Source organism: Pteropus medius, unplaced genomic scaffold (assembly GCF_902729225.1).
Source record: "Pteropus medius unplaced genomic scaffold, Ma_sr-lr_union100, whole genome shotgun sequence".
Taxonomy (NCBI): domain Eukaryota; kingdom Metazoa; phylum Chordata; class Mammalia; order Chiroptera; family Pteropodidae; genus Pteropus; species Pteropus medius.
This window is the reverse complement of record NW_024342467.1, coordinates 8961441-9105619: the sequence shown is the minus strand read 5'-3', so window position 1 is coordinate 9105619 and position 144179 is coordinate 8961441. Positions and strand designations below refer to the sequence as shown.

Here is a 144179-nt window from a genome sequence, read left to right as displayed (position 1 = left end):
GGTTCCAGGCACACTGAGTCCATGAATGCCTTTCTGTTCGATATTCTCATCCTTCCATGGAAACAGCCATGACTGAGGGAGAAGAGCATAAACGGTGTGATATGTGGGTAAGCAGTTGTGTACCCTGTTGGGTGTATCTTCTGTGTCTCCCCATTCTGCATTTTACATAAAACGTCAAGATGTTTAAGTAGAAGTTCACAATGACAACTCATTCCAGTTGAAATAAATAAGTGAATCAAAGCAAAGAGAGATGTATCTAAATACACATACACACATACGAACTTGTGGTTTTATTTTAATCCAAAATAAACCTGAAAGAAATTTTATGAATTTCCATTTTTGGATTCCTTTATTCAATAAATATTAGATAAGTTATTTCCCACATATTCTTTCATTTATGCAACTGTCCACAGAAATATTTTATACTTATTTTGAAGCCTGTTAATTTAGGTGCTTTTTATTAATTATCTATGACTGTAAAATTAATTATCCCCAAATATAGTAACTTAAAATGATAAACATTTATTTTCCTTTTTGAGGGTCAAGGATCTGGGTGCACTCAGTTGGGCATCTCTGGTTTAGCCTCTCACAAGGCTGCAACCAAATGTCCTCGGGGCTGCAGTCATCTCAAGGTTCTCTTGGTGTAAGATTGGCAGCTCGCCACATGGGCCTCTCTATAAGGCAGCTCACAACATAGCAGGTGACTTCCCTCAAAGAGAGCAAGGAACAGAGCAAGATATGGAAAGGAAGACAGAAGTCAGAGTCTTTCTGAATCTTGTTCTTAGAAACAACACCCTGTCACTTTGACCAAATTCTGCTTATAAGAAGCAAGTCACTAGGTCCAGCCCAGGCTCAAGGGGAGAGAATTATACAAGGGAATGAACAGCAGGAGGTGGGGATCACTGGGAACCACCACAGCGTTCTGAGGTTATGCGATACGGTTCTTTGATTTTGAGGTGTTTGCCACATGCATCTGTAGAAAGCATGCATATTTACCAAAGAGTAACTTACAAGGCAGTGCATGAATCATACACTCAGTGAATAGCAGAAAAGTTCACAAGAGGAAGAAGTCTGGGTCGAGGCAGTCAGGGAAGTTGTGGAGTAGTGTGCTTAAATATTTCAGCCTGGATGTATGGACTTTGGACACGTCCACAGAAAGAAAGAGGAGATTCAAGATTTGAGAATAAGCAGTTGTAAATGTGGAAGAATCTTTAGGAACTTAAAGGGAGTTAAAATGGCTAGCAGTGATATATAATCAATAACTGTATTCTCTTCAGGATACAGTTCAAACTCCTTACCACGTTGCATCTATATCTATATCTGTTAAATCTATTCCTATCTCCATGCTTCTTCTGCTGCTTCCCCTGTGTATGCACTCTAAGATTCATTGAAACAATATTCCAAATGAGCCCTGCTTTCCTCACCCAAGTGCCCTGGTAGATATCATCCCCTTCAGGCTCTCTTATTCTCCACAATTTGCTTTGCTAATGTCTGTTTATCATACCTATCAGCAACCACTGTTTTCTAGAATGTTACTACTGAAAAAGCAAGAGGAAAGCGTGTCCCACCTCCTGCCACGAGATTTCTTGGTCCTCCCTGTGGTGGGTGTTCCCCCTGGGCTTGTCATGTCAGCCTGTATTGTTCTGTACTTGCCCACTGCCCCTTTTAGTAGGTAGAGAGCTCCTCCAGGATGAGAACTATGCTTTAATTTCTGTTTCCCTGTGACCGATGCAGTACCTAGTATTTAATAGGTGCTCTTTTTATTTGTTAAAGGAAGATCATAATCCAATTAATGACGGCGGGGCGGGTGGGGGGGGACGGGGGGGCGCGGAGCGCAGTGAGATAGATCAGACCAACTGGAGCAGAGGGACTGGCCTGGCCTGGGGAGAAATGATATAATTGAAAATAACCATTGATCATTTCTGTCAAAGTCAACTAAGAGACCATATCTATCTATCTAATAATCTATCTCTCTCCCTCCCGGTCCCTCCCTCCCTCCCTTCCTCACCTTCTCTTTCTCTCTCTTCTTGGTGATAACTTCGATGTGCTCTTGTCTGAGACGAGTGGTTTTGGGTCTTACACTACAAGATAAAACAGAGATGGTATGGTTTAATGGAGCATTTCCCCAAATGTGTTTTATTAATATAAACAAATACTTAATAGACAAAAAGCACTATAGGAAATGATGCTGAGTTAGATAAGTGTAGGACCTCACAGAACCTTTAAAGTGTGTGCTGTTAATCTCTGGAGGCACGTTTAATATGGGAGATTACTCAGATACATTTAACTAAAAAATTGTGTTTATAAAACTATCTCTTGTAACTAATGGATAATTCTTTGAAAAATGCTGGTTTAGTGTATTTTACCCTGGACAAAGATCTAAGCCATATATTTCTGTATTTTCTACTTGCTTCTGATATGACATTCAATACCTAACTGAGCTTTACTCTACCTCCAGCCAGTAAATGAAAATAAGAAAACCTGACCTTCACCAACCTCTGATGAGATCCAATAAAATAAACACAGCAAAATATAAACAGCTGATATTATCCTTACGCCCTGTTGGATATTCAATAGTAACATGCCGCAAAGAAACATTTCCTAGTGCTACCTTTTTAATTGCTTACAAAGATAAAAACCAAAGAGTCTAAAAGCTACGACAGTGTATTTAAAATGAATTTTAGGTAAGTAGGAGACAGAGATATACAATTGCCTATAACCCTGAGAGGGAAGGACCACAAGGAGAGAAGACCACCGCTGAGTCTCACTGTTTTTGCCAGTTCTTTCTGCTTCTCTGTCTGCTTTCAACTTTAGTTTTTTTCAAAGACTGCCTGAGGACTGAGAAGCGGGGTCACCTTGAGTAACTTTATTCTACTGAAAGAGGAATGCTCCTCCCCAGTGCCCATTCAAATCCTGCTGAGGCAGTTTCTTTAAAGAGACTGCTTTTTTATTATAAGCCTGTCTATTCACTAATGAACTGACTGAAGTATCAGTTGACTTGAATAGGAGTCAGCCAATACTAAATCTCAAGTAGCAAGGACTGAAAGCTGAATTTAAAGAATAAGTTTAGAGGTGAAACTATAATTGGTATTGGCACTGTATTTAGAGGGGGTGGAAGGCATTCTAATTCCTCACCCCGCACAGGAAGATTTTGGAGCAGTTCCATGAACTTGCTTCAATCCCATTTGAAGGCTTTGTCCTCTCAGAAATGTGTCATGTTGTAGCTCTACTGGTGATTGGGGCCTTTATCTCTTCATCTTTGAAAAGGAAGTTTTGCTTACTTTGCGGGATTATTATGAGAACTAAATGAGATAAAGGTAGATTCAACCAAGGGAACTTTGTAGGCATTCAATAAATGGTAGCCGTGGGTTTTCCTTTAGACTCACCGGGTTTATCAGATAAAACACTTCAGGCCTAACCCTCAGGGCCTCTGAAATCTAATTGCTCTTGGACAATAGAAAAGTGGAACTCTGTTCTTTGCAAAGTTTGCATGGTAATTTATGTAGTTATTATTTCTTGATTAGTGCATTTTTCTTTTTCTACAAAGAGTTAAGATTATAATTTTATATCATTTTGAGTCAAGTATGGGTTTTATTTTTATTTTAGTCTACTATGGGTAACAGAATAATCCTCTGTATGAATGTATTATATGTTAATTATTTATTGTGGTGATTGCCCAATTAAAGTATTAGTAAACTGCACTCTTGTAATAGACAAGGTCACGTACTGTAGGTGAGATGGAGGCTCTAGTCTGCGCCTCCATAACTCCGCCAATCTTTTACTGAGAGAGAGAAAGGGGCTGAGGAGGCTGGAGTTTGAGTCTTTGTCTTTGCCCAAGGGCCAAATGTGTCCAGGGATTGTACTTTGTGGTAGGAAATATATGCTATAGAGAGATAAATGGGAAGATGGGAAGAATTACAGAGATAGTTATTTTCAGACATCAAATAAATGTGTTTTAGCTGCCAGCCACCCCAATTCCTAGGTGTCTGGCTGTTCGAACCACTGAATCAATAGCATGTATTGGTTAATGAAGAATGCATAGCCCTGTTACAGACAGGGATGCATCAGCTTTTAATTTAAAAATAGAATTTTTTTATAGTCTGTAAACAAGCACTTTTGATTACTGAAAATGCCTGACTTGTTTGAAAAGAGGATGATTTTTCTCAGAACTCCCAAAGCAGACATTCGACTTGAAGAAGATCTGGCAATCTTTATGATGAAACTATCAAACAGGAGTGAAAGGATGCAGTGCAAGGAAATTTCTCGGCATATAGGAAGAGGAAAGCTCTTCTTGTCGTTGAGAGATAGAGCCTGGGAGAGAGGCAAAAGGAAGAACCAAAGATCAGGCCCTAGTGCTGTGATTTTCCCCTTAAGGGGGAATCCCAAAGAAGGAATAAGCAACATCAGTAAGTGTGGTGATTCCAAAGACCACTGGGGCTGAAGCCCTGCTTTCCTGGGCATAGCCCGGAGAATGCAGTTTACAAAGTTCCATGCATCTGAAATGCCAGAAGCATTTATATAGCAATAAGTAGAAGGAGATATCAAAGAAGAGAAGCCTAAGTGTCAGTTTGGTGTGGTGTGGAGAGAGCAAATAAAATATCTTAGGCCTCCATGGCCCTAAGTGCTGTAAGCCCCAGTGATCAGCAGGAGGGCTACTGCGGCCATATGGGCTGTAGACTATGGGCTCTTTGTGACCGGAAACTAGGGCAAAGTCCATGGACATCACCAAGCAGTACAACCTCAATTCAGAAGGACACTCAGTGGCCACAAGGTTACACTCCTGAAGAAGCAGCCAACTCAGAGGCCAAGCTGCATATGATGTTTCACCAGAGACTTGGATGCCCCAGCCCCATGAGCGAGGACCTGCCGTCTTCATTCCGCACCCGGGTACTTTATTTGGAAGGAGAATGGAAAGAATTTAAACCATGAGAAAAATGTATATTCTGGCTTTTGTGTAAGGGGGTACCTAATGTATTTTTGAAATCTGAATGTATACTTGTTAAGTTCACATCTGTCTTATAGGCAAGAGAGCTATGAGGTTGGGTCAGCCCTTTCAGGATAGAATTCATTTGTCTTAGAATAAGAAATATGGAAAATTAACCAAAAGCTATTAGTATATTCTATAACTAATTTCTTTTGTTTTCTCCTTGGAATTTAAGAATTACCCTTTGTGCTCCAGGGTAGCTGAGGCCTGAGTTTTTAAAATTAATTAATTTATTTTCATTAGTTTCAAGTACACAGTACATCGGTTAGACATTTATATAGTTTATAAAACAATCTCCCTAATTGCTCCTTCTTTCCTCAGGTTTTCCACTTAGCCAATATATTAATGCTAACTGCATTCCCTATGCTGTGTTCCCCATCCCCGTGACCATCTATCAACTACTAATTTGTACTTCTTTAACCCTTCACCCCATTCTCCCAGCCCCTCAACCCGCCCTCCCCTCTGTCTGTCACCAAATTGTCCACTATATTTGTGAGTCTATTTTTGATTAGTTTGTTCTTTAGATTCCACATGTAAGTGAAATCACATGGTATTTATTTTTCTCTGTCTGACTCATTTCACTCAACGTAATCTCTCTAGGTCCATCTATGTCATTGCAAATGGTAGGATTTTTTTTTTTTTTAATGGCTGAGTAATATTTCATTGTATATATGATCCATAACTTCTTTATCCATTTGTCTGTTGATGGGCATTTAGGTTGCTTCCATATCCTGGCTATTGAAAATTGTGTTGCCATGACTACTGGGGTACATAGATATTTACGATATTACTGTTTCGGTTTTCTTTGGATAAATATTCAGAAATGCAATTCCTGGGTCAAAAGGTATATCCATTTTTAATTTTTTGAGAAACCTCCATACTGTTTTCCATAGCAGCTGTACCAATTTGCAATCCCACCAACAATGTATGAGGGATCCCTTTTCTCTGCATCCTCGCCAACACTTGTTTTTTGATTTATTGATGATAGCCATTCTGACAGGTGTGAGATGATATCTCATTGTGGTTTTAATTTGCATTTCTCTGATGATTTGTGACCTTGGGCATCTTTTCATATGTCTATTGAGGCCTGAGTTTTAAAAGAGACATTAGCATCTTCTTACAGGCTGCATTTGAGCTTGTGGGAATCACAATGAGAAAATGCAGATGCCAGCATTGTAGTCTGTGGAAGCACCTTAGGAACTTCTCCACTGTGGAATCTCCTAGAGCTCATAGCTGCTCAATCTTGAAAGGATTTGCATGTTGCTTATTTATGGAGGCCATTCCTTAATAATCCTCATGACAATGGTATCCTCTTCTCTAGCCATCCCTCTATAGTCTCCTGAGTGGCTGGAGAGAAGCCAGGAGTGATTGTAAATGTACTATGTGAATGGTCATGAGACTGGATTGAGCCAAGAGGAGATAGGAATTAAGGTCTAGTTAGGTATAAAGGGTATGGAATATAACAGGCCTTAGGCAGACAAGGAGACAAACAGCCTAAGACAAGGAGAAGTAGCCTAGTATAAGGGAAGTTGAGGCCTCAGTAGATCCAACTCTAGGTGAGAGGTTTGGATGGTGAGCATTAGCTTAAATTTAATATCAAGCAAAAGGTTGAGGGAGGCAGTGAACTCCAATTTGCTTCTTGTTCAGTTATAGAGATGGATTGAGTATGGATGGGCCTGAGGAAAAAAATACCAGAAATGAGGCATAAAAAGTAGAGAAACCTATAAACATGGTGAATGGTTTCCCCTTGTTGTATATTCATGGCGCATGTCTACAGGCATGAATTCATTTGCCTCCTCCTTGAAGACAGACCTCCTTCCCAATCTTCAGGACCTATGTCATTCGCTGACCAGATAAACAACTTGTGCACTTAACATACTCTGGTCTTTGACCATTCTTGCCCTGTGTCCATTCCCACTGTCTCAATGCCGAATACTGGATTTCTGCCCTTTTGCTATGCCTGAAGGCCCACTCCACTTGTCTTCTAGTGCCAGGGTTCTATTCTGTTCTTACCATAATTCTCCCCGGTACCTTCAGCCCAGCCTTCAAAGCTGTTTGTTCTTGATATTGATAGTGTAGTGGTGGCATGTATGTTACATAATGCTTTCAAACTCACAGTGCTTATGACACCGAAATGAGATTTTTACATGAGAAGACTGGAAAACAAAATTACCATATAAATTTCTTAATTACTGTGTGATATTAACAGAAAAAAATAATGTATTTTCTTAAAATTCTGTAACAGTAAGCTCATAAAAAAAACTGAGATTTCAAGTGGTAAACATATTAAGGTTACCAACTAAGTCAATGACTGAATAGCGATTAATTCAAACTCTTAACTTTCAGTTTTAAGGCATTTCTTTGTTTTTCTCAGGAGGACACTTTTCTTGAAAGAGATATGTCTTTTGGATGCTTCTAACTCTCCTAATTGTGAAAGAAAACCAAACATAAGTCACAGAACTCACCGCCTCTTTGCCAACTCTCTCAGACCACACAGAAGCAAAAGCTGGATGATTTGGCAGAGCCGTCAGACCTGAGCAGAGATTCAGCAGTGGGACAAGCAGAAGGGAAACTAACTGTGGTGTCACTAGGCCAGGACAGAGGAGTGGTTTCCAGGCAGTGCTGGTGAAACGACTACTCCCTGGGTGGGAACATCTGGGGGGAGAATTTGACCCTGTGAGGAGAGAGAGAACATGTTGGTGCCAGGATAAAATGGAAGTTGGAATTTTAGGGAGTTATCAATACTACGCAGATTGCTTGTAGATGGAGAAGGGGTGGTGCAAGTAGGATGCTTATGATCTATTGTAGGTTGCTGTAAATGCTTGATGCTGCTGCTTTCTAAGATTAAGGCCATATGAATACCTTGTTGGGATCAAGTCCCAACTTAAAAGCAAAGCAAGACTTAAAAAAAATAAAGACTTGATACAATGATACCTTCCAGAGTAATACGTTTTTATACCATGGTTAACTTTGAAGGTTTTAGATTTATCTATTTTTTAAAAATTACTTTAAAGCATTTTCATATGTTAGGTAAGATAAATCCTATAAAGGCATGGCATTATTGTTATGGTCATTAGAAGTAAACTTAATGTAAGTTGTAAAAATTTATAACCCTATACATTCGTGAAATAGGAGTAGTAATATTAGTTAAATTTTGTTGAAAATTACTATGATCTGGGTGGTATGTTTAGTGTTTTAAATTTATTTTCTCTTCAAAATTAAAACAAAATCTCAGAAAGGTACTATTTTTATTTTGACTTAACAGAGGAGAAAACAAGCATAGAGAAGCTTGTTTATAGTCCCACATACAGTAGGTAACAGATCTGGGATTCAGATCCATGTGTGATTCTATAGTCAATCTTTTTAACTAAAATTCTCTGTTGTTAATCTAGTTCTCTTCAGAAATAAACTGTTTCCCAAATGCAAATTAGAACTACAATGATAAACCAACTACAAACACACTGGCATGACTCAAATTTTGTTAGACTGACAATACCAAATGTGACTAGGATACGATGCTACTGCAGCTCTCATACACGGCTAGAGTAGTATGAATGAGTGCAACCCTGTTTGGAGATCAATTTGACAGTTCCATGTACAATTAGCATACACTCATGCCACTCTGCAATTCCATTCTTGGTATTTACCAAGAGAAAAGAAAATGTAGCTGTACACAGATGTTCAGATCTCAACCTTATTTATAACATTTGAAAACTGGAAACAGTTCAAATGGCCATCAGCTGATGAATGGATAACCCATTCGTGGTAGATATATACATTGGAATATTACTCAGCAATAAAAAAAGATACAACAACATGGATAAGTCTCAAAAGTACTATGGTGAGCAAAAGAAGACAGATAAAAGAGTTCAGATATTGTATGATTTCATTTACGTGAACTTCTAGAATAGGCAAAACTAATCTATAGTGATATAAACTAGATTGGTGGTTGATTAACTTTATAGGGACACAAGTGTTCTGTATTTTTATTGTGGTGGTGTATACACAGATTTATATATTGTCAAAACTCAGTGAAGTGTATACACTTAAAATGGAGGCATTATGTTACATGTAAATTATCCGTAAATAAGATTGATTTAAAAATATGTTGTTTCTTATAGTTAAGTCTCTACTGCCTAGAGATTCCCAGCCTTTCTTTTCTTTTTTTTTTAACTTCCTGCCTGTTCCATTAAATATATGTATATATGTATGTTTGGCAATATGTATTAACTTTTTATGAGATTGCTTATAGACTACATCACTTTACAAAATTGAACTATATGTATTTTTCTATTCAATCTTGTTCGTCTGTTTCGTCTTCTTTTGCTGACTAAATTACAGTTATAACACTTTATTAATCTGATTATGGGAAAAACTATGCATCCTACCCGAGTTTTTAAAATACAGTTCATAATGCCAAATATTCAGATAAAAGTAAAATAAAAACTTGAATCAACAATTCATATTTATTGACTATTAACAACAACAACAAAAAACATAAAATACCAAAAAAAAACCCAAAAAACAAATAACTCTCTTAAACCAACACTTCACATATGTGAAGCAATGGAAAAGAAGTCCCTAATGGTGACCTTAAAGTGTTAACTCCTGAGTTATCTTTTAATGATCTATATAGGTTGAATTATAGTTTTGCAAGTTTCATTTACAACTGGAAGTCAGTGTGCTATCATAGGAAGAATTTAAATGTTGAAGTCAGGTGGCTTGGCTTGAATCGGAATTTCGATTTCACCACTTACCTGCTAGGTGACTATGGGCAACTGCCTAAATTTTTGATAGTCAATTTACTTATCTGAAAAATAAAGATAATTTCATTGGATTGTGACAAATAAGAAAAGTGCATGGCATACAATGGATGCTAATATCTAATGTCCATGATTGTTGTTATTTATTGATTTAAATGTAGTATATGGTAAGAAGAATGCTAGTTTTAAAGTTAATCCTAGGTTTAAGTCCACATTCATTGCTCACCAGGTTGATGCCTGGGGCAAGGTCCCAAACCTCTTTGATTTTTTTTTATCATACATTTTGTAAAATAAGGTTATAGTAATAACACTGGTTTATTCTGAGGTTTAAATGACACTTTAAATTGAAGTATATAGATTACCTGTTACAGAGTAGGACCCCATAATGTTAGTTGACTTACATCCAACATTTATTGAAACTCATGTAAAATTTGTAACTCTAAATAAAATAATAATAGTATACCATTCACTAATTATGCCCAAAGATAGATAAGTATTTGCATAAACTTAAGGAAAAAGAAACACTGAGATCATAGGCTGAACTTCTCATTTTATCCAAATCTTCGACATTTAAAAAATACAGCAAAATAATTGGCCACATAATGCGGAAGGCATTTCATAATCCTGTACTCCAAATGCTTGTTTATGTTTTTTGTTAGTTAGATTTCTATGAAAGTCTAGAAGGTGGGAAACAGAAGGCCATGCAACTAAGAATAGTTCAGCACTGATCATTTCTTTTGGCAGCACACCTGTTTCATCATAACTTGGTTATTAAGCAGATGAAGTAAGCAGATGTCATAATAGACTTGAAGTTCCAGGGACTCCAGCTCTATAAAATTATTCAAAATACAAATTAAAATGACATTTTGCTTGATGGGAGTAATGTTATGAATTATTCCCCTGCTGAGAATGCTTTTTTCCAGTTGGATATTTATTATCACAGATAATAAATAAAAAGATATAATGAATAACAGGTAAAATAAGTGAACATATGTAATAAATAAACATAATAAATCTTGTTTGAAAATAAGAAAGTAAATGCTAATAAGATATAGCATAATAATAAAGTTGTATGTTCTAAAAAATGTGAACGTAGAAATCTTAACTTATGATCCTTTAAAAGTGTTTGTAGCAGCACATCTTTCAAACCTTTGAAGGAAAAAATAATATATTTGGCTTATTTATTTGTACCTGACAGGTCACGGCACAAGGCCAAGCAGACTCAACAAAAGATCTATAATTCTGCGTAATACTCTACCTGCTTCTCTGCAGGTACAATTATTCTGATTGGGAATCAGTATATGGTTGGATGTCAAGGTGTGTTGGCACCGTCATGATATTTAGTTAAATATGTATGTGCATATGAGACCTTTTAATATCCAGGAACTTATTTTTGTATTTAAACATTAAGGAAATATCTTGTATTTGTTTTAGTCTAGTTTGGAAAATTCAGTTTATTTCCTATACAATGATAGAAGTATAACCATTAGTATTTAAAATCATATAGGTAGATTCAATCAAATGTAGTTTAAATAGTTAGTTAAACCTCACATATAGTTATTTTCTAAATAAGTTAACAAAGTAACAGCTTCCATCATCATTCATATTATTGCCATCTCTCATTCTCTCTGAGAATGGTTAAAACGATAAAATCACAACTAAATATATTAGACAATATAGGGCATTCTAGTTTGGTCATGGACAGGTTACACAATAGGTTAGCCATAAAGAGTTAATAAGTTGTAAAGAGAAATAAATTCATCAGAACAAAATAACTGAATAATAACAAAAGAACAATACTAGTTAGATAAGAATTTCCATGTAAGGAGCAGAATTATAACTATATTACATGGAGAAAAATCTTTGTTTCATAAATCTATGTTGTGTCTCATAAATTTTATAACTACTTTCCAGATGATCCTTTTGACTATTGTGCAACTTTTGAGAATATTTACTTGCCCAAGATTGTACAACTATAATATGGTGAAGTTTTTATTAAAACCAAAATATTCTGACTTTTTGTTTACTCCTCTTTTTGCTATTTTGGATAAAGTCAAAATCATGCAGAACCGGGATTGCTTATTTAACTAGTAGATTATTCATCTTTTTTAAAAATAGAAAGTTTATGTTCAAGTAATTTTGGGGGAATTCATATTTACTATCTAGATAAAAGTAGTTTATTGCTTATGCTCATGAACATTTATACACAGCAAATTTACCTTTTCCTATATTTGTGTCTTACATGAGAATGTCTGATGTTTGAGTCACTGTTAATATTTGAATAATGGAGCTGCATCAGTTAATTAAGTTACCACAAAGACATGAAAGGCTTAACTTTCTCAGTTTGCTTTAATGGTACATTAAAAATCACCCAACTATTTTTTAGGTCAAAAAAGATTTTTTAAATTTTTATTTTTCAATTAGAATTGACATTCAATATTATTTTATATTAGTTTCAGGTGTACAGCTTAGTGGTTAGACATTTATATAATTTACAAGTGATTTCCCTACATATGTCTAGTACCCACCTGGCACCATACATAGTTATTATTATAATATTATTGACTATATTCCTTACACTGTACTTTACATCTCCATGACTATTTTGTAACCACCAATTTGTACTTCCTAATCCATTCACTTTTTCACCCAGTCTCCAATCCCCTCCCGTCTGGCAACCATCAGTTTGTTCTCTGTATCTATGAGTCTGTTTCTGTTTTGTTTGTTCATTTATTTTGTTCTTTAGATTCCACGTTTAAAAGACTTTTAATAGTATTTAAAACAAAAACTTAATTGCCTATCCAAATAGACAATCCAAATAGAATTCAATAACTCTGACTTCTGACTAATTCGAAAAGAACTTAGAATATGGGCGTAGCAGACAGCCATTGCATTTTTGCCTATTCAGCATCCATTTCCCTTTCTTCTGGCATAACAACACCTTGAGTTTCCTTCGGAGGGCCTCCTCTCCCTACTTTTAGTCCAAGCTCTAGAGTGGGCACTCCAGGCCTGGTCAATCAAAATTCTGTAGATGCCGTTTGGAAAGAAGAGCTCTTTTTCATACTGGCCTTGCTAAGATGGAAGAAGCTAAGCCTGAAGCTACTGGGGCCATCTTGCTAGCAGATGGAGAAAGCTTGGTAATGAATGATGTCAACAGAGAGAAAAAGAAAGCTAAGAAATGGAGAGATATAGATTCCTAATAGTATTTCTTCACACTAATGGTAGCCAGCTTTACTTTTGGACTTTAGCGAAATGAGACATTAATTAATTGCAGAAGCCTGTCTGATTTGAGTTTCTGCTACTGTAACTGAAAACATACCAGTTAATACAATGTGTGAGTAGATGATCATAATTTTAGTGCTTCAACATGCCTGAGTTCATAGTTTAACAATACTGAAAATTTCATAAAGGTATGTTGCACCTTAAGCAAACATCAGGACTCTAAACATGCTGCTGTGCAATAACAGTGACTCCATCATTCAGCTATAGCTTCTGGTACCAGCTACTTGAAAACCTATGGTAGTATGCCAGTTTAATGTCATACAAAGAAAAATGGGAAGATTTCCTTTGAGAATAGCAGGTGAAGTAGAGAATGTTCAAACTATATGAATTAAGGATTAATCAAGACTAATGAATGTTATCTACGTTTAAAATTATATGACATTTTCTCTAAAAGTAGGTCCAGGACTACTCTTTGTATTAAATAGTACAAAATCAATACATTTTCCTAAAGAGGCCAAAACTTTTTTTTTAGAATATTTAATTTCTTCTTTAAGACAGCTACAGAGATTTGCTCCTTTAAAAATGGCAGTCTTTACATTTGATTTCTAAGTCTTTCCTCCTTTCCTTTCCATTCTTCCTTCGTAAATATTTATAGTAGTCCAGTATGGCCAGATACTGTGCTAAGTGCAAGGGATGCAGGACTGACCAATTGAATATGGATTCCCTTCTTATAGATATTTCTAAGTTTTGTCATAAAATTATTACAGAAAAGATAGAAAAGTATTTTACGTTCAAAATTATGGATGCTTTCGTTCTCTAGGCAAGACCGTATTGTAGTTATTTTATTCTAGAAACTGCGTAACATCATTTGAATCCTTAGGAAGCCTCTTTTTAAAAAATAAAATGGGAATTTTACTTTTGTTTATCTCTCTCAGATTTAGTAACAAGTAACACCTTTATCACTGGCACTGCTCCTGTCCTTTGCCTAAGAACTCCTTTTTCAAATATCAGAAAGGTCCTCGATGCTGAGAAGTGGTGTGGCTCACTTGGCCATGGGGATTGATGACAAAGTGTTGCCACGGTGAGCTGTAAGTACAAACAGGCAAGTTTACCAAGAAAGGAGAGACATTCCGACTTCTATTACTCTTCTCAGGAAAGATATTTTGGTCCTGGTGACAAAAAAAGTCACAATCTACTATTAATGAATTTCAAATACTGATAAACAAGTTACTCTCTATTTTGCTGTGTTCTTTCTCGTGGGATATGTAGGCTGTTTCTAGGAAGGATCATAGTTCTTGACATACATTGTTTAAGAATAAGATATAACAGTCACGGTGGTCAATCTCATTAATTTCCTTTGATAGAAAAGGTATCTTTGTATGATGTTGTAAGAGGGTTAGATCCTTTATAAGGAGTAAGCTCAAGGTCTCTTTTGAAAATGACAACTTTATGAGCACTGAGCTCATGCCCATTGAATGGTGACTCTATGCTAATTAACATTCACCTAATCCCGGGCTAAAGTGTGTTTGTTGATTGCTCTGTTTACTTTGGGACTTCTTGGGATGTTAAATATGCTAATATAAATAATCAGTGTTCAGTAGGGATAGTATGTAGCATTTCCCTGAATTATTTGATCAGTGACTGTTTTTTTCTTATCATGGTACTTCCTAATACTAGTGCTCTGCATAGCAATTATCATGAAGTTAGTTGCTGATCTAGAAATTAGCATTTTCTTTGCTAAAATCAGTCAACTTTTTCCATTTCAAATAGTGTCAGAGGTATTGCCATATTTAATGTGGAAATTAATAGACTGTATGAAAGCAATGACTATAGTTTATTTCTTTTTTTTCTCCAGCTTTATTAAGATATAGCTGTAAGTTTAAGGTATATGATGTGATAATTTGATACATGTATATATTACAAAATGATCAACACAATAAGGTTATTTAACACCTCATATAGTTACCTTTTTTTTCTTGGTGGTGAGAACATTTAAGGTGTACACTCTATGCAACTTTCAAGTATATAATACAGTGTCGTTAATTTTAATCACCATGCTGTAGATCAGATCCCCAGAATTTACTCATAACTGGAAGTTTTTAATGCACTTTGACCAACATATCTCCATTTTCCCCCAACCCGCAGCCCCCAGCAACCACCATACTATTCTCTATTTCTATGAGTTTGACTTTTTTAGACTCCACATATGAGTGAGGTCTTTCAGTGTTTGTCTTTCTCTGACTCGTTTCACTTAGCATTATTTCCTCAAGGATATCCATGTTGTCCAAAAAGGCAGAACTTCCTTTTTTTTTTTTTAAGATCAAATAATATTCTTTTGCATATATCTATCTACTTTTCTATCACATTTTCTTTATCAATTCATCTGTACATGAGCACAGGTTATTTTCATGTCTTGGCTTTCGTGAATACTGTTACAATGAACATGCAAATATCTTTTTAGGAAAATGATTTTATTTCTTTTTTGCTATTGAGTTGTATGCATTTGTCATCTATTTTGGATATTAACCCCTTATCAGATATATGATATCCAAATATTTTCCTCCATTTTGTAGATTGCCTTTTCATTTCATTGTTTTGTTTGCTGTGTAGAAGCATTTTAATTTGATGTGGTCTTATTTATTTTTGCTTTTGCTGCTTGTGCTTTTGATGTCATATCCAAAAAAATCATTGTCAAAATCAACGTCAAGGAGATTTTTTCCTGTTTTCCTTTAGGAGTTTTACATTTAAGTCCTTAATCCATTTCAAGTCAATTTTTTTGAGTGGTGTAAGATAGAGGTACAGTTCCATCTTTTGAAGTTTTCCCATCACCATTTATTAAAGAGACTATATTTTCCCTATTAAGCAAAAAGTGCTGACATCACTTTTCATTCATGAGCCTCCTGAAATATTAGTTGACCATATATGCATAGGTTTATTTCTGAGTTCTCGGTTCTGTTTCATTGGTCTATGAGTCTATTTTTATGCTATTATTATAATGTTTTTATTACTATAGCTTTATAATATAATTCGAAATCAATAAGTGTGACATCTTCAGCTTTGTTGTTTTTTCCTCAAGATTGCTTTGGCTCTTTGTGGTTTTTAATGGTTCCATATAAATTTTAGGATTGTTTTTTCTATATTTGTAAAAAATACCATTGGAACTTTTATAGGAATCACATCAAATCAATTAATGGCTTTGGGCATTACAGGTATTTTAACAATATTAATTCTTCTAATCCATGAACATGGGATATTTTTCTATATATTTGTGTCTTCCCTTTATTTTATTAATGTGTTATAGTTTTCAGTGTGCAGATATTTCACCTCTTTGGTTAATTTTATTTCTATTGTTTTTGATGCTATTGTAAATGGAATTGTTTTCTTCATTTCTTTTTCGAATAGTTCATTGTTAGTGCATAGAAATGCAACTTAATTTTTGCACGTAGGTTTTGTATCCTGTAACTTTAGTAAATTCATTTAAGAATTCTAATAGTTGGGAATTTTTGCATTTGTATTCATCGGGTATATAATGGCCTGTGCCTTTTTTCTCTTGTAGTGTCTTTATCAGGCTTTGGTATCAGAGTAATGCTGGCCTCATAAAATGAGATTAAAACTGTTTCCTCCTCTTCAGTATTTTGGAAGAGTTTGAGTAGGGTTGGCATTAATTATTCTTTAAGTATTTGGTAGAATTCTTAGGAGATACCATCTGTTTCTATTAATGGTACCCTGTAATTCACTCCCTTTTTATTCTTTTTTTTCCCTTCTCTGACTAGATGATTTCAAATGACTTATCTTATAGTTCACTAATTCATTCTTCTGCTTGGCTGAGTCTGTTGTTGATGCTCCCTATTGACTTCTTCAGTGCAGTCAATGTATTCTTCAACTCTAGTATTTCTGCTTCTTTTTTTAATGGTTTCTAGTTCTTCATTAAACTTTAATTTTGTTCTTCCATTTTTTTTTCTAATTTCATGTAGTCGTCTGTGTTTTCTTATACTTCCTTGAAATTCTTTGAGGATTATTCTGAATTCCTTGTCAGATAGTTTGTAAATCTTCATTAATTTACAGTCAATCACTGGAGCTTTATTTATTTCCTTTCTTGGTGTAATGTTTCCTTAGTTAATCATAATCCTTGTAGTCTTGTATTGGTATCTGGACATTTGAAGAAATAGACATTTCTTTCAGTTTTTACAGACAGGGAAAATTCCTTTATGAGTCACAGATTCCATCCAGAGATTCTGGGTGGGATGTCTGGTGCCTTCTCTGGGCAGACTTGCTGCTGGATTCTTTGGGCAGGCCGTTCGGAACCTGGGTCATCAGGTGAGCAGGCCTGGTGATTGGGTCCATGAGGCCTGGTCTAGATCCCGGGTCCACAGAGGCATGCCTAGGGCCTTGTTTCACTGAGTCTGTGTCGATGGGCCTGGGACCTGGGGCCACATATGCGGGCCTGGATCCTGGGTCCTCAAGAGTCAACTAGGTGCAGGGGCTAGGTGTCTTGTGACTGCAGGGAGAGCCCCAGTGCTAGGGCAAGTCTGTAGCCTGAGGCCTCAGGGACCAGCCTGGAGGATTGAGCTATGGGAGCCAGTCTAGCACTTGGGTGGGCCAGGATTATGGACCTAGAGAAGTTGGTCTGGCACTAAGGTCATCAAGGAGCCTGAGTCTGCAGGAGCCTGCCTGGGGCCACAGGAGTCAATCTGGCACTGGTGTAGGTGGGTGCTGTTGTTCATAGTTAAGTCAGGTGCTCATTTCATTCTCCTTGCCCACAGGGAGGGTGTCTCTCTTTGTACTGGGCTGCCTGAGCTTGGGAGAGGATGACAGAGGTAATATAAGCTGTCTTTTCTATTCTCTTCAGTGTATCTTATATCTGTGCTCTCTCTAGGTGTTTTGATGTTTTGGGGAGAAGATGAACACTGAAAGTTCCTATATTGCCATCCTGCTGATATCACTTTTCATTCATGAGCCTCCTGAAATATTCCATCCTAAGATGGATTCCAGCCTAGAGCAATAGGACCTCTGAGGAAAGAGTTTAGAAGTATATTATCAAAATCAGGAGTTGGTGAGAGAGAGACTGTATTCTTTAATGGCCATCTAGAGGAAACATTAACTTTGTTAAGGAACCCCTTTCCTCGGCCTGTTTCTAAATATCAAATCCAATTTCAAATGATAAAAATTTGACTTCTACTTCTGGCCAAGATAAAATAATATGGACTAGATTATCTTCTCACTTGCTTTGAGCTTGTTCCTTCAGGTACTATCACATCTGTACTTTCCTTCCACCTTTTCTGTTCTAGGATGGTCTCCTTTTCCACATTTAAAGACAACCTTTTCTTGAAACATAAGAAGACCAGTCTTAAAAACCTAGAAGCATTTCACATACTAGGTCATTCCCGTTCTGCCTGACTACCTCACTGGAATGGAGTTAGGTAAGAAGTCAAAGCTGAGGCAACCTACATTTTCTTAAACATAGTAGATTGAAATAACCACTTGTTAGGAGGAGGAATAAATGAATGCAGAGTAATAAGGTCGTATTTTTGGCTCTTCCTTCAAACATTTTGGTGGTGGTGTTACAATTTTGACTCTTCCTTCAAACTCTTTTTTGGCTGTGATAAACATCAAGGATTTCCAGCTAATATTCCGCTGTGTGCACTTGGGTTGCCAAACAAACCATGAGCAGGTCCTCAGAAGTACTAGTTTCTCTTTCAATTTCTATCCTTTGCATATGTTATTTTTTCCTTATAAAATACTCTTTGCCTCACTTTTTACTTACCTATCTCCTATCCTTCCATCAGGTATCAGCACAGATATCACTTTTTCCAGAAAACCTTACAGCTTAAGGTTGGGATACACGTTACTTCTATATACTCCCAAAATACTTTCTGCTACGTTTACTGTAGCCTTATGATTCTGTGTTGAAAATGCCTATTATTTTCTAATTTTCCTATTAAATTTCAGCTCCTTTGGTTAAGGATATCTTGTTCACTCTTGTATACCCAGTGCTTAGCATAGTGATTAGCACATGTAAGCTGCTCAATAAAGTTCTGGCAATTAGTCCAAGGTTACATAGTTAACAAGTAGCAGATCTGGAATTAAAATCCAGCTTTATCTGCCTATGGAGCATTTGCTTTGTGCTGTGCATGAGAAACACCTCCTTTCCCTGCCACACGCACTCACCTAAACATATTGCTATTAAAATGTAGTCTTGAAAGTATTGCATGGTACAGACTGATAACCATTGTTAGGGAAATATCCACAGCTACAGTAAATTATTCTAAATCCCTTCACTGAAGTGTGACAAAAGTTGGCACCACATGTGGTATTTCTACTGCTGGGTGCTTTGGTGAGGAATAGGCTCTGATTTGTTTCTCATGTGATGGAACAATAATAATACCTACGATCCAGCCATGTGGAATGAATATGTCACAAGTGAATAGTACAAATATGTCCTTCCCCAATCGAATGATGTTATGCCATAAAATCTATCTAAAACATAGTGACATGCTCATTTATGTTAGCAAGAATGAACTGTGTTGTGGATGTTTCTAATAATGAAAGGAATTACAATTAAATCTTTTCGCTTAAGTGTATTTTAACTGAATTTTCATTATGTGTTGTAGTTTATAATATATTTGTGCTACAAGACAATGTGTCTTTCAGTCTCAGCTGCAACATGAATTATGCAAGAGTTTCTAAGTGTTTTTCCTTCTTAATCATTTTGATATTCAACTTTCAGATTGTGGTAGCATTACAGACTATTGCAGCTGGAAGGAGAAAAGAGAATTTGACAATAATTACTACAGCTTACTATTTTATACCCTCGTTAGTGGGAAAGTTTACTTGTATTTCTGATGGCACAAGCTGACCACATAATTTGTTCATTGTGATTGTTCATCCCTTTTAATGCGTTTGATGTCTGAAGACCTTAATTGGCAAATATCTACCTAGAACGGAGGTAGTCAACCGCATGGTGTTTGGAAAAGCAATTGAGATAACAATTTTAAATTAGGAGATTTAGCTTCAAAATAAATATTTCTGAGATTTCCTGAAAAATTAGGTGACCTGGGACCAGACACTCATGCAGTGTAATATCCTGGTAGAGCATCTGCCTGGCCCCTTTCAGGTTCTAAGTAGCTCTAGTTTCTTACGCCCACACATTTCCTCCTTTTATGTTATTCCTTTGGCCCTCTTGGCATTGATTTCTTGATATCTGGACTAAAGTATTCCAGTCTGTATAAACAATAGCTTTTTCAACCAAATGGGTCTAAACAAAATCTATTTTCAAGGTTAATAGCTATTGAGTTCTTTAAGTGCTGGGGAGTATTTTTCTAAAAAATAGGATGACATCACAATGGGAATAAGTGAACTTTTGGCCAATATTATTTTGTATACGACTTAATTTAGTTTAGTAAGATCTTATTGAACATCTATGAAACCCTGGGAATACAGCCATTTCTTTCAAGTAACTTACAAACACTCTCTGCCTGTACCAGTCCATTGTCAACAAATCAGTAATAGACTGTGGATTTGGGGTAGGGTAGACTGCAACCTATTAACTAAAACAGAGTTGTAAGAATTCAACTTTTTTAAAGCTATCTGTTTAGAAGTGCGTTAGCTCATAAATAAATATCATAGTTATCAAAAGTGAAGCAAACATAAATCCTTAAATTATATTCTTTATTTTTGAAAAAAAACTGTTTTATGAATAAACATCTTTCTTGGAATAAAAAAGAGCCCTTGAGAAGTAAGGTTCACTTGTTCACTAATTGAGCATAGTTATAGGAAGTAGGTCATTGCTTTCCTCACCAAGTTAATTAAATATGTTAGCCTTTGAACTTAAAAAAAAATCACATTGTTAATGCTGGAATGGCCATGGTGTTCTTCATCTGTTCCCTAGTTGAGAAGGAGCTGTTTACATGTTCTTTGTCCTGGTTTATTGCCTTCAAATGCTTCAGTGTTTCTTCTACTTTCAAGACAGAAGAACACAGAGATTTGCTGAATCCTGGCACCAGCTCTCCTGGCTATGGCCATTGTGTGGTATTTTGACTTTGGAATTCCTCGTTAGTTTGATCTAATTTTCTACAATCATGGCAACATAATGAAATGAATCCAGAATGAATAGACAAAGTTATAAAACAGTTATCAAAATCAATGTCTATCAATTTACCTTTTTATTCCAAAACTGCTTCTTAACTTCCTTTAGAATCCCTGTGATCCTTAAAACCAATGTCTTTTCCCTATAAAATGGTACTGGTCTCATAGGTAAGTAGAAATTTTATACTACTGGTATCTTCCTACAGCCATATGAGCTTTCTTGAAGCCTCTAACAAACTCAAACACATAACTCAGTATTTTTGTTCCTGAAGTTTCCTCTGAATGGATCCCCAGTACCTTCTGTAATTCAGTGAATTTCGAACTTTCTTACCAGTTCTACTTTCACCATTCCACCAGTGGATCTGCTTTAGCTAAGGTCTCTAAGGAGATACACATTGTCAAATTCAATACATCCTTCTCAGTCGTGCTCTTACTTGATCTTTCGGCAGTGTTTGACCATCTCCTTGAAACATCTGTTACCTCGTGTGAAACTACAGTATACTGGTTTCCCTTTCCATTCTTAGTTTCACAGATTTCTCTTCCTCAGCCCATCCCTTAAATAAAGTAAAACACTTTATTTTTGAATTACTCATATACTCACTTCTTCCCTGATTGATCTACCACCTTCTTATAGCTAAAGACACACTCCTATGCCACTAACTTCAAAGATGCATCTTCAGTCTAGATCTTTCTTTCTTGCCCCACGTTTTGATGCCTAACCCTTGAATACACATATTCATTTACATGGACTACAGTACTTCAGATTCAACCCATAGTTTTACACCCAAGCCTGATTTTTCTCTTGTTCCATATCATGGTGAAAAGTATCCTTATATATCCAAAAGCCCAAGCTAAAGCATGGGACTAACCCTAATCGGCTTCATCTTAATACTGTGTCTAGTCACTTACTACAGGGAGGTGGAGAAGCATCATGGAGTGCTGACTCTGTTTCAGTGACTTGCTTTCCCTCTCAACTGCTGCCTTTGAATAGGCTCCCTAGATCTTTCACCTTGGCGATCTAATTATTCTCAGGATATGACCTCGAGCGTCTTTCCCCTCCACTGAAGATCCAGTCAATGACTTTTTAAAATGTAACTCTGTTCTCATTACTCTCAAAAAATAAATGAATAAAATAAAAACATTTCACAGGCTTATTACCTATAACAGAGGTTTTGAAACATTTTTTCATAAAGGAAATCTTAAGTGGACACCTAAATAGATAAAAGCTAAGATTTATTCTCCAGCAGGCACTGAGGGGATTCGACTGTATAATTTGAAAACATCTGTCCTGCAATATAAACTACAGATTCTTCCGTGTGGCAGACAAGGTCTTCCTAACCTAAGCTTACCTTCCCGACTCTCACATCAACTTTCTACTTGTTCTACACACATCCATCTCTTCGCCTTTCTCTAAACTGGCCGCTTTTGTTCGGGACTCTGTCCTATTTCACATCCTCTACTGGCTGCCTGATGTTCTTCCCATCTTTTATGACTAATAACGTCTGGTTCATCTTTGAGACATGATTGAACTGTCCCCTTGGAGGCATGACCCAGTGCTTTCCCTTCCTGCTCACACCCTGTCTCTCTAGCATTATTGACTATTCCTACTTCTGTGCTCCATAGTATTTTCATATGCATTTATTTATACATGCATATATTTGTATTTTATATACACATCTGTTTTATATTTACAATTATTTTGGGTTGTTTATGGGTTCATTTCTCCTATCATACTGTGAACTCCTTGAAAGCAAGTACTATATTCATCTTTGTATTCCCAGCCTCCAGCAGAATGCTCAAATCAAATTTAACATCTGGTGCCTTCACAATGACTTTAGGTAATTTTCCTTTTTCTGGATATATTACTTACAACATCTGATCCTTTTTCTCCAAAGCACAAATCTACTTACCCGCTTTTGTATAGTTCTGCAGTGTCTTACTATGGTTCTTTTAATTATGCTATCAATAAGTATCAACCAAGTGATTCCCCTCTATAGATTTTTATTTAAATTTTTGGAAGTTTTTTAGATTCCCCATTCATTTGTTAATTAATATATGCTCAAAAACAAGCATTTATTGAGAACCTGGCCTGTATAGTAGGCACAGAAAAGTGGAAAGAAATAGGGAGAGAGAGAGAGAGAAGCTAAGATATCCATTTTTTTATGTTAAGTCTTGCCATCCATGATGACCGCTTTCACTTTAATACATTATGGAGCTTTTGAAGATAAACTAAATTTGGCTTTTAATACAGTAATTCTTAGAATGGATGGTGAAACTAAAGAAAGGAAAATTAAAGCCTTCACAGTTCTGCTTTTATTTTTACATGTACATATCATATTGAAATCAGTATTTCAGAGTAGTGTACTCACATGATGCAAAACTAAGCCAGAATTCATTTTCTGTCTAAAAACTTTATTATGCCTTCCTTATAGTAAGGTCCTGTGAGGGTTCCTTTGGATTTTAGCATTTCATGTATGTTAGATTTATGAACAAAATGACATTTATCCATTTTGTGGGGTGTGATGTATGTGGCTGTAGGTGATTAAACTGGGAATTAAAAAATTATTATTATTATTTACTTTAAAAAGTCCTGAGTTGATTAAAAAAAAGTCCTCTCTGATTAAAGATTTATCATGGCTGCCAAACTCAAACTACTTTTTTGCTTTAAATGTTCAAATTTTTATGCAATAAGCATGGAAAACACTTAACTTTCCTTGGACTGCTTTATATTTTTAGAAAAATAAAAAGAGATACTACTATTTATTAAATGCCAGTTATGTCCTAGGATGATGCCAGATGCTTTTTCTTTAATCTTCCCAACAAGCCTTGCAGCAAAAGATATCACCTTCATTTTTTCCAATGCAGAAAATGGATCTCAAGGGAAGTGAAGAGGTTTTTCCCAGATTCCTCAGTAGAAATTGGCATAGTCTGATTTAGACCTCAGCACTCTAATGTCCAACCATACTCTTTCTCTGTGCAACGTGGCCGCAGACACAAACATTCAAGGCAAACGAATAATATTACCCAAGAAAATGGACTAAAATATGCCATTTAAAAAATGATAATGCTTCAGGCCCAACCATCTCGTTGCTATTTGTCTCAGTGGCACATTTGTAACTATTTGTTACAAATATTTGTAACTACGATTCCCTTTTCACTATCTATAGTTCATTTCTAGTTCTTTCCAAAGACTTATTAGAGTTGTTTTCATGAAGTACTGTATAGGACCTAAAGGTCTACTAACTAGAAATCACAATTTAAAAAAAAATTATATTGGCCATCAATATAACAAACATGTATTTTTCTTCTTGTATAACAGGAAATATATTGTGTGAATGATCTCTTTTCTGCCTTATTTGACCATGATTCACAATTATCCTTTGAATTTTCTGTTCTTTTTAATTATTATGTGTTTTGTGGTTACTAAGGCTTTCAGAAATGTCACATTATTTTGTGCTGATGTAGCATAATGTGGTCTGGTTTTTGTATATCCTGGAAAGATAATTGCTATCCAAATATGAGATTACTATAAGGGAAGTTAGTTCTAGAGCACAATATATTCAGGCCTGGAATCACTGAGAAATTTGATACTTTTTTTATGGAATTGGGCTTATTATGTTGAAATTTTATTTCAAGAGATTAAAATGCATTGAAGTTGGCATTTCAACAGCAGAATACTGTGTAAAAATTATGAAAGATGCATTTGTTACCGTGATTTTCATGAATTCTCTCCAGATCTTATTAAATAATGTTGGATTTCCAAATAATCGAATGACTGAATATAGTTCACTACCACTTGTTCACGAACTTTCTATAATTCCACTCATCTATCATGGGAGTACAATAGAAGGTGGCTACAAACTTTTAGGCAAGCAAAAATAAGAAAATTACAGTTTGTTCTTTTCATTGAGATTTGGAGTGATGGAAACCTGTTACCAAAACAAATTGCAGTCTGAACCAATGGAATAATGAATGGGATAAACTGGGTCTATATTTTTATATGCTTACTTTTGTTTTCAAAAGCTTTATTTTAAAAGCCTAAATTAGCAGTATGTCAGATTATAAATTAATAACTGAATATTTGGAATACTCGTACTATAAACAATTTATTATTTTTTACAATTTCAATTAGATTTTTCTTTGAATACTTACCAGTTTTATTTTGCAAAATATAGAATCAAAAGAGGAAATTCATTTTTTGTAGGTAGTAATGGAATAACAAAATTTGCTCAACGCTTAGCCTATCCTTCTTTCTGCTAGTCATCAATAACTTCCTGGCTGTGTAGATTTGGTTAACGGCACCGACTCTCCACATGCTACCCATCTGCTTTCCACCTTCCCTCATAACCCTAGCCCCCCAAACAAACAATCTGAGTCTGTTAATAAGTAGTTAAAAAGGTATAACTTTTAGTGAACTGAAGCAAACACAGCAGAGAAAATGCTCCCCTTATCATCTGTGTCACTTGACATATGTGAAAGCCATACCTGTTTGGCCTAAATTCTCACATTTGGTGGCAGAACCAAATCTGGAATCTAGATCTCCAGGCTACTATTTCTGCCACATTGTACTGTTACTCATACTGAGTTCAACCTGTGATTTGACTAGAGTCTGTGCTCTGTGTATAAACATAGTGCCTCAGTATTTCACAGAGTTTAAGGGATATTCATTCCAAAAATATTTATGAGTACCTACTATGTGCTAGAGATATAGCTATGAGCAAGGTGGACAAATTCCTTGCCTTGACAGGGCTTAAATTCTAATAAGATAGACAATAAATAAACTGACAAATCTATTATATAATAATAGATATTTAAAGCAGGATAAGGAGGTGGATTATTTTGGATAGTAAATTTGTGAAAGAATTATTTGGCTGTGTGTTTTTTTGTTTTATTTTTTCAAGTGAAGATGGACTTGAGACATTTTGGGGGAGATATTAACAGAAAGTATGCTTTTATACATCTTGGCCTTTGGACTTAATTCAATATATTCACACACTCGTGAACACACACACAAAAACAGCGTGTTAGTGAGATTGGCATGACAATGGCTTCTCTGAGGAATAGTTAAAATGCTGTTTTAAATACAGACTTATCTATTCACTATGAATGTTGCCATTCTCTCTTACTCCAATTTATTTCAATGACATTGTTATCTAACAGTGTTGACATATCTAACTGTTGATGCAAATTTTGAAAGGCTAAAGAGATATAAAAAAAAGTAAAACAGAATGACTTTGCAAAGAGAAAACATACAGGGTTTTCAGTACAACTGTGAAGAAGCTTTTCCTGTTCCTGGGGAATTTCAGTGTGTTGTGGAGAAGAACATTGCCTCTTATGCTCCCTCTCATGCTCCCTCTCATCCTGTTTTATCAGGAAAGAGTAATGATGGTGTTCAGAGCTCCTAAAGGGCTGTGAGGCAAGTGGCAAATGTTTCTTTTTTTCCCTCTACTTTTTTCAAATACCTGGGAGTCTCCATCTACAATTGAAAAACAAATATCAAATTGTTAATGATAATAACTAGTGTCAAACCCTTACTCTGTTCCAGGCACTAGAAAGTATAATCACTAATAACTTTCTGGTACAGTACATATACAGAGTACTTTACATGACTTATTTCATTTAATGAAAACAAAAACCCCATGAGTTAAACATCATTATGTTCATGTTGTACATAGGAGTCCTACAGAGGTTACACGTCTTGCTCAAGGTCACACGTAATCAGAGGACCCTAGCAAACGGACTTAGGGCCTCAACTTTTAAATGCAGCCATCTGTGTGAGTCTTTTATTCCAGAAAATGAACTTGTGGATTAGATTCTAAGTAAAGAGTGAAAAAAAAAAAAAAAACCAACAAATGGACTGCATGGCAGGAAGAAGCACAAAATGTCCGGGGGTGGTCATTGATCACCATCAGTAGGAAAGCCGTCTAGTGTGGTGACAGACCACGCTTTTTCTAAGGATCTACTACCTGTCCTAAGGGTGATCCCCATGAGCACAACCGAGAAGTTGTAGAACATAATAGTACAAGTTGATGCAAACAGAAACCTTGGAGAAAATTAGATAATTTTTTCATTGCAGGAGTTTTTTAGACAAGTACTCCAGTAAAGCATTTGTAGGTTACGTTTGGAAAGACCAGGGAAAAGCCTTACAAATATCAACCAAAATCAAAAGGGTACTTGTGGTTGGTGGATACATGGGCTTTGTAACATGACTTTCTGGTTCCTGCTTCTTTCTTCTGTGGCTGCTGAGTGAAATTATTCACTTTTGCAGACATATCTCCGATTACACATTCATGCACTCAACCAATATTTGTTGAACACCTCCTCTATATCAGGCATGGAGCTACAAGGTTGAAATATGTGAAAATTAAAGGGCAAATTCCTGATTTAAAAGAACTTATGGAATGTTCCTTCTCTCCTTCCTGTAATCATTTAACACATATTATGAGAGAAAATTGTATGCGATAGATACACTGCTTGCTTCAGGCTAACTACAACCATGAACAAGAGAATAACCACCTGAGCTTATGCACTAGGCATTCAAAAGAGAAGAGAAAGTAATCAAGTAAACAAAAACAGACAAATTATGAGTATTGCTACGACAAGATTAAATAGAGTGATGTAAGAGAGAATAATAAAATGTCTCACTTTATGGAGAGGAGATTAAGAAAAACTCTCTGAAGAGGTGACATACAAGCTGAGAAAGATAGGGTGGAGATAGTCATTGAAAAAGTGAGTCAGAAAGAAGTCCAGACAAAGGAAATGAAAAACTTAACATGGGAAGTAGGAGGAAAAGGAGGAGGGGGTTTAGTGACTTAAAAAAGATTTTTTGAAAAGTTATTTGCAAGGCAAGAAACAGGTTTTCAGAGACTTAGTCCTATGATTTCTGTTATACTTTCCTGTTTCCAAGACAATGAAATGAGCATTAAATGGACTAAAGAGCTATGAGGAGTTAAAAGGAAAAAAATTCTACTCAAATTTTACCAAGATACTAAGGAACAAACTATATTTCTGGAAAATTAATAACACACCATAGAATAATTTCTCAAGGTAAAATCTTAGGATACAGATTCTTAACTTGGAAGAATATATTATTTTCCAACAATAAATTGAGACACTGGGTGTGGCAGATTTGTTATAAAAAAGCATTTTGAAATATCAATTTAAAGGCTTTATTGAAAATGTTTGTCAGAACAATACCCTACTTAATATTTCGGAGAAGTCATTGCTGAGCTCAATATCTGTGGAAAAAAATGACATAATTTTTGTTTCAGTTCAAAAATTGCATAAATTTTTACTAATGATTACTTCCTTATTTAACGAGGTACTTTTTAGTATTGTCCCCCTAAGTTACTGACACCTCGTTACTTGGCAAATTTATATGGTTCAGATCTCTGAGTTGTAGAAAGAAGACATTGTGAAGCCCAAATTCACTCAGTTTCATTATTTATACAACTGATTAAAAATTAAGTCACGAGGGAACCACTACCAATGTGATTGAAACTCTGTGGTCAGCTTCTAGGATGTCAAAATAATCCAATGTATACATACACATGTGCATGCACACATGCCCACAAACACGCACATGCACATGCATGGACACACACGTGTTCATTGAGGGTATGCATAGGGAGGGCAAGAGGGCAACAGGCTCGGCATTTCTGCTTCATGCTCATACTAGGAGAGACTAGTCAGAATGTCCTTCTAGTATTCTTCAAAGAACATTGGAATGTCCCCAAATTACACCACAATACTGCCTTGTGCCTCTCTGCTGGGGAAGCAGCTCGTTTTAGGGGGCCGAAGAGGAACACTGTCTGGGAATTTCTGGTTTTCATCTCTGGGAATCTCTCCTTTCTTGGACACGTCTTCAATCTCTTTCTTTCTCTGATACCTAATTCTCTATATCCTTGCTCTTCAAGGTGAGGTGCAAGAACCAGCAGTATCACCTGGGACCTTGTGTGAAATGCAGAATTTCAAGCTCCACCCCAGACCTGCTGAATCAGAATTTTCATTTTAACTACAGGTATTAGTTTGAAGCTGTTCTCTATATCCAAACATGCATGGGTTTCTCTGCTTTTTAAAACTTCATCAGATCTTATCCCTGTTTTTTTTTTTTTGCTATATAATTAAGTTTTTCCTTTCTTTTTCTGCCAGACTTCTATGCTGCCTCATGCATTCCAATTCCATTTTGTTCTTTGCTCCATAACATCCTGGAATCCAGTTTCATGTCCATCCATAGTGCACCGGTAAAGAGCATTGCCCCTCAGCATCTTTTCACCTTATCTTACCTAGCAGGCACCACTCCTCCCTTGTCAGACCATGGGTTCCACAGCCCTTCCCCAGGCTACAGCATACCTTAGTTAGGTCAAATAGTTGATTATATTCCTCCTGGCCAAGGTGATTGGTGCCTACAGTAGGATGAGCTTGTGACCACATAGATTGAATGAGGAGCAAGCAGACTTGATCAAGATTTCTGGGAAGGGAGACTTTTTACTTTTATTTCTGTAGGATTTCAAGATGACAAGATGTAAGTTTTGGAGTTTCTCCTGTAATCCATCCTGCCTTTAGACCCAGGTAGAAGGGGCCTCTGCCCTGGGCTCCATGCTTTGGACCTTTCTCCAGCTGTGTTTCTTCCCATTGGTCAAGGAATATCCAAAGCCATGGGGATGAGCCCATGACACCTCCTTATCCAAGAATCCAGAACTCTGGAATTCTCTGTCTGATTGATCCCACGCCTTTTTCTAAGGCTTGTGAACTTCTTGGGCTGTCTTCTGAACCACTTCTTGCTGCTGCTGGTGCGCGTACTTCTCTGCCTGAGGAGTGACCATGGGGAGCTTTCTGTGAGGGGTGTGGACACAGCTTGCTCCTGTGAGCTGTGAGTTCACACTTGCCAATGCAAATCCCCTCATGGCTGGGTGAGCTGGAGGTGAAAAGAGAAGCAGCCTCCAAAAGCCATCACCATTCATTCATTCCGATAGCACATGAGAACTATCCCCCCATCTCTGCTCTGAATGTCATCAGTGACTTCTAAATTGCCACAACTTGCCCTCCATTTTCTTTGGGCTTTCCTTCATTTGGAACTATTGACTTCCTTAAAACTTAGAAAACTTTGTATTGTTAAATACTTGTATTGTGTACATGTCCTAAACCCGAGAGTCAACCTAGACTCCTCCCTCACCCTCTGGTCTCCTCCTTACCCTTATGTCCTTCCAATTAAAACTTGCTTTTAATCAGTAACATCTTTGCCTTCTTTGCTGTAGATGTCAAACTAGTTCATTCCTGTGAAATGCATCCTCTGATTAATCATGAGTGACCTTCTAACAGGAAATCTATTATATATTTTTCTACTTATTAACCATCAGTGCTTTCTTTCCACCTGTTGAAAACATGCAATCTTTATGACGGCTTACAGATCCCTTCATGCTCTGTCCCTTGCTTACATGTCCAACCTACTTCATTAATTAACCAAATATTTATTGTCTACTTTGTAGTAGGCAGTAGGGAACCTGTAGTGAACAACAAATGGGGGCCTGCTTTCAAGGAACTACTGGGGACAAATAGATAATAAACAAATAAACAGATAAGCCAATAAGAGAAATTTAAAAAATATTTTAAAAGTCTGTTCACAGAATGAAAATAGGATTATTTACTAGAGAGTGACAGTGTGGCTAAATTAAATTGTATGGTCAGAAAAACTTTTCTAGAGATGTGACATTTAAGCTGAGACTTGAATGACTAGAATGCATACCAGAAGTACAGCCGAGTGAAGCTTCTGAGCATGCCAAGGCCCTAAAAAAAAGAACTACTGCCCACTTCTTTGATTCACATTGTGTGCTTCAGGCCAACCTCAAACTTGCAATACCCCAAGCACCCTAGGCTATTACAAGCCTCTGTAGCTTTGTGCACACGGGTCTGTCTGCTTGAGATGCCTTGTCCTTCATTCTGCCCAGCTGCTTACTATTTATCTTTCTAATTCAATCCACCTGTTACTTCCTTTGTTAAGGCTGCTTCTTCAGCCATCCCCTTACCAAGCAGAGGTGCTCCCTCGTCTGTGTTCCCTTTTTCTTGCATGACTTTCTCCTATAATAACCCTGTTATGGTATTGAAATTCTCTTGAAGGCAGAGAATATTTTTATCACTTTGTTTTTCTAGAGTCTTGCATACCTTACACACTCAATGAATATTCATTTAAATGAATGAAGAAAACGTTCTTTTGAAAATCTCTCATCTATTCAAATCCCCATGCCATTCTGTTGTAATTCTTTTCAAAAACCCTCCAACTTATTATTCCTTCTTAGTGGGCTCTTCTTTCTCTTTCCACTCCCCTCCCCCACCATCTATCTTTAGGATTCTCTAGGCCTGAAGACTACAGCTTTCTAGTTCAGAGATCCCTTGAATTTTAAGAACTTCAACAACAATTTCCATATCGATTTAAAATGTTTATTTTCAAGATGCTAGTGTTTAATATTTTTTTACTCATATTAATTCAGTTTACTTTCAGTTCTTTGTTTCATTCCTTGTCCTTAAGATCTTAATCATTATTGAGAGAGAGTAGGCAAAATATATATATGTATATGTATATATGTATATATATATATATATATATAAAATAAAAAAATAAAAAAGTCTGTGCCTCCTCAATTTATCATTCTATAGCTATCTTTTAAGTAAAGCTAGGAATGCAATAGGTCTGAAATTCCTGCAAACATCTAGTCATTGAGATTTGTATCCAACCTTTTACTATCTTGTTTTATCTCTTAAACAAGCAACTATATATAAAAAAATTCTTTCCAGATCTGGCCACAACACTTTAGTGTTTCTTGCACACATTTTACTATTGGAGAGGGCAAGAATAAGACTCAGTGGCTTAGTAAAATTTTGCTGTATAATTTAGGGGGTGGAAATTTGGAATTCACTGAGACTGCTAAGAGAGGTACATTTTGTAAATCAAACGATGCTATAATAAGGCTTCAGGTACACTACATAGCTTCTTTCAGAGAAAGTTTTTGAGACTAAATAAGCTTCCCCTAGAGACCTGTATTAAAATGTGACAGCAATCAGATTCCTTGGCTGATGAAATACTTAGTGAGCATTGAAGTCAACTTCACATTTTCCTCCCCTGCAGTCAGGACAGATGCTTTTGTCTTAACGGCAGCTGTCCTGTGAGGAGAGACAGGCAATGCCTGATCACTATAGTTATTCAATTACACAGGAGAAACTCACCCACAAACACAGTGCTTTCGACCACCCTTCTCAGGAAGAGGTTAAACAGCCAGTTGTGACTTTCACAGCAAGGCAATCCACAGACACTCCAAAACTTTGATTGCTGAAGAAATAACTTGGTTCAATAGTTTGTTCTATTTAAGTTGGGGAATTAAATACTGTTGACTCTGTAGTGATGAATTCTTGTGACCGTAAATGTCAGGGCATGTTTGCACTATAACGATTTGAGGGTGGTTTTGGAGTTCTGTATTGTTACAGGCTTTGTAGAGGAGGTTGCCAAAATAATTGTCTTTTTGAAGTAAAGAATGATGCAAGCTACGCTCATCTCCATCTTTAATTATGACTTTTTCTTCAGAATAGAGTTGCATGTGGATATTAGGGAATATTTTGGGAAGCTGGACAGCACATTTGGGAAAGCTGAGACTGGGGAATTAGGCTAGTTGTGATAGAATCTTGACTCTATGACTTATTAGCCATGTGGCCTTGGGTGAGAAGTTCATTACCTCAATATCATCACCTATAAAATGAAGATGTCAGAATATTTGTCTTACAGGATATTGGGAGGATCAGAATAGAGTCATATGAAGAAGGTGAAGGAATTCATATGGTGTTTGGCACATAGTGATATCCCGTACACGTTACTTCTCTACAATCGTACTCCAAAATAAAATGTAAGTAAGCTGGCTTCGCCTCAGGTCACATTCGCTAGTGATGAAGAAGATTACCATGCTATTCTCCACGCAAGAAACACTTATTACACATTAATCAGGTGATGCACTGAGGCACAAAGAGAAGTATGCTGGACCCAACTGATGGGTTTGTTTGGCAGCATCTGTCTTCTTATGCCTTATATCTTTCCTATAGTCATCAAAGCCATCGCAATCATCACCTCATTTCTGAGCAACGCCAGTTGTCTCTCCCTCTCCTAAAATGAAATAAGGCCTGGACTGATGGGAACCATCATAGCTCATCTCCAGCACCTGGGTCCAATCTGACTGCACCCATGGAGGCTCAGAGTTGTTCAGTGGCTGCCCACAGGGGATGGGCAACACACTTTGGAAGTATGAAAGTTTTGTGGGGTGACTCTTGACTAATGAAAGAGAGAAGAGTAAATTGCTCATATTTCTTTTCTAGGTGTCTTGGTCTGAGATACAGTGGTTCCACATGGTCAGTTCAGTAACAAATCACCTGATATTTGCTTCCCTCTTTTCCTGAATTACTTACTTTCTCCTTTACTCTTGCTTGCTTGGGATTATACTCCCCAGTAAAATGTTAGTAGGCTAGCTTTGCCTTAGGTACTGTTCTCTGGGATCTAGGGACCAGAGATAAGAAACACCATTTTTCCATAATAAGCTGATAATATAGCTTAATAAACATAAACGCTTTAAAAACAATTTTAAAACAGTGTGGTAATGGCTCTTCTCTTACTATGGCAACACAGAAAATGTATTCCTCAAAAGGAAGGAAAGAAATGTCAAGCGGGCTTCTCTGAGATAGTTCAAAACCATCTGAGATGGCTATTTTTTGAAGGATGAATAGAGTTTTTGAAACATGAATAAAGATGGGCAAGAAAGAAAGAACAAATTGAGTGAGGGCAAAGATGTACGAACAAATGCAAACTTGCATGCAAAGAATGAGGAGTCCCATATGACTAGAGTGGAGGGCGTGTGGAGGGTATGGTTTATATGAGCTGGAAGTGTGTGCTGATTCAGGTGGCAAAGGGCCCTGGATGCCATGCTAAGGAGGAACATTGGCATCATACTCTAGGTAGAAGGGAGTTTTCAAAGGTTTTGTGTAGGGAAGTGATATGATCAGAATGCAAGATATTGGAGTCAAGTAGCCTTCTTAGGTGGCTACTTACTACAGCCTACATGTAGCCATAAGAACCTAATCTAAGAAAGAGGAGGGAATAGAAACTGAAGGATGAACACCAGAGATGTTTTGGCGACAGAATCAAGAAGACTTGGGAAACGTTGCATGAGGAGTAAGAGAGAGGAGTCTATGATGCTCAGATGGAAGCTGCACAGCAGAGTGAATGCTGCTGTCATTACCGAGACGGGGGCCGGAGGGAAGGCACAGTGTAGGGAAGAAGCTAATTTTATAATAACATAATTAAGTTTCCAATGAACGTCTAGGTAAAAATTCCTTGAAATAGTTGGAAATACAAATCTAGACCTAAAGAATGCTTTTAATCCACAGATAAAAGTGACTGCTAACATTCACTGGTAATAGATTCCAAGTCTCTTTAGAATAATCAAATTTGTAAATATCATTTTAGCATCTAATCCAAGCCTCCATCACCCTCAACCCCTCAGCAAATGCATTAAGCTCTAATAAGTTTGAAAAAGAATTATGTGATTGAGATGTAAATTCTCTAGGTTCACTCTCACCCCTGGGTCCTTTATAGAACTCGGGGAACCAGATACAGGCCTCAGAAAAACAAATCATTATGTCTTTGAGACCTTTAGGGTCCTTCATGAATATTCAAAATTGGGATGATTAAGAGTTATTTATAAATATAAAAGACATTTATACTCAGGTGATGAATGAAGGCAAAATAGACCAGAAAGTGTTTGCAGAATGAACATATTTATTAGGGAGGGAAGAAAACCTCATGTATATTTATATTTCAGTAATGTGTGTCAATTCATAAATAGCAACTAATATATATATATAATAACATTAATTTATAAATAACAACTCACATTTATTAAGATATCTTCATAACATGCCAGATACTGTTGTAGGAACTTTACATGTATTAACTCTCTTAACCTTTGCAAAGTCCTAATGATATAGCTATTAGTGCCATTACTTTTGAGATGAGGGCTCGGGAGCGTCATAGATCATCACGTGGATGGTGAGCCAGGTTTTGAACCAGGCAGTGCTGTGCCGTCGCTTTGCCTTGGATCATTACACCACTTCACCTCCCTAGCTCTCTAAGAACAGCAGCAATATTATTTACATTTGCCTAGCAATTTGTACTTCTTGACGCATCATTTCATATTGACAGAAAACAGATCTATAACTTAGAAAATACAAGTATTATTGAGGAAACTGAGGCTAAGAAGGTTGTATTGTGTAAAGTGACACAGCTCTTCTATGACATGAGGGCAGGTATTCTCAAGGCTAGAGAGCGCTTACTTCTGAGTAGAGAAAAGGAAAAATCCAAAGGTGAGTGAACTCACAGAATGGTGAAGCCAGAATACAATCTAAGAAGTATGATTTATGATTCTCGGATTTCACATTAACTCCAGCAGCTTCTTTGGGTTCTGTTCCTCGGGAGAGAGGGCCCAAGTGCCAGACTTCTCCATTGAACACAGCTTCCCCCAGCAGCTTACCAGAGGTACAGATGTGTTCTGTGGGATGAACCGGAGGAAGAAATGCTGCAAATCCTTTTACCCAAAGCCCACTAAGATTTAGTGGTCGACTGCTTTGCCACTCACTGTTCTGTGTAATCTGGCCTCAGGCATGCTCAGAAAATGGGCCCATTTTCCCTTTATTGCTCCAAAGAGGTTTTCTTGGTCACTTTATATGAACACAAAAGGAAATGACCATCTAGAGTGCTGACTATGTGCCATAGGGACTGGGAATAAAATCATAGTCCAGGTAGACAAAACCCCTGACTTCATATGGCCTGTATTAGTCATTTCAGTCAGGAGGACAGATAGCAAACAAGCATCAGGTTCAGTATACGTTACGATTTCAAGTTGTGATCTAAATTGTATAATGACAGTACATATTCACATGTTTAATAATACAATACTTTATATTAGATAACACTGCAGTTTTCACGTACCTTCCGAATCTCTTATGATCATTGCTATTATTCATTGGCCCAGAACTTATGAGGCACATATTAATTTGAATCCTCCCCCCAAATCCTGAAAGATAAGGAACTGAGATGCAGAGAAATTCTCTAACGTGGTAAATGGTGAAGGTAAAATCCAAACTTATATTTGTCTCACTTTCAAGTTAATGTCCTATAACTGCACTGTGCTGCCTCTCAACCCTGGGATATGATGGGATGGAAATTATACTCATTTGCAGTTAAGAAAATGTCTTGGATCAAGGTCACTAGCTTCGTAAGTGGAAGAACTGGGACGTGAATCCAGATTTTTGGATGTCTCTGTCAGTATTGTATCTACTACAGCAAAATTCTGAAACTCCACAAGCCTTTGAAGAATGGTTAAAAATGTCAGCTAGTCCCTCAAACGACTCTCATACTTGTTATTGTTCACATCAGCCCCAGGCTTAAACCATCTATACTTTTAAAATTTTTTATAAACTGCATGTCAATTTTTTGGAATGGGAATGCAGCTTCTCAAAGAAATAATGTTTGAAATAGTGGTTAGGTTTTAGACCAGCCCACAAAGGTCTCCTTTGCATTTAGGGGCATGGAAATACAATGTTAATAGAAGCCACTTGATACTAATGATTTGTTAATTACTCTGGATTTGCATGAGAGTTTGCTTTCTAGGACAATTGGAAAGCCCTGGGATCTGTGCTCAGATGGAGAACAGGACTCTGTTTATTCAGAGTGATCTGTCCATTCCCCAGTGCCAACTCCACCACCTCCCAAAAGACATTATGTGTGGAAAGAATCTTTGAAAAGCACTTTAAAATCTAGTATTTCTCTGATATCACTACATTCTCAATGATGTTGGAAAAGTTGGCCAGGAGAGAGACCAATAGGTAAATCAATAGCAGCAGCATGAATATAAAAGGAAATTGTGTGGTGACACCACAAACTATCCTCCTATGGCCATTAATTTGGCCAGAAACATTCTTTTCTATTAACGTGGTTTACCTTTTGAAAATATAGGCAAATGTATCCGAATGAGTCTCACAGTTCTTTCATACTTCAGACCTTTTACTTTCATCTACCCACCAGTGAATATGAAGTGGCCTTTTCTCTGCTTAATTTCTTCTTTGGAATCCTAAAGCATTCTTTTAAAGTGTTTTTTGATCCTCAAATACTTTTCTAAAAATTATTTTTTCTCTTTTACTAAATAGTTCCTTTTAACCACATTTACAAAACATTTATTTAGAAATAAGCAGAATTGTGGTTTCCAGAGTGTTGGATCATTGATGATTCCAGAAAGATTATATTAAATGTCAGCATGGGAAAGTAAAAAAAACAAAACTAAAAACAAAAAACACTGAAATAAGAGCCCAGAGACCCAAGGTCCAGCCTGGTTCGGCTACTGAGAATATTCACTTAAATCCTTTGAGTCTCGGTTTGTTGCAGTGCCTGATACATTGTTGTTGTGTTACATGAATGAATAATGTATTAATTTGCAAAATAAAGGTAGTCTTAAACCTGAGAAAATCTAAGTAATATCGATGATAAGAATTTCTTTTTTAGACTCTAGTGCCTTTCTAATAACTTACTTGATACCTATGAGTGACTTGGGCATCATTAGAATCTGTTCATTAGGGCCTTTCCTAGATAATGAGTAAACTATTATTCTTCTGCAAAGATGAATGAAATAGAAGCAAATCTATTTTATAAATTTTGATATCTATTTTATAGGTATAAATAATAGAAGCAAATAATGTTCTTATACCAGTACCAAAATTCACTATAGGTATCTCCAAGAAGTTAATACTTTTAAAGTGTTAAGGAAAGTTCAGAATAATTTAATTACACTGAGTAATTAAGGTGAATAATATCCTTCTGATTTTAGTCTCAAACTTATTTGATATTTTGTCTTTATTGGATACATTGAAATTCTTTTAGTCATGTTCATTTTAAAATGCTTTATTGATCACTATGGACCTTAAACATAAATTTAAATCTTTAAAATGTAAAATTTCTGGTGCCTTGTCCATGATTGAGAAATCAGTTACTCAATTTCATATGCAAATTATGCCCTTTAATATTGAAGAAACATATTTGTTGAGCAGCATTTAAAATTCCATCAGTGAAACCTTAGTAATTTAAAAGAGTTAATACGTCTAAATAAAGATAAATTATTTCCTTCTTACTGGCAGCTTCAGTTCTTAGGATGACTCTCAAATTATCAGCTTGGAATTTAGAGTGACACATTGCTTTAATCACTTGTGCATGGAGTTACTTAATTTTCTTTCCCAGAAATTTCACGATAGGCTCAGGCTTCTATTTATGAAATATGGCATCCATGACTTTAAACTCTTATATTGGAAAGTGATAAATTTTTTCTGAAATAAAATGGGGGAATCACTCTAGCAGTGTTCCAGTTAATTTTTTTTTGAAATGGCCATCTGGATATGTGTCTACTCTCTATGCTAAGTCTCATGTTAGGATACTTTTATATTATAAGATATAATTGGGAAAAGATGAGCAACTGTGCATCTGTATCAGTGAGGTTATCACTAATAATCTCATAAACAAGTATATTTTAGCAAAAATCTCACCTAGTCCTAAAATTATTTTTTTAAGAAATTTTTCTAGTGACAAAGACCTCACTTCCTCTCTCTCTCCCTTTTTTGGGACAGCTTTAAACAAAGATATAAATATTGTTTTCCATAAAATCTAGTATACAAAAGAAACATAAAATTTGCCATTCAGTCATGCATTTAAGCTCTGTTTAACACACACCGCAGTATCTCAGACACCATGATAGCAGCCGGGAAAATAATGATGATGAAACACAAACATAGGCTCTGGCCTCATGGAGCTTACCTGAACGACAAACATGAATTATTTACAAAAATTATCATGGAATTAAAAACTTTATGTAGGTGGTTGTAGGAAAGCTTTCCTGTGGGTGGGAAAGATCTAAAGGGAAAGAAAGAAGAGATTATTCCAGTTAGAAGGAATGTGCAAAGATTATTTGGTGGAAGAAAACTTGGAAAATTTCAGGAACTATAAGAAGTCTCCTCTGGAGCAGAGCAAATCACTGAGAAAGTTACATTATGAGAGTGGATGGATAGGAAGGAGCCAAGAGACCATGGAAGACCTTACTGGACAGACAGGGATTTTAGCTTCACCCTGAGAGCAAGGGAAAGCTATTTAAAAATTTTAAAGTGGAGGTGCTGAATTTACATTTTAGAAAAAACATTCCATTGTCTATGTAAAGAATGGATTGAAGAACATCAAAAATAGATAAGGAGAGGCCAGTTAGGCTATTCTTTAATTCCAGGCAAGGGATATAGGTAGTTTTGGAGTAGGGTAGTAACAGTCAAGTTGGAGAAAGGAACATGGAGTGAGTTATATTTAGGAGTTAAACCCAACAGGAGCTGGTGATGGAATTGATATGGACAGTGCAAGAAGGAGAGGATCTTTTCTAGGATTTTGACTTTTAAAATTGAATGGCTCATGGTGCCATGCCATAAGGTAGGAAACATGGGCAAAGAAACCATTTGGGGGCAAATTTATGAGTCTAGCTTTAGATTGAGATGAAGAAGAGTGGAGAGCTGGATATCTGAGTTTAGGGCTCAGTGGAGGGCTCTGATATAAATTTAAAACTATTAGTGTACATAAGATAATAGAAATAGTGGCAAGGATGAGATGAGATGAGGTGTGAAACAAGGTGGGTAGGGAAGAATGAGCCTGCAAAGACAAAAAAGAGCAGCCAGAGAAAAAGGAGAAGAATAAAAAGTGTTTGCTTCTCAAATGACAAGCGAGAGTGAGTTCGATGGAGGGATCAGTGAACCTCACTGTAGGAATTGCATCCAGCTCATCAGTTTTCCAGCTCTCTGTCTACAGGCACATGGTAACAACTACCTCCTGGCTGTTTGTAGGTGAGTGTGGCCATGTGTTCAGTTTTGGCTGAACAAGCAAAAACAGAAGTTTTTATAAGCAAAAACAGAAGTATGTTGATTCTAAGCACAGTGTATAATTGCCTGTGTGACATTTACCAATAGGCAATGTCCAGAATAGGGCTTCTCTGAAGATCTAAGTGATCTTGAGTGATTAAGATGAGTAAAGCCATCCTGCTAATTCTTAGTGGACAGGGAGAGTGAGCAAGAAAGAAGCCTTTGTTAGTATGAGCCTGAAGTTCTGAATTTTTTTTCTGCAAACATACTCTGGACCATTCTGACTAATGTAAGTGTTAACATCTGCTGAGAGATCAAGAAAGATGAAGATTGAAAAAAATCCATTGGATTTAGAAAAATGGCCATAAGGAGAGCTTGATGAAAGTGGAAGTCAGATTAGAAAGGGTTGAGGACTGAGAAAAAGAAGCAAACTGACAGCAAGTACAGAGAGAGTTTCTGTTGAAAGCTTATCAATGATGGGGAGCAACGATTATCATGATTGCTGGAGGATGCTATAAAAGTTTGTTGTTTTTATAAAATGGAGGAGAACTGAGAGATGTGTGAGTAAGGAAGGATTTCAAAGAGAGAAAAGGGTAGAATATAAAAGAAAATGCAAAAGAAGGTAAGAGCTGATTGATGTTGAGTGTTTCTTGAAGAGATAAGAGGGATGTGCCTTGAGAACTACTAACAGAATTAGCTTAGGCAAATTTCGATCAACAAGTAATTCTTGGTTGCTTAAAAAAAGTATCATCTATCAGAGCAAAAATAAAGTAATTAAAAAATAACAAATACTCTGTAAACGAGTAAACCCAAAACAATGATGAAAACTTTACTGTATTTAATTTACTTAATTCTTCTTTTTTGGTCTCAATGTCATCTGCACGAGGAGACAAGTTCTTACTTCAACCTTCAAAATGAGAGTTCCGTACATTTAGAACTAGTCCTTGGCAAAACTTTAAGTACTCAACTTTTAATTTGGGCCACATTAATTAGGCTTTTTTGTGTGTGTTGCAAGAAATCTAATGACGAGGGTGTTAAAAAGATAGAGAACAAAGTAAGAGAGCACAGGAAGTCACTGTGACATTTGTATAATCAGAAAGAACCCAAACAGTTTAGGGCATAACTCTTAGTACACAATCCGCTAGAATGTAGACTCCAGGAAGGCATGGATTCAAGCCATTTCTCTTCACTGCAATATCCCCAGATCTTAGAACATTTTCTAGCACATAGTAAAGTATTTGTTGAATGTGAGAATGACCAACAGTTCACCTTACCTTGCCCTTATAAATGGGTGTCTAAAACTTCTGAACCCTGTGATTCTGCTATTCCTGTGACTAGCCTTTCTCTTACTCTGCTTCTTTCTATTTCTGCTGTCACCATGAATCACCAACCCTCCACCCTGCTGCTCTCTCCTCCCACAGTCTCTGCATATTACTCAAATTTTTGACTAGTTTGTGGTTTCTATTTTCCATCCTGTCAAGGTGTTTATCTTGGTTTTGCAGCACTCTCAAGCCTGTAACTCTATTTGAAATTTTTCATTTGCATGTCATAAGAGAGGTGATTTGATTGGTTAGTTCATTAGATACTATTCAATATATTATATATTTTTAAAAAACTCTGATAGGAAATAGCTCTCATGCCAGAATACCTCATAAGACCCCTATTTAGCTCTGTAGCTTTCAGATTTGCCCACAGAAAAGAAAACTTTTGTATTTGACTCAATACTCAAACATACACACAGACGCATTCACGTATACACATTCGCATACACGCTGAAATGAACACTTCATGAAACAACACTGACCTTTTTAACTAAATGCACTCAGGTCTATTCTATTCTAATGTGTTTTACTCTCTTTATTCCATTTTGTCCATTCTGTCCTGTTCTATTTCCATACATTCGATTTCACTTAGAAATGTTGATGAATTGATTCATGACTCACAAATGGGTCTAACATACAATTTGAAAAACCCTAGTCTAGTTTGCATTTGGCCAACTTTGGTCTGTACATTAATTTTCATTCCAGTCATTCACGGTTAATCATCTGTGGTCAGTAAGGGCAGTGGAGTCGTGTTACAAGGCACGCAGGTTGTATCTGTTGCTAGATTCTTTCATGAGATAGGAGAGGCGCTCCTTTTTCACGTGGATGTGAGAGGCACTTTGTATAATCTCTCTGAAACCGGCAAAGTCGACTTCTCAACTGAGTGCTGCCTGTATCCTTCCCCGCTCTGCCCATTTCACAAACTAACCCCTACTGAAATGTTGGTTAATGAATCTTTGTAACAGTTGTGTTTCTGTTTTAATATGGTCTTACTTAATTAATTTAATTGCTCTTGAGAGCACTCCCTTTTAGAACTGAATCATGGGTCTCTCGTAATGAAATAATGGGTGACAGTGCAGAGGCAGGTGTTTAGAGGACCCAGGGCCTTTCTTTATGCCTCTTCAATTATATATATTCTCCTAACACTGGTTCTGTGTACAAATAAAAATATTTTCTTTCAATTCCAGTGGGAAATTTATACAGAACCTAACTCTACCCCTAGAATACTATAGAGAATTTCCTGAGGTGGAAGCTCAGTGTGGTAGCCAGAATAATGATCCCTCAAATATGTCCACACCCTAATCCCAAGAACCTGGGAGTATGTTACCTGGCATGGCGTAAAGGACTTTGCAGATATGATTAAAAGTCTTTACTTTAAAATGGAGAGAAGGGTAGTATCCTGGGTTACCAGAAGGTCCCAATGTAATCAGTGAGTCCTTTGTAGAGGAGCTCTCCCAGCTGTTGTCAGGGAAGAAGAGAGGGAGGGGAGAAAAGAAAGGAGAGAACAGAGAAGAAAAGGAAAAGAAGAGAAAAGAGAGAGAGAGAGAGAGAGAGAGGGGGGGGGGGGGGGGGGGGGGGGGAGGCTTTGGACAATAGGATCATAAAGATGCAACTGAGAGGACTCAACCTGCTATTGATGGAGGAAGGGGATCTAAGCTAAGGAATGCAGACAACTGCTAGAAGTTGAAAAAGGCAAGGAAATAGATTCTCTCCCAGAGTCTGGAAAGGAATGTAGTCATACTGATACCTTGGTTTTAGCCCAGTGAGACCCCTGTTAGCCTCCCGACTTCCAGAACTGGAAGATAATAAATTTGCATGGTTTAAGTCACTAACTTTGTGGTAATTTGTTTTGGCAGCAATTGAAAACAGATACACTCAGAATGAACTTGTTAGCCCCAGAAGAATGTGTGGAAAGCAGCCAACCTTTTACATCCCAGAATCCTCACAGGGTAGTGGATGGGTGCTTAAGGCACTCATCTTCTATTCTAGAGAACACCAGATTTTTGTGTCTTGTAGGTAAGCCTATTTGTGTCTCTATAGAGTTAAATCTCTTAACCTCAAGGTAGAGAATATAAATCACACTGTGGTTTAATACTTATTAGGAAGATACAAAATAAGTGGCAGTACTCCCAGCTTATGAATGAAATATACTACTTTCTTACAGAGTTTCCATTTGACAGAAAAATTAAAGGACTTCTGAAATATTTCAATGATGGTGTCCACAGCACATAGCAATATGTGAATGGATATAAAAATTAAAAAATGTTTTGTGTCTTCATGTGCCAAATTCAAAAATGTTCAAGAAACATATAGTGAAACATATTATCTAAACTATATTTGCAGGTGAATTAGGAATGCCTATCATCCCCTTGTCTTGGCTTCTAGACTGTGAGGTTTATAGAATACAATCAAAAGCTGATATTCTAGTCTCAAATAACTTACAATCTGGTATATCAGGTACTCAGAGTAAACTCTTTTATTCCCCCCAAAATGGGTATTGTAATTTGTATGCCTGTGTGTGTGTGCATGTGCATGCGTGCACGCACACATACATACACACACACACAGACATCTGTTAATAGAATGCACAAAATCACTATTTTAATCAAGAGACACAAAATTTTACACATTCCTAGACTTAGAGATAAATATATACTTGGGAATTTCCTGGAAGATCATGTGCACTCCAGGGAAGTTGATGTACAGGTAGCTGAAGATTTTTCCAAAGAGTGATTGGGGCATGAAAGTGGCAGTTATACCAATAAGAATACAGAGGAGTGAACAAATGAACAACTCGTTAGGTTATAAGGCAAGGAATCCACAGATGTTCCAGTGAAAACTACACAGAGAGTTCTCTATTGTTGATTAGTAGCAAAAGGGCAATGTGGAAACATCTTATGATCATGTGAAGAGCTGGCACATATTTCCTTGTGTTAATCTGAAAACAAGAAATGAAAGAAAACAGCTTTGAACTTCTAAACTACAGCTCGGTGGGGTCAATTTATGGATGACTCATCTTATGGTTGAATAAGGAGCCAGAAAGATGTAATGGAGGATAATAAGAAATTGTAAAAACAACTTGGCTCACTTTCTTAATCTTGGGAAATAAGATCAATCTGACCTAAATTAACTTTGGCCCTAACATTTTCCTATGATTTGAACTATTCACTGAAATTAACTGGTAAATGGCATAGTTATTAACTATTTTTGGAAAGTTGCAGTGTGACCATGACTAAGAGACAAAGTGAACCAGAAAACGGATGTCACAGGCAACCCAAGGGTCTGAGAGTCAATACATCATACTGAAACAGGACAGAGAAAAACTCCACGGGGAACTTTCTTATAAGCTTACCAATGTGGCCTTTCTCTTTCCAAGATAGCCTCATACTGGGAAAAATCTAAGCATGTGGGGAATATGGCTGTTTCCTATTACTCTTTCTGGTGTATTTGTTCTGCAGGGACCAAACATGAGTGACATTTAACATAGGTCATGGAAGGATACCAGGAAAATCCCCTTTTGATTATTAAGTAACACCCTGGGCATATTTAAACCAGTTTTTGTGTGTTTGATTTTCCCCCTGGGTGCAAGAATTCACTTGTTCTGTTCCCTGCTAGATACAGAGAGGAGGTAACATCTAAATTCTAAATCAGCTGCAGCATTAAGAGAGAAAAAAAAATTACCTCTGCATTAATAAATAACTGACAGCTTCCATGTGGTAAGAGAATTTTTGAGTTACAAGGAACTTTAAGCAAGCCTTCCTCATTTTACCAGGCAGTTCAATTTAGTTTAATACTTATGTTATGTACCATAGCCAGGCACTGTGGAGCTTTTGGATATTTACAGATTAAATAAGATCCAGTCCTTGGTCTGATGGAGTCTTAATATAGGCAGAAGTGATCATTGTTACAGTGAGGTAGGGGCTGCATTAGATGTATCAGTCAGAGTTTTTAGCTCCAAGCGATAGCAAATGACTTTGGCTGATATAAATTGAAGAGCAACCAGTCCCACAATTTCTGGGAAGGATGGAGAATCAGGCAAAAGGCTTGTAAAGCCAGAGCAGCAGCCCAAATACAGTAATGCTCACTGGATAAATTAGTTGTTTCTGCTAAGCCCAGGAACTCACAGTTTGTATGACCGTCACTGAGAGTTCTGGGCTGCACTTTCTGTGGCTGCGACAGCCACATCTAGAGGAGGACATTGTTCTCACAGCTGCCTCCGTTCAACATGATAGTGGATTGTCTTCTGTTTCTGCTTCTCTGTGTCGCCAGTTCCTAATTCCAGGTCCCAGATAACTGCGTCGATTAGCTATCTTAAGTGCAGTGCTCCTCCCTTATCTCCCAGGCTCGTCTGACAGTGAGTCCCTGACAATTCAGCTTCCATGTTGGTTGTCACCATTAGAATGTGGATGGAGTAAAGCAGATTTTAAACTCACAATTTGCTACATCCCAGTCTCTTTTACCTTAAACAGCCTTTTGGCTGATTTCTTTATTATTTTCAGTCTTTCAGTTTTTCCTCCTCCTGCTCCAGCTCCAAGATGGTACCTAAGTGTATTGTAGGACAGACATTACTTTATGGTGGGGAAAGAAGGGGGTCTGAAGCCCACGTGATGCCGACTGGGTCCTGGCTGGTCACTTGCTGTGGAGGAGTCTTGTGATTCTGGTGCTTGACCAACAGGCCTTTTTAGAACATTGTATGAGCATGCCACCCATTGATGGATGATTCTTACCATTTTTCTGGAGTTACAAAGACATAGTGCGGCCTCTTTATACTAACCACTGGCATTTGCAGGTCCACTGGACCTCTTGGTACCTTCTCATTACCACACTGAAAAATGTAAAAATAGTCCGTGATCAGCTGTCCCAACTGGACAAAGAATATAATGGTGTAGGCTGTGTGGCTGAACACGGAGGCCCTGTCCCTGCCTCTCCAGAGCCTCCAGTAAGCTTCTACTGAAGCCTCGTTAGAGTTCCACTCAACCCCTGACTTTCTTTTTTCCTGTACTGGGGTAAAAGGGGCTGGCTTTCCATATCCTTGTTCTATCTGTCAGGAAATAACAGATGTCCATATATTCTAGTTATTATTTAGGTTTAACAAATCTCATGGCTTAAAATAATCATGATCTCAGGGGAGAAATGAAAACATCTTGGCTTAGCATTAGCAACGTATCAGACCAGTCAGACATTCGTATAAATCAGTACAAGAAACATGTAAGGGACAAGGAAGGGGTAAAGGGTCAAAGAAGACTTTCTTAAGGAAGCCACCTTGGGCCATGTGCTGAGGATGAACCCCGTGCCTAATTTTAGATAGATTCGCACAGCCAGGCTAAGGGGCTGGCAGTAGTTATTATACAATAGAGAAGAGTTGGGAAGACTTTCCAGGCAAAAATTGCTCATACCAGCCTGCCTTTGTGTCTAATGGTCCACAGAAACCTCAGTGTGTGTCAGCAGTATCTAGAGGGTCCACTTCTCCCCCAGTGGCTGACAACTAAGAGACAGCCAAGTGTGTGAGGACCTGGAGAATCCCATAGAAGCAGAGGTGTGAGGAACTAACAACTGCTGAGAGAATCCCCTTTCCTGGGTGGGAGAAATCAGTGATTAAGAACTATGTAAAGGAGTCGTAAGGGCAGAGTTTCTACTTCAGAGCCAAGAGAGTAGGTTATAGGGGAAGGAAACAAGAAATGCTGGAGCCAATGATCAAAAATCATAGATGGAAGTAGGGCCAGCTCTCCAAGATGCAGTCGTGGGACTGAGGGCCTGTCATTTGGGAAGCTGTTAGAAAGCCAAGTACACAGCATGGGGCAGAGCTGGTGAAACAAATTTTGCTGATCCGTGAGAGCCTTCATTTCAGGTACTGTCAGGGGTTAAATGGATAGATTTAATACCTTACCTTTCTGCAAATAAAGGTTATGGAGGCCACACCAGACTGGTCCATAGGGAGAAGCTGATAACAGTATTCAGAGAGAGTTTTTAAAGTGAAAATGTTTTCTGGGAGAGAGAAAGATGGTGTTAGGTCTTAACATCCAGCTTAGAGTTAATATCTCAGTTATTTCTTTCATTGTTTATCAGAAACATCTGCATGTAAAAAGTCTTGCCTTCAAATAGGAAGGCAACATTGCCTGTGTGTACACACACACATACCATGTGTACACAACAATGAAACGAAGTACACAGTCTAGTATGAGAGGACTAGATAAAATATAATGGCATTTATTAGGACAGAATAATTCATTAGGGCAGACTGGGGAGGGCTTCTCGGAAAAGTGTTTTTCCATTAAGCTTTGAAAGAAAGAAAAAATTTAAACATTAAAGGCGTGCAAAGAACAATTCAGGGAGAAGAAATAGCATGGAGAACAAAATCTGCAGGGCTTGTGCAAATAAGAATATTAGTGATTAGAGGAATGTCAGGTTCTAGGCAGGAGATTGAGAGATCTGTGACAAAGAACAATAGAATGGTTCCGTTTGGGTTGTGGGATGACCCGACGGGAAACAGAACTCTGGGTTGATCAAGTAGATTGGGCAGTAGGAAGCCCCAGTGTTCCTTAGGGAGGTGAAATCTAAAGGGGAGGGAGAGAAAGCGTACAGAAAAGGGAAAGGAAATTTCTCCTTTGTCACTATTCTGGTATCTGCTTACTTCAGCTGAATCTTCTCACTACGTTTTTGGGCCTAGCCCAAGCCAGTGCTTGTCTATACCCATTTTCTGAGCTGTATCTAACAGGAAATAAAAGGCTAATGACGGATGATGCTATATGAACAAATTGAGGAAACACATTTCTTAGTTTTCATTTGTTTTTAATACTCTGTGTTCCAGATGTTGCAAAGAAGTGAATTAATTATTGCGCCTTTCATTTTACCTAAGTTTTAACATTTATTTTTCCCCTTTTCTCATTCAATTTTCTTGTTCTTGAACTTTGAGCAATCAGAAATAATGCTGGAATATGCAAAAGGAAAACTTAAAATGATGAAATGGAAAGACAAATGGAAGGAAATATCAACAAGGGTTCTACCTTGCTCACATTTTAAGAAGCACGTTTTAAAGCATATTTTAAAAAAATCCAGGCCATTTTGGAGGATGAAGGGTAAATGGTCTCCATTATATTTGTAGCACCTGAGTGTCAGTCACGGTGCTGATGTATGAAGAATTAGAAAAGCTTTTAGTCTTTACCTGGCGAGTCCTCATTCACCTGCTCCAATAGGCAGTGAGGCATCCTCAGCTCTGAATCACTGAAAGAGAATCTGGCGGGGCCGGTTCCACAGCAGCATGAGGGTTTGTTTGCATGAAGAGTTTTTAGTTCTTGCCAACACTGAGGGTGCCGTCTTATTCCTTGGCGAACATCAAAAAACACTTTTGTTTTCTTTTATAGAAATAGGTTTGTGTTTACAAGTCGTTCTTAGGTATGCGCACCTGATTTTTTTTTTTTTTTACGTACTGCTTTGCTTTTCCAGCTACTTACTTTCTTCCTAAGGTGAAACTGTTGCCATCCACCCTCTTCTGGTTTCAGGTGAGGAGTATGAATTGTGGGTGTTGTAGTTCTTTGGCCTTTTAGACTTTCTGGTTGGGCAGCCTGGAGCTACATTGGGAGGACTTCCAGTCCCAGGTGGCTTGGTAAGCAGCAATTTAGGTGCTGCATGCAGAGCAGGACACGTTTGAAAAGAGCCCTTGGTTTTTGTGGAATGACTTCCATTCACTGACATAATGTTCCTGAACTGAAGAGGCTTGGGTTCATTTCTACAACTGTAAGTGGTGTTTTTAAAAATTAATATTCTTTTCACTATTGACATATGGTGCACATAGGAAATTGTGTCATTTTTACTGCAATTGAACAACCTAAATGCTTCTTCCTTTCCCAGCCCTGCTTGGAAAGAAAAAAGAGAATGTAATTGATATTCTGTGAATTTGTGGGACATGGTTTAAAATAAGCTTTGACACGTAGACTAGAATAACACCTTGAGACGGGGTTTAGAATAAAATCATTTATAAAAAGAGAAGGAAGACATGAAACATTTAAAATCAAATGTAAAAAAAAAAAGCACTCTGATTTACTTCAAATATGTAGAAGGCTGAACTCCTCTGAAAATTTTAAATACTTCAAAAGATAGCCAAGTGTGTTAAAAAGACTGTGGGCACTGAAGTCAGGTGGAGCTGGGTTTAGTGGCCCCACTGCTTCAGATATGTGACCTTTGAGAAAATGCCTCACCTTGTCGAGCTTCATTCAGTTTCTTCATTGGTAAAGCCCATGTAAAACCTACTTCATTGGAGTAATAAAGTGAAACTGACATAGTGCATTATGCTAAATATGTGGTTAGACAATAATTGATGAAGGATAAACTTGGCTTTTTTCCTAATTAAGTTTCAATTAAACTTAAAAAACAGATTAAGGAGATAAAAATATTGTAGGATTCCATTTATGTGAAGTATTGAGAGCAGTCAAACTCAAACAAACACAAAGTAGAATGCTGGTTGCCAGTGGGTGGAGGGAGAGGGAAATAGGAAATATTTAATAGGTACAGAGTTTCAGTTTTGCAATTCGAAATTTCTGGAGATTTGTTGAGTGCTAATGTAAATATACTTATAACATTGAATTGTACACTTTATAAATGGTTAAGATGTTTTTATGTTATGTGTTTTTACAATAAAAAAGAAAGACAGAATATAGTGAAAATTCTTGTGCTTCCCACTCCTGAAAAAATGTCTAAGTCCTTTTTCAGTAGGTATAATTTCAAAGTTGATATTGGATCACCTATGTTTGTGCCTAATTTTTATATAACAATAATTAGTGATTACGTTGCATTTCTGCTAATATTCTGAAGTTGTCTCAACCTTTGTGGTGATTCTTTTATACTTCCTTAACTTAATTTTATGATTATCCCTAATTCATAATAGTGATTTTTAATACAATTTCATGGGTACTGTACAGATATAGGAATTATGAAGTCATAATTATTAGTCACAACTTCTCTGAAAATTTTAGATATAACTAAATGTATTATTTATTCCAGTTTTCTCACATCACCAGTAGCCTATTTATAAATAGATTATTTTTATATGACTGAGTCTTCAAGATAATAAAGACTATTAAGATAGGATCTGTTAAACACTATCATATTTTAAAATGTATTAGCTAATTTGGAGGACAAGATAATTTGGATTTATATTTGTTTTAAACTTGAAAGCATGTTGTTGAATTTTGGGAAAATATTTTCTTGGAAAACCACACATATGCCTAGCTGTCTGTTAAAACTAAGTATCCTCTATGGTATTTGGTGATAGTTGAAGGTGATAATAACCAGTGTTCGTGACGAGTGTGCAGTTTTGCATGTGACATGGTATTTAAATTAGAACTCTCTGAGAAGCTAAGTCAGTAAGTCCAGGGTAGCAGTAGAATGAAAGCAAAGAAGAAAAGGTGCAAAAGCACTTGAAAAACATAGTACACTATCTAAAATGCCAGTATTGGTTTTGCTGTTGAATGCTATCTGTGATCTACTCTCTCTAGGAAGTATCACTTATTTACTCACCAATTACTTCTGGCAATCCTACAGTGTTCTTCCACTGGACTGGGCCTCAAAGTTAAAGAGTGATTTAGGCATAGCCTTGAGGGGATCCTTGTCTGCTAGAAAAGATATGTACTCATAAAAAGCTGAAGGTAGGAAGTGCCAATCCGTCTGTCACTCATGCCATTCCTGGTACCATTGTTAGTTGATTCCCACTCATTAGAGGTATGATGAGCAGTATCATGGGATTACAAAGCAGCCTCCACAAATCTTTGCTTGAACTGTAATCAAAGAGAGGGAGCTAGTTCTTGGAGGGGGAAATGTTCCTTTTTACTTCAGGCAATTTGAAATTGATATCAGTTGACCTTGCGGTGGAAAGGGAATCTGCATTGTTAATTACATGGGCTTGGCCTTTTATGAGAGCTGTCAGAGTCTGCTGGAAAAAACGGGGACAGCAAGCATCTTTTCATTAAAATGCAATTGAGTTCTACTCTTCCTCCTGCGCCATTCAAGGAGGAATGCTGAAGAAAGAGTACTCAGGTACCTGGGGTGGGAAGGGGGAAAGAGAGCACTGTGACTCTTTCCTCCCAAGATTTTATTTTTTCTTGGAGATTCTCTGTTGATTCCTGGAGTCTCGCCTTGCTCGGAGATGAGACTTCTTTATGAGATCTTTCCTCAGAATAAACAAACAAAACAAATCTTCATTTTCAGCTAGGACAATAGCCAGCAGGTTTACTTTCCAGGAATGGTAGAGTGGAATTTGTGTCCTCTGATTCTCTTGAGAAAAATACTGAATTTAGATGTTTTCCTAAAAAACACCACATGCAGTAGATAGATATTTAAAGATGAACAAATATTCCAAAGACTTGCATAGTCATCTCTCAGCTTAACAAATAAAATATTAGGAATTTTTTAAAATGAAGGGCTCTCTCTGATCCTGTTCTCTTTCCCATATCAGTGGTTACTGCTGTCCTGTCTTGGTAGATTTTCTCTCCATTGTGTATTTTTATTCTTTTATCTGTTTTTATTTTTGTTTTATTCTTTCCATTGCTATGCAAATATATCTATGCATAATATATAACATTTTTTGAATCTTTAAAAATTTTATATCATTTGAATATACATTATTCATCTGAAACTTGCTTTTTTTCTTCAACACTGTACTTTTGAAATTAATCCATGTTGATTCTTGTAGCACAACTTATTCATACTTGTATGATATTTTGTTATAAGTGGCATTCTAATAAATATTCTTATATATGCAATTTGTGTACAAATGTAAGAATTACTCTAGTGAATATTTCTAAGAACAGATTTGCTGAGCCATAGACATATGCTTTCCAAAATCTTTATACTAGGTTATATTTCTAGCCAAAATGAATGAGAGTTTCTGTTTCTCTCCATCTCAATACATTTATATTCTAATTAAATAATTTTTACATATGTAACTGAAAACTAGATGCTTGTAGGCATCAGGGAGACTCAGATGTTTGGAACATTGCAGTCTCTAAAATTTACTGCAAAATTTGATCTCAGATCAACTTCCTATTTCTCAGTCTATAGTGTGAGAGACTGACTGATTTTCCATTTAAGACATTTACTTTAGCATTAATTATATTAACATTGATAACAACTGTTAACATCAATCGAATGCTTATCATGTGCAAAGTACTGTCCTAAGCACTTTAATTACATCATATTATTTAATTAATTTTGGGGGCATAGAGTGATATCAAACCTATTTTAGAGAGGAAGAAACTGACTCACAGAAATATTATGAAATATTATGTCAATAGTAACTAGGGGTGGCGGATTTCATATCTACTCAGTCTATTCCAGTTAAGACAGGTGAGAAAGGATGGGCGGGAACAGACTAGGAAGAGAAACATCAAAGTATCTTAGTTCTTAACTTCCAAAAGTTTAGACTCTAGTTAATATTTAAATAACATCAAAGGAGCATAATTAAGTAATGGGAAGTATCAAATAAATGCTGTATTCGTACTGGGGAGAGTTTAATTTCCTTAGGAAGATTGGAAAATGATTCTCATCGGGGATCAAACTTTTTTGAGTCTTGGAGATGAGAGGAGAGGGGAGGCCAGAGAATCGGAGGAAATTCAATGGAGTAGAATCAGAGAGGCAAAAAAATGAAAGGAGTAGCTTTTTAGAAAATATGGGAAAGTGAAAAGTGAAAGATATATTGCATAAAGTTAATTTATCCAATCAGGTACTCAACAAATAATTTCTGTACATCTGCTATGAGTGAGACACTCAGCTAAGTTGTGGGATACAGTATGAACAAGAAGGACCCCATAGATGGCTGTGCACAGAGATGTAGGATTTAGGAAATGGGGGCAAAAATATTAAAGGAAAGATAGGTTACCTCTAAGATGTTTCAAATATTAGCTTAAGAAGTGTGCACTTAATTCTGAAGGCAGTGAGGAATCAGTGTGAGTCACTGTGAGGCCAGTGGTGATATTCATTTATTTATTCAGGAAACATTCTACCTGTGTTTTGCTTAGTGCTGGGGATACTGGGATGGAGGTGTTCATATTGCCCAGGAAGTGAAAAGTATATCTATAAGACTGATAATACAATATTAAAAATAAGGCAGAGGGATAGAGATGCCTAATCCATATTGGGAATTGTGGTGAGAAAAGGGATAATCCTAGGGGGGAGACAATCCAAGATACTTTTTAGGACATTGCTTGAAGAAATTTGACAACTGAGTTTAGTCTTTTATAAAATAACATTTATTTGTTATTTCTTTCTGATTTCAAAAATATTGCATGTTCACTGTAGAAAACTTGAGAACCACAATCATAATTACCAAGGATATACATCTTTAAGATTTGTGTGCATATCCCGATAGCCTTTTTATGCTTATAGTGATGTTAAGAATGAATAATTTATAAAAAATGTTATGTGATCATTTGTGTTTACTTGACAATATAATACACATTTCCATTTTGTTATATAGTCTTCTATAGCATAATTTTGAATTTCTCATTTGCATATGATATTATAATTTAACCAATCCTCTACTGTCAATCCTTTACTGTTACCAGTATTTGCTGTTGTGAATAGTGCCACACTGAACATCGTTGCACAAACATCTTAGACATATCTGATTACTTTTAAAGGTTAATTTCTAGAATTTGAATTATATGTCATATGACCCACTACAACTCTTGACCTTATAGAATATTAATAAGGGATTGCGTTGATGAAACCTGCATTTTAGAAATATCATCCTTAAAATATTGTGAAGGGAGAATAGAAAAGTTGGAGGCAGCAAACCAAGTAGGATTTATTGTAGAACTCTAGGTGAGATAAAAATAGAACTTGCACAAATGAAGTCACATTAGTGAAGGAATGTCGTAGATTTTAGAGAAGTTAATTTTGCAGGAATTGGTGGATTAGAGAAAGACTCAGGGGGCAAGAATAGGATAAAAGTGATTGTGGATTACTCCCCAGTTTCTGACATAGGTAACTAACTGCAGGGTGAATGGTAGTGTCCTTATTCTCTTAGGGAAGACAGGAGAAACAGAGTTGGTGAGGCTAGGGGACTTTGGCATGCCTGTGACCATTCACATGGAGAAATTTCTTAAGCAATTGGACAGATCTGGGAGTCAGGAGTGAAAATAAGTTAAAGATAGTTGTAGGAGTCATTGATACCTAGGCATAGCTACAGTCACGGATGTGGATAGGATCTCCCAGAGGTATTAAGGACTGAAGCATGGAAAGAGTAGAGGGCCCATGATGGTGTCCTCTGACATAATAACATTAAAGTTTACTCGGACAAAGAAATAGCCTGGAGCCTGAGTAGGAGAGCCAGAGAATAGGGGGAAATCCAATGGAGTAGAATGAGGGAAGACAAAGGAGAACTTTCCAAGATGAGTGAAGTTAAGAATGTCACATGTCACAGAAGGGAAACCAGTGCAGTGGAGAGGGGCCTGGGGCTCCAGAAAGGAGGTAATAAAGACTAAGCCAGGGCATCGCCATGGCATTGGATAGAAAGAGACTGTGGCAGTAGTATGTCTCATGTAGAGGGATATGATGCGTGAGGTAGAGGATGGAGTTCAAGAGGGCTCCAAGATTTTAATCTGATATGACTGAGAAGATTGTGAAACCATCAACAAAGGCAGAGTTGGGGGGATAATAGGCATTTTTGTTGGTAGAGAGAAGAAAGAGGAGATGAGTTTTACCTTGGATATGTTGATTTGAGGTATATATGGAGATGTGTAGGATATGGCAGCATTCACAAGGAGACATTCTTAAGGTGGCTGTCATGGGCCGATATCTCAGAACAGAGTTCTAGGTTAGAGACAAAGATCACTGAGCTTTTCCCCATAAACATGGCGTTTGGAATTATGAGGAAAGCTGCAATAGCTCAAAGAAATCACAGAGTGAGAAGAACAAGAAAACCACAGGTGATGTTTAAACAGGTAACATAGGTGGAACCACTGAAGAAAACAGGGGAGGAATGATAAAAGCAATAGCAGGGAAACCACTAGGATAAATCAGAAAAGAAGAGGTGGCGGCATTTTAGGAAGCCAAGTTTGACCAAATCAGCCACAGGTAAGGCAAGCAGGAAGAGGACCGAGGAAGGCCTCTGGGATCTGGGCCAATTCTCTTGCTTTGTCTTGAAAAGTACATTTTTAAAATACTTATTGTGATACTATAATTTATGTTGTCTTCTAAGTTTTTGTTTTCCTTCTCTATTTCTTTTTCCTTTTGTATGGAACTAAACACCTAACTTTGTTGAATTCTGTAATGAAGCTTTCAATTTCTCTTCTTGACTGAATTTACAGGAAATATTTGATGACCAAAATCACATTTTAGAAACTAGACAGTTTTGACCTCACGAAAATTTATCAGAGGTAAAACTTTATGTGGGTTTTTCTTCCTGTTTTTCTGTTTTCTTTTCTTTTCTTTTTTTCTTTTTTTGCCATTCTAAAGAAAATAAATTGTGTTGATTCACATATTAACATATGAAACTTTTTTTTTTAATTTGCAGAAACTTTCTCTTTGATACTTAGAGCATAAATTTAGTTCTAGACCTTCAGACTAAGGTGCTAGGAGAAACTTCTTTATCCTTTGCTAGTTAAAAAGTAACAAGTCTCCAGCAAAGTGAGCCATTTCTTCTCACTGGGCCATTTCTTCGGGGATGATTTTGATAAACTGAAAATTCAGTACAAAATATTACTTGTCTTTTTGAATATCAAGAATCAAACATCATTTACCAGGTGTAAAGGGTATGAACGTAGTTTTATGTTTTACCCGTAATCCAGCCTATCTTTCTGTATTCTCCTGGGAAAAGAAAACATGTTTGTTATAGCTCACCTATTTACTAAAAAGTATAGACACATTTGTTCTGTCTCTGATATTTCATTCAAATTTTCAAAGGTCGAAGTTATAAATAAGCTAGTCATTTATTTGAGATGTGCATGTCAGTGAGACTAGGATTTCGGCACAACTGTGTCAGGGTATTAGGGCTGAAAATAAGATGTTAGAGACTTTGTGCCAAATAAAAAGATTTGAAAATAATATTTTTTAAAAATCGAAGTATGAACAGAGACCTTAATATGTCTCTAAATATATTTACAAAAATATTAAAGAGAATACTTTAAGTAATTTTTACATACAATAAAAATCCAAATACTATAAAAGCATAGAATGAAAAGTAGGCTGAAATGCCAGGTTGCATATTCTAGTCTGCGAGTCCTCTCCTTAGAAGCACAGTGTGGCAGCTTTCAGTTTCTTTTGAATGCTTCCAGTAATAAGTTTTCTAAGCATATGGAATGTCTAGTGCCTTTCCTCTTTTTACTTAATATATTTTGGTGATCGACCCTGTCGTTCACATGAAGATACCACATTATTATTTTTTATTTTTCAAATACAGTTGATATTCAGTATTTTATATTAATTTCAGGTGTGCAGCATAGTGGTTAAACATTTATATAATTTATGAAGCGATCCCCCTGATTAGTACTCACCTGACACTATACATAGCTATTACAGTATTATTGATTATATCTCCTATGCTGTACTTCGTATCCCCATGACTATTTTGTAACTACCAATTTGTATTTCTTAATCCCTTCACATTTTTCACCCAGCCCCTAGCCCCCTTCCCATCTGGCAACCATAACCATCAGTTTGTTCTCTGTATCTATAAGTCTGTTTTTGTTTTGTTTGTTTATTTATTTTGTTCTTTAGATTCCACATATAAGTGAGATCATATGGTATTTGTCTTTCTCTGTATGACTTATTTCACTTAGCATAATACCCTTTAGGTACATCCACACTGTTGCAAATGGTAAAATTTTATTCTTTTTATGTCCACGTAATATTCCATCGTGTATATGTACCACATCATCTTGATCTAATCATCTATTGACAGGCATTTTGGTTGCTTCCATATCTTGGCTATTGTAAATAACATTGCAGTGAACATAGAGGTGCATATATCTTTTCAAATTAGTGTTTTGGATTTCTTCGAATAAATACCCAGAAGTGCAATTGCTGGATCATAAGATATTTTCATTTTTCACTTTTTTGAGGAACTTCTAAACTGTTTTCCATAGTGGCTGCACCAATTTACATTCCCACCAACAGCACATGAGGGCTCCCTTTTCTCCATATCCTCACCAACACTTATTGTTTGTTGATTTATTGATGATAGGCATTTTGATGGGCGTGAGGTGATAACATTGTAGTTTTGATTTCAGTTTCCCTGATGATTAATGTTGTTGAGCACCTTTTCATATGTCTGTTTGCCATCTGTATTTATATCCTCTTTGGAGAAATGTCTATTCAGGTCCTCTGCCCATTTTTTAATTGGATTGTTTTTTTGTTTGTTTGGTTTTTTTTGGTGCTGAGTTGTATGAGTTCTTTATAAATTTTAGATGTTATACCTTTATAGGATGTATCATTGGCTTATAACTTCTCCCATTCAGTAGATTGTCTTTTCGATTTGTTAATGGCTTCCTTTGCTGTGCAAAAACTTTTCAATTTGATATCCCATTTTTTTTTTTTTAATTTTCTTTTCCTCACCTGAGGATACATATCAGAAAAAATATTGCTAAGAGCAATGTTAGAGAGTTTATTGCCTTTGTTTTCTTCTAGGAGTTTTATGATTTCGGATTTTACATTTAAGTCTTTAATCCATTTTGAGTTTATTTTTGCATATGGTGTAAGTTCATTTTTTTGCATGTATTAGTCCAGTTTTCCCAGTGCTGTTTATCGAATAAACTGTCTTTACCCCCATTGTATATTCTTTCCTCCTTTGTCATATTGATTTACCATATAGGTGTGGGTTTATTTCTGAGCTCTCTATTCTGTTTCATGGATGTATGTGTCTGTTCTTATGTCAGTACCATGCTGTTTTGATTACTATAGCCTTGTAATATAATTTGATATCAAGTAATGTGATATCTCCAACTTTGTTCTTCTTTGTCAAGATTGTCATGGCTATTCTAGGTCTTATAGATTGCTTTGGGTAGTTTGGACATTTTAATGATGTTAATTCATACTATCCATGAGCATGGTATGTGATTTATTTGTATCCTTACCTCCTTGGTTAAATTTATTCCTAGGTATTTTTTCTGGATGCAATTGTAAATGAGATTGTTTTCTTAATTTCTCTTTCTGATAATTCATTGTCGATGTATAGAATTGCAAATCATTTCTAAATATTAATTTTGTAGCCTGCTACTTTACTGAATTCATTTATTAGTCCTAATGTTTTTTTTGTTTTGTTTTGTTTTTTTGTGGAATCTCTGGAGTTTACTCTATATAGTATTATGCATCTGCAAATAATGATAGTTTTCCTTCTTCCTTTCCAATTTTGATGCCTGTTATTTCTTTTATCTGATTGTTGTGGCTAAGACTTCTAATACTTTGTTGAATAAAAATGATGAGAATGGACATCTTTGTCTTATTCCTGATCTTAAGGAAAACACTTTTAGCTTTTCACTGTTCAGTATATTTGTTGTGGGTTTGTCATATACGGCCTGTATTGTGATATATTCCCTCAATTTCCATTTTGCTGAGAGTTTTTATCATAAATGGATACTGGATTTTGTCAAATGCTTTTTTTGCCTCTATCGATATAATCATATGATTTTTTTTCTTTCATTTCATTTATGTTACCACAGTATTTTTGTTTGTTTGTTTTTTGTTTTTTGGGTTTTTTTTTTTTATCACATGGTTATGTCTATGCCAGAGTTTATTAGTCTTGTACTGATGATTTTTAAATGCAATTTCCAGTCTTTAGCTACTATTAACACAGGTGCAGTGATGAAGGATGTTAAATTTGAAAATTTGGCTAAGATTCAAAGACAGTTGGTTGCAAATACAGAAAGAGGTATCTGACTAAAATCCCAGCTGGATGTATTTTCACAATTCTTGACCTCCTCACCCACTTTCAGGTTATCAAGAAAAAAAAAAAGGGAGAAAAGACACTGAGAGGATTTTACGAGAATGATTTTGGACAGCTAACCCAATGTAGAGAGGTAGATGAGGGATGGTATTTTTTTTTACCTCAAGCTTAGAGGAACTGGCTTTGTTGTACACTCCTGGAACGTTTGATATGTTTTCCTGCTAAAAAACCAGAGCTAAGAGAGGCCTAGCTGACAGAAGAATTAAGTGCATTGCTCAATCCACAGGCAGTTGTAAGCCTCTGAGGATCTCCCAAAGCTCACTCATGTACATGCCACACACACACACACACACACACACACACACACACACACACAGAGCACACACAGCACACACAGTATCAGCAATAAGTGTTACAGAGGCAAAGCCAGCTTTCAATCAGAGCGGTAGATTAAAAATGCTCTGTTTTATTTATTTATTTATTTCTCCATTCTCCAACTTTGGAGGCTTCGGTAGCAGGACCTTGCAGGTTGGGTGTTGGAGGAGGTGAGGAAGAAAAAGAGAAGATGTGCACTGCACCCCCTTCCCAGAAGGCTGTAGAATCGTAGGGCACAAGGGCAGGGGAATCTATCTTATACTGAAAGATTGGTATGCTGATGGAAATATTGGATGGGACATTCTAATTCATGAATCAAACTGTATTTTGCAACTTAAAGTAACCACAGGATTTTCTTTAAATCTAAGAGTGACCAGAAGATACACAGGGCCAACTGGGGAATTTTCATCAGTGGTATTGGAAAAAACTTCCCCCAGTGAATATATTTTTAATAGAAAGTGGTAGACAGAAATACAATTGCATTGTGATTTGCCTGGTAAATTGTGTATTAAATGGTTATATAACTTATCTTTGCCTATTTATAAGGGAAACACTCATTCCTAAACAAGGACAACATACTAACCAGTGGATTTTCAGAGCAGTGTAGAGTTAATTAACTTGCAATAGAAATAATTTAAACTAAAACCATATTTTAGAGCTAGATTTTCTTTTTTTTCTTTTCTTTTTAAGTTTATTAGGGTAACATTGGTTAATACAATTATATAATTTTCAAATGTACATTACAATTTGACTTTGTATATTCTATTGTGTGTTTACCACCCAAAGTCCAGTTTCCTTCAGCTACCATATAATTGACCCCCTTTACCCACTTCACCCTCCCCCTACCCCCTATTTGACCCCCTTTATCCTGCCTACCTCCCCTCCTCTCCCATCCCCTACCCTCTGGTAACCAGTAGTCCATTGTCCATGTCCATGAGTTTGTTTGTCCTGTTCATTTGTAAAGAAGCTGTGGTACATATATATAATAGAATATTACTCAGCCATAAGAAGAGATGAAATACTGCCATTTGCAACAACATAGATGGACCTTGAAATAATCATACTAAGTGAAATAAACCAGATAGAAAAAGTTGAAAATCACATGATATCACTTACATGTGGGATCTAAACCTAAAAGCAACAAATGAATAGAGCTGGATTTTTCAGTATGATAATCACTAGCTACATGTGGCTTTTAAATTTTAAATTAAAATTAGCTAAAATTTTAAAAATTAGCTAAAAATTAAAAATTCAGTTTCTCAGTTGTACTATCCATATTTCAAGTGTTCAATAGCTAAATGTAACTATTGACTACCTGATTTGGCAAAGCAGATATAGAACATTCTCAAATCACAGAATTTTTGGTCTTTATTATAGACATTAAGCCATTTAATTCTCACGAAACACAGTGGAAAAGGTGTAATTATTTTTCTCACTCAATAGATGTATAAATCAAAGATCAGAGAGGTTTAGAAACTTGATCAAGTTCTTTGATTCCAGGTCCCATGTTCTTTCCTCTAAACCATACTGGTTGACCCTCAAGGCAAGTATAAAATATAAAACTGACTTCACTATACTTTCAGAATACAATGGGGCATATTCTAAATCTAGTAATCTCTAAAGGAAGGAGGTTTGCTCATCTCTATATCATTACTGGATTGGTAAGAAACACAATCTTGTTTCTAGTTTCTAATACCCCCTATTTCACAATCTGTAAAATATATTCACAGAGGGAGATTCAACTAAAAGACTTTTAGTAAATGTGAAATGTTTTAGTAACAATAGTGGAATACCAAACAGTACTTTTTTATCTTTTCACTTTGGTGTGGTTCTTTAAGAAACTACTCACTGACATGGTTATGTGTAGATTGTTTTGAGAACAGATTTATTTTCTGTTGTCTTATATAAATGAAGAGAGATGAAATTCATAATAAAACTGTTGCTTCACACTAAACGTCTAGCCATGTGTAGAGATAACTGTTTTATTGGAAAGAGAAAATACAGGAGAAATTAAAAAAAAAAATACTTAGCAGTCAGCGAGATATAAGCACACACACCCTCCTCTTTTTTTTTTTATGAGGCTGGAGAGGTTCAACTGGTGCAAGGACTAAGGATGTTACCTCCAAGCCGTGTGTTCTTAGAGACTGAGGCTCAAAAACAGAACCTAAAGGGGTCTTGAGTGCAAAACCTCAAGGAATGATTTATAATCCTTAGGGAGCTCGGGAATGGAAGGCAAGCAATGCATCGGGTTCTGTCCCATGCTCTTCGTTCTTACTACCACTTTCCTAACTCACTGCCACCTTTCCTCATCTCTGGTTCTACTCTACCTTTTGCTTTCTATCTTTCTAAAATGTAAAGCATAATTAGCATCATGTCACTTTGTGTCTCTTTTCTTTTAGGCTAAGTTCAAGTTCCTTGGGATGTCTCATAAGATTATTTAGGGCCAGCCCCTGCTGGCCTATGCATTCTTTCTTCCTACATCTGTCTGTACCCTACTGCTCTGGCTCAGCCTTCCTCAACTAGTTCCTGCTTCCTGAATGAGCCATGCTCGCTCTTGTTTTCCATGTCCTGTGTATCATATTTCTTTTACTTAAAGCATTCTTTACACTTATTCCCCCTACAAACCCAGTGTAGAGCTGGGATTTGAACCTAGATAGCTCAACCCCTAGAACTCATTTCATAAACACTATGTGATACTGTCAGACAGACAGGCTGAAGGGTCTCTCCTGTCCTATTATTTCATTAACCCATTTGCTACTTATATCTGTCCCTTTTGTTTTAACCGCAGACTAAGTCCGCCTGGTCTGCCAGCACCCATCAAAATAATCTTTATATTTGACTCATTGATTCAGATGACATAGTACCACTTCGCTTCCTTCAGAATAAATATATTAATAAACATAACAATAGAAATCCATTCTACCAAATGATACCCAGTTATCTTTTAAAAAGAGAGCTGAACAACTGAGGATGACACTTTCTTGAATGCAGAATGATATTAAAAATATTCAACAAAGGATGTGGCATGGACACTGACCTATTAGAATGGATGCTGGCCAGTAGAAGGTACCCGGGTGTTCTCACTGAATATCCACTCTGCCTGGAAGCAAGGGATAGGCATGAAAACGTTGGATAGACCCATGCTTTTAGTTTGGGGATGCTGAGGGATGTCTTAGGAGCTTAACTATTCATCAGTGGAAGTATTTCTCCTGGCTCAAGCAAAAAGGAAATTAGGTACTGATGGCTAAGTACATTGCTGTGGCTTCACTCTTATGGAATTGCTTGATCTTGCATGTCCCGAGTTGAGTTTGGCCATCTCCTTAAGTTGAAATTCCCTATAATTAACCTGTGCACTCTTGCCTGTAGCAATTTGACAACAGTTTACTTTCTCTTCCAGGAATTGTTGTTATGATCAGTAAATTGATTGAGAGTGTTAATACCAGAAGTCTCTCGTTAACCTCTTTTTCTCTTGGATGTCATCGTGTTTTCTCTTAAGTTTATTATTATTATTTTGAGATGTAACTTTAGTAGTGTTTGTTAATAGGAGATATATTTTTATGTTTATTTGTAGCTCTCCATTTCTAGTAATCTTTTAAATGAGTGTTTGTGCCTGTATGTGTGCCTGTAAAATAGTATATTCAATTGTTTTTTTCTCTTTATCTTGCTAATAATTGTGTAGGATGTAGCTACATCACAACTGCTTTAAAACTCTATTCACAAGACCTTTTTCCTTTATGAAAATATGTATAATTCACCACTTTCTCATTGGTTCATTTTGTAGAACATTTAGTTTTCTTTATTTTTAAATTTATTTTAAACACTGTTTTAAAATAAAAATGAATAAGAATTATTTAGTTTAAATAAAAACTATTTTATTATTAAAAGGTGGTAAGGATTGAAAGTGGATTCTGTAGTATTATTTTTGAATGGCATATTTTATGTACTCTTGACTCACTTCTATGAGTTCCTCTTTATTCGTTTTGGTGTTTAACTCTCATTAAGTGCTCTGTTATTGCTGTGTGCTTCCTATTTAATTTGAACTGCACTTATTCCCTCATTCTAATCTTTACTTCGGAGCATGGTTCTGAAGTGATTGCTTCCTGATGATTATGTGATGGTCTTCCTGGCAGTGTTGGAGGGTGTGGTGAGAAAGGGTGGTGCTAGGCAAGTAGATGGCTCTAGAGCAAGAGGATGCCAGAACGTCCATTGTGCTGAACAAGGTAAGCCAAGCCCTTCACCTGCATACCTACTTCATTAGTATCTCCTGGGTTGAGCTGCCGCCTCCGACTCTCCACCACACACACACCCCCAGGTCCCTTCAGTGTCTAATCCCCTTATGCCTCTGATATTTTGGCTGGGATGATTGCCCACTTTTCCCATGTGTCTAAACAGGAGAAGGTCCAGTCTGCCAACTCTTTATCTATGGACTACATTTCCACCTTCGTAGCTAACGATTTTCCCTTCTACTTCCAATTTCTTTCCACAGTCTTGTATAAGCCACATAATCTGGCTGTCTCAATTTCTTATCTGCAAAAGGAGCTAATAACATTGGCTACTTTCCTCCCGAGATCGTCCTAAGAATTAATAAGCCAGCATTCAAAAGCACAAGTGTCTAAGATGATAGGCCCTCCATAAATTCATATTACTGTTATCACCATCCTCCCTTTTTACTGCCAGCAGAATAATAACTCACACAGGATCTAGTATCTATAAAGGGCTTTACATTTTTTAAAGTGTTTTACAATGTTTAATAATTTAGAAGAGCCTCTCTGCAATCTCAGCATCATACTTCTATGGTCAAAGGATTCACGAAGACTCCTCCGTAGATCTCTTTTTCATGATCTCTTCATTGCTTTGCCAACTCAGATTATTATTTTTTTAGTCCTATTTTGTCTCTCATTTGAAGGATTTGTTCTATGTCGAGGCTGCTTGGGGTGTATGAGATTTGTTCTTCTGATCAAATTAATTGGATGATGTATGTAATTTGACATATAAATTGGTAATCCTCATAAAAATCTTGCTTCATTAGAAAGGAACTGGTGGGATTAAAAACAAGCCTGAGACTGGAATGGAGAATTACAGAATAGAGGCTACAACCAGGGGCCGACTTCAGAAACTTATCAAGACATGATTGAATAATGAAAGAGTGGAGCTGGGACAAAATATTTACTTGTCTGAATAAACTTTAAATGTTTACATTTTCCAATTGATCCCCTTTCATTCCCTCCCACTCACTAGGAGACCAACATCCATCCATTAAACTTGCGTTCTTGGCAGTCCTGCTTTGTTCCTTGTTTATATCCTGAACTAGTATGCTATGCTTGGGCTCTTTCTCCCTCTTGATCTCCCATCCAATGCCTAATTCTGGTTTGAAAAAGTCCCTGGGACTTTACCCAGCCACTAGTTTAATTAGTGCCAGGTTTTTCCCAGCACTCGTGAAAGCGGATCAAACATTGCTTTGATCAATATCTTTTTGACAATGGTTTGCTTCTCTTCCCACCACTCTCCTCCATGCCCCAGGTATCCTGTGCTCTCAGGGACATCCAGACGTGTGTAGCCTTCTTGAGGTTTCTTTGCTAATATCCAAACTTCAGACCTTCCTGTTATTCCTGTCTCTACCTGGATGAGTCAGTGCGGTAACTGAAAGACAGGCTACCCTTATGACTTTGCTATTTCAGGGTTTCAATGCTAGAGAGTGGCATTTTCTTCTCATGATCCTTGAAATGTTTTATGTTGAAATGGTTTTTATTAAATAAATATTTCTGTAAATGAAATCACCTATGTATTCTAGTGGATTAAATTAGTCTATATATTGTAAGGAGTAAAAATGAAAACAAACAATGAATGGTAGCTTTGAAAGCATTTTTCCTAAAAGCTATGATAGTAAGTCTACTATTATATGATCAAAATTTGATTCATACTTTTCTGTTCCATCTGAAAAAATTAGTATGAAGAATCGTGACTTTGAAATCTGCAGGTCAAATGTGGCTTCTAAAATTTTGATATAATATATCCAGATTTGTCTGAAATTGTGCATCATACAATTATGTTCGATTCTCTTAATTTTTGTCTGAAGACATTTGTAAAATAACCCATGCTTCCAAGTTTATTCAGTCCTCAGTTTATTGATAGCAGGTACACAGGACATGTGCAGCTTTTACTAACAGACAAAAGAATGTGATATGTATAATGTTAAAAATCAAAACCAGGTCAATGCTTAAAAATGGTCAAGAAACAAAAACAAGTTGTCACTAAGGCTCCATTGTCTTTATCTTAGCTATGCTTATTTAATATACAAAAAAAAAACAAAACAAAAAACCTCAAGGTCACATGATACTTTACTCAGTCAAAAATTTAGATGTATTAGTTTTGCATAGGGAATAGGCAAGGAGCAGAATCAGTCAAAAGCAAACCTGAAGGGAGGGAAGCCCCTTGCTGGATAGGCCTGGGAGGAAGAAAAAAGAGAGAAAGTAATGTTTGCTACCTTGTTGAGTTTTAAAAAATCTTAGGCTCTCCTTAATTTTTAACAAAATTTCAAACACCATGATTTTAATGTTAAGCCAATACAGGGATTGACCTCTCTGTTGTGACAAAAATAAACACCTGGCAGTCAGGGAACCTGAGATCTGATATTGACCTGATCACCAGCTCAGGAAAGGCTGAGTTTCAGTGCCCCGGTTTCCATATTTGTAAAAAGACAACTAAAGTTGATCAACAGCATTCAAATGCGTACCATGGAAAAGTATGAGCTCTGTGGGGTGACTCTGGAGCTACCCATTGCAGTGAAAGGGGTGGCTAGCAAGGTGAAGATGATGGGCTATTACCCCCTTACCTTTCAACCAGATGAACTTTGCTATTATTTTTTTATACTTCAACTGTATTTCTTTAACTTTTGGATAGTATTTCATTTGAAGTAATAAGTTCTCCATGCATGAGAGAATTATGTTTGCAACCATTCGATTAAATTGTTGCTAAGGTCTTTTTAGTTATAAAGATATGTTTTCTATGACAATTAATGATAATATATATTGCATATGACGCGCGCGCGCGCGCACACGCACACACACACACACACATCAACATACATTGTTATATATTTACATACTACCTTTCCCCAATGTAACTTGAAGTATCTAATCATAAAAATACAAGTGCAATAAAGTTGAAAACCATTAACAATAAATCTAAGCCTGACATAATAATGGCAAGGTATGGTGAGTTGGGGAGAAGATTAAATATTAAACAACCGGGGATATGAGAAATTACTGTAAATGCACAAAAACCCAACTTAAGCTTCCTTAGTAGCCAAAGAAAAACCCAAAGCATGAAGGGATACCAGTCTTTTAATAAAAGAAAACAAAATTAGGAGGAAGAGAGATTTTCTATTCCCAAGCTTTGAAAATAATTTTACATACATGGCTTTACATGATAACATAATGGGCAAATTCTCTGATTACAGTTTTACAAAAATATAGAGAAATTTCTTATATAGTCACATCTCATCTTTTTCCTGAGTAAACACCAAGGAGATAATACTAAGCCATCATTCTGTAGAGCCACGTTTATAGAAGGCTGGAGTAATATGCTTTACTTTCAAAGCTGCCTTATGATTGGAATTGATTTAGGGATCAAACTAGAAGAACTGTGTGCTATGAATGGTTCTTTCACATATTCCCTTATAGTATCAGCGTGGCTTTTCATGGAAACTACAAGGTAGGCGATTTTAAATTTACATTGTAAGGACGTATCTGAAAGACAGACTTTCCTTAATGTTCTTGAATATAGCAAAATGATGTTTTGTGTGGAAATAAAATTTCCAAGATGGTCTTGCTTGTCTAGTTGCTCCCTCACCTTGGCCAGAGGAGCCCAGAGGTTGAGTAGGCTTTCAGCCAGCGCCTGGGTGAGCCAGGTAGAAACTTTTTAAGGGTGCAGTGAAAGGAATGAGGCCTACTTAAGAGGCTGTTTATACATCTGCCGTGCGGCTGGATTAAAATGTCTTCCTCTGTGATCCTCTCTAATAAAAACTAAAAAGAAAAGATGGAAAGGGGCTACGACTTTGCTGTACTGTTTTCTAGGTTTGAAGAAGAGAAGAAAAGCTGGGTCCCCTGCTTCTGTCACTACTGAGCTGTGTGTCAGAACCTGGCTTCCTTTTTAATTTTTTCTGTCACCTAAAATTGTATCATCTAAAAATCTGTGATCTAAAATTATGAGATAAAAAGAGATAAAATCCATCAGAGCAGCTTGGCTTCACAAATTCCCTGGTTTTGAAATGGACCCCATTTCATTTGTAGCTAGAGTCCCATGATGGTGACAGGAAATGGGATCTTGATGATCACATTGTGAAGATCCCCTCATTTTACAGATAGAGAGATGGAGGCTCTCAGGAAGCAAAGAGTCACTGCAGGTCATATAATCAGCTGGCCACAAACCCAGACCTAGCCTCCAGATCTTGCTATTTCTGTCACTCTACAATATCCAAAAAATTATTACCAGTGCTGATGTTTTCTTTAAACATGTCTACTTGTATGTGTGTGGATGGGTGGGGTTGTGGGGGGAGGGGTGCATACATGTTTGTATAAAGATGATAGATCCAGGGATAGTAAATAGTGTTGGCTCTTTGATTTTTAGCTCCTGACAGTTTTATTTTGCCATTCATGAGGCAAAAAGAGAATAGAAAGAAGACAAACTTCCCCAAAAGTCTGAGTTTACCTTCCTAATGACAAGTATATTTTTTTCCACATTACATTTTGTGAACAAGTGAGAAGTGGCCCTCAACAACCCAGCCAGCTTTTTCTAATTTGGGACGTTATAGTAATTCCTTTAGTTTAGCTGCAGCTTTTACACTATAACTCTTCTAAAACCTCAGAAGGTGATTTCTGAGAGAGCTTGCATTTCCCAATGACTGTAACAGAGTGCAACTCAGATGAGAAATGTGAATTAAAAAAAATAGACAAAGTTGCATCTTGTGACCATCACCTCAACATAATGGTTTTCACTTCTCCAAATTTCATTTCTGTTTTAATCTGTAATATATCTGTTTCTATACTTGCAGTCATGTTTATACAAACTTTCAAGATTAGCTTTTTTACCTAGACATACTATAAATAATTTATGTTAGAAACATTGCAACTAATTTATTAAAAGATGACATCATGCTCTAAGTTGATAGCTTATGACTTATTCAATTATTCATCTATTATAGAACATTTGGGTTCTTTTCAGTTTATTTTTCTATCCTACATAATACTCTGATGAAGATTTTTATATACATAGCTATCACTCTTCCTCTGGAATTATTTTCTTGGAGAAAATACAAATTACTGAGAAGAGCTAAAAGAGTTTTATGATTATTAGCAATGTGTATTCCTCAGGGACAGATTTTTAGTTTGTGGGCCCTAAAATTTATATATAACTTAAGGAAGAGGCTCTTTGAGAAGAATACAAATTACAAACATAAATTGTTAGGATCCCGCCTAGTGCCTTGAAGGGACTCATTACAGTGAGGGGCCACGAGTTCAACTTGTTTCAGCTTCCCATTGTCTGAGAGGTTCCCTCAAATACTGTAATAATTTTCAGTTTCCTTAGTAAGATGAGAATACTTTATCCCTGTGTTTTGAGATTTAATTATTTTTAGTTGATTTAGCTAGCATAACCAGATTACATGTTGCATGGATAATTTGCTTTAGTGTACATTTCTTTGCTTATTAGAAAGACCATAATCCATTATCTATTGCTATATAACAAACTACCCCAAAACAGTGGCTCAAAACAAGCATTTTGGTAGCTGAGAGATTTAGGCTGGGATTGACTGGGTAGTTTTCCGATAGCTTCACATTTATATCTGTCACTTTGTGAGGAATGACTAGAGATCAGAGCTCTGTTAGGACTGTTGACCGCAGCACTTATATGCAGTTTCTCTAGCATGGTGACCTGAGGGCAGTCAGACTAATTAAATGGCAGCTGGTATCACCTAGAGCCAGTTTTCAGAGAGACCAAGGCAGAGACTACAGGGCTTATTTTTCTTTTTTCATTGTGTTCTAATTGATCAAAAATAGATTATCTTTACAAGACTTTTTATGATAGACTTGGAAATCTCAGCACATTGTTTTTCCTGCATTTTATTAGTCAAGCAAATAACTAAGGCCAGTCTAGATCCATGGCGAATCTCACTGAGAGGATAGCTAAGAATTGAATTAGAGGTCATCTTTAATATACCACAAGCTAATAAATTTTCCTTGATTGTGTACTTTTTGCATAAATTATCTACTTAACAGCACCTGTACTGAAATTTGAACAGAACTATAAAAGTTTAAGTAGAACATTAACATGGCTTTATGACAGTAAAAGATATATGTCATTTAGTAACTTGCATAAATACTAAATGTACCTTTATTAAAGTTGAAAAATCAGAATTTCTTCAATAGTGGGCTTAAATAAGGTCATATGTAGTTTATAATTATATTACATGCACATATTATGTTATATATTATATATATTATATCCTCATCTATTTCTTTCTCTCTTTTTCCTTTAGTAAGAGGATAAAAATGAGATGCCATTTTTTATAAGCAAACTTACGTATAGTCATGTTAAATAAATACTACATAAAAATTGGCCTAGAATATAGAAGATATGCCAGCCGTTTGCCTGTTTGCTCTCAGCCTCCATTTCTGCCTGTTGGTGCTCTTCTGTGTCTTGTAGGTTCCTGATACTCCACAGATTACTTTTTCGGCTTTTATTATCAGCAAGATTCCAGTTTGGTCTTGCTAATGGGAGGTCCTGGCAAGAGACTGAGAAATGGAAGGAGAAAGTGACTGACTCACTTCCTGTTTTGAGCTTCTAGACCTCTATCCACAGCAAAAAGCTATGAACTCCAGCATCTTCTGGCCACTCCAGTAGCCATAGTACAGAATTCTACCTTGGTTCCAGCACCAGCCAGCACCTCCTCAGATATCCCAGCATCTGCCAAGCAGAGCTCCCCTTGGCTATCCCAGCACCTGTAAGCAGAGCCCCTTGGGAGCTTCGGCTGCAGCCGCGTGGTCCCCTCAGCTGTTCTAGCACCAGTTCCACAGTTCCCACTTGTCTTTCCCAAATGGCGTGTGCAACACACCTCATCCCAGCTGTACAAGCACCTATTACATGACACCTCATCCATGGTCCAAGTCTGACATAGGGACCCGTGCTCCGTATTTCCAGGACCTCTTGAGGCACCCCAGAAATGCAATGGCAAGTGGGCTCTTAGCTTCTACCACCACCTCTTCCCTTTTGTTTCTCTGGCCCTGAGGGTAGTAGCTGCTTCCTTCAGATATCAATATCTAGGTTAGTTCACATTCTGCTTTTTGTTCTTTTAGCGTTCCACTCCCCTCTGCTTGAAAGAAACCTCGTATGGTTTCAATTTTTCTTACTGGGCCCTGAGTGATACAGTAGGTGCCGCATTGCTGCTAGCCATTTGCAGATCTGGATAAAATGTCTACTAAGGAAGAATGTTCAAATTAGTGCAGCTGGTGTGACAGAAAGGTGAGCAGGCCATTCATAAAATATTGGTGCTTTGTTTTCCAAGTTTTTAATACCCTCTCTTGTTTGTAGGCTTTGTGTACATTGTACCAGTTGTATTTTGTGAAGAAAGACTGTATTTTCAGAAAACAGAAAGCAATCTGTAATACTTGTTTTTCTTGTCAGTGCCAAATTGAATTTTCTAACAGCAGACGTCACAGGAAAATGTCTACTGATCATTCTGTCATTAACAGTTCACAGACAGGCTCTCAAAAAAAGAAAAAGTGGCTTAGTATTAGGAAAAGAGCTTATGATAAAAACCCTTTCATTCTGCTCGGTTTGAAAAAAACTAAGAGTTTGGCTTTGTTTCTGTTTTGAAGCCATGAACTGCTCCAGAATCTTCATGCGTTAGAGTTATCTGTACAAGCTGTGGTATGGTAAAAGGCACAGCCAATTCCTTTTTGAACAAAATGAATCAACAAAGAGGAATGTTTATTTGTTATGCCTTGACTCATATTCATTTGTTAGCTCTGCAAAATTTGTACTAAGAAAAAAAAATTTATTTCATGTCAAGGTCCAATAACAATATTAATTTGGGGCTTTAAATATTATCCAAATACTAAATAATAATTAAAATAGTAGGATAAAAATGTTTTGAATAAAGAAAGCTAAGAGGAAAACTTTAAAGTTAAGCATTTAATTTAACATTATTGTAATTATCTTTGATATTCAGCACACAAAAATGATATGGTATACACATATATTTGAACGAACACATAAAACAAGTAATGGGGCCAGATGTTATAGAATGGGGCCACACAGGGAATATCGCTTTGGCTTTTACTTGGTTGAGAAGTCATTTCAAGGTTTTGAACATGTGTGAATGATACAATCTGAGTGAAATAATCTGTTTCAAGGAAAAGAGAGCGATAAACTGTATTGCATGACGTTTATGGGTCAAATAAGATGAGGAATAATAATTTACATTTAAGTCAGCACTGGGAGATCATAGGTGACCTTGATGAGAGCATTTCTGGTGAAGTAGGGGATGGGCAAAAATTATGGCAGGGCGTAGGGGAGAGGAAGAATGTATCCGTGGTTAAGGAGAAAAGGTATTTGTGTGTGTGTCTGTTTTTGCTGTGGAGGGAAAGGGAAAATGGGGAGGAAGATAGAAGGCGAAGCAAGGTCAAGACAGGTTTGGTTGACTTTTTTAAGATGTTAAAAATATTAGCATGTTTTTGTTCTTATTGGAAAGACAAAATAGAGGGGAATACACTTGTAATTCAGGAAAGATGGAGGAGAATTTCTGAGGCATTTTCTCAGAGTAGGTCAGTAGGAATGGGAACTGCGTGCATGTGGAAGGGGAGACTTAGCAGGCAGCACCTACAGCATCCACTGTCGCAGGAAAGAAATCCAGGTATACAGGTCCAAATACAGATAGTTCGAGAGATACGTTGGTAGCAGCAGGTGGAATTTCTCTCTGATTGCTTCTTTTAAAAACCCTTAATAAAATATGAAGCAAGATTCTCAGCTAAAAATGAGACCAGAGAAGATTGTTAGAGATTCGACAAGGGAGAGGGTTGTGTATGTGTCAGGGACATTAAGTAAGATTGCCTGATAACATTAAAAATTCACTTCAGTTGATTTGTGTTCTTTTCATCACCTCCAAGCAGCTTTCTGGATTAGGACAAGTAGGTGGAATATTGGATTTCATCAAGGTATAGTTCTACTAGTTAGTGGGAGAAAGTTGTAGGTATTTAGAGAGTTAGGGGAACATGCAGGAAGGTGATTATGACATTGTCATTTCAGCTGGAAATAGAGGAAGAAAAGGTTTGCAGGGTGGTGGGTATGGTAAGAAGCAGTGAAAAGGTAGTAGGATCTGTAGGTTGCTGGTCCTATAGGGTGAAAGGATTGTTGAAATCAAGAGATTGCAATGAAATATTAATTCATATTAGAGTTCATCTCAATTTTAAGAATTTTCATTTGTTTCCATCATGGTTTCCTCTTTATCGTGTTTTCCTTTAAATGTATCCCTCTTTAGAAACTAGCGATAATTTAATCACCGTTTCCCTCCCTATGTAAAATAATATTTTTATAATCAAGTAATATCTGCTCATTAAAAATTGGAAAATATTGAAAAGGAAAATAATCAGTATCAAGATTTTTACTACATAAACACATATACTGGTAGTATTTTTGAATATGCATTCCAATCTTGTTTCTCTATATCTGAGTCAATAAAACAAGAGTAATCCTTGTATGCATTTAATTTTATACCATGTTTAAATTTTTTCATCTTACCATAGTCTCATAAGCATATTTTATGCAGTTATATACTTGCATCAAGATTATCTTTAATTACAGCATAATAGTCCAATAAGATGTTTCATAATTTATTCAATTTTGTCTACATTACAGAATATTTATACTAATTTGCTATTTTAATTACTTTTCTGATGGATTTAAATATAACATGCTGATTTTATATTTTCAGTATTTTGGGGTCCTGTTTATTATTTTGCCTATTTTTCAATATGACGCTACATTTTTTTGTGACCGTCTATCATGACCATAGCCATAAATTCATACAGCCTACCTATTGTTTTGTTGATTAAGATAATAATTTATTTTCATTACTTAGTTCAGTATATAAATATTTTATATTTATGGACCAATTTTTTTCCTTTTGAAGGTTTCCAGAACCAATTAGAATACTGTAGATAATTGCCTCATCTTACTTATATTGGCAAAATCAAAACACATCCCAGTGAGCAGGTCTCTTTGAGCTTCAAAGGATCAAAGATGCTTTTAGATTATAAGGGGCAACATGAGGAAGTCAAGAAGAAAACAAACATGAGCAACCAATGAGTGAAGCTTTACTGAACTGGAACCACATTATGGATGTGATAGGAGCTCTGGCCACGTGGTGGTAATTCTTGTAGTTGTTCCCTCAGAAAAGCAATATATTCAAGGCCTTCTACATTAGGGTCTTCGGGGACATTGCCCACAAATCACTTTGCATGTAGTTACTGCAAGTGTGGACGTCAGGGTAAGATTCTTGGGCTTTGGCTTCTGTTCTTACTTTCTGCTAGTTGTATGATAGTGGGTGAATTAATTAATCTTTATATCTCAGTTTCCTTAACTGCAAATGGAGATAATAATATTTTCTACCCCAAGCACTACTGTGATTGGAAGAGATAACAGATGTAGTGTACTTAGAACACTACCTGGCACAGATTGTGCCCAGTAATTCTTAGCTATTATTAGTAACTGCAAATTTAAGTTAACCTACGTTAGACAATATCTTTTCTACTTTGGCCAGATTTGTAATATTTTCAGTCTTTTTATTTTCTGTTATTTTATTCACAATGATTTTAAAACATTAAAAGTAATTTTTTTCACTTTGTTCTCTGTTTTCATTCTCTTCCCTTTGTAATTAAATAGTCTCAATTTTTTAAAAATTTTCATAGATTAAAATCTATTTAAAGGAATGTTTTCATTTCTTATCATATATTTCATAAGTGCCGTCTCATTTTTAGCATGGACATCCAATCCAATCTTAAGAGACTTTCTTATTTCCTGTCTCTCTTCTATGATCACATGTCTTTTTTACTCAGTTTGTATCTCTTAGGTTGAGTTTATTTGGAATGCTTATTTTGGTTATTATTTGAATACCAGACAATATATTTTGGAAAAATAAATGTTTGAATATGGTCTTATAAAAACTGACACTAGATAAGTGGCTGGGATATTGATAGAATTTTAAAGAGCAATTTGTTTCTTATTAGTTCTTATAATAGCAAATTGTAGGCCTCCGTAAAAATAACAATTTCTTTGTGATTCAGATTAAGTTTTTCTACGTTTTAGAGAGTCTCACCAGGAGATTGAAAGGAATCATGATATATGTTTAGAAACCTGAAATAGGGAAGAAAAGGGAATGTTGAAAATTTTATTAAACCAATAGAAGGAAGAGAGACGTGAAAGCAAATAAGTGAAACACAACACAAAATGGTAGAAATAAAAGTCATGAGTTTTTAAGTAATTGTAAAAGGATAGAATTCAACTATTTTAAGAAAGATTAACAATCAGTGTGAATTTTTAAAAAATTCAGCTACTTGCCATTTATAATGGCACATCTAATAACCAACCAAAAAAAATGAAATAAAGGGATAGAAAAAGATCTCAGGTAAATGCTGTATTTCTTTGAATTTATGATACTATCCATTTTAAGACATACCCTTATTTTTTGAAACACCAAAAAAGAAAAATAAAGCCATCTTAACTCTGACATAAATTGCCTATGCATCTTGATTACAGAGATATTAAATTGTGTTACAAATGTGTTTTAAATTGTAAAATACAATAATAGAAAGTTGGAATGGCAGTATTAATATTTCATGAAATAATTTAGGTCAAAAAACATTTGTAGGGATAAAGAGGAACATTATAGAAAAATAAAGAGAAAATCCAATAAGAAAACATAACCTTTATACACTTATATGGTCTTAACAGCATAGCCCTGAGCCTTATAAAGCAAAAACTGACCAAATTACAAAAACATTTGACAATTTCAAAATCATGGTTGAAAATTTTATAACACCTCCAGTATAAAATTATAATCAAATGTGTAAAATAACGATAAGGATAGCGTATAACTTGTACAATGTAGCTTAAAAACTGTCTAATAGATACAAAGGAACTCAAGAATTTCATGCATAAAGTTAGTAATTTATTCTTTAATTTCAGACAACCTTTAATTTCAAACACTGTATATTTCCAATTTTTAAATGAGAAAAATCATGCATTACATATATATATACATATATATGTATAAAATCACCTAAAACTCTAACACACACACTAAATACCACACAGTATATATATATGTACCACCATATATATATATATATGTAGAGAGAGAGAGAGAGAAAGACAGACAGACAATATTGCTTAGTAGCCTCAGAATTCATATTTCTTTTATTTATACTATCTTGATTTTGAAATGACTACTTATAATTCCAATGTTCTACTGGCTGGATTTAAAATGAAACTTTAGGGTTTCTTGAATATTGTTCAGCTAAATATGTTCTTTAGAGTTTAAGGGAAATAGATATGTATATTTTTTTTCCTAGAGAGACATTGGCTAATAGGTCATAATGAGAGATTCTGATGGTATATAAAGTTTATGTATTAAAAACAAAGAGGCTTTTACTGGGAAGATTTACTAGGATGTGTGTGTGTGTGTGTGTGTGTGTGTGTGTGTGTGTGTGTGTGGTAAGCTAAAATGCCACCTGGAGCATAAAAGTAAACTCTCTTTGCTTAAGCTACAAGCAGAACCAAGGTTATGTTTAAAGCAGGTTTTTACATTATCTTAATATCCTAAAGTGTGTTTATCTAGATCTTATAATTCTAAGAAAAAGAAAAGACAAGGAAACAATGAACCCCAACAAAGCATACTGAGGTAGATAGTATTTTTCCCTAAAGCCTAGAACAGAGCTCATCTTAAATGTGATCTCTAGGCTATACGAGGAGGGGCCACACCATCCACAGGAAAAGTTTTTCTATAACACCGTGAAATTCCATGTCAAACACAAGGACCAGTAAATATTTTTGCTCTTGGAAAGGTTCCCTTGTAAGGATGGGCATCTTGAGCTGCCATATATTTGATTATGTCTAGTAATATGTTTGTCTAAAACAAAACAAGATGAAATAAATATATTCTCATCAGCTTATAATTATAATTTAGTGCCTCTTGGTCTTCATTGTACATCAGAATCTCCTAGGAGCTTTTTATAAAAATAATGGTACCTGGGCTCCATACCAGGATCATGGGATAGGAGTGGACATCTGCGTTTTTTTTAAGTTCCGCAGTTGTATTTGATGCAGAGTAATAATTGAGCACCACAATTTTATACTAAACTCCTAGGGCAAGATCAGCACAGAGCTCCAGAATAGCAGTCCAAGAGGTCAGCGACCTGGCACCAGGTGGTGCTGTGGGCACAACTCTGAGCCTCCTTCCAGTTTCCTCAGCATAACACAAGGATCATACCAGCTCCCACAGAGCACTGTAGGTTTCAGCAGGACACACAACTTCCAACTTTGAATCTTTAACCTGCTTTAAATGAAAAGGGGTGATGGAGAGGAAGGAAAAGGAAGAGCTCCTTTTGGGAAGGCTAGATCTTCCTTTAGGCTGCTAAGTGAAGGGGTTCAATTTTTCACACTGATTTAATGAAAAAGGACAGTAATATATAGTTCTATTTATTCCATACTGGATGGTTTCTTTTGTATTTAATTTGCAATTTCTATTAGAATTTAACACCTGAAATAGAATAACAAAATATAATTTAAACATTAAAATTAGTTATTTCTGTAATATATATATATATATATATACACTTTCCCCCCTCATAATGGCTTTAAATATTTTAATAATTTGTTCAAATAGAAGGAATTTACATTGAATATTTCACATTCTCCATGTAGGCATGTACTTATACCCTAATATGTATAATTATGGTGACAAATCATCCTTGTTTTTCCTGAGTTGAAAGATTTGCTTCAAAATGGGACCACTCTAGGCAAACCCAGGTTGATGGATGGTTCCCCTTACTTGTAACTTATTTGTTTGTTCACTTGGACAGCTGTGTTTTCTTGTATTTGTTCCTTTGAGCAGGACTTAACACCTCTTATTACACACTATAATTTATTTTGCATCAGTAAGTAATATAGATATTTCTGAAGATTGTATGGGAAAAGTAGGTGGTAGGCTTGACAGAACATACCCTTCAGTGTTCCACTGACAATGTTCTCGTTAGTATGTCTTCTTATGACCCATCTCTGTCTTAGACTGCAGTCACCTTAGTCCCAATCCCCAAGCTCCTCAGTTGGTTTCTTTTCTTACACAGGAAAATTTTGGTCTCTCTTAGCTTCCTTCTTTAGACATCCTGTACTCTCCATCAATACTTGATACTGTCTTCAAATAAAGTGAAATTTTGAAGACTTAATTGTCTCTCACAAAGGAAATGATCTTCCAGTTTCCAGTGTTCAGAGAACAGTGAAGCATTACTAATAACAAAAACAATTTCTTATTTGGTTAAATTATGTATGTATATGCATATATAATTATATCTATCTGTCTAAATACATACATGAACACGTTAGTATTTTTCAAGTTTGTGCTTTAATAAATAGTTCATACTTTGCAAACGATTCTCAGTTTACGAAATCGACAAATAAAAACACTGTGATTCCCTGAAACATTAAAAATTAGACATGATGAGTTGTTGAGAATTTAAGGGAAACTCCTGTTTTACACATTGGATGATGTGGCATAATGAGTGTTCCTTTCTTTAATCTTCTCAATTCCTCCAGACATCTTCCTTGTACTTCTTCTCACAGCAATTCTTAGTCTATGAACACTGTTCTCATTTAACAGTGACTGAACACTCATATTTACCCTCTGTTAAAAAGGTAGACTTGCCAGATGACATATAAATCATTCATTCACACCAGCGTTCTAAGTTCAAACCAAGGAAGACTGTGGGTGTACACAAAGTGTTTGGCAAAAGTTTTTGTTTTTTTTTTCCTCTTGGCAAAGAATATTGTGAATCTTATAATGAATTCTATCCAGTAGCAGTAGGCAAATGTTGGCTGAGAAGTTAGGTTTTATTGCAAAAGGACCGATAAAATCTAGTTAGCAAATAATACAGTAATTTTTTATTTATATTCTTTAGAGAGGTGAAAAGAACATTTTCAGGTTGAACAATCAGTTAAGCTAAAATGGCAATTAAACTTCCACAATGATTTTCTGCTTCTTCTTTTCCAATAATCTTTAAACATCCTTGTCAGTAGTCACTCATTACTCTTGCTAAAACCAACAGAATTGGCATAGATGTGAAAAAATAAAACACACAAGAACTATCATTTTAAGCAGCAATTTGGTGTTAATTGTAGATTTATGGTATTTAATCTTTACAACAGGGATTCTGAGAAAACATGAGAGACGTCCTCAGATCTCTCCCCTTTAAATAACAATAAGCTAAACATCTAAAACTGAACAAAAAAACACCCAAACTACACACCAGCACATCTGAGCATGGGATCTGTGCATAAGAGCTACCACAGGTCAGAACCCCGAGTGTCAGGCAGTGGACTGGGACAAATAAAGAAGCTGCCTCTCGCAGCCACCAGAGCTCCTTGCAGGAGGAAGGGGAGGGGTAAAGGTGCAGCAAATTCCCTGATCAGCCCTGCCTGGAAGTGCTGGGACTTTTCTACGCAGCCAGGGCAGGGTTCAGTCATCAGAGCAGAAAGCAGAGAAGTGGGATGGGTCAGCAGAGAAACAACAGTTGATTTTTACCAGCCCCAGATGCAAAACCGAGGCTGAGCTGCAGCCCCCAACCCCCAACACAGAAGGCCCCTCCCCCATACCCTCTGAGACCGAGGAGCCCCAAGAGAATCTGAGCAAACGCTACTAAAACTGTTGCTAACACTGACAGGGACTGAGACTGAGAGTAGCCAGTGTGATTAAAGTCTATAAGAAAATAAAAGACGTTAGGCTTTATATAAAGCAGAGATCCAGGAGGCTTAGATGCCACTTACTTGAAACCAAAAGAAACGCGCCGTTTTTGCAGCAGGCTACAGAGAGACTTTTATATAATAAATCTTCTTTCTGGAAAAACGAGAATACACTTCCGTTAATTCCCAGGTGGAGAAGTAGTCCATTAAACACCATGAACAACCAAGGTGACAAGGCATCTCAGAAAGAGACAAATCTCCAGAAAATGAGCTTATAGACATAGAAATATGCAACTTAAGTGACAGAATTCAAGATGGTACTTCCGAAAAAACTCAGTGAGTTCCAAAACGAGTCATATCAACAATTTCAGAAATTGCAAAAACAGCTAGATGAGAAGACCAAGGAGATTGAAACCCTCAAAAAGAACCAAATAGAACTTCTGGAGATTAAAAAAAACACACCGCAAGAGTTGAAAAATGAAATAACAAGCTTGGCAAATAGAGCTGACTAAATAGAGGAAGGGGTCAGTGATATCAAAGACAGAAATCTAGAAATAAATCAGAAGGAAGAGGAGAGGAACTGAAGAATGAAAAATAATGAAAGAGAAATTCAAGAACTAGCTGATACCATCAGGAGAGGAAATATAAGAATAATGGACGTTACTGAAGGAGAGGAGAAGGGGCAGGGACTAGAAAGCATTTTCAGACAAATGGTGGATGAGAATTTCCCAAATCTAAAGAATGAACTGGAACTTGGAATTAAAAAAGTCAACAGAACACCCAGTTATCTCAACCCAAAAAGGCCTTCACCAAGACATTGTATTAAAGTTATCAAAAATCGATGACAAAGATAGAATTCTCAGGACAGCCAGAGAGAAGAAAATAATAACGTATAAAGGAAAATCCATTAGGTTACCATCGGACTTCTCAGCATAGACTTTACAAGCCAGAAAGGAATGGAATCAAATGTTTAAACTATTAAGTGAAAGGAACTACCAGCCTAGGCTAGTGTATCCAGCTAAGCTCTCCTTTAGATATGAAGGAGAAATTAAGACCTTTTCAGACATACAAAAATTGAGGGAATTCTCCACTACGAGGCCTGCACTACAAGAAATTCTAAAAGGGTTCAGCTCACCTAAAACAAAATAACAACAACAAAAAAATACATAATTAGGAGTAAAGTGACTATCAGGCAAAAAGAAGCAGAAGAGTGCAACCCTTACTAAGAACAGGGCATTATAAGCTTAAATAATAAGAGAATTGCTATAGCAAGATAGTGATGAATGTTCAGCATACATAGAAACAAATTGAGACAACAATGACTAAAAAGAGGAGGATTCAAAGATCCAAATTCACAAAAGGGAAAGAAGATAAGGCATATACAGAAGAAAATGGACGACTGTATATATATATATAACTATCTTTTTCATATTTGTAATGGTAAGCACACAGCATAGAGTCTGAACTGAAGTATATAACATAAAACAAGAAGAATTAGAGGCAAAACCCACAAAATCCAACCAAAATTAAGAAAACAGAAACACAAGGACAAGGAAGCAATGGAAACACCGGGCTACCAGAAAGCAAAAGATAAAATGGCTATAAGAAGACCTCATATTTCAATAATCACCCTAAATGTAAATGGACTGAACTCACCAATAAAAAGGCACAGAGTTGCAGAATGGATCAAACAACAAAACCCAACCATATGTTGCCTCCAGGAGACACATCTCAGCTCCAAAGACAAATACAGACTCAAAGTGAAAGGGTAGAAAACGATATTTCAAGCAAATGACATTCAGAGAAAAGTGGGAGTAGCGGTACTAATATCGATGAAATAGACTTTAAAATAAAAAAGGTAAAGAAAGATACTGAGGGACACTTCATAATGATAAAGGGAATCATGCACCAAGAAGACATAACACTTATAAATATCTATGCTCCCAATCAAGGAGCCCCAAAATATGTAAAGCAATTACTAACAGAATTGAAGAAACAGACCAAAACACTATCGTAGTAGGGGACCTAAATACCCTACTGTCGGATATGGACAGATCATCCAAACAGAAAATCAATAAGGAAATAACATCCTTAAATGACACATTAGACCAACTGGACATAATTGACATATACAGAGCCTTCTATTTCAAAACAGCTGCTTATACATTCATCTCTAGTGCACATGGAACATGCTCAAGAATCAACCACATTCTGGGACACAGAAATAACCTCAACAAATATAAGAGGGATGAAATCATACCAACCATATTCTCTGATCATAATACTTTGAAACTAGAGATCAACTGCAAAAAGAAAACAGGAAGAACCATAAATACGTGGAGATTAAACAACATGCTACTGAAGAATAACTGGGTCAGGGAAGAAATAAAAAGAGAGATCAAGAGATTCATAGAAACGAATGATAATGATAGTACAACATATCAAAACTTTTGGGACACAGCAAAAGCGGTCATAAGAGGAAAGTTCATATCATTACTTGCCTATCTCCAAAAACAAGAACAAGCCCAAGTAAACAACCTAATGCTTCACCTTAAAAAACTAGAAAAGGGAGAACAAATGAGGCCTAAAGTCAGCAGAAAGAAAGAAATAATCAAAATTAGAGCAGAAATAAATGAAATTGAAAACAAACAAAAAAAAAATAGAAAAAATAAATACAACAAAGAACTGGTTCTTTGAGGTTAATAAAATTGACAAACCCCTGATAGACTCACTAAAGAAAAAAGAGAAAGGACACAAATAAACAAAATCAGGGATGAAAGAGGGGAAATTATGACAGACACTGCAGAAATACAAAGGATCATGCAAGAATACTATAAAAAAGTATATAACACCAAATTTAATAACCTAGAAGAAATGGACCAGTACTTAGAAAAATGCAACCTTCCTAGACTGAATCAAGATCTGGAAATCTAAATAGACCAATCAGCAGTATGGAAATTGAAACAATCATCAAAAACCTACCAAAAAGTAAAAGTCTAGGACTAGATGGCTTCACCAGTGAATTCTACCAAACATTCAAAGAAGATTTAATACCTATTCTCCTCAAACTCTACCAAATAATCGAAGAGAAGGCAATACTTCCCAACTCATTTTATGAGGCCAATATTACTCTGATACCAAAACCCGGTAAAGATAACACAAAAAAAGAAAACTGCAGACCAATATCTCTCATGAACACACATGCAAAAATCCAAAATAAGATACTAGCAAACCGAATATAAGAACATATTAAAAAAATTATATACCACAATCAAGGGGGATTCATCCCAGGAACACATGGATGGTTCAATATATGCAAATCAACTAATGTGATTCACCACATAAACAAATTAAAAAATAACAATCGCATATCAATAGATGCAGAAAAAGCCTTCGACAAGATACAGCATCCATTTATGTTCAAAACACTTAACAAAATTGGGATAGAAGGAAAGTACCTTAACATAATAAAGGCCATCTATGACAAACCCTCAGCCAACATTATACTTAATGATGAAAAACTAAAAACTTTTTCTCTAAGATCAGGATCAAAGCAAGGCTGTCCACTATTGCCACTGTTATTCAATATAACATTGGAGGTCCTAGTGAGTGCAATCAGACAAGAGAAAGATATAAAAGGCATCCAAATAGGAAACAAAGAAGTCAAACTGTCACTATTTGCGGATGACATGATTTTCTATAAAAAAACTCTAAAGACTGCACAAGAACACTACTAGAAACAATAAGCAAAAACAGTAAAGTCTCTGGATACAAAATCAACATTCAAAATCTATAGCGTTCCTATACTCTAACAATGAAGTATCAGAAAAAGAAGTGGAAAAAATAATTCCTTCTGCAATTGCAACAAAAAGAATAAAATACCTAGGAATAAATTTAACGAAACATGTGAAGGACCTATATACTGGAAACTGCAGGACCCTATTAAAAGAAATCAAAGAAGATACAAAGAAATGGAAAGATATTCCATGTTCTTGGATTGGAAGGATCAACGTAGTTAAAATGACCATATCACCTAAAGCATTATACAGATTTAATGCAATCCCCATCAAAATTTCATCTGCATTTTTTAAAGAAATAGAACAAAAAATCATCAGATTTGTATGGAAGCACAAAAGACCCAGAATTGCCAAAGCCATCCAGAGAATAAAAGAATAAGGCTGGAGGCATCACTCTGCCCGACTTCAAATTATACTACAAAGCAACAGTAATCAAAACGGCATGGTATTGGTAGCAAAACAGATACACTGACCAGCGGAACAGAATCGAGAGTCCAGAAGTAAACCCATATTTGTACGGACAAATAATTTTTGACAAAAAAAGCCAAAAACATACAGTGGAGAAAGGAAAGCCTCTTCAATAAATGGTGCTGGGAAAATTGGAAGGCTACCTGCAAAAGAATGAAATTAGACTGCTGTCTATCACCACACATCAAAATTAACTCAAAATGGATTAAGGACCTGAATATAAGACCAGAAACAATAAAATGCATTGAAGAAAACAGGAATGAAACTCAAAGACCTTGGACTTAAAGAGGATTTTATGAATTTGACCTCAAAGGCAAGGGAAGTAAAAGCAAAAATAAATGAATGGGACTACATCAGACTAAAAAGCTTCTGCTCAGCAAAAGAAACCATCAACAAGGTAAAGAGACAACCATCTCAATGGAAAAATATATTTGCAAGCAAGGCCTCTGATAAGGTCCTAATATCCAAAATATACAAAGAACTCATATGACCCAATAACAACAACAAAAAACAAACGATCCAATGAAAAAATGATCAGAGGACCTGAACAGACACTTCTCCCTAGAGAACATATAAATGGCCTACAAATATGAAAAAATGCTCAACGTCGCTAGCTATTGGGGAAATGCAAATCAAAATCACAATGAGATACCATCTCATACCTGTTAGAATAACTATAATCAACAGGACAAGTAATAACAAATGTTGGAGAGGATGCAGAGAAAAAGGAACACTCATACACTGCTGGTGGGACTGCAAATTGGTACAGCCACTATGGAAAACATTATGGAGTTTCCTCAAAAAACTAAGAATTGATCTACTGTATGATCCAGCAATCCCACTACAGGATATTTACCCTAAAGACTTGAAAACCCGTATCCAAAAAGATATTTGCACACCGATGTTCATAGCAGCATTATTCACAGTGGCCAGGACATGGAAGCAACTGAAGTGTCCTAAGATAGATGATTGACTAAAGAAATTGTGGCACATATATACAATGGAATATTACTCAGCCGTAAGAAGAGATGAAATACTGCCATTTGTGACAACATGGATGAACCTCGAGATAATCTTGCTAAGCGAAATAACCCGGGCTGCAAAAGTAGAAAACCGCATGATATCACTGATATGTAGGATATAAACCTAAAAGCAACAAATGAACAGGACAAACAAACAGAGAGTCATGGACATGGACAATGGACTAGTGGTTACCAGAAGTTAGGGGTGGGGAAGGAGGGGAGAGGTAGACGGGTTAAGGGGGTCAAATACGGAGGAAGTGGGGAGGAGGGGAAGTGGGTAAAGGGGATCAAACATATGGTAGCTGAAGGAAACTGGACTTTGGGTGGTAATCACACAATAGAATATATAGATGTCAAATTATAATGTACGCCTGAACATTATATAATTGTATTAACCAATGTTACCCCAATAAACTTAATAAAATAATAATAATCTTTACAACAACTTTTTTAAAATAAGAAAACAGCTTCATGGAGATGGAATTCATATACCATTACAATAACTATTTAAAGTAGATATTTTTGTGCTCTGTTGATGAGAAATGTGATGCTCAGACCAGTAAATTCCTTTGTAAGCTTTGCTTTGAACCCCTATCTGCCTAATTGCAAAGCCTGCATTTTTTCTACTGTACCTCAGTTTCTCTGTTGTCATGAACCCAGTACTCTTTTGGGCAGGAATAATGCAAATAGCTGTTAAAACAAATAGCTGTTAAAGCAAATAGGTGATGACAATTTGATTTCTGAGAGGAGTTACGAAGAGGAGATAGTCCTTGTTTAACAGGAGGTATGATTCTAAGGAAGCATGAGGCTGGGGACCACTTTATTTCACTCTCATTGAGTTAAACTTTTTATTGTTTTTGCTTCAAGGTCTTAAAATCTAAACTGTTATTACTTTTGGCATTATATAGCATTAGAATTTTAAAGGATCTTATATTTTACTCTTATACAATTCATAGCATGGGTAGAACTAGTTATTCTCATACCCACCTTCTTATGGAGTTCAAATCAGGACATGACAGTTTAATTTCTGAACCTGCCAGTGACGAACCTGCTACCTGAGGCAATTCATTTAATTCCTCTGCTGCTCATCTTTATTATCTATAAAATGAGCGTTCTTCATCTATATAATAATGCTTTTTTCTTCATGATCACTTATAATTGCAATCATTTCCCTTGGGTCTGAAGGGTAAGAGTTGACAACTCCATGAACCAGGACTGGCTACATAATTTGCAATGCTTGGTACAAAATGAAAACATGGGACTTCTTGTTCAAAACATATTAAGTATTTCAGTATGGCAACAGCAGAGTGTTACACCAAACATGAGGCCCTTCTAAGAATGGGGCCCTGTGTGACTGAATAGGTTACATGTTTATGTGTTGGACTCTGCTGTGAACTTGGTGAAAATCTTCTGGGATCAAGAATGAGCCTTGATACTCTCCAGCAACAAACCCAGGGCGTAGTCCCTAATCTTACTTCCTTTGGAAGGGAAGGCTTGACCCATGGGTCAGAAGCATAGTGTAGGATTCAAAAGCTTGTTCTCTAGACTCCAAGTTGGAACAATGGCTCTATTGCTTAGCACCTATATAATCTTGGGCAAATAAATCCCTTAAACCTGATTTCCTTACCCTTAAAATGGAGTAATAATAAAACCAACTTTCTAAAATTGTTACAAGTTATAAATGAGAAAATTCATGCATAGTACTAGGAAGTACTCAATAAATAATAACTCTTATGATGGATATTTTTTATTATTTTACAGCCCCAAAATATTCCTTTTGTGTATATGTTTAGTCTTTACACTTTCCCTTCCAAGCTGAAGTTTCTACAAAGGTTCTTGGCTACATCATTAACCTAAACTAAACAATTTTTGATCTACTGTTTCTCTTGATCTATTCCTGCTTTGTGCTCACTAATATGTTATCCTTCACAATAATTATAGTTTATCCAAACATCAGTTTTGCCAGTGATGGAAGCTTCATAGGGTATAAAGGAAGTGATAGACAGCTTGACATGGTGATATTAAGAAGATGGTGTATTTATGGACCATTTTGAGTAATTAAGATTGAAGGCATCATTGAAATTACTGGGCGTTATACTGCTTAATATTCCAGGGTCCCTGGAGAATCTCGTAAAGACATTTCCTTAGGAAAAGTGACTGCTGACATTTTCCCTGTCGAGTCTTTTAAATCTTTAATCATAATAATCAGAGATAACTCTCAAACTATTGAATAATTGGTGATAGGATATATATACTCCTAGAGGGTGCCACTAGCCTATCAGAAGGTCCCCTTGGGTTACACCTAATAAGACCATACACACTATAATAACTCTAGCAAAATCACACCAGGTGAGCTGATTACAGTTTCTTTGTGATTCACTCAGGCGTTTCATACCCATTGCATTTACAAGAGAATGCAAAGTTGTTTGGGTAGGGTTAGCCTCTGAGGGGTGAAGAAGTGCACCTGGTCAATAATTGTTCTTTTGACGTTTTATCATTTGTTGTCATAAGAGTTATAGCCTGCATGGAAATATTTCAATATCGCATAGGTCAAAAGTGAAAAATAGTACAGATCATAGAAACAAAGGATATCTGAGTTATTCAAGGACTAATTGGAAAATACTTGGAACCTACTGGGTAGCTAAAAATAGCAATTTTCACTATATGATGACTACCATAAATATAATGATTTCAAACGAGCACATTTTAAAGGAATAATTTTTTTAAATGATATTGTTTTCCTGGTTACACTTTTGCAAACATACGCCACCTCCCCCAAAAATCTGAGATCAGATCGTTTACTAAGTTTTACAGTTGGTAAATATCACCATTTACTTAATGCCCAGTCTAAACAGTAAAATGAATGAAGAGCAAAACTTTATTCATTGTTTTTCAAGAGAAAAAAATAATGAATCATGTAGAATCAGAATAAGTACGTTATAAGTGTCCCCAATTAAGTAGGTAGTAGACTGTTCTTTTTCCACTTTCTCTTTCCAACAAAGACTGACTCATGCTTCTTTGGACAAAGCTTAAAAAATTCCTATTAAGGACAGCACTTGCCCTTGAGTATGAAGTTGAATTAGAAGGAAACGCAAGAAATGATAAATGTGGCTGGCTATTTGTGCCTGTGTGAACAAGCAGTGCCCTCCATGGGTCAATGTCACCATCCTTCCAGTCAATGGCTTTTCTCTTGTATTCCTTTCTCTATATTCACAGAAAAAAATCCAGATTTGTGATGAAGTCCTATGAGATGTGTGTGTGTTTGTGTGTGTACATAAAAAGATTGGGAGAAAGATTGGGGGCGGGGGGATAGTAGGAGCAGCCAGAGAATAGGGAGAAATCCATTTGGCCAAGAAAAGAAATTAGCATGGTGGTTTTCCGAATGTGGTTCTCAAAACATGCTCCTCAGACCACAGCATCACATCACTTGGCCACTTTGTTAGAAATGCAAATTCTCGTGTGCAGCCTTAGACCTTCTGGATCAGAAACACTAGGCCAAGTCCAGCAAACGGTGTTTGATCAAACCCTCCAGATGACTCTGGTATGGCTTTAGAACTACTGGCTTAAAGGACAGTGAATGTGTGCCTGGGTGACTGAAGAAACAGATTACTCCACAAAGAGTTTTAGCTAATCACCAACCTGTGCCTCTGTTTCTGAGATGTTATGATTCTCTATGATCATAGTTGCATAAGGCATCGTTTCTGGTTCTTATGTGGGTGAAGACTTCTAACAGTATTTCACTGGTTACAACCTTTCTGTACATCAAAGATTGTTTGGCTCAAAGAAATCTTGGGTCTAAATCATTTATTTTTGTTCTTTTCTCCACAAGAAATTAGAGTTTAGGTAGATCCGTCTAAATCATTTTTCCATTTAAAATGTACTTTACCTTTCTGAAAAAAAAAAAACCTTTTTCATCTAAACATTTTTTCTCCATTTTGATTTGTTTAATTTTATTGAAGGATATGAACTTAGTTTTCCTATCTTAAAATGTTGGCTAGCTATGGTGCACTAAGGACTTTTAGTTTTGGACATTGTATTTGGTAAAATCAACCATAGAACCACGAAGATTTGCCAGGAAGCTTGAGGTTTCCGTGCAAATTGCATATTGCATAATTCAGCTTCTCACCCAATCATTCCATATATTTTCAACTATCAAAGGAAACAATTTGCTATTGCACCATTTGATTTTTTTAAGCATGGCACCTAAGAGATAATTCTTGATTTGTTTATTCATCATGTTTGGAAAACATGCTTTCCCCCCTTCTTTTCTTCTTTTCCTTTCTTTTCCTTCCTTTTCTCATTTAATTTGTTCTTTAATTTTTTTATATATCAGAAAAGGCTTTTGATTTATTTAAAAAATAAACTTCTTTGAAATAAAATGTCAAGAACTTGAAGGAAAAATATGACAAAAAATAAGTCAAAGATGAAAGATGTATGGTTAATATATGAAAGAGAACCAAAAGTAAGGATTTTCATGGCGGCATAACTGGAATTATGAACTAGAAGGTAAGATAGTCTCAGAATATACTATTGAGAACTTTGAGTCTGAAAAGTGGTTTACAGTGTCTTCAGTTTGGGCTCTCTAGGGTAGATGTAAAGTGCATAAGTAATTATTTTTGAATCAATTTCTCACCAGCTATTTGACTTTGTAGATTAGTTATGTCCAATTGCTGCAATTCATTTTTGTACTCTGTAAAATCCGATTTAAAATACTTTTTTAGCAAGGTACAAAATTAATATACAGAAATCTTTCATGTTCCCTTATACTAATAATGAACAACCAGAAAGAGAAATTAAGAAAACAGTCCCATTTACAATTGCATCAAAAAGAATAAAATACTCAGGAATAAATTTAACCAAGGCAGTGACATACTTATAGTCCAAAAACTATAAGACATTGAAGAAATTGAAGAGGATACAAATAAATGGAAGGATATACCATGCTTATAGATCCGAAGAATTAATATTGTTAAAATGACCATATTACCCTGTGCACTCTGAAGATTCAATGAAATCCTTATCAAAATCCCAATGATATTCTTCTCAGAACTAGAACAAATAATCCTAAAATGTATTTGGAACCACAAAAGATCATAGATACCTAAAGTAATCTTGAAAAAGAAGAACAGAGTTGGAGATATCACATTCCCTCATCTCAAACTATATTACAAAGCTATAATAATCCAAATAGTATGGTACTGGTACAGAAATAGACACATAAATTAATGGAACAGAATAGAGAGCCCAGAAATAAATCCTTGCTTATAAATCTCATCAGCTAATCTATGATGAGAAGCAAGAATATACAATGGAGAAATGACAGCCTCATCAACAAGTGGTATTGGGAAAACTGGACAGATATATACAAAAAAAATTTATACCTAATACAAAATTAAACTTAAAATGGATTAAAGATTTAAATGTAAAGCCTGAAACTAGAAAACTCCTAAAAGAATACATACGCAGTAAACTCTCTCACATTGCTCTTAGTAATATGTTTTTTGATATATCTCCTTGGGCAACAAAGGGAAACAAAGGAAAAAATAAACAAATGGGACTTTATCAAACTGAAAAGCTTCGTTTAGTGAAAGAAACCATCAGCAAAACAAAAAGACAACCTATTGAATGGAAGAACATAGTCACAAATAATATATCCCATAAGGGGTTGATTCCCAAAATATATAAAGAACTCATACAACTCAATAACAAAAAATAAACAATCTGATCAAAAAATGGGCAGAGGACACAAAAAAAGTTTCTCCAGAGAGGACATACAGATGGCCAACCGACATATGAGAGGATGCTCAACATCACTAATCATCAGGGAAACTCAAAACCACAATGAGATACCACTTCACACCAATCAGAATGGCTATTATCAAAAAGTAAACACTAACATGTGTTGGTGAGGATGTGGAAAAATGGGAACGGTTGTATACTGTTAGTAGGAATGCAAGTTGGTACAGCCACTGTGGAAAACACTATGGAGATTCCTCAAAAAACTAAAAATAGATCTACCATAAGACCCAGCAATTCTACTTCTGGGTATTCAAAGAAAACCAAAACACTAATTCGAAAAGATATATGCATCCCTATGTTCATTGCAGCATTATTTACAAATAGCCATGATAAGGAAGCACCCTAGGTGTCCATTGATAAATGAATGGATAAAGAAGATGTGGGTGTGTGTGTGTGTGTGTGTGTGTGTGTGTGTGTGTGTGTATTTCTTTTTTATTGCTGCATAATAGTCCATTTGTACAAAATAAAAAAGAAAAGATTTACATCTTGCCATTTGTGACAACATGGATGGACCTAGAGGATATTATATTAAGTGAAAGACAAATACCACATCATCTTACTTACATGTAGAATCTTAAAAAATAAATAAATAAACAAAACAAAAAGAGACTCATAGAAACAGAGACAAAGGGATGGTTGCCAGAGGGGAAGGGGATGAGAGGATGGGTGAAAAAGATAAAAGCAGATATAGTCGAAAATATTGTAATAAGTTTGCATGGTAACAGATGATTAGCTGAAACTAATATAATATAACATCATATATCAACTACACTTTAAAAAAATTAATAAAGGACTAGCTATAACTATTAGACAAATAGGGGTGACCTTGAGAAGGGAGAAGAGCTAAGCCAAGGGCAATGTGTATCGCTAACGAGGGTTTTTGCCAAACACTCTACAAGGAGCCTAAACAACATTCTGGCAAGCTAGTACGGTACTCATATTCACTGGAGATTCGAATATGCTTCTTAGCATGTTAAAGGACCTGATAAGTCCTAAGATACCATCCCCTTTTCTGCCTAATTTTACAGTGCTTCTCTACACTGACTCTGGGCTTTGGCATGTGACTCACTTTAACAATAGAATAAGGCAGAGCAATAATGTACCAGTTCTAAGTCTGTGCTTCAAGAGACTTTGTGTGTTCCTGCATGTTCTCCCGTACCTTTGCTATCACCTCAAGAAGATGCTCGGGTTAGTTGTTGGTTCAAAAAAGATGAGAGATAGAGTTAACCACAATCAGTCAACTCTCAGCCGACCCCAGATGTGTGAGCAATAAAAGTTAATTATTTGTGGGAAAAAATAATAAAACAAAATACCTGCTTTTCAGCGTTGTCATGGAACTAAGAGAAAACATACCCATAAAGAAGTCTCAGCAATGGGATACCTACAATTAGTACATATTGATGCTTTTTTAGTTGTAATTCCTCTGTGTTCATAGTTACATGGTACTTCGTTGTATTAAAACACCACTATTTATTTATCCATTCATGTGACAAAGGATATTTTCATTGATTTCACTTTTTGTTAATATAATATAATGAACATTCATGTATATCTCTTCTAATGAATGCCTATGTGCAACGTTTTACTACAACAAATATTTGGGTTGGAATTGCTGGGTACTAGGCTGTAAGCATCTTTCCTAGACAACACCAGATTGATTTTAAAGTGCTTGGATCTATTGACAGATCCATTAGGGATATATAGGATTTTCCTTTTTTTCATCATCTTTATCAGTAATTCTTTACAAATTTGATGGGTGGTAATTGTATCTTGTGTGGTTTCATTTAGCATTTTCCTTATTACCAATAAACAGAGCATATTTTAATATATATTTAGGGGTCATCTGTGTTTATTTTTTGTGAGAAATTCTTTTTTTATGGCTTTTTTGAAATATAATAAACAGTTACTCATATTTACATTGTACAATTCAATGAGTTTTTCAATTATAATTGGCATTCAATAATATATTAGTTTCAGTTGTTCAACATAGTGATTAGAGATCTATATAACTCACAAAGTGATCATCCCACTAAATCTAGTGCCCCTCTTCCTCCTTACATATTCATTACATCGTTGACTATTTTCCTTATGCTACCTTTATATCTCCATGACTATTTTGCAACTATACATTTGCACTTCTTAATATCTTTGCCCTTTTTCACCATCTCCCTCCCGTCTAGTAGCCCTCAAAATATTCTCTGTATCTATGAGTTTGTTCTCATTTTTGTTGTTGTTTATTTTGTTCTTTAGATTCCACAGGTACGTGAAATCATGTGGTATTTGTCTTTATCTGACTTACTTCATTCAGCTCAATACCCTCTAGGTCCATCAAGGCAATATTTTTTTCCATCCCCTTCCTTTTAGTCTGTGTGTGTCTTAATCTGAAGTGAGTCTCTTGTAGGCAGCATACGTAGGGGTCTTGTTTTCTTATCCATTCAGCCACCTTATCTTTTGGTTGGAACACTTAATTCTTTTCCATTTGAGGTACTCATTGATAAATATGTAGTTATTACCATTCCTTATTCATATTTTTGATATATGTTTTTTCTTCTTAAAGAAGCCCCTCTGATCTATGACCATGCCACCCTGAACAAGCCTGATCCCGTCTGATCTCAGAAGCTAAGCAGGGTCGGGCCTGGTTAGTACTTAGTTGGGAGACCACCCAGGAAGACGAGGTGCTGTAGGCGTAAAAAAACAAAAAAAAATAAGAGGTTGTAAGCTGACAAGGTCTTTGCAATCTGTGAGGTCAACCAAGGTTTGCCTTGCCTGAAAGAATAAAAAATAAATAAAAAATAAGAAGCCCCTCCTGTAATACTGGCTTGGTGCTGATGAATTCCTTTAGCTTATTTTTGTCTGGGAAGCTCTTTGTCCTTTGACTTTAAGTGAAAGCTTTGCTGGATAAAGTATTCTTGGTTGTACATCGTGGGTTTTCTTCACACTGAATATTTTGAGCCAAACCCTTCTGTCCTGCAAAGTTTCTTTTGAGAAATCAGCTGCCAGTGTTATGGATGCTTCCTTGTAGGTAACTATCTGCTATTCTCTTGCTGCTTTTAAGAGTCTCTCTTTGTATTTAACCTTTGGCATTTTAATTATGACATGTCTCAGTGTGGGCCTCTCAAGTTCATCTTTTTGGGGGACTCTCTGAGGTTCCTGGGGTTGTATGTCTATTTCCTTCACCAGACGAGGGAAGTTTTCATCATTATTTCTTCAACTATATATTCAACTTCTTGTTCTCTCTCTTCAAGTACCCTTATGACACAGATGTTCATACATTTAATTTTGTCCCATAGGCTTCTTAAATTATTATATTCTTCTTCTTCTTCTCCTCCTCCTCCTCCTTCCTTCTCTTTCTCCTTCTCCTTCTCCCTTCTTCTTCTTCTTCGTCCTTCTTCCTTTTTCCTTCTTCTTCTTCCTCTTTTTTTTCTTCTTCTTCTTCTTCTTCTTCTTCTTTTATTATTCTGATTGGGCGTTATTGGCTTCCTATCCATTAGATTGGTGGTTCAATCCTCTTCTTCATCCACTTTGTTGATTCCCTCTAATATACTCTTCATCTCAGATACTGTATTCTTCATTTCTGACTGGTTCCCTTTTATAATTTTCATTCCATTTTTATGTTTTTTATTTCTTTGTTAAGCTTCTCACAGAGTTCATCTACACCTTCCCTAAGTTCATTGAACATCTTTACAACTAGTGTTTTGAACTCCACATCTGTTAGATTGCTTAACTCCATTTTTCCTGTATCTCTGTTGTTCTTTCATATAGTTTCTGCTTCTTTGTTTTCCCATTTTGGCTGCCTTTCCGTGTCTGTTTCTATGTACTAAGCAAAGCTCCTAAGTCTTCCAGTCTTATTAGTGTGGCTTTGTGTAGTAGATAACCAGAGGCACAGACCTGAGAGGGGTTCAGCTGCAGACCAAATTTAGCCCCAGCCTGTGCCCCTCTGAGGCAACTGTTAAGATTCAGTAATCAATCCACAGATGCTATGCTTATAGTTGCCTCAAAAGACCATGCTAGCCACCGAGGCCAGCTACCACCAGTATGGGTCTTGGAGCTGCTCATCAAGGGCCACAGTACTTGTTGAGGATACAACTGAACATGGCTTGAGTGGGGCCATGAGTTGGGGGAGGCCGAGTTTCAGGGAATCCTCTGAGCGGAGCTACCACTGTTATTCAGTTTGATGATGTCTCAGCTGTGGTGTTGCTGCCTCAGCACACTGGGAGTGGAGAGGGCTCAACAGAGGAGCAATGGATACCACCAACACATCTGCCCAGGAGAAAGCCTCGCCTCCCGTCCTTGCTTCAGCAACTCAGTGTCCCCTGTAACTCCCTGTGTCACTGGAGCAGCCGTCTGTCACCGTCTGATGGAGCAAGCAAATCCTGTCACCAGGAAAGTCCGGTCGGAGACCCGGCCCCTTTAAGTAGTGTCTGCGGTTGGCGGCAGACTCTGCCACAGCCTCTGTCCCTCTCAGCCGCTGGGGACGGGGTAGCCTCGCGTCTTCATCCCCTCCCACCTCCAAACGGTTGCAGGGTGATTTCTTATTTCTCTCTCTACTTGTAGGGCTTCTGTTTATCTAGACCCCAGACGACTCTGCTTGCTGTTTGCTCCATGTTTCTGTAATTACTTTGATGTAGTCACAAGAAGAGATGAACAAAGCCCCTAACATCTATGCCATTTTGCCAGCCATGTGAGAAATTTTTGTTCAGACCTTTTGCAAAATTTTTTTGTTTTTATTTTGCTTAGTGATTTGTAGAAATATTTGATATATTTTGGAATCCCCTTCCTTTTTTCTTTTTTAGTCATGCATAATGGATATATCTTCTCTCAGTTTTTTTCTTGTTTTTACTTTTTATAAATGATGTACTTTGATATATAGGATTCCTCACTCTTACTTGTCTTGTTTTGCATTTTGCATGCTTTGTTTAAGAAATTCTCTATTTTCTAGAAAGCATAAAGATAATTTCTTAGACTCTATTCTCAAGTTTTAAAGTTTTGCCTTTCAGTCTTTAAATCTCTTAAAATTTATTTTGTATATGATCAATGTACTTTTTTTATTTTTATCATGGACAACCAATTATACTAGAACTTTTTATCGAATAATCCATCATTTCCATACTGCTCTGCATGGCTACTTCTGTCATATCAAATTTTCATGTGAGGGTGAGTCTTCTTCTGGGGTTATTACATATCCTTAGTCTATTTCTGTTCTAATTGTATTGTCTTAGTTAGCACTGATATCCGGTGGTGCATGCCACTTTCATGATATTTTTCCTCTGAATTGTCTTGAATGTTAACCTTTTGCTTTTCTATATGCATTTAAAATAGCTCAGAACTTACAAACACATGTATATACATGATCTATGTTGTATATTCATAGCATGTTGTGATGTTTCTTGGAACTGAATTGAATGTATAGAAGGATTTGGGGAGGAATTTCCAGTTTTGTGATTTTTTTAGTCTTCCAACTGCCAAACAGGAAATATCTATTAATTGAAGTTTCAACTTACTATTCCTTGGGATTCACATTATTACTTTTATGTAAGATCACTAATGCATTTCTAGGTTTGCTTGTTGGTGTTAATCTAGGATCTCAGCATTTTCAGAGGAGCGAGTGCGAATACATACCTAGTAAAGCATCCTACCAGAAGCAGAGAACCTACGTAGAGTATTTTTATGTGCAGTTTTCTATTTAATATGTGTGCCTACCTTGACTTTAGTTTCTTCACCAACCTAACTATGCTTATATACATGTTTGTCTGTTTTTCATTTTGCAGGTGGAAAAATGTTAACCAGTGAAAGAGCCCGTTTTTGGTCAGGAGGAATTTCACAAAGTAGATCTGAAGGAAATTTGATTGACATGGAAGCCCGAAAAGCCTCAAAAAATTGCAATATCACAGGTACGGGAACTTATAACTGTTGTAATTTTTATCCATCACCAGCAACTATTGCACTCTACCTCTGAAAAGTGCTACATAAAATTAAAAGAATTATAAATTCCCAACATTATCATGGAAATACTAGTGCAGCCAACATATTGTAATATATATCATGAGGCAAAAACTCATTATTAAATGAGTGTTGTACAAGCAGCATGTATATAAAAATCTGGAGGTTAAAGACATTTCTAGAGATTGGAGTTGATTACAAAATCTTTTTGGAACATTAAAGAATTGAATCGATCTTCAGAAACAGCAGTTTTAAGCGAGCTAGAACTATATTGAAGAAAGTATGGAAATAGAAGAAATGCAACTTTTCTTTTTCAAAATGCATCTTATAATTTTTAATATATGTCACTTAAAACATATTTCAATCAAGATAATAGTCCTATATATATTAAAAAAAGAAGTCTGACAGTTTACTTGAATTCATTTTTCCCTTTTGGCTGGCCTTTTGGCTTTCATTTTTCTCTACAGCAGCACCAGCTTCACAAAGTCCACAGAATCATTACCAGTATTTACCAAGAAATGACCAAGTTTGAGTAGCTCTAAATATAAAAGAGTTCAATATTTGTGAAACATGTAGAAATTCCTTATAGTTGATATGTGAATATTTTAATGTGTTGCTGATTCTTAAAATACTTTCCAAAGTAATAACATTTTCATTTCATAGAGATAGGCCCGTTTTTTGTCATTTTAGTTGTGAAAATACTCAATGGAGTCTTTCAAGTAGTACATATAATGTTTATCTTATGTGAAAAGATTTTTAATATTATTAGTTTATCAATACATAGTTATCAGAAAGTAATCTGATAAATGCATAGTTGTCTAATTTGGCATATTCTACTTCAAAAATTATTTTAGCTATTAACATATTTTTCACAAATTGAATATTATCAGAAAAGAAAAACATTAAATGAATAATCTAGATGTATTGAGCCCAACTATTCAATGTTTAGAAAAATCTGGATAATTGACTAAATTATTCATTTGTTCAGAGATTTTCTTTTATGAAAATGAAATATAAAACTATAAGGCATAAGAATATGTAGTCTGGGACATTTTCAAGGAAATTTGTTAAATTGATTATTATCTACATCATTAAACTATTTATTTATAAATCATGAAATCCTAAGATAAAAGAACATTACATATGGTCAAAACAAACTGGTAGAACAATTTCTCTTTCCTCACAACATGAAAATTTGACCTGATTTAATATTAATTTTGCAGCTATTATACTAGTGATCAAAAAGCAGAATAAAAAGTATTGCATTTTTAAGCTGTAATAAAAATTAATCTTGGTTGTATCTCATAATGACACTCATTTTTTGCTTTGCTTTGTTTTTGTTTAAACAACAAGAATGTCCAGACCCAGATTTGCTTCGCTGTTGTGCAGATGCTTTCACAAGTTGTGGCAATAATGCTTCCAAAGCTACAAATCCATTCTGGAATGAACTGTCCGCTTCTAACCCATTTTTGGATGATGTAACTCAGCTAAGACATAATCAGAAGAAAGATAATATTTCCATCTTGAAGGAAGATCCTTTTCTTTTTTTTAGAGAAATAGAAACTGAAAATTCTTTTGATTCCTCTGGTGATGAACTCGATGTGCATCAGTTGCTTAGGAAGTCTTCCTCAGGGAAATCAGGGAGATCTAAAAGTGTTCCAGAACTTTTGGACATTTTAGATGACACAGAACATGCCCATCAGAATGTACATAACTCTGACCAGATCCTAGAACAAGACTTAGAATGGCTTCAAAATGATCGAGAGGCTTATAAAATGGCTTGGTTAAGTCAACGCCAGCTGGCTCGCTCCTGCCTGGATTTGAATACAATTAATCAGAGTCCCGGATGGGCCCAAACGCAAGTTGCAGAGACCATGACGGTTTGTAAATTAGACCATCAAGGAGGGTCAGTGCAGTTACCTGAATCAGATATCACTGTTCACGTGCCCCAAGGTCATGTAGCTGCAGGAGAATTCCAAGAGGTTTCTCTCAGGGTTTTTATTGATCCTCCACAAATGCTTAACCACAATCTTTTGTGTACTGTAAGCCCACTGTTGGAAATCATGTTAAGCAACCTAAACACAATGGAAGCCATTTTACTGGAGATGAAAATCGGGGCTCAAGTGAGAAAGGATCCTTTCAGCCAAGTCATGACAGAAATGGTGTGTTTACACAGCCTGAGTAAAGAAGGCCCTTTCAAAGTATTAAATAACTGCTACATTTATGAAGACACTATCCAAGTCAAGCTAATAGATTTGAGTCAGGTGATGTATCTAGTGGTTGCTGCACAAGCTAAAGCTACTCAGTCACCGGCTGCCACTATTTGGAATTATATCCACAAAACCACCTCAGTTGGAATATATGGGCCCAAATATATCCATCCAAGTTTCACTGCTGTTTGCACAGTTTGTGGACACAGTTACATGCCAGGGAAACTTACAATCTCTGATATTAAGAAGGGTGGAAAAAACATGTCTCCGGTTGTGTTTCAGCTCTGGGGGAAGCATTCATTCTTACTTGACAAACCACAAGATTTAAGTATTTCAGTTTTTTCATGTGATCCTGATTTTGAAGTAAAGGCAGAAGGAGAAAGAAGAGAAATTAAGCAAAAGCAGTTGCAAGCAAGTCAAGTAGTTCATCAACAATTTTTATTTTCTTTAGTTGCCTCCAGAGAAATGCACTTGTTTGTTTTTCGTGTTCAGTTGGATCCTCCCAATGGTAGACCAGTTACACAATTCTTTATCACTACACCTGATCCAGCCCCAAAACTAAAAAGACTCTCAAATTCACCAGGCGATTTGCAGAAGGAGAAGGAAATCAAGTCTGCTCCTTTATTACTGACAATGCATGTTAAATATCCCACGTTTCAAGACAGAAAGTTGAACTTTACCAATTATGGGGTAACTCTGAAGACAGTGCTAAGACAAAGCAAGATTGACTACTTACTTGAATATTTCAAAGGGGACACAATAGCTCTTCTTGGAGAAAGTAAGGTAAAAGCCATTGGGCAGTCCAAAGTGAAAGAATGGTATGTGGGAGTCCTGAGAGGTAAGATTGGACTTGTACATTGCAAAAATATCAAGGTCATTGCCAAGGAACAAGTAATGTCTATGTCAGATAGTGTCTTCACAACCAAGAAACTTCTTGAACAAATTGCCCTGCCCTTTAAAAAATTGACTTATATCTACGCAGTTGTATTGACATTTGTGTCTGAAAAAGTTTATGATTGGAAAGTTTTAGCTGATGTCTTGGGTTACTCACATCTGCCATTGGAAGATTTTGATCGAATACAAGCAGACAAAGAATCAGAAAAAGTTGCTTATGTTTTAAAGAAATTAAAGGAAGATTGCCATGCAGCCAGAAATACCAGAAATTTTCTTTATGAACTTATTGTGGTGAGTATTGCTTGATCACAGTAATTTATTTACCATAGGTAACTTTATTTAATTAAGTAATATTTATAGCCAAACATGAGAGAAGCCAAAAATTCTCAGCAGTCTCAAATAAATTGATGTCACTACAGCAAACATATAGCTTTTCCTATAAGATCATATAGTTTCTTTCCGCTGTGATTTTTGTGATGTTGGAAATCGTAACAGTTACGTATTTCCCAGAAACTAGGCCCATGAGGATCATCTTTTAAAGAAAGATTAAAGTTTCTGTTTGTGCTAGAGCATAACAATGAAGCAATTCTTTTCCTCTAGCAAATATTTGGATAGTTCTTAAAATATCAGAGAAACTCCAATAACATGAATGAGAGCACACTGAAACAAAACTAATTAACTGGCCTTTGCTTATAGTCCAATTTTTAGTGGTTTTTTTTAACATATAATTAATGTCCTTTACTTAGCAATTTAATATTTTTCTTCTGTATGCAATTCATCATAACCTAAAAAATAAATCACTTATTCTCTTCTTAATCCTCATGTTTTAATAGAACTCATAAGATTTTTTTTTTTTTCGAATAGCATTCACCCCAGTGTAAGGCTCAGTGGAGAATTATAAAGAAGATAAAGAACTGTTTTTGCTTTAAAGTGGAAATTCAGTATTTTATAAAAGTAAAAAACAAAAGCATATTTCTAAAAATGGCTAAAATGTGAATTTGTAAATAATAATACTGCTAGCTGACACTCCTCTAGGGTTCTCTATGAGTTTGGCACTGTGCTGAGCATTCTGTACACACTACCTAATTTAGCCATTACAACAACTCTATGGGGGAAGTATACCTAGTCTTCATCTTACAAATAGAGGAAATTGAGCCTTGGGAAGTTAGTTTCACAGTTGGTTAGTATCAGAGATGGGACTTGAAAACTTTTTAGTTCCAAAGCTGTGCTTAAAACTACTATCCCTTTCTAAGACAAAGGTAGGTAGGGTGTGTGTGTTTAAAAATGTTTGAGTATGTGTGTTGGTGTGTGTATTATAACTGTGTAAGGCTGGTGTCCTATAAGAGATGAGTTGTTCATGTAGATGAGCAAGTTTATGCAGAGGAACAAAGTTTTAGTCAAGGCACAGAAGGAGAAGAGAAATTTTTGAAGAAAAATTTTTTCAGTGACATTAACAATAGTTTATATAATAAAGAAATAAGTATATATAAAACATTTCTTCAATTATTTTTATGACTCTACAAAGATACTGAAAGGGGTTAAATTTTAAAAGCCCCGATATCCGATTGTTAAGTGGATGATTTTATGATGTTGTACTGCATTATCACTTAATCTGGGCCATTTAGAGTCATTGGCTGGTCTACCTGGTCAAAGCTGCACATGCATTTTACAATATCTCATTACCTCTCAGTTCACATTCAGCATGGACCCATGAAGTTTTGAGTAGGAAATTACTTTCTTGTTTCTCTTAGTAGCAAAAAGTATTGGCCAAATGGTCTGAAAGTTTACGCCTGATCATACCTGCACTGTGTTGATGTCTGATAATTAATTGAGTAGCTTTTGTGACTAACTAGACAGGGCCGGTGGAGAGTTCATTCAAAGGAGTAAGTCGTTCCTAAAAACTTATACCGTGCCTTCACTGGGCTTCAAGATTTCTGAATGGAAGGGACTTAGGCTTGGTTATCTGATCAGAAGATGATAGAGTACCTGGTATAGCCACTGTCTCTTGAAACTTTATTTGTATAGTAAGTATACATTTTTCTTGGAGTGTATACTAATTTGCAGTAGCTGGAATGGAGCTGATAAAAAGTGTGGGTTCTAAACCCCTTGGTCATCGCTAGACATTGAGACTGGCTCTCCTTATATACTTGAAATTTGACATTCTATAAAGCACTTTAGCATCTGATTCAACTTTCATAATGATTATAGGGAATTAAATGGGGTACAAGTAACACTATTCATTTTAAATGTCGTTAAATAGAGATATTTTACGATTTACCTAAAGTCCTATTATAGGGAGCTAGATGGGGTGGAAGTAACACTATTTATTTTATTTTATTTATTTATTTATATTTTTTTATTAAGTTTATTGGTGGTAATATTGGTTAATACAATTGTAAATTTTAAATATTATTAAATAGAGATATTTTATGATTTACCTAAAGTCCTATACTTTCCAGAGCCGGACTTTAAACTCAGGTTTTGTACTTCTAAAGTACAAAACAAGAAGAAACAAGAAACTCGAATCAGAATTGCTAAACCCACTCCATTTTATTAAAAGGACCCTCAGGGGTCTGCTGGCTTCGTACTACTCTTGAAATCATAACTCCTCACTATAAATTTATGGATCAATATAAAGTCTGTGTATAAAGACCATGGGTAGTCCTTCTAATGGTTCCATCATAATGAACACTCTATGGACTTTAATGTTGCCTTACTTGGTCATTCATTTTTTACTTATTGTTTTATAATGGTAGATAAAGCTTTTAAGTGCCATTCAATGATAAGTGGCTACCAAACATGTTTATTTGCTTATTTGAATGGAGAAGAGATATAGATAGATCTAATCCCATATTTTAAAAATATATTCAAGGCAAAAGAAAATTTATACACTCATTTGAAATGTATGTAGTGTTTGACAAAGCTCAGATGCCTAATTGATGAAGAAAGAAAGAGTCTGATGGTTTCCTATTTTGCTTTGCAGAAGACTAAGTTGTTGTTTTTTTTTCTTTCATACCTTGTGGTTTATATTTAGCACAATTACACTGGTAGTGAAGAAGAGAGTTAATTTTTTTAAAGTCATAATTATCAGTAGCTTTGTTCAAAGTTATAGAAGTGTCTCATTTTCATGCAGTAGGCATGATTTGGGGAACTTTTAAATCACATTTTGATGAAAAATAGAATAATGTTTACCATCACCAGTATACTCAATCCTTAGAGAAATCCTGTAGCTGATGGTAAGGAAAGGAATTATTTTTTGTAGAGTGAATAATCATCCCTGGGTTGATAAATTATAGACCGCTAAAACCTCAGGGTATCTTTAGAATTGTCTAGTTCAATGTCCTCTTTTTGTAATTAAAGATATTAAGAAACATATTAGGTAAGTGGTTTTACCCAAGGCCCTATAATTAGCGACTGAGTTAGTCTTAAATCTCCCCTAATTTTGGTCCAGTTGTGTCTGCTCTACTTTGCTGGTTGGATTTGCTTAAAAGTAAATCAACTTTTTAAATTTTAGGAAACTCAAATATATGTGGTGAAAAGAAGGATGCTAGTTTCTACAATATGTAATGAAAAATTTAATTTCTAAAAAAACGCCTAATTAGTTGCTTTTAATTATAGCATGTAATTATTGCTACAGGCTCTGCTCAAGATGGATTGCCAAGGGTTAGTAGCACATATCATCCAAGAGGCTGCTATTCTGACTTCAGCTGTCAAGCTTGGAAAAGGCTGGAGGGAACTAGCAGAAAAGTTAGTACGACTCACAAAGCAACAAATGGAAGCATATGAAATTCCTCACCGAGGAAAATCTGGAGCTGTTGCTGTTGAGGTAATGTTTTTGTTTGTCTAATTCCATAGTGAGAAGTTGCAGACCAAGTAAATCAAATGTAATCAAGCCCGAACCATTTACATGGATGAATTGGGGAGTATCCTAGAGATCCACTAACTGAAGTCACCGCCCCTATAATCATCAATAGTATCTGAAATATACACACATCACTCTTTCAAGGCATTGCAAGCCTTTAACACATATTGATGTTTCTCCTGTTAGATTGCATATCAACATGGTCTTTGATCGAATGAATTGACCAATTAGATAGCTAGCTAGTTGGTAGGCAGAGCAATAAGAACTTGAGGCAGAGAAAGGATAAACTTTGAAGGGTGGAGATGGGATCCTGTCAAGGCGGGGAAAAAGATATGATAATAAGTATTGTCATCCTGAGGTATAGACTTAGTAATTTGTGATAAATGATGTTAGTTGACAGGAAACATTAAGAGGGTGGATGATGTGGGGTCTCTGGTATATATGTGTGTGTGTGTGTATATATATATGTATATATGTATATGAGCTTCTTTATCTCCTTCACAATTTTGCATATAAGAGAATTATAGATGTCAAATACAGAATGGAGAACAAAGTAAATATTTACTTTGCAAATATTGTTTTTCTTAATATTAAAACATATGTATGTTAGATAAATATTTTCTCTATTTACCATAAAGAAAAGTGAGTGCATTATTATTGACTTAAGTAAAATGTATCTGAGGGATGAACACGTATAAAATGTTCTGTATCTTTCTCTCACGTGAGTGTTAGCATTTTTGAGATACTTCTGTTAAGGAAAGATTCTCTCTCTGATTAGATGATGACTTGGTGTAGGAGGCAGAAGCTATGTTCTTCACTTCCTTTTTGGGCATAGAGCTAAGAATTAATTTCTTGAGAAAATTTTCTTACTTTGAAGCAACTATGCTAGCTGGCTGTGCAGGACAAGACAACTTTTCCATGAAGGGAGAAGAGTCAACTTAAGTCAACAGAATCATAGCAGGTGCAGTGGAGATCTCAGTAGGCCAGCTTCTGGGTGACTGGAGCCTGGCTCTCCAGCAAGACTCCTCTAAACAAGACTCTTTAGCCAGGAGGAGCCAGAGGCTGAGGATGTTTCCTCCTCACAGACCACATTGATCTCTGTACTCTAAGCAGGGTGTTACAACCTACAAATTAGCTTCTACTGAATGAACTAAAAGATGAAAAAATTTTAAGAAAGTATAAAAAAAACCCAATATTATAAAGGACCTGCTGCTCTGATATTTCAGTTAACCAATCAAAAAGTTGTCTGAGCTCCACTCTGCACCTATTAGAATGGACAAAACCAGAAAGCTGACACCAAATACTGTGCAGGATGTGGAACAACAGAAACCCTCATGTGTTGTAGGTGGGAATGCAAAAATGGGACGGTCACTTTGGAAGGGAGTCTGTCTGTTTCTTACAAGTGAAACATACTCCTAGCTGGTAATCTATTAGTCATGCTCCTTGGTATTTACCCCCCAAAAACTGAAAACTTATGTCCACACACACACAAAAATATGCAGGAATGTTTATAACAACTTTATTCATAATTGCCAAAACTTGGAAGTAATCAAGATGCCTTCAGTAGGTGAATGGATAAACTGTTTACATCCAGACAATGGAATATTTTCAGTGCTAAAAAGAAATAAGCTATTAATCCATGAAAAGACATCAAGGAACCTTAAATACATATTACTAAGCAAAAGAAGCCAATATGAAAAGCCTACATACTATGATTCCAAATACATGATATTCTGGAAAAAGCAAAACTATTGAGACAGTAAAAGGAACAGTCGCTGCCAGGGCGTGGGAGGGAGAGGGATGTACAGGCAGAGCACAGAGGATTTTTAGGGCAGTGAAATTACTTGGGATGATACTTTAATGATGGATACGTGTCATTACACATTTGCCCAGACCCACATGGTGTACAACACAAAGAGAAAACCCTAGTATAAACTATTGATTTGGGGTGATTATGATTTACCAATGTAGATTCATCAATTATAACAAATACACCATTCTGGTGAAGGATATAGACAATGGGGGAGCCTATGCCTGTGGGGGGGCAGGGGATATATGGTATATCTCTGTACCTTCCTCTCAATTTTGCTGTGAACCTTAAGTGGCTCTAAAAATCTTTTTAAAAATTGTATAATTGAAAGCAAGACTTTTTCTTAATAAGTCTGTTTTTAAAAAGTTTTTGTTGAGTGTTGTTTATCAGTTATTTATATTCTCAGCTTTCTTAAATATATGACTTCTCTATCATTATGGTTGTTTATAGTTTGTCTTCCCCCAAATCTTAATGGAGACCAAACAAACAGCCTACTTTTCCAGGATTTACTTTTACATAGTCCAAATCACAAATGACTAAGTCTATGCCAGAGGCTAATAAATACTCAGAAGCAGAAAGGAAAGCCCCTAAGTGTCTTTCTGTGGGCTGTGGTCTCATTTATTGTGATTAATACTAACAGTCATCATTCTGATCCATGTTATTAAATGCTTAAATGTAATCCATGGTATATTGACCTAAAGCCACCCCAAATAATCTATGGGAATCTTTACCTGTTAGGCAACTTAAACTAAAGGTAAATATATGCTAATTTGCAACCCTCTGAAAAAAAATAGCTGTACAATTTTTTCTCTTAGGAAGGAGATGATTCTTAAATATGATCAATTTACAAATCAAACAGTTGATTTCAAAACATACTGATATTAGTTCTGGGGGAGGGAAGTGGAATTAGGGCAGGGAGAGAACAAGGTCTCATGGTTCTCATGCTGCTTTTATTTCCCTTACCTCACTGCCTCAGAGGGCGCACATTCCGAAAATTCCCTCTCTGAGTGCCAATGCCTACAATCAGGCTCTTACTCACTTTCCTTTCTTTCAAATTTCTCTCTTTTCCCTTTGTTCTATTTTTATTGTATCTAACAATTATCTGGCACTTGCTCTGTGCCAGGCACTATTCCAGTAATGTTTCAAAAATTAACTTATTTAATCCTTTCAATAAAAAGTTGTGGAGCAAGCACGAATATTGTTTATAATGTAGGAAAGCTACCTTCCTTGCTTAAACAGGAATAACTAGGAGCTCATAGAGCCATGTTTGGAGCACTGGCCTTTGACTTTGGGGTCCTTGTACTTTACGTCCTGTTCTTTACTCCAAATGTAATATGGTGGCTCAGTGGCAGAGCCCATAGTCAAGATTAGGACAGGTGGGTTTAAGCCTCTCATTTCACTTTTCCCCCTTTGTTTCAAGTTATGATACTACAAAAATTTGCCTCAACATCTTCATCACGACTCAAGCCAATTAAAGAATGGATTATTAATAGTATGTCTGTCAGATTTTTCTTGAGTACTTTGGCCCATTTCTTACTCTTTTATAAAATGAAAGAAAACCTCTCTCTAGAGACTTCTCAGAACATCACTTTTTAAATTAACCGTCCCCCTAAATTAAATTTTAAGAAATGTTACTCAACTTTTCTAATGACATTGCAATTCCTACATAAAACCCAAACTGTAAAACTAGAAATACGATTATAAGTAAAACATGTTTCACAGAGTATTTCTTTTGAAAAAAAAAAAAATACACTTATGCTATACAAAGATATTTAATTATTGCCAAGGTTTTCTTATGAAAGTCAGTAAAATTTCATTGGCATTTTTCTGAAGATATTTAGAGCTTTAATTAAAAAAAAATATGAATTAATAAAATATTAGAAAAATAGCCCATCTTTAAAAAGAGTTGGATTTTATAAGGGATGTTGCTCAGGATTTCAGGGATAAGATATTCAAAGGCCTAAATTAGGTCGTCTTCATTTAGCCCTCTGGAGATTATGACCATATGTGACAATAATTTCTCTCTTCTCTCAACACCCTGCCTAACAATGAAGAGTATGATCTTTCCATCTTATTCAGTGTGAACACTAGAGGTTCACTTCCCCCTCTAAGTTTCCATTTCTTAGCATTGGAGCAGTAGGAGCTACAAAAAACACAAATAGAATGAAAAATATGATTTTTTTTTTCATTTGGCCTGGGAATTGAGATAGACTTAATATTTGAATTATTATATTTTAAAGAAGTATATGATTAGATGCTTTAAAAAAGTGAAAATAACTAACAATGTGAATGATAATCATTCAGTTTGTCATGTGTTTACTGAGAGCCAGCTAATCATTATGAACATTTTCTTTGCAATGTCTCATTTACTTCCACAAACTTTTTATCATCCATTTTTACAGGAATGCAAACTAAGAATGAATGAATTTGTGTAGGTTATCTAGAGTAGGCATTGGCACTCAGAGAATTAGAATTGAAATTCAGGTATTTTATACATAGTCCTATCCATTGTGTGCTACTGATGATAAGTCCTTTTAGAATTAACTAAATAAAAATGATTAAAGTGGGAAGAAGCCAAAAAGGAACACATCCTAGTCCAGAAGGATGGGAAGCATGTGAATAATTTGAGAGGACTAGGAGATTTCAGTGCTTTCGGATACCAGTGACAAAGACACCACTAAGGGCAATACATGGGCTAGAGGGTAGAATTAATCCTAATAATTATTGGGATGTGTGGTCAGATATATATTTTTTGATGTTGATGAAAGAGTTCTCAGGAGGTTGCCAGAGCAGAAGTTAAGATTCCTGGTCTGGATTCCGGTTCCAGCTCTACCGTCTATTAGTTCTAGACTTTGGGCAAGTTACTTGACTTTTCTAGGAATCATTTTTTTTTTTTAAATGAGGCAAATAATACTCTTACTTATTGAATGTTTGAAAGATTAAATGAGATAATATGTGTAAAATAGTTGAGACTATTCTTTGCACACTGTAATAGCTAAATAAATACATGTTATCTTCTTTTGACTAAGAGAAAGAGATGAGTTTGGCAACTGTGTGACACTGAGTGCTTTTGGAAAAGAGAACAAGGTAATGTATAGTAGTTTTTAGTATAATGGCTGAGGGTAACAATAGAAAGAAAAAGTCAGCAGTGATTTCAGAGTTTTTGAAAAAACTGGCAGAATGATAATGCATGGGAAAAAATGAGAAAAAGTCTTGGCTGATCAGCTTTTCTTACTAGCTTAACAACATTTCATTTTCCCTGGAGAGTATCTCTTGCAAAAGGTAAAAGGAATGTCCTTGGACCCTTATGGTTTTCTGGCTCACGTGGCACCTTCTGGATTCAACTCACAGGGACGTGGCATTGTCCAGTTTGGTATCTGGAACTAGTTCAGTTCTGGCCTTGGTACTTAAATCTATAGTTTGCTGTTCTCTTACAGTAAGAAATGCATTTGCAATTTCTTTAAAAAGGAATAAGTATTACGTGGAAATTTATCTACCAGTGGTAAAGTGTATAGAATAATCATTCAAAATCTTTGTTGTTTATACTAGAGATTTGGCACAGTGACATATTTAGATTACCATTGTCTAGTTTTTGCAATACTTTAAGGCTGTTGCTACAGTCTTTAGTTCCAAAAAGATAATCCATTTTTTGAAATGGTGGAATAAAGAAATCAAATCACAGTAAAATTCGTGGGGTGACACATTATATTCCTATAATCTTTGATTTAATTCTATTATTATATGTCTCATTAGCACTCTGAAAATCAAATAGAAATTATCACATTAGGTTAACTATTATAAAGCTATTTTAAAATAGATTTAGAGACACTAATATTTGATATAGATTTTCTTTATCAAGTTTTATTATTAGGGATCACAAACAATAAGGAATTTCAGGAAACCAAAATCCAGCTAAATATAGACCTGAATCAGTATGTATGGAAATAGCTTAAAATTGAGATAGATTTGTGGCATTACCTTAGTGATATGTCCCTAGATTTATAGCCAGGAGACCTGGATTCTTTTTCTAGATGTTTGACTGTAGTTTTGTTATTTAACTTCACTTCAGGTACAAATTGCAATTAACATTAATCAAGCATCTAGTATGTGCCAGGGCCCTTCCTACCTATTTACTTGTAGTAAACTCAGCAGTGCTTTTATGGCACTAGGTACACCTCCCCTCCACGCCCCGCCCCGCTATTTTACAGAACGAAAAAACAGGTACTCAAGGACATTTCATAACTTTCCCAAGATTCTGGAGCTGGTAAGAAAGAGCCTAGATTCAAACCCATGATGTGGTTCTCTAATTCCAAAGCGCTTACCACTATATTTTCCCTCATTTACTTCCATATTTACATTGAAAGATTGGATTGGAGAAGGCTAATTTCTTTAAACTTTGATGTGCGGATGTCTCTACTAACATATGGCTGTAACGGGAGCTGAGGGTTGGATGATAAGGAGGCAGTATGGAATCCTAACTTTTTGGAATTTGTGAGAATGGTTTGACCAGCAGGTTTTCTTATGATGTTAGACTGTTTTGAGCAGATGTACAAGCAAGAAACAGGTCCTCTATCTTTCTCAGGCTTAATCCCTGATGTTCCAAGTGCTTGATTATACAGAACGAACAGAGCTGGCTGTCTCTAAAGAGTCTTTCCCAAGAGAATCTCATCTCAGGTGTCAACCAAGTACCATCTCCCTTCTGAGGAAATAGGGACCCCTAATATGTTCTCTTCTAAAGATACTGGCTACCTCATCTTCAACAACAAGTATGTGCTTACCAATTACAGGTGATAGAAGGCCCACCTGGATATTCTAGATATCTGAAGATAGAATACATGTAATAATCATTAATTAGACAAATTTACCTTAATATTTCTGTACCTAATTGCACTTAAAATAAAACATTGCTTCTATAGTTTTATGAAGAAAGTAGGTGGATTATTAATTCTTTAATGTGGCAGAATCTAATTATCCAAAGGTAGTTAAAACCAATTGCATTCTTTATGCAACTCACATTTTACAAGCTAAAAAAAGACGTAGATAGTATGTTCATATCTAAGTTGCTTTTATTCGTGTTGCATTTCATTATCTAGTGCATTATCTAAAGTCTTATTGGCTTCTGGGAATAAGCACTCTAAATTTGGAAAACTTTATTTTTTTTAATCTCTGTTTCTGTTCCACTTTTGTCATTCCATTTATTACTTTTTTCATTGCTCCTTTACTTTTGCCTTCATCCTCTAATACCTAGAAGATAACCCAAAGTAAGACATATGCCACACGAATGCTGAGACATTGGAAAACCACTCAACTTTAATCGATTAAATGCTTACTGATGCTTCTGCCCTTTGTATAGAGATCAAAGCACATAGGTGAGAAATGAACAACTCTGTTCTACCAGCCTCGTGCTTCTTGTTCAAAGACAAACTCATAACACCATGAAGTTAACATTAAAAATCCAAGAGTAGAGGGATAAGAATGATGCCTATGTGTCCAATATTTGTGATAGAGATGAGACGGCTGAGAGAATTTATTTTGTGGTTAAGAATAATTCAAAAAAAGCAAACCTTCATGCTTTCCTTTGATTTGTCAAAGCATTAGTGCAGAGTTGCTGCTTATCTTCTCCTAAATCATAACATTGAGCAAGAGCAGAAGAACTATTTTCAAACCACTGAATATAGATATGAGATAACATAAACCTGGAAAAGATGTTGGCAGTCCACGACTCATTTCCAGCTTTTGGAGGACTTATCTTAGGTCATCCTGGAAAGAAAGTTGTTTATTCTACTCATTTTATTCATTCAGTCATTTCCAGAGAAAATGATTTCATTTTCCTTTTAATTTACCACACAGTGTAGAATCCTTAATGTGTATGTATTTTTGCACATAATTTTATAAAGTCTATAGTTAATCAATGTATGTAAGTTACCTCTTTTGTCTTGGCCTTTGATAATATATGTTCACTTGCTGAATAAGAAAACTAGACTAACATAAGATAATAAGAAATGCCAAGAAATAAAAATGTGAGTATTTAAGGACTTGAGTTGAAATGTCATATCTATACCACAGAGGAAAACAACTGATTAGACTATTTATTGCATTGATGAAAGCTGGACTTTTTATCAGATGTTGTTAAGGCTAATCTCGATACAGAAAAAGTTATATTGACCATAATCTGGCAGAGATTGGTTTATTAAAGGAAAATCTAGTTCCCCAAATTTAACATTTTAATCAGTATATCAAATATGTAACTTTAACATATGCCTTTGATTCCATTCCTTTTCAATTTTTCTTGATACTTGCCTCCTTAGTTATGTACCCCAACTCCATAATAATTTTAATATTTACCTGTATTTATGTTCACTGCCTAAAGGAATTTAACTTTTCTTCATGAGTGTTTTATATAGGCTACCGCTTTAATTTCAAAAACCCTATATTCTCCATCTAGCAAAGTTAGGATTTAAAACAAACTCTCCTTTCCATCATAGAATATTACCTTTTACATTTATTTTAGTATATTTTTGCTTTTAAAAAATATTTTTATTTTTCACTGCTGCTTCTAGCTTTGTCTCTCTTCCTTTAATTTTCAAATTTCAGATGTGATCCATTTGTTCTTAAGCTTCCATTTTCTTGGCACCTGCTTGGACCTGCAGTCTGTCCTCCACCACGCTCTTTAAACTGCTTTCTCCAAGGTTTCAGGCCTACTAATTGCCAAAATTCTGTCTTTTTTCAGTTTTCCTTCATGTTTCCACACTACTTGATATTAGAGGTAGCAGGGGAGGCGACAGAAAATGGATGTTCTCAGTGAGTGGCATGTTGGTAGATGTTTGACATCTAATGCTTCAATTATAGCTTTTGCCAATTTCCATGGTGTAAATACTCCCAACAGGGATGATTTTAACCTCCCTATATGATGTCACTGAATGTGGATTGAGAGGCCGTGTGAATAGTCGGCTCTGTGGAACTGGCTCCAGGAAACCACTGCAGTATCTTTTGGCTATTAGGCCTTGGCTTTTGCAACGTGAAGCACTTTGTTTCATTTTCTATCACTCTGACTCCAGTTTCTCTTCATTTATTGCTTCTATTTCTTACTTGTGGCCCTTAATTGTGGACTTAATTAAAAGTTAGATTTTACTTCCTTTTATTCTTGTTTCTGGCATTTTACTTTACTCTCATGCTTTTCATCATTCCTTTATCATGAGTGATGCTAAACTCTTGACTACAACCCGGAGATCATCTTCCCGGTCCAGTTTCTTATCACATAGCCTCTCTTTTACTTCACTTTCAGTAGGGCTAAAACTAGACTTCTTATTATGCCCTCAAAGTGAGTGCAAAAAGTACTCACTTTCATACTATATTCCAGACACTATATGATGTGTTTTGGACTCAAGACTTGTAAGTTTGTACCATACTTTATTGATTAAAAAATCCAAAGTTCAGACAATTTGATTAATTTACTCAAATTAACCCATTCAATAGGCAGTGGAACAGACGTGAAGCCAGGTTTTAGTACTGACACCGAAACCTATCTTTCTTTCTATGACACCATGGTGCTTCTTAGTTAATGGAAGTATCATTTTTATCTCATGCTGAATTAAAATATGCAAGTAATTTTTGCATTTTTTCTTAACTGTTAGTCATTACCAAGTCCTGTCTATCCATACATTGTGCCATTGTTTATGCAAGGATCTCTCTCCCTTCTGTACTATAAATTTCTAAAAGCTAGAATCATATTAATAATTTTATCACTTTATGTAACAAAATAAGTACTCAATAATTCTTGGTTTAATAAGTGAAATAATTATTGAATGAATAAAAATGTATTTCAAATATTTCTATTGTATTTGTACAACAATAGTGCTTTTCTGTCATCTGTGTTGAGAGCAACCAGTGATATATATAGCAAAACAATTTTGCACTGAAGAAATTTTCAGGTTTAGTTTGCTGCACAGAGAAAACAATAGGATGCCAAGTGTACTGATATTTGAATACAAATCACGAAGTCTAACGTTACCCTAATGTTCTCAGCCTGTTGCTATTGTATCCATTTCTAGGCAGCTTATGGTTTATACTCCAGGGACTCTCCAGTGAGTTTAGGGCAGTATCCCTCCCTGAATTTCTGAGTAATTCAAAGGACTACTGGGAATTCTTTTCACACTTTCAGAAGTCCTAATTAGAGTCCAGAACTCAGCAATTTCTCCAAATTTCTCTGAATTGCAAGAGCTGGTCATCCTGCTCTGCTCTCAGTACAAATTGCCAAACGTGAGGGGATAATGTTGCCGTCTGCGAAAGTGGGTAGGTGTATATCATCGGACTTCTGAATCCAGTTTTCAACTCCTGCATCACCTGCTCAGTACAGCACTGGGGGGCTGCTTCATGACTGAGTATGCCTCAGGCTTTTCTATACATAGCAATCCATGTGCTGATGTGTGGTGCAGAGCTTTTCTACCCAGGAAAGTCGGTGAGGCCATTCAGCTGCCTCTGACTTTAAAGTCCTAATCTGTGGAGTTGTGAACAACCCCAAAATTACCCATTTGAGATTCTTAAGAGACATCTGTTTTTTGTGATCGTATGCTATCACCTTTGTCCTGAAATGCCTTCAGTCGCTATTTATCATAAAATATTCTCAAATACATCTTTTATCAGACTCAATCACTCAGGGATTTAGAATAAAGTCTTAGATGCCTTTAGCTATACACACCATTATTTTAAACACTACATGACAAACTGAAAAATAATGTACCAGTTAGTTGAGCATCAGGGAAAATTGAGTGTATGCAACATAGAATACAGGTCTCAAAGTTTTTACAGAGGGTTACTCTCTGTAATAGAAAATAACCCATTTGTTTAGTGCTTCTTTGCATCTGAGAAGTAACAGGCAAAATTGAGTCTGGCACAAAAGTCCATTAATATGCCTCAATTCATCTTCCATTGCTGAGCTATTAGTGGCACCCTGCACCTTTAGGAGGTTTGGTTTCAATGTGAGTATTCAGAAAAATAGAAAAATAGATGAGAGAACACACCTCATTCATATTCTATTGATGGTAGAAGACATAATTATTTATGAATCACGTTGTTGAGGGTAAAGCTTATATACAAAAATCTGGGATGATTTCTATTGCTGCATCTTGACCACCTTGATATGGTATAATTTTGATAATTGTCTTCCCTTCTCTACCTTGCATAATCAAGCTTTGTCAAGAGGGGTGAAGATATGGGTGTTCGTGACACCCAAGGAATACCAATTTGGACAAATAACATCAAATTATCTTTTGAGCCTGATGCCTAGCCTTTTATACAGATTGAATTGAAACATAATGAAACTCCTTACTTAGGTCTTTCATTCTCTTAACTTAAATTGTAGAGTATATGGGGATGTCAGAGAAGAGTGAAAAATTATATCCCAAAGCCTTACTTCATGTGATATCACTGTTAATGGAGACCCTATTTTAAGAAGGCTACTCTGCGCAATATTTAGCACAGTCTGTTTCTCCATTTGCAAGTGATAAAATTACAAATGAATTAGTTTAGTGAGCCCAAAGAAGTAGTAAGTAATAAAGTTTATATTCCAAATATTCCAACTGTAACTGCATGGTTCATTTTGTTGTTTTCCTAGAGAAAATTCATTTTAAGTTTTTTTGTGGTTGTGTGTGTATGTGGTGTATTCTACAGTTTGTCTTATTTGGTCAGCCTTTGTCTCTATTCACTTCCAGCCTGGTTGCCTTGGTTACCATTACATACACGCTCGTACATGATGATCCTCTTTGATGTACACTTATTTCTATGGAAACAGTGATGTCATCAGTATGGGTGGATGCTTAGGGAAAGCATAACGAAGTGTTGAATATTGATCTTTCTTTCGGTCAAAAATGTATCATTAAATCACTTTTTTAATTAGAGAACCATATTTTTGTTTTCTTTTTATGACTTAATCATGAAGCTACTTTTTTCCTTATTTATAGACTTGCTCGAATAAGATGACTTAAAGCGTTAAACATGCTTTACAGCTCCTTATGATATATGGTATCATAAAGCTCAACACAGATAGATATAACAATAGAAGAGTTACTACTTTAACTTTAAAAGCCTCTCAGAGAGTGAAAAGTTTATCTCAATAAGATTTTTATCATCAAAAATTATGCAAGGAATTTTATATTCACATCAAGGCAAGGAGCAATGTATATATAGATGGTGGATCAAGAGGGAAAAAATCGCCCTACTTGTAATCATTATTTTTAAAATCTCTTGGTTAGAAACACAGGGATATAACACAGAACTGATAATTATTAAAACATGTTTTCTATGATGTTAAATATGTCAATGTATAATTGATATTCCATTTTCTTCTAAGAGACTTTTAAACCTTTTTTAAAGCCTCCATTTGACTCTCTTTTTACTTTCACACTACTCCAGCCTGTCTTTTTTTCTTTATAGATGATGTGGAAACCTGCCTATGATTTTCTCTACACTTGGGGTGCTCACTACGGAAATAGCTACAGAGATGTGCTCCAAGACCTTCACTCAGCTCTGGACAGAATGAAAAACCCTGTGACCAAACAGTGGCGAGACTTAACTGGAGCTTTAATATTAGTAAATTCTTTAGAGGTTTTGAGAGCAACTGCCTTCTCCACTTCTGAGGAAGTATAGAAATGAAGGGTACTTTTGGAGGGGAGGGAGATAATGTGTGTGTGTGTGTGTGTGTGTGTGTGTGTGTGTGTGTGTGTGTGTGTGTGTGTAAAAGAGAAGACGCTCAGGAAAGTATTACCTATATTTTTCATGTTTGAAAAAATATCTTCCATGTGAAAGCATAGCAGAACACAAAATCCAAGGATGGGTTTTTATAATCAAGTATGTATTTTTGTATATCTTTTAAATGCAAACATTAGGTTTTTTTGTTGTTGAGAAAGGAAAGAACAACTCTTTCAAAGTTACTTTTAATTTATTTTAGTTAAAACAAATGGCTATTAGCATAATAACAACCCATAGATACCCAGATAAACTAGAAGCTCTCCCTGTGAACACTAGTGTTTTACCTGGAGGCAGGTAGGGAAAGAGGAGAAGCAAACATACCTTGTGGACAGGCCAAGGGCTACAGGCTTCCTATATCTAATCTCTGTTTCTCAGTAGAGTTCATTAGAATTATTTCCTATTTCTCATATGAAGAAACTAAGAACTGGAAAGGACTCTCAGGGCTACATAGCTAGTGGAAAGTCAGTTTTCTCACTGAAAAACTTGGTTCTAATTTTTTAAAAACTAGACCACATAGCAGAATAGTAAAAAAATAAAAATGTGTATTAAAAGTTATAGGGAAATGATAGCCGTTTCATTTTAAGTGAAGCTCACTGCTCTTTTCCACCATCTCTTGAAAGAATGCCAAAAAAATATATGACTTATCATCAGAAATCTGTTGTCTGCAGACATAGACTGGAGTTTTCACCACCTTCCTCCAGCATCTTGGGACCTAGTTATTCCTGGACTTTTTTTAAGGATCATAATACATAATTGTTCTTTAACTATTGGGAATTTTTAATAACAAGGGTTATTTAAAAAAAAAAAAAAACTTGATTTATCACTGTTGAATGTAGTAGTCGTAATTACCAAAAACACTGATATCTCTGTGTATGCATGCTTACATGCTCATGGAAAGGTGTGTGTGCACGCATGCGCATGCCAGAGTGTTTTATAAAGCTTTTGGAACACAAAGATTACATAGGAATTTGGGCCAGTATAAAAGATAACTACTGGCAGAGTTCACAAAGAGATGGTCTGTGCTTACTCATGTGTTTAATCCTATGGCCACTTGCCAGTATTTATGTATTTTGGACAGTCTTTCATGTATTGTCATTCAGTCGATAGATGGAATGAGTGTTCCTATTCTGTGGCAGGCACATAGATACTTGAGGTTAATAATGGGGAAAAACCAGCATGATCCCTGACTCCAATATTGCTATTATAGATGCAGATAATAACAAAAGGTTATACAGTTAAATGTAAAATGGCATCTGTAATAACAGCTGCAGTAGAGAAGATGCCAAGAGACATAGATATGGAGGAGCATCATCATCTGAATCGGGGGATAAGGTAAGATTTCCCTGGGAGAGAAATGTGAGCCTGAAGGAGGATCAGGCATTGCTTCCAGCCTGGAGAGGATGGAAGCCATAGTTCCTTGATGCACTGAAGCCCTCAGGAAGGAGAGGGGCTCAAGCGATGCAGGGAATGGGGTGCAGGGCCTGAAAGGGAGCGAGTGAAGGAAAGACACACCTCGAGGCTAACCTGGATGAGCTGAATAAGGATTTTATTTAGGGGTTCTGAATAAAACATGTCCATTTGGCTAAAAAGTAAAAGCAGAATCTTTTTAGAGCTTTTAATACACCCACCCTGGGGTATTTGGTATGCTGGCAAAGGTAACTCAAATTAGGATTTAAGAACAATCTTTATGGCTTTCGATATTTATATTTGATGATAAGAGAACACAGCCTGCCCAAGGAGTTATGTACACACATTCAAGGACAGAATTTATTATTGTTGAAAATAAACTTGGGGGGGGGACAATTTGTAAGTTCAGGACACAACCATTTTAGTGGTAATTTTGCTTTCTTTAGAACATTCTTGGAATCTTATTAACATGTCAGAAAACTGGAGAATTTCGGGAAGAAATAGTATGGAGTTAGTAACTGGGTTTCTCCAGGTTCCCAGATCTAAGGAGACAGAGGTCTTGTTAGCTGATTAGGGTAGTAAGATTAAATCACCTCGAGTTTACATTGCATTATGTATAGCGATTGTGGCTAGGAAGTTTAAGAAGAGTTTTTAAAAAAATGAAAAACATGATCTCTGTAATTTAAGGATGAAGCAACAGTTTATTAATACACATGAAGATATTTTATAATCTTGTAATAAATCCTTTCAGAGGAATTTTAAACCCATGTCCAAACATTCTGTTCTTATACATATATTCTAACATTTTATAAATCATTTCTACTTTTCTGAATTTCATATTTTTCTTTCCATAATGAATTTTCATAATCGGAAAAGGTTAACTCAGTAATAATGAATTGCCTTGAATATTTGGCAGCAAATCAAGGGAATTAATAAGGCACTTAAATCTCATCATTGACATCATTAAAAGCATCAAAAACCATTAATCTAAAACTTCTTTAAGCAGACAAAATGCATAGACGGTTCTTTCAGTTCCTCGGGCTTTTCTTCTAACAATGCATTAATTCAGTGCTCAGCTTGCAACAGTTTTTCTGTGTAAGCCACAAATATGAAGGCCAATTAAGGAGGCACATGCAATAGTGTGTCATTACCTGTTCATATCAATAATGGATACAGCATACTTTTATGTTCTGTAATGTAGAAAATACCATATGAAGTTTTGAACTTAGGGATGACTAGGTTTCTGGAAGGAGCAGAATGCAGTACGTTAATGGATGGTGTTCGTCTAAGAAATGTTGGTGCTAGGAAACAGCTTTGAATATGAGATATGAAACTACAACAGGGAAAATACACATGAAATCATACAATTCTATAATTGGAAATTTCAAAACTTGAATTTTTATGCTGTGTTACTATAAATTATATTTTCTGTGATTTTTTTTTAATGCCTGAGGAATATTCGAAGCAATGCAAAAGAAAAGGAGAAGAATGAAAAATAATATCAAAAAGGAGAAGAATGAAAAATAATGTCACTGGAGGTTTTTCTAATCAAAATAGATGTCTTTTCTTCTTACACGTACAAAGTCTTCTCCGCTTTTCTATGTGAAGTTTCCTCCCATGAGCTGCTATATAGCATAGTAGGTGCCAAAGATGATGCCGTTATGCTAGGTGAGGTTAACCCAAAAACATTCTTCAGAATAAAATAATCACCTGAGGGGCTTGCTGGGACACAGACTGCTGGCCCTGCCCCCAGAATTTCTGATTCAGCAGATCTGGAGGGGTGCCTGAGGATTTGCATTTTTGATAAGTTCCCAGGTGATACAGATGCCGCTGGTCCAGGGACCCCAATTTGAGAACCACTGCATTAGTTTCCTTTACTTCTAGAGAAATAAGAGAATCTTTGTTACACCAGAAAAACATACTTTTAGATAATGAAATTTTGTCATTCCATCAGAGAAATTGTTTTTAAATTGTAAAAAAACCTCCAAATCACTTTGTATAATAGATCCATTTATTTACAAATGGATCATTCTTCAAAATGAATTATTAAGAGCCTGAAAAGCTATTTTGATTATAAAACTAATTAAAATAATTAAGATCTGTGTCTCATTTGCAATGTAAACATGTTTGAATAAAAATAGACTAATAATTTGAGACATTTATTCAGTGTGTAAAGATTATTTTGCAAATATATGTAATGATGTACTTGTTTTTGTAAAATATCTTTGGAGAAAGTTTTGCTTTTACTGGCCCGTCACTTGTTAAACTTCTCGTTGAATTAATTTTTTCCCATTGAAAAAAATGTGATCAATAGAACTATCTATATGCCTCACTTTCATGGTAGAATTGCAAAGCGATTTGTTAATAAGGTAGCCAGATGTTCTCTTTTCAGTGAGTAAATCTACATTTAAAGGAATGGTGACTATGGGAAAGTGTGATGAGCTGATCAACCTTGCTTTAACATTAATGTATCATATCTCATCCTCTGCCATAATTCTCTTCTTAATAATTCTGTGGGTGACTAGGAGGACCTACGACCACTTTTTTCCTGTTTTTAGAGATATATGAGACTGTCCTTTTGTGTTTGGGAGATTTTAAATGTTCCTAATATTTAAATCTACACATACACCCTTGGAATGTACTGAGACATTTAATACAGTCATATAAATATGATTAGTAGTTGAAAACCAAAACTTATTTATGATGAAATAACTGAATAACTGATTTTACTTAAACTGGTTCTACCAAGCTCAGTCTTTTAAGCAGAATTCGAGACTGGCAAGTTCGGGGTAATGTTGACCTTACACATATTAGGTTAAATGGCATAATACAGTTGGCTAACACACTACTTAGGATAGTAGAAAGGTCTATTCTATGGAAGGAAAATATACTCTTTCACTCCCAGGAAATATGTACTCGATGCTCACCGAGTCCCCTTACATCATGGTGGAAAGTAAGGGAAGCGTGATGGGGAGAATTCGATTCAGGTCTAATGAAAAAAGATTAAGTGGGAATGGAAACTTTGTCTTCCTCTCTTTGTGCTGGTCTTTTTAAAAATGGAAAATATCTTTTATTCTTTCTCCTTATCTCATCAATAATAAGATGCAAATTAACTGTGCTTGGTTTTCTCCAGGATTGATTTAATGCGACTTAAGACTGCTCTTTAAAACTACTAAGAAACTTCAGCTAGAACAAACGCAGCAACCCTATGTTGAGATTGTCATTTAGCAGCCTTTTGGGTACTGGTGTCCGAAAACCTACCTCAAACTGGCTTAAGCACAAAGAATTTATTGTCTCGTGACTGAAAACTACAGGAGTAGTTTCAGGCATTCCGGGATTCAGGGCTTGAAGGGCGTAATCAAATTGCTTGTTTGTTTTTTCCCTTTCTCTGCCTTTGAATATATTAGTTTCATCCTTGGGACTCAGCTCGTTGGGGGGTGGGAGCAGCTGCCTGGCCTACAGCTCAGCTTCCCTGGGTTCTCTTTCCTTCCCTTCTCCAAACCGCAGCCAGGTGTGAGTGTACTCTGTGGTGAGCATCACTTCTGCGGTTTTTCCACAACAGTGAGGTCGTAGGCTTGGACTCGGAGAGACCAGCTTGGGTACCAGTGATGGAGAAATGCAGACTCTAGTTGTCCCTGCTCTTCCCCAGTTCATGTCCATCTTTTCTTTCACTTAGCTTGACCTGTGTATGACGTCAGGCTCAGCACCAAAGACAGAAGAGCCAGGCAAGACTTTGACCAGCTTTCACAAATTTATCTGGTCAAATCACTGTAATACATCTTTTATTGTACATCGTTGGTGGTGCTTCAGCTCTTCTGAGTGAACTTTGATTGACAGGGCAAGAGAGTATTTCTTGATAACTCCATAAAAATAGTCCCTCTGATTAGACCAATTAAGTTTTGGGCTCATCCCTCAGCCAATCACTGAGGGCTGGTCCTTTGATTGGCCAGACTTGGTTCACACGCTCCTTCCTTGACACTCCATCCAGACCATCAGGTTTGAGAGTCATTCATTGATCACCAGGTGAAATCTGTAAATGGGAAGAGATGGCTGTTGGGGAGGCCACTAAAATATGAGTGAGATTAACCTCAGCACTATTTTCTGTAGCAGGAAACCATTATCCTTCAAGTGTAGTTCAAGAAGCTAGTCCTATGGAAGTCCTTATGATACTGGGCAATGGGCCTGCTTCTATAAACTTCTGCACTAAATCCAACGCTAAGTAAATGGAACTTCACCGGCAATATCTACCCTCTATATCCCATTAATAAATTGCTGATAACATGATAGGGCCACTTAAAACCCTATCAAGACTATGGGTTCACCTGGCCCAAAAGGCCCAGGGGTAGATTTCCTTAACTGCTCACTCTCAAGCAGGACTCATAACGTAGTTGATGTACCTCACCTGCTGCCAGAAAGAAACTGACTGGGACAGAAGGATAGAGGAAATGTTTCCAGAACGACTGACTGAGAAAATTGTAGTTGGGATCGCATGGCATGACCTGCCAGAAAAAGCAGCATGCCGACTCCTTTGAACATTCTCTGAATGAAATTACGAAAGCAAGTCTAAGGTCAGTGGTATTTCTATCTTTCTTAGCCATCTGACTTTTCATTGGAAACTTTGTTATCTCCTCTTTTGAATTAGTAACCTTTAACTATTGCCCAAGGGGAAAGTCGAACAGCAATATGAGCAAAGTGAATTAAATGGTTCAAAGACATCAATGAAAAATAGAGAAAAATGAAAGGTGGTGTGCGTGAGACTGTTTTATATACTTAACAGCTTTCTTAAGATATAATTCACATATCATACGATTCACCTGGTCCGTTTTTATAAGAACCCATAAACATTTTCTTTCTTAAAACATAGTTCCTGTTTAATATGTGTTCAATTATATTTACAATTCATTCTTTGTGGAGAAATGCTCTCCAGGAGGGCATTTTTCAGGGTTGAGTGGAATACCGTGGGTTGTGGTGAAATAAAAGATTAGCGATCGAGGTTATTCGTGAGAAGATGAGAGAGCACTTGATGTTACATTCCAAAAGCTATTTTCAAGAGGTTTTGCTGGTAGTTTAGAAAAGAAAAAGAAATCCTTTCACACTCTTAGAGAACTTTTGTATATTTTCCCATTTTGATTGCTGAGATTACTGTGCACTTGGGAGTAAGAGTCCAATTTCTGATATGAGAGCTGCAAACCTACTAAAAGTAATTAATCCACCAGCCATGGGTTCCTGCCTCGAGCAGCGTTCTAAATCTGTCCTTAGTGAGAGCTCTGTATTGACCACTTAGTATATTCTGTTAGCTACTAGAAAACTGTACTAATCTGCTAGTGTTATCATGACAAAGTACTACAGACTGGGTGGCTTAAACAACAGAAATTTATTTCTTTACAAGTCCGGGATCAGAGTTTTGTCAGCGTGGTTCCTTCTGCGGGCCATGAGGAGAGGCTCTGTCCCAGCGTCTCTCCTGGCTTGGACATTGTTGTCTTTTCCCTGTGTCTTCACGTTGTTACCTCAGTGCATGTGTCTGCGTTCCAGGCTCTTCTTAAGGGCAGCAGTTATTGGGTTAAGGCCCACCCTGGTGACCTCATGTTAACTTCCCTTTGAAAAATCCTATCTCCACATTCCTAGCTTCTGGGGGTACGGCCTTCCACATGAATTTTATAGGGGGACATAATTAATAAAAATGATTTGATCAATTTTTGTTTTTTATTTACCGAAATCAACTACTTTATTCAAACGTATTTTAAACAATCCTCCAGTGAGCCTTTTAAAGTTTTACTTCCTGTTTCTCTATCAAGGCAAATCATACGTTCTTGAGAAGTGATGGGTGTTTCAGAGCCACAAAATGAGCAGAATTGTAGAGAGATGACTGACTTAGACAGCTGAGACTCTTTCATTGCCATTTTACTACAGGCAAGATATATCATCAAACTCTGCTTATGAGAACTAATGAAAACTATTGGTGTAGATAAGATATACTTGTAGATACTTTCCCTTGGGTTTTCTTTCTTGTCACTATAGGACCTCAGTGCTGCAGACAAAGAACGCTTTTTTGACGGGTGGGAAACTGTGAAGACAGTCTAAGAACAGACTGAATATCCTAGGTGGGGTGGGGACTGTGATATGAGTCTGGACCTTTTTATTTATTTAGTTAGTTTAGTTAGTTAGTTAGTTAGTTAGTTAGTTAGTGAATGCTGACATGCCTGGGATGATCACCTGTTATAGAGCAGATCAAAATGATGTCTTGGATCACCCAGAAAGCACACTAAGCAAATCTGAGAAATTTGTCTTGAAGAGTATGGTAGGTGGGGGAGAAAGACAGGATATGCTGGACTCTGTGGGCCGAGAAGATCATCCAGAACAGGGATGTGAGAGAAGAGGCAAGAAGTCTTCAATTGGGAACTGCCATCAGTTTTCCCCAGTTGTCATTTTTTTACGGTCTTTTCAGTGCAATTAGGGTAAACAACCTTTCCTTGTTTGCCGGGACTGAGGGGTTTCCTGAGACTTGGGAATTTCATTGCTGAAACCAGGAAAGTCCCAGGCAAACTGGGACAGTTGGTCACTCCAGGTACAAAACAGTAAAAGCCACTGTTAAAAATAAAAGTAGCAGTCTACGGCCATGCCACCCTGGACAAACCCCATCCTGTCTGATCTCGGAAGCTCAGCAGGGTCGGGCCTGTTAGTACTTGGATGGGAGACTACCTAGGAAGACCAGGTGCTGTAGGCGTAAAAAATGAAAAATAAGGGATTGTAAGCTGACAAGGTCCTTGCAATCTGTGAGGTCAACCAAAGTTTGCTTTGCCAAATAAATAAATAAATACATTGGAAGGATAACACTTTAAATCATTATCAGGCTTTTGCATCGTAGCTCAAATAATCACAATACTTAAACCTGTTTTAATGAGGGGACATGGGATATTTTTATAGATGAAGAGAGTTGTGAAAAGTACCAAGAATGTGTCACTTCAGGACAGACTGTTTTGAGGAAAGGGGAAAATTTAAAGTAAATATAAGGTGCAAAAGTTGATAGGGAGACATACTAAGAACAAACCTTGCTATTTAAAATTTTGGCTGAGGACCAGACCCAAAAAAGCTCACACCACTGTCATGAGGATAATCTTTTTAAGGGTATCTGTAAGTATGCTGCTGGATTACCAGTTTCTCTGATTACAAAACACTGAATTATTAGCTTATTTCGGTTAAAAAAAAAAAAAAAGCTGTCAAATCAATTCGCAACTTTACTGGCCAGTTTATGGAAAAAGTATTTGTCAAACTATTATTTTAGTTTATAAAGAGCAGTATTAGACACATTCATCTGCACATTAAATTGAAAACCTGGAGAAGGTATGAAAAGCTCTTACGTGTCTGACTTTGTGAACTTTGCAAAGGGTCTTCAGAAATTCTTTTCAGGATTAACTGGAAGATGACAATGACTTAACATGGATACAATGATCAACCAATCTATTAATTAGCATTTAGGGAACACTAGATTGTGCCAAGTCAGGCACCATATGTGTGAGCAATAATCCAAATAAATTTAAATGGGAATCGATTAATTATGACAATCTAATGTTAGTCTCTCTTTTTTTCTCTTCTTCTTACCTTTCTCCTTTTCTTTTTCCTCCTCATATTTTTTCTCACTGGCAAAAAGAAGTAGACCTATTATTCTTAGAACACCATGTGAAGTAACTACTTCTGAGAAGACTGTTCATTGTCTAGCATGTCTAAAGCACTCTGCACAGCATGAGACATAAACAAAATCTTTCCATTCTTTATTTTCTATTTAGTGGAGCAGCTAGACATGTAAACAAGTAACTACAGAGATGTCAGGAAAAAACCATGGTCACAGTTGAATTTACATGTAGAAGAGCCTTGAATGAATGCTCCTGATCTCAACGCTCACATATTAGACATGAAAAGTAGTGAGAGCTGTTGTCATCGTTACTGCAGTCCATTCCTGTTGCTTCCCCTGTGGTTTTGTGGCGTAACAACAGACATGCTTGTGTTAACCATAAGTTCTTTTTTCTATTTACCCTTAGTTAGATTCAAAGATCATTCGACAGTTAATTTCAACTGTGCACATAGTAAAAATGGTGGACTTGAAAACTTCTCTCCAGACTACCTACTTAAATTCCATTTCCCTATGTACTGGGAATGCAGAGTAAGCACAATCGACCAGCTTTCCTGCTTTCTCAGCCCTATTCGTATATTGATAGCTTCTGTATTATTTAGGAACAGAAAAACACCTTCAAATGGAAAGTTCCTAAAATCTTATACAGGTTCCTTATTAAATATTACTGTAACAACTACATTAGTGCACTCCTTGATTTCTTGGGGGCAAAGGGCACTTGGAACACAGCATTTAAAGCTCTGGGTGAATTCAGGAATCTATCAGTAAGTCCTGACTCAACAGAATTAACTCAAGTTTACGGGCAAGGCTCTTACATTAATAAAGGAGATTGTATTTCCAAAACATTCCAGTGTTTAAAAAAGTCTTAGAAAAACTACAACCTTGACTAAACAGTGCTCAAGGAGAAATAATTCTGTGTGACTAAGTACTTTGTACAGGAAAAGACCTTGAGAGAGGCCCAGTTATAATTAACTGTGAAGATGTGACTTAGACAGTTGTTCCTTTCTTTAGGGAAAAAAAAGTAAACATTTCAATGGTTGGAATATAAAAAAATAAATACTTTTTGGATATTAGATAAGGTAGTTGGAAAGAATTGCTGGAGCAAGGGGATTGATAGAGCTCCCTAAAACACTCTAGCAAATAAAATTGTAGACTATCAAAGCCATCTGTGAAAGGATGATCTAAAATTATATATTATACAGGATTATGTAAAGTGGCCATTCCAATCGGTTAACATGTTGTAGCAATTTTTAAACAAATCTGTAATGCAATAGATTTTTGATGTTTTTATCTATTTTTATAAACAATTTTATGTTCCATATGAAAACATACTTTTCATTGTTTGAAGCACTTTATGAAAAAAGAGTCTGATAGAATACCTACTTCGAAGTCTTGTTATTTTATTGTGTCTTCCTTTGGCTATAATGCTAGATCGAATTCCTGTCTCTGCTTCTTTTCTGGTGTTCCCTGGATCAGCACCATGATTTCCAAGATGATTGGATAAACTCACCAGTGAAGCAATTTGGGTGAATATCAGTCACATTCATATTGAGTATCAGAACCAATTGACCTAAAAAATAAAGAATAACTTTAGAAGTCCAGTAAATAGGTCAGAAAAATCTTACAATTGAAAGAAACCCACCGTATGCTCATCCAGATTGTATTTCAGCTGCCTAAACACTGAAAAACTCACCACTCAGAAAGGCAGGTCGTTTCAGTTTTGATCATTTCTCCATTTATGAAGACCTGCCTATACTTGAGCCGAAATCTACCTTTTAACCCTCATTAATTAATTCTTTCATTCTTTCATCATTTAACAATACTGAATGGGTGCCTCATCTGATGCCTTTTCCATGTTCTTACCCCTGTGTCTCTTCCTCTTCTTTTAAGGACACCAGTCATACTGGATTTAGGGCCCACCCTAAGGGTTTTATCTTAAGTTATACCTCTTTTAAAGACTTTGTCTCCAAATATAGTTACATGCTGAAGAAGCGGGGGTTGGGACTTCGACATATAAATTTTGAGAGGACACAATTCAGCCCATAACATGGCAATGTATGGCATATAAGAGTCAAATTAAATAGATTGAAGAAGACATGTCCAAATCCTAGGCACCATCCAGACTCTATGGGGAACGAACATGTTTTCCAGGTGCCAGTGCATGTATATGGCTAAGAGACAGAACATTTATTATGTGGCTGAGGTTATAGTAGCACAAACAGAACTGCCAGTTCCAGGTATAGAGTTTGACATTCTTATCTAATCTTTTCTTATCTTTATGCAGTTCAGAAGTATTAAATTTTTCAGATATTATTACAGATATCTAGAAATGAGCCCTAATTTCAAAATTTCATCAAAATGTCAGCAGCCAAGAGGACCTGGTCAGAGGGTAAACAGGCCCCTCTAGAGAAAACTGTCTTCAAAATGCTTCTTTTTCTCAAAGCATGCTATGTGTTTAACCTCTGATTTGGATTCCAAAAGATAAGCCTATACTCAGCTTTTTTTTTTTTTTTTGTCTCAGTACTCTATAATGAACAATATACGTGAAGATAGAGGCAAATTAAAATGAAGAGTAGTCTGCAGCTTTAAATATCACTCTTTTTAAAAATTTTATTGTTTATTGGGGTGACATTGGTTAATATATAGGTTTATCAGCCTTTTAACATCTCGTTGTTAACATCAAATAAGGTAATATAAAAAGGAGCGATTTGTAAAACTATTAAGTAACTTCTACAAGCTAATCATTACTTTGTAGGGAGTTCGGCCCCTGTGGTGGTATTTTCTGGCATTTATCTAGTTTTGGGATGAGTTAGAGACTAGCACTTTTATTGTTGTCTCTAACTTTTAGACTTTCTTATTAATCTTTTTACTATTTATAAAGTCAACACCATGCGTTTTATATGGTATGACAATAGAGTCCCAGAGAAACATCACTTGAGAAGCTACTGAGGCCTAAGTCACACAACAACAGGTATAGGAAATGAGAAATCTGTGTCAAAAGGAATAAAATGCCTTGAGGAGTTTTCTCAGACTAAAAGCATAAATAATGCAACAAATAAGAAGTGCAAAATAATTTATCAAAGGGAGGATATTTGCAAGAGAGCTCCTGGGGCTGGTGCGGGTGGGACTTGCTAGGAGATTTTGTTGAGTGGCAGGATTTCAAGAAGAAAGGAAGAAGATGAGTTTCTACTGGCGTTTCCTGCCAGGGCTAAAACTCAGAACTGGGTGGAAGGAGGACAGAGCCTTTGTAAGCACAGGAGATGATGGCAGGAGGGGAAGGGGTATTGGAGAAGCAGTGAATGGGCAGTAAGCCTAAAGGCTGATCAGTCCTGGGATCTAAGAGCATTTAGAATTCTCTGTGCTTCTTTGATGAGTCTCCTTTACCTTAGATTCATTGACAATGTTTTACTGCTTAGTTCTCTGCATGTAATACTTGTTATTGTTGTATTGCTGCTCCGGTTTTACTATGTCAGTTTCTTATCTTTAAGTATGCCACCTATGTTAAAGATTACAAAGTACATAATTTAAGATACACAATATCCTTTGCCTTATAGAAACCTGCTATTTAAATGCATATTTTTCCTCCACAGTCAAATTTTATGCACATATTTGTCATATGTCTTAATACCTAAGGAAATAATTTATATACCTAGAGACAACATTTTTAAACTGAAAGTTAAAAAACATAACGTTGAATGCAGAAAGTTAAAGGGGATTCGTACAATATGTAACGCTTCACATACATTTTTAAGTAAATAAATCATTCTATATTATCTATGATTACATGCAGGTATATGTAGTAAAAGTATAAAAGGCATGTATAGGGGAGACGCATGGCAATTTCAGAAGAGTGATCGCATTTAGAGAGGGGAAGAAACAGATGAGTGGTGAGGCATTGGGTTTTCTTTTTACATTTTTGTTTTTTCTAAATGGAGCTTTGAACCATATGCAGCAAAATATTAACGTGTATTTAATCTAGGTATTTTTTACATATGGATACTTGTATGAACAATGTATTCTGAATTTTATGTTTAAAATACTTAGTAACTAAAAATAAATTAAAAATTAAAGTAAACAAATTTTAAAAACCCATCTAAACCCATTTTTCAGCTAGAAAAAATTCTAGTAGAATTTCTCAACAAGCAGACTCTTGCTTGAAATTTGTCATAGAGCAGAATCTCAAATCACCACTCTTGGCTAACCTCTCCACTTAGTAGTTAAGAAATATGTTTCCATCCAACATAAAGTGGTAAGGATGCTCTCTTTAAAACAATTAGTTACTATGTATTACTGTTTTATAAAGGATAGCTCACATTCCATGAACTGAGTATGCAAGGAGCTGAGAACCTTTGTGATAACTACATTTTTCCTCGAAAATGTTAAAACTGTACACGAATTACATACATGGATTGCCTCCCATGCAGGGAGGTACGCTATAGTGAAAGAACTCTGAGCTTAGGACTGGAAAAATGGATTCTCTCTTAGTTCTGCCATTTGATAGTTGTTGAACCACAGGCAAGCAGTCTACCCTCTTTGGGTCCCCACCTCTTCATCTGTAAATCCAAGATTTGAAATTCTTTCTAAGTGTGGGTCTTCTCAGAAGGTGGCAATGTAGCAGAATGTTAAAGAAGCAGGTTCTGAGATGAGGCTGGGGTTGACTGTCCCCCCTTTCTTCTAGGGTGCTTGTGAGGGCTGAAAAAAATCATACAATCATAGCTGTTAGAACTATATTATATTTGCCATTTTTACATAACTATTATATTCATAGTGCCTGGCAAATGTAAAAGGGCTCAGCTCTTTTTATGGCTGTGATTCTAGATGCCCAGAACTGGTAGGCTGATGAAAGCTTGTGATACCAAATGCTCCATTTGGGTTCATTGCCTGTAAAGTATTTTCACACTATTTCTTGCATCCCAGGATTGAAATAACATATGCTCTGGTCCTGGGCCCTGAGGAGTTAACAAAGTAGTTGAGATATACAAAGTAAATACATGAGTTAAGTACTAATCCATATAAGGCTCTAATGCGGAGAAGAGCCAGGTGGTGAATCTAGGAGTAGACATTGGGGACAAGACACACCACTGTTGGAGTTTGAGCTGGAACAAAAAATGATTCCTTGAATAACATGGGGACCTACCTAAGTCTCAAGGTCCATTGTCATCTAAGCCTCTTCTCAGCCATTGTCAGTGCTAATTAACAAAATGGGGTAACAAAGTTCTGAGAGCTCTCATCACTAACAAGGAGGGTTCTGGGTTCTGGGAAGAATCCAGATTAATTATTTACAACTTGGGGCATGGATTGATAACTTCTTTCTTAAGCAAGAAGTTATATGCCAAAATTTACATTCCTCCACTTATAAGTATGAATTCCATGCCACTCTAAAGCTCAACTACTCTTTCTAAACAAGCCATTTACTTTTTAATCTTCTCTGCCAGGAATCCTTCTCCATGCTCATTAGTGATATCCTGCTCAATGACGCAATGCGTTTGGTTTATGCTTCTTAGGTTGAACCAGGAGGATAATTCAGCTCTCACAAAAGTAAGTAAACCTTGAGCAAGGTTTCCCGCTCACCCTTGTTGTCCAAAATGGTCAATACTTTCCTCAATAGAAGGAAGGCAGGCTCCCTTAGAGAGCTAGCCATTACTTTCTTGTAGGAGTCAGACTCTGGAGTTTATCCAGAGTGCCTCTGGCCAACTGTGCAATGTGCAAACTGCAGTGAGCAAAATTTCACAGGAAGCTAGATCTGGGTTGGCTTCTGCCTCCTTTGGCCTACTGAGTTTATTTTCACAAATTACTTAGCTTCTCTGAGAACTTTTCTTTATTTGTGAACTAGGAAAAAAATAGATCTACTTAATTGGACTATTGTGAGAATTCACAAGATAGTTCATGTAAAGTACTTAGAAAAGTAATTAATCAAAAAAAGGGTTACCTATTTGTGTGGCACACGGAATTTAAAATATCCATAATAATTCCCATTGCTTTGCGCTTTCCTCTCAATAAAGTAAACCACGTCATTTCAAAATAGCCATATTTAATGTTTTGCTTTTATGCTCTGGAAAATGTAAAGAGGAATTTCAAATCTCAAATAATGCAAAAAAAAACTCAGATTGGTCAAGAGAGAGAAGATGGTTAAGAGCAGAATAGAGGTACACACTGTTCTTTATATCACCTCAGCCATTTAAAGAAGTGAGGTGTTGGTTCTCCCGTCCACACACACTCTGTTGTACGTGTTCACGATCATTTCGTTTCTATCACAGCTTCCCTTGGCTAATATGTTTTATAGTTATTTGAATTTCTAATGTTATTTGATGTGAAGGTTTTTGAACAAAGGGGGTTTTCACTAAACTGAGTCAGGCGAACTCAGAAATCTCATTTAGAATCAACCTGAATTAATGTGTTTCTTTTTGTCTCATACTAACCTTTTATTCACTTCAGATGGCTCTTTAGTCGACAAAACCATATCTTTGAAACTCTTCCATTCCCTCTTTTGTGCTGCCTTTCATAAGGAAGGACAAGCAGAGTACTATAAATTTGAATGAAAGGAAGCTATACAACTGATAACTGACTTCTGTTTTTACATCATGGTTCTCTCCACATTCTTAGTGTGGCACTGGTCTCAGAAGAGCAATGGCTAGAAAGCAGCTCTTCAGAGAGTAGCCCCAAGCATCCAATAGCCTTTTATTAGTGATAGTATTACTGGAACTAAAGTATTTCCTCAGTTTTCCTTACTTGGCTTAAAACGACACAAAATTTCCAGACCACTTCCTGAAATGGCTCTGATGAAACCATATGTGGCTAAAGAGAGTAAGGATATAATTGCATACGCTCTAATATTATCAGCTAAAGGTATTGAAAATTGATTCCAGAAGGGATTTTTAATTTTACCAATGCCTTCTTTACTATATAACTACTTACCTTAACTAAAGTTTATCAGGCATTAATTGTATGCCAGCCATTTCTACTGAATGCCTTAATGTGCATAGTATCTATCTAAGAGTTGTAGGTGCTGTTATCATATGTGCTTTCCAATGAAGACATTGAAACACAGAAGTTAATAATTTATGGCCACACAGCTTGTAGGGTTAAGTGATAGGCCCTGGAATCAAACTTGATTCTTTGGACTCTAACTCTAGCAGACCACATTTGGAGAGTGTTCTTACAAATGGCTGCAATTTATCCAAGGATGCTGTTGCTCCCAGATGCCATTTGGATTATGTGAAGAAGATATTTTTGAAAAGGAGACTCCTCACCCAGATTCAGAGTCCATTTTGCCTCAACTATAGTTTTTTCAGTGTTTTTCTTATGCAGTGAGACTCTTAACTTTCAGTGTTTATTTGAAAAGATATTTGGTATTAGGCTATTGACTGAGAACCTATTATAAAAAAGTTATTTTCTAAATTTATTATCAATTTTCCAGGCATGTACTAGATATGTTTACTATTTTAATGTCCATTTAATTTTTTAAAAGATTTATTCTTTTAGGAGGAGAAATAGCACGTTGCTACAGAGAACATGTATTTTCATTCTTTTTCAATGCATATATTTCATCGTGTATATAAAAAGATAGACTAAGTGGTATTTTGGGGGGATGTAAAAAATGCAAGAAGAACCTTAAATCACAGAAAAGTGTAAACAGGTCACAGTGAAGAAATGAAAAGGGAGAGTGTGAATCAGAAATATTTAGAGGAAACTTACTTTTCACCCCTACTTGGTAATAGTCAGTGAAATGAAAGGGTTTTTCTAGTTATCGTTCAGAAGGATATGAGTAGTGATATCATTCATCGTGTGAGGAAATGCCTAGTTACTGCTAAAAGTGAAAGTGGCCCTATGTCACTGAGAATATTTTCTCCTTTTCTTGTGACACAATACAAAACACCCTGTGCATTTTTTTTTATAGAAATGTACATTAGTGAAAATAAGTGTCCCTTTCCTATGCCAGGGCATGGAATGTTCTTCTGGGCTACCATCTCCTTCAATCAGGTTAATTGTCGTTCATTCTTACAACAGCATGGACCCTAATATCTGCTTGGGAAGTCCCTATTTCCTGACTTTTTTTTTTTTTTGCCTCAATAGCCTTACAGGTACTTATGTCATGAAACATCTCAGTTAAGATTGTAGAATTACACCTTAAACAAACTGAAACTGCTATTCTATATAGAGACCTATGCCAATGACTCTTTAAATACAAATATCATGAATTGATATAGCTGAGGATAAACATTTGTGAATGACATAAATGTTTCTTTTCCCTTTGAAAAAGTATTATCAAATTCAATACTATTAAGAAAGAAATATATGGTCATGGTTTATTTGGAATCTTTCCTAATATAGAGCGATTTTATTCTTATGTGTCAAGACTTCCAAATAAAATAATTCTATACTTAATCAAGAATTATGTAATTATTTCACACAAATTTAATCTGTTTAAATAATAAAGTCCTATTCTTTATTACCCTCCCTTTCATGCTATTAAACCTTTTATCAGTCTTAGCAAAATGTCTTATAGAGTTTTCTACCAATATATACTAACATGTATAATGTACACTCTAAACATAATCTAACTATTTCTGAATGATGTAGGTTGCTCTATATTGCAATCTTTTATAAAAGTTTAAAACTTTTTCTGGTCTCTTCCTTCGCTGTTGTCCAGCTTTTCCTATTTCAGCTCTTGCTGATAACGAGGGCTTCTCTGTCAGCTCACTTCTTTTTCAAACCAGCTATTTCTAATCTGTTATAAACATAGAAACCAGATTAGCTGACAGAATAGTTCTTGTCTAAAGTTAGATTTAACAGGCTCTAAATTAGGTCTCTCTTTGGTCTTTGTAATATTGATTTTAGCTTATTTGGAGATCTATTTAAATTTCACCCCAGAATAGTCAATGTTCTGGGTAATTGACATTTCCAGATAGATGACCTCACTTAGGGAAGTGAGGAGGTGGAGCTGTGGTCTCTAGGCAGCCAAGGCAACACGAATAGAGGCCAAATGGGTGTTTAGAGTATGGTGTGTTTTGAAAACCGCAAATAGTTTAGCAAGGCTGCAGCCTCAACTATAAGACAAAGAAAAGGTATGTGAGTGATGGCAATAAGGGACAAGGAATGGAACAAAATGAAGAGGCATAATAACAAAGGCTCTTTTATTACATGATAAGGAGTTTTAACTTCAAAAATGAGATGTGAGATCAGAGCGAGCGTCCTGATCAGAGTTGCATTTTAGAAAGATTACTTTCATGCCGTTGTGAAAATGTTGCTGTGATTGAAGAGATCATATTTATATCATGTATTACATTAGCTAACAGAATTTGATTCAATAGCTGGAATAGTGGAAGGGAGTTATGTTTAACCATTCTTTATGACTTCTCATATTCATATCTAAAATAAAATAAAAAAAAAAACTATACAAACCTGAGCTAAAATTCGAATGTGACAATAATAGACTACCTCCCACGGGGAACACGGAGAATATAATCACTAATATTCTGTATGACCTCTTTTAGAGAATTCCAGAGTACTCTGTGTTTTTGGCATTTGACATATAACAGTGAAGCCTGGAGCCAGGTCTAGAATGCTCTGCTTTATGCAAAGCATTCCAGTTGAGAAAGAATATAAAAGGTGGTGTATATAAAAAGATGAGTTAATAGGGCAAAATGGCGTAGATGGTAGGGGCTTTGTTCATCTCCTCTTGTGACCACATCAAATTGTTACAGAAACATGGAGTAAACAGCAAGCAGAGTCACCTGGGAGTCTAGATGAACAGAAGCACTACAACTAGGGAGAGAAATAAGAAATCACCCTACAACCGTTGGAGGTAGGAGGGGGTGAAGACACGAGGCTTCCCGGTCCCCAATGGCTGAGTGGGACAGTGGCTATGTCAGTGGCAGCTACAGATGCCTCTTAAATGGGTTGTGTCCACAAGTGGACTTTCGTGGTGATGGACCTGTTCGCTCTGAGCATCGGCACCAGGTCAGCTGCTCAGAGACACCAGGGATTTATAGGGGAGCACTGAGTTATTGGGGTGAGGGCTGGAGGTGAGTGAGGCTTTCTCCTGGGCAGAAGTATTCGCAGTATCCATTGTTCCTCTGCTGAGCCCTCCCCTCTACAGTGTGCGGACACAGCACCGCCATAGCTGAGATGTCATCAAACCGGATAACAGAGGTTGCTCTGCCCAGAGGATTCCCTGAAACTCCACCTTTCCCAACTCGTGACTCTACCCAAGCCACATCTAGTTGTGTCCTGAGCGAGTCTTGTGGCCCTTGCTGAGCTGCGCCCAGACGCATACTGGTAGCAGGTGACCTCGGTTTCTGGTGTGGCTTCTTGAGGCAACTATAAGCACAGCATCTGTGGATTGCTTGCTGAATCTTAACAGATGGCCCCAGTGGGGCACAGGCTGGGGATAAATTTGGCCTACAACTGAACCCCTCTCAGGACTGTGCCACTGGACAGGTACTACACAAAGCCACACTAATAAGACTGGGAGACTTAGGAGCTTTGCTTAGTACATAGAAACAAACACAGAAAGGCAGCCAAAATGGGAAGACAAAGAAGCAGAAACCATATGAAAGAACAGAACAGAGATCCAGGAAAAATGGAGTCAAGCAATCCAACAGATACAGAATTCAAAACACTGGTTATAAAGATGCTCAATGAAATTAAGGGAAGTGTAGCTGAACTCAATAAGAACTTTAACGAACAGATAAAACACATAAAAATGGAAATGGAAACTGTAAAAGGGAACCAGTCAGAAATGAAGAATATATTATCTGAGATGAAGAGTACACTAGAGGGAATCAACAGAATGGAGGAAAAAGAGGATTGGAACACCAATATAGAGGATGGGAAAGCCAAGGACACCCAATCAGAATGGCAAGAAAAAAGTAACCAAGAATATAATAATAATTTAAGGAGCCTATCAGACAAAATTAAATGTAATAATATCCATGTCATAAGGGTACTGAAGAGGGAGAACAAGAAGTTGAATATATATTTGAAGAAATAATGTTGGAAAACTTCCCTCACTTGGTGAAGGAAATAGACATACAACCCTAGGAAGCTCAGAGAGTCCCCCCCAAAACGAACCCAAAGAGGCCCACACCAAGAGACAACATAATTAAATTGCCAAAAGTTAAATACAAACAGGGGATCTTAAAAGCGGCAAGAGAAAAGCAATTAGTTACCTGAAAGGGAGCTCCCATAATACCGGCAGCTGATTTCTCAAAAGAAACTTTGCAAGACAGAAGGGCTTGGCACGAAATAGTCAGTGTTGAAAACTCAAGATCTATAACCAAAAATACTTTATCCAGCAAAGCTATCATTTAGAGTCAGAGGACAAAGAGCTTCCCAGATAAAAATAAGCTAAAGGAATTCATCACCAAGCCACTATTACAGGAACTGTTCGAAGGCCTTTTTTAAGAAAAAAAACATGTATCAAAATAATGAATATAGAATGGTAATAACTACATATTTATCAACACGTACCTCAAATGAAAAAGAATTAAGTGCTCCAACCAAAAGATAGGGAAGCTGAAAGGATAAGAAAACAAGACCTGTACACATGCTGCCTACAAGAGACTCAATTCAGATTAAAAGACAAACAAGCTAAAAGGAAAGGGATGGAAAAAGAAATTGCCTTGATGGACCTAGAGGATATCACGCTGAAATAAATCAGAAAGAGAAAGACAAATATCGCATGATTTCACATACATGTGGAATCTGAAGAACAAAATAAACAACAAAAAATGATAAGTTAAAATATCATGAAATGCCAATTACCAATTATTGAAGTTTCATCATTATTATCATTGTCACCATACATATGTAGTAACCATTATCTTAATTTTTAAGTGACAAAAAGGTGTCAACGTTGGTCATTTGCTTAAGAAATATACAACAAAGATAAATATACAAATAGTAAATATACAAATAGTCTTCACTTAAAGTTATGTAAGGATTTGGTTATAAGAGGTGAGGTTTTTCTTTTGTACTGCACAAAGATTGTAACTTCTAGATAAACCAGATTGCCCCCCCCAAGAAACTGAGAAATATTTTGCTGTTGTCATGAACTTGATAATAATAACAATAACATGATGATGATGATAGTGCTGATGGTGGTGGTGATGATAAGGATGATGATTAGTTTTCCTGACTGATAGTTGTATTCCTCCCTTTGTTTTCAGGTATGGAAAAATCTTTAAAAACAGAGTGTAGGAGGAGCTAAATATATAAAATTGATTCTAATCTGCTTATTCTGTAAGGAACTAGATGAAATCAAATTCCATCCTTGAATTTTACTGATTAGGAAACTAAATCTCAAAAGAGCTAAAAGTCCACTTAGACACAGTTTCAAAGCTTTCTGCTTCATACACTTCAGAGTTCAGAACGTGTTTCTCAGGTATTGAATGTCCCTTTAAATAACTGGCCCTTTGAGGCTCAGTCCTAAATCATTAGGGATAGTGAGGCGAAATAACCCAGAAGTGATTTCTCACAGAAATCCATTCCTAGGTTGCTTATTTCCTTGGCTCTGCTTGCTAGCTACATGGACATCCTGAGGTAAGCATACATCTCTTTGGAAGGGCAGGGAATGTAGACTTCTGCTAGTCAACTCCCCAGAGGGATGAAAAGGCATAGTTAAAACACCTAGGGCTTGCAGGTCTGTGCCTCGTATCTTCTTGCTTATGTGTTTCTTTAGATGACTTCACAATTTTACTGGGTATCATTATATCCAGTCAAATGCCACATAAATTTGATGATCCAGTTCTACTAGTGTCTTTTGGCAATGTTCTAGGCTTAGATTTTGTGAGATTGGTGTCAGTAATCTGACACAGAAATATCTATTTTTGCCCTTTGGATGCATTTTTTTATTAGTCTGCTCATTTTCAATCCAAAATGAGAACTTTCCTTTGATTTATTATTAAACCATTCTAGTATGCTAAAATTAGCTTTATTTCAATAAGCTTATAGTGGTCTCTTTGCTTAACCAGGAAAAATTATAAGAAAATATTCAGATAATTAAAATGTATGACTTATGATCTAAAAATTGTATGAATGGTTAAGTATATCTAGGATTCTGCTGAAAATGACTTGTAGAGAAAATGTGTGGCCATCCATGGTATACATCTGAGAGCAATTTTGAAATAGAAAACGTTCCCTTATCCAAGATGTAGTGTTCTTTATATTGTAAGTTGTAAAATACAAATATGATTATTATAAGTAAAAAAGCTTAATATATTTTCTTAGGAACATAGTTTCATGAAATGCATGAATGATGTGTATCCAATCAGCCTGTCTAGATGACATTAGGAAAGCTGAATCAGCTTTATTCTAAACCATCAACATCTGTGACCTTGGAACAAATCAATAGAATCTATTCAGCGTGTCTCTGGGAAATGGAATTAATTCAACTTGTAATTCAAGTCAATTAATATCTATGGATCCCTCATAATGCTTCTGACTCTAGGGATACAATAAATGGTTAGCTTTCTTTTCCCCAATAGCCCACGAGTGAGCTAGGAGACAGGTTTATACACATTGAACCAAAACACAGATTTGGGCTCTAACCATCACACACACAGTGCATTAAAGAGAAATAGATGATGACTGAAGTTTGAATGAAGCTAGGGAAGGGAAAAGCTTCATGGAGGAGGTAAAATTTAAGATAGATATTTAAGGAAAAGTGCCTTTTTCCTATATTCTTACAAAATCCTGTATAATCACACATTCTTCCTGATTGAAAAGATACTTCCAATCTTGCTTTTATTTGTGCAGACTAGAGTTGGAAGTAATGTTCTCATTTCTCAAATGGGAAATTTGAGTCAAAAAAGATAATTCAGGGAAAAACCAAAGAGAATTAGTCTCTACAAATATAAAACATTTTTACTATGATAAGAAAACAAACAACAACAAACAAAGCAAGCATCTCACTTAGATTCCTTAAAGGATTACATGTTTATATAAGGAGGGGGCATTAGATTGATTCTACTCTCAGCTTCAGATGTCAGACTAAGGCCAATGATTTGTTTCTTGGATTTGAGCTTAATAAAAGCCACCTTCTAACAATAAGAGGGGATGAAATTAAACAGAGTGACTTAGGAAGTAATGATCTATCAGTTTTTATATGGAAGGAATATCACCACCCTTCCGATTAAAGTTAGGCTCGAAGATTATGGGCATACATAAACATTTCCTCAAGAAGCAATTTTGGATTGACTCAAATTATCAAGGCAAGAGAGTTCCACTCCATTGAGTAAGACTGAGATGACTGGCTCAAACATTAAAAATAAAATGAGCAGCTGAGAGAAAAAAAGCAAAGAATACCATTTCTTTTTTTGAACCACTTGGGAATGTTATATATCCACAAGATATATAAAAAGATAGGTTGAAAAGAAAACTGACAAATCTTCTTTTCCCCCTTCCATCTGTACAGCAAAATGCCTGAACAAATACAAAATGTTCTATCATGCAGCAGATGAAATGAGATGTATAAGGAGCTAGATGTGTGTACAGATTTCTTTGACAAATACTTACAAAATACATTTAAAATGTGCATTTAAAACATCAGAAGTAGGTGTGGGTTAGCCTCTTCAGTGCTTTAATTATAATCTTGCTTGATATCACAAGACTAACAGTTGCTCAATCTAGGGACAAGCAAAATAACTGAACTCAAATGCCAGCCAGGCTGTTTGATCTAAGCATCATTTTTCAGGCCAATGAAAATGCAATGCTGAGTCAGATTTTTCTATTAGTAGAGATTGATTTGATATTAACTGAGATTGGATGACTTCTAAGTTTCTTCCTATCAACCAAAGGGTAAAGAGGCTTTATATTATTTCTAACATTCTTTCCTGGTCGAGAAGAAAAGAGGTACTTGTAACAGTTGAAATATTTCCTGCTAGTCTGGTGACCCTCAGGATCAAACTCCTTGTATTTCCACACAGGCCTCTGACAGCGTTTGGCTATCATGTCCTTTTTGTGTTTTCTGAGCTTCAGCAATAATAGAGTTGGTGGCAGAAGTAGAAGGGACTTTATGAGTTTGGACCCTTTTGAGTTCTAGATATTTAGTTTTGAGGTATACTTAAAGGTCCCTCATACCTTTGTTAAAATGACTTTCTTCACCCTTTCGTTTTCCTACCTTGTGACCTTAAATCATTTGAATTTTCTATTTTATTTGTTGAGGGCTACCAGCACAATTGTCTTAAACTTCTACTGCATCCACTTGCAGTCTTTTTTGGTAGAGAAATATGTCTTCATCTTGACATATTTTAGGCGGTAGTCATTTTCACATTTTTTATCTTCCCTACCAAAGATTATAATTGACTTTAGAATGGAGTTATTTCCTATTTCTTGTTTGGTGTGGTTCCATAACGATAGCTGTCACCTAATGAAGATGTGGATTGTCAAGGGACATGAGGTAAGTTTGTTAGAAATTTGATAAGCACATTGTTTTTTCAAACTGACTTTTTTTTCTTTTCTTTTCACGGATTACTATACAGGTCAGTTAGAGGATGCCATAAACATAATACATCTGGTTTTAATGAATTGTCATATGATATCTTTAAAAATCAAAGAAATATGATCCCAGAGACAGTATGGTTAGGCAGATTTATAGCTCGTTGAACAATTAGACTCTCAGCCTCCTGATTTAATGGCTCGATGGAAGGCTATTTCGTGGAGGACCATGCTAGAATGCCCTTCTGGAACTTCACTACTGAAGTTACACAAATCAGAACAGCATCCTAGAGACTAGTTTGTATCATTTAAAAGCACTCAGTATTATACTATTAAAATAGAAAGTCCAAATATTCTCTTCAAACACACTTTTATATCTTAATGTGAAATAAAAGGAATCATTTTATAAGATACTTTCTCTTTAAGTCATTGTGAAATTTCTTCTCTCTCCTGGGTCGCATGTTGTTCAACCTATTTCACAGACATCACTAGGAAAACAATGGAACAGATAATAATAACAATAAAACTGCAGATTCGGTATTTATTAATTTGTGACACTGCTAGAGCCAAATGGTAACCCAGGTTCAAGTCATGATTCTTGATATGTAATAAAACGGCTAGTGAAAGAGAGAACCTTTCCTTTCCGTGTGACACTTCCTTTTCATTGTCTCATTTCTTGTTAGATAATTAAGTCCAACTATATTACAAAAAACTAATCTGAGGTAATACACATTAGAAAATAATTATTTCTGAGGATGGTGATGACTGGAAAAAACCCTTTACCTTGATATAGGTGGTGAATAATACATGCATTTACATATATTAGGTAAAAATTGGATAGTTTGTGCACTGAACTGTATTTACTTTATTCCTCTTTTTTTAAAAATAGAAAAATACAATGATTAAAAGCCTTAAGCAATAATAAGCAAATAACCAGTCATTAAATAAGTTTGTCTCGAGTGTATGGATGTTTATAGTAGGTAAGTGGAAGGAAGAGTTGAGAATGTTGTTTCATGCTGCATTCTTAGAGTCCTAAATGACATGAGGAAACCAAATGTTATTCCTAATATCTAAGGTAACTTCTGGGGATTCCATTCTTGAACCTCATTGAAGTGAACTGATGACTAGAGGAATTGTTCGGGGATCCTCTGGAAAGCATATTGCTATCCCCGTGGGAGGACACCTCCTAATAGGTCATGATTCTTGAGTGGAGGGTCAGAATCACTGACCTCTGCCCCACCCTAAGCAAGAGTGGATCCTTTTTATGTGACACTTCCTCCAAGAGAGTCCATGATCTTTGGTAGCTGGTCTCACAATAAACCATGTCCGGAGCATTAAAGGCCTGGAGAAGAAAATGAGAGAGAATGAAGGAGGTGCCTTCTGGGTGAGTCCCCTTGCTCCCTGATATGTGGCAGAGGCAGTCCAGGGCTGTCTGGGAGTCACGGCCTTTCTGCATGTCTTCCTTACCTTCTCCTCTAAGAGCCTGTGGAATGGTTTTCAGGGCCTTGGCTGTTTGGGATAGAGCCAGCACACTGTAGGCATCTAATAAAGTTTTTTGAATGAATGAAGATGGATAATCCCCTTCAAAATGATACAGTTTTGGCAAAAGAATTATTTGTTTTGTTTTTTTTATTGGCAAGATCTTTAAAAGAAATTGTGATCACTCTAAATCTAATATATTAAATATTGTATTTACTTGCTAAAATATATCTTCAATGCCGGATGAAGACAATTTAACAGTTGAAAGCTTTATTGGCGGGAGTGTATGTGTGTAAGGAATTCTGCACTAAGTATACACAGAGTCATAAGCTGCATCCCAATTTCAGAAATATTAAAAATTGAAAAGTAATGCATTTTAGAAATAAGGGCATTAACATGCATAAGTCCCCTTCTCCCACCCTTTCTGAGGACCTAAATCACATATTCATGGCAACCCAGACTTTCTCGCTCTCACATTTTTGACGACTCCTAGGATCAGCTGTAATTGCTTTTATTACTGCAGACTCCACGGGACTATCCAGCAGATTAAAATCTGAAGGGGAAAAAGGGTGACCACACACTTGCTCTGCCTAATTTACTGGAAACTGCATGCCGTCCCAGACCTTACACCTTAAGATAAAACAACAAACTACAATTGTGAAAGAAAGAAAAACTCGGAAGTCTCCTCTAAGATTTGATTCTTGGCAAGATAATTCCATGATCACTATCTGCTTGAAAGTTGAGCTTTGCTGTACATGTACTTCCAGTAAAACATAAACATAACTCTCAAAACATAAACAATCTTGATTTCACCTTACTTGTCCTTATGAGGATTTCCTACTGTGAATTTACCCTTCTCTGTTTATACTAGATGCTCATCTGCTACTCATTCCCTCAGCTTCTTTCAGGGCCTTGGCTATTTGTTCTGAGATTTAATAATTATATTTAATAGTAATAATATAATAATATTTTATAATCATTGATATATATATATATATATAATTACTGTATGTAAGCATAAAACTGCTTTACAAAGTCCCTTCATACCTTATTTTATTTAATGTGACAGGGTAGCTATTATTAACTCTATTTTAAAAAGGAATAAATGGAAGCACATTATTGAATAAGCAACTAGTCCAAGATCACATAGCTATTAAATGCCAGTTAAAGATCCAGAGCTGAGGTTTTGCACGGCTCTGGCAAGTGCTTGGAAAAACCCTTCCACTCTCTCTTATGCTCCCGGCTATTCCTTTCTTTGTGGTGGATTTTTAAAGGACCCATCTAACTCTATAAAACAAGAGCATCTGGCTGCCCCCTTCAGTGTTGACTACCTCACAACCAATTCTATTCTCGACCTCTCCATCTCTCTGTCTCTGCTTCCATCATTCCACCCCCATGTCCTTTTTTCTAGTATCCCTCAACTATCTGAAGAGATCTGACGTGAAAGATGCAACAGTGATGCTTTACTTACCTTTTTGTTGTTTAATTTCTCTCACACTTGGGCAGTTAAATACTATTCTCAAAGTTGCCCTTTGATCCTCTTTCGCATACTCTTCGTTTACATAATTATCTTCCCATCAGAGCCTTCTAGATAACCCCAACCCACAACTAGACCGTGCTTGGGCGCTGAGGCCACGAATCTGCTCCTTTGGTTTTGTTTTCTCTCCCACAGCAGCCCAGACATGTTCTGCTTTAAGTGTTTCCTATTTATATTATGGGGAATGGTATCCCCCGGTTACGCAAGTCATGGAGATATGCACAGAGGTGTCACTGATGCCTCTCTATTCCTCACTCCTCATAACCAATCCGTCACCAATTCAGTCACTGTTTCCTCCTAAGCAGCTCTTAAATCAAACCACTTTTCTCCACATGACACAATCCTAATTCATGCCATCACATCTGCTAAGACAACTGCCACAGTTATCTACCAGTTTCCTTATTTCCACTTTCTCCCCACCTCAAATACGCAGGTCATTCTCTGTACACCGCCATGAAAACTACTGCAATGTTTCTCTTTGCTTCCAAGATAAAGATCATTCATCTATCTTACCCTGCCCGTGGATTCTCCCCTTCAAAACTCTCTGAAA

The 144179-nt window shown here is 36.2% G+C and overlaps 1 protein-coding gene, 1 long non-coding RNA gene and 2 pseudogenes across 2 annotated transcripts; all 4 read left to right on the top strand.

The window, feature by feature from the left end:
• The first annotated feature begins 17219 nt into the window (after positions 1-17219).
• Positions 17220-28987, top strand: LOC120601919 (uncharacterized). The gene is made up of 3 exons (XR_005652589.1): positions 17220-17286; positions 17733-17786; positions 28971-28987. It is a non-coding gene; the product is annotated as an uncharacterized LOC120601919 (long non-coding RNA).
• A 20017-nt stretch (positions 28988-49004) lies between these two features.
• MACC1 (MET transcriptional regulator MACC1) lies at positions 49005-116067 on the top strand. Its single transcript, XM_039862498.1, has 5 exons — positions 49005-49073; positions 96448-96570; positions 97973-100014; positions 103361-103549; positions 115827-116067. Exons 2-5 carry the CDS (start codon positions 96456-96458, stop codon positions 116037-116039), a joined length of 2559 nt encoding a protein of 852 aa, XP_039718432.1. The 5' UTR covers positions 49005-49073; positions 96448-96455; the 3' UTR covers positions 116040-116067.
• LOC120602520 (uncharacterized) lies at positions 93248-93366 on the top strand (annotated as a pseudogene).
• An 8087-nt stretch (positions 116068-124154) lies between the features above and the next one.
• LOC120602579 (uncharacterized) lies at positions 124155-124272 on the top strand (annotated as a pseudogene).
• Positions 124273-144179: the final 19907 nt, after the last annotated feature.

What these genes read in the sequence shown, in the direction of transcription:
- MACC1 (XM_039862498.1), top strand. Translation starts at nt 96,456, where the DNA reads ATGTTAACCAGTGAAAGAGCCCGTTTTTGGTCAGGAGGAATTTCACAA. An exon ending in TTCTTTATGAACTTATTGTG is followed by an intron (nt 100,015 to 103,360) that starts GTGAGTATTGCT and finishes TTATTGCTACAG; the next exon opens with GCTCTGCTCAAGATGGATTG. An exon ending in CTGGAGCTGTTGCTGTTGAG is followed by an intron (nt 103,550 to 115,826) that starts GTAATGTTTTTG and finishes TTTTCTTTATAG; the next exon opens with ATGATGTGGAAACCTGCCTA.